General features: G+C 43.6%; 1 protein-coding gene across 1 annotated transcript; it reads right to left on the reverse strand.

Annotated features, from left to right (window-relative positions):
* Window positions 1-19,147: 19,147 nt before the first annotated feature.
* LOC144688038 (guanine nucleotide-binding protein G(t) subunit alpha-3-like) lies at window positions 19,148-85,485 on the reverse strand. The gene is made up of 8 exons (XM_078554692.1): window positions 85,368-85,485; window positions 81,434-81,476; window positions 71,968-72,109; window positions 64,819-64,976; window positions 64,273-64,401; window positions 45,678-45,807; window positions 42,186-42,339; window positions 19,148-19,338 (listed from the first exon to the last, which is right to left on the reverse strand). The coding sequence occupies exons 1-8, from the start codon at window positions 85,483-85,485 to the stop codon at window positions 19,148-19,150; spliced, it is 1,065 nt and encodes a 354-aa protein (XP_078410818.1).
* Window positions 85,486-117,185: the final 31,700 nt, after the last annotated feature.

Below are 117,185 nucleotides of genomic sequence, written 5' to 3' on the forward strand. Positions count from 1 at the left end.
GACATATGCTCAGGACTGGAAGGGATTTGCAGTGGCAGGGCAAGAAACCATTTGTCATGGTCCATGTAGGTACCAACCACATGGGCAGGATGAGGAAAGAGGCTCTGCCTACTCAGCATGAGGAGCTAGACACCAAATTAAGAAGCAGAACCTCAAAAGCAATTATTTCTGGAGTATTAGCTGAGCCACATGCAAATTGGCATAGGACAAATAAGATTAGAGAAATGAATGTGTGGTTCAAAAACTGGTGTGGGAGAAGTGGGTTCTGGCTTGTGGGGCACTGGCACCGGTATTGGGGAAAGTGGGATCTGTACTGTTGGGATGGTCTATTGCTGAACCATGCTGGGGCTGGAGCTGCCTAACTAGGGGAGTAGAGGGTTTTAAACTGAATAGTGGGGGCAAGGGATCAAATTTGGGAAGATGTGGTAAACCAAAGAGTAGAGGCAAGGGATACAGGTATTAATATGGGCAGCGATAAACAGACTGTGACAGGAGGGGACAGAGAGTACAAATCTGGGTAAATCAGTAGATAAGGCTAGATGCTACAAAAATAATAAAAGGATAAAACTAAATGCTCTGTATCTAAATGCATGTAGCATTTGAAACAGAACAGATGAACTGATAGAACAAATAGAAATAAGTACGATCTGATAGCCATTACAGAGACATGGCTACAGAATGACATAGATTGAGACCTGAATATTGATGGGTATATGGCACTTAGGAAGGATAGGAAGTTAGGAAAAGGTGGCTTGTTAATTAATTAATTATGCTTTTAGCACATTAGAGGATGACCTAAGTTTAGGAAACCAGGATGTAGAAGCGGTTTGGGTTGAGATGAGGAACAATGAAGGCAAGAAGTCACTTGTGGTGGGACCCCTATTGTAACTACATGGTAGGGCAGACTATAAAAGAAGAGATAATGGGAACTTGCAGATAGGTACAGCAATAATCATGAGGATTTTAATCTACATATATAGACAGAAAAATCAGATGGGCAAAGGTAGTATAGATGAAGAGTTCATAGAATGTTTTCAGGATAGTTTCTTAGAACAGCACATTCTGGAGCCAACCAGAGAGCAGGCTATAGTAGACCTGGTATTGAGCAACAAGATTGGATTAATTGATAACCTCCTAGTGAAGGGACCCCTAGGTAGCAGCGATCATAATATGATTGAATTTTACATTAATTTTGAGGGAGAAACCAGTGTGTCCAATGCTAGTATTTTAAATTTAAATAAGAGCAATTATGAGGGCATGAAAGCAGAGCTAGCTAAAGTGAAGTGGCAAATGAGGTTAAGGGATATGTCAATAGAGGTTCAGTGGCAGATATTTAAAGGGACATTTCAGAATACATGGAATATATACATTCCAATGAGAAAGTAAAACTTCAAGAGGAAGCCTCACCATTCGTGGTTACTTTAAAAAGTTAAAGACTGTATCAAACTTAAAGAAAATGCATAAAATTACTCAAAGATGGGTGGCAGGTAAGAAGGTTGTAAAGAATATAAAGAACAGCAAAGAATGGCAAAAGGATTGAGGGAAAAATTAGAGTATGAGAGAAAGCTAGCTAATAATATAAAGACGGATAGTAAGAGTCGCTGTAGATATTTAAATAAGAAAAGAGTTAACAAAGTGAACGTTGATCCTACAGAAAGTGCACCTGGAGAATTGATAATGGAAAGTAGGGAGATGACGGGTGAATTAAACAGGAATTTTGCTTTGGTCTTCACTATAGAAGACTCCAGTAACATCCTGGGAATGGCTGTAAATCAGAAAATGGAAGTGGGGGAGGAACTTGGGGAAAATTACAATCACCAGGGAAGTGGTATTGAGCAAATAGTTGGGGCTGTGGGCTGACAAATCCCCAGGGCCGGATGGACTTCATCCTAAGGTTTTGAAAGGTGGCTAGTGAGATAGTCGATGCATTGGTTTTAATTTACCAAAATTCTCTAGATTCGGGGAAGGTTCCATTAGATTTGAAAATAGCAAATATAACTCCTTTTATTCAAAAATGGAGGGAGACAGAAAGCAAGGAACTGCTAACATTTGTCATAGGGAAAATGTCAGAAGCTATTATTAAAGAAGTTGTAGCAGGGCACTTGGAAAAATTTGAGGCAATCAGTCAGAGTCAACATGGTTTTATAAAAGGGAAATCATGTTTAACCAAAATATTGGAGTTCTTTGAAGGAGTCACATGTGCTGTGGATAAGGGAACCGGTGGATATAATGTACTTGGATTTCCAGAAGGCATTTGATAAAGTTCCATATCGAAGGTTATTGCGGAAAATAAAAGCTCTTGGTGTAGGGGGGAACATATTGGATGGATAGAAGATTGGCTAACAGGAAGCAGAGAGTTGGCATAAATGGGTCTTTTTCTGGTTGGCAGGATGTGACGAGTGGTGTGCCACAGGGATCAGTGCTGGGGCCTCAACTTTTTATAATTTATATAAATGACTTGGATGAAGGGACCGAAGGAATGGTTGCTAAATTTGCTGACGACACAAGATAGGTAGGAAAGTAAATCGTAAGGAGGCTACAAAGTGACATAGATAAGTTAAGTGAATGGGCAAAGATCTGGCAAATGGAGTATAATGTAGGCAAATCCAAAATTCTTCATTTTGGCAGGAAGAATAAAAAAGAAACTTATTATCGAAATGGTGACAGATTGCAGAGTTCTGAGACTCAAAGGGACCTGAGTGTCCTAGTGCATGAATCTCAAAGTTAGCATGCAGTACAGCAGGTAATTAGGAAAGCTAATAGAATGTTATCACTTTGTGATGGGAATTGATTACAGAGGTAGGGAGATTATGCTTCAGTTGTACAGGGCATTGGTGAGACCACAACTGGGGTATTGTGTATGGTGCTGGTCTCCTTATTTAAAGAAAGATGTAAGTGCATTAGAAGTTGTTCAGAGAAGGTTTATTAGAATGGGCAGGTTGTGTTATGAGGAAAGGCTGGACAGGTAAGGCTTGTATCCATTGGAATTTAGAAGGGTAAGAGGCAACTTAAAGATCCTGAGGGGTCTTGAGAGGGTGGATGTGGAGATGATCTTTCCCCTTGTGGGAGAATCTAGAACCAGGGGTCCCTTTTTATAAATAAGGGGTCACTCATTTAAGGCAGATGAGAAGAATTTTGAGCGTTGTGAATCTTTGGAACTCTCTTCCTCAAGAGGTAGTGGAAGAAGAGTCTTTGAATATTTTTAAGGCAGAGCTAGATAGATTCTTGATTAACAAGGGGGTGAAAGGTTTTTGGGGGTAGAAAGGAATGTGGGGTTGAGGTTGTTATCAGATCAGCCATGATCTTATTGAATGGCGGAGCAGGCTTGAGGGGCTGAGTGGCCTACTCCTGTTCCTATATGTTCGTATGGATACACATGGAGTTAACTCTTTGAGAATAGACTATTTCAGTCTGTGCTCAGTGTAGGACTGATCTGCAGGTGCTTAATAATGAATATTATATGAAGGAACTGTTGTTTGGTAACACAATACTCGAGGGCAATGATATTTGCTAATCTGTACTTCCACAGCAGTGACAAAATGCTTGCGAGGATCACAAGGATTAATAAACAGGCTGCCTTCAAAGGTCTCCTGGGGCACTTGTTTTGCAGTATTACAACCCCAAAGCCCAAGAGCAGATTACATTAATGAGGTACCTGTTTGAGATAAACTCCACTGTGAACACTGTAAAGAAAGTCATGAACAAGATGTCAGCAGAAATGAATAACGAACATCAAGAGGCAAAATTGCCACAAGGAAGAATATAGGTCACAATTAATGAACATGACTCTCTCACTAAAAGAGAAGTCTAAAACTAATCTACTGTAGCAACACACATAGAATAATAATAAAAAATAACTTTATATCCCTGTCCTATTTCTATCTCTGCTCTAATTCTGTCCTCTCATTCACCCTGTTTTTCTATTTGTCTTGGAAATCTAGCAAGATTTTTATTCCTCTCTTTGTACAGCCCTTGTTCTTGACTCTAACCTACATATTCTCTGTTTCTGTAAATCTCTTCTTCCTTCCATCTTCTCTCATTACCATACACTTCTTACCCTCTTATGCTTCCTTTCTACTTGTATCTCTTTCATTTTCTGTATGTCTGCTACTCTGTTTTTCCTCCTTTTGAATGGAGATTGAGAGGCTGACTTCAGGCCCCAATCTTCAGATAGCCACAGTCATGATCTCATCTTTCTGTGGGTACAAAGTCATGATTCTATCAGAAATCAGTATGATCCTGGAACTCCTTTTTGGAACAATCTGATGCACAGTGAATCGTTCAGTCAAATTATACGCTAAGTGTTAACTGCCTTCACCTTATCAGACAGCATTCTCTATTTCCCCCCCTCCAACTTACATAGCCCATTGGTTTGTAAAGTATATTGGTGGAATGTTGTGAAATCAACTTGTAAGAGACTGGGATAGAGCTAGTCTCCAAGTCCAAAAAGCACACTATTCAGAATAGTCCTTGGGTAATGTTATTTCATTTTTTAAAAATAGCAACTATACTGCTACAACAAAAATAGGTAGGTTGGGGGCGGATGGTGGGGGAGTTGGCGGTAGGGTGTGGTAGGGGGTTTGAGGGAAACAGTCGTGCACTTGGAAAACTTGTAAAAAGTCAGCATTCTTCCGCAGCTGAGACTGTTAACGTGCAGCTCCATTGACATGGAGCTAGGAGCTGGGCCTCTGAAGCTTTTCTGCCCACTTAGACAACATAAAAGCATGAATGTGGCACCAAATGCCCCAGAACTTTTCATCCCTCAGGTGCGGACTGCAAATTAATGTGTGTTTTAGGGGACTGCAGGACAATTGGCTGACTGGGCAAGTTGTAGAATCCCCTTGTGAAAAGTGGCCATGGTGCAGTGGAGGCACTCACAGCCGCTGGCAATGCCTTTATTCAGATTTGGACCAGTATCCATCATGGTTCAAGCTAACAGTGCAGCCTTGCGGTGTGGGTTAGGAGAATGCCTGAACTGACAGCACAGCATGCAGTCCAATGGCTGAAGCTGCCGCCAATCACTCGTGGAGTGGGACGGAAGCGGGTGGGGTTTCGGAGAAGTGCATTACATGCTGGCCATCTAAACGGTGGCCAGCACTCTCCGGCATGCCTGAAGACTTAACCAAGAGAGGTCCTTAGGACACGTATGATAACCTATATGCCTCTCCCTTTTATACTGCAGGAGGAGAACATCAGGATCATGGAGCCTGGTGATTTAGCGGTATGCCTCATGGCTTACAGAGGCCAGAGAAGAGGAAGAGAGCAGCAGAGGCGCCTGGCTCAGCAAAGGAGCACCTCTCTCAAGATGAGAGGACAGCAGGACCTGCTGTGCATGCAGCTGAAGATCCACAGAGCTGTCGCTCATAGGTGCCTCACTAGACCCAGGGTGTATAGACAGCGCTTGTCATTCCTACAGATGATCAAGAACCACTGTCGCCGAAGACTGCGCATGTTTAGGGAACTGGTCGGTCACATATGTCACCTGCCGCAGGATTTGGTGCCACAGGGACATGGAGGGCATCCAGTGCCAGCTAAATTTTTATGCCAGTGGCTCCAAAGGCAACCTGCGCAGGATCTCGCAAACCTTCACGCACAAGTGGATCCAGGATCAGAAGTGGATCCATGGATGCCATCTTTGTGAAGGCACAGAATTTTATGCATTTTTCCCAGGATCAGGAAAGCCAGGAAGCACTGAGAATTGTGCAGATCTCAGGTTTTCCACGGGTGCAGGGTGCTATAGACTGCACTGATGTGGCGCTTAGATCTCCAAAGTAACAAGAGGTCCACTATATCAACTGCAAGGAATCCACTTGCTGAATGTTTAGCTGGTCTGCGGCCACCACAAACGCATCCTATAGGTCTGCACATGATTCCCAGGGAACATCCAGGGCTCCTACATCCTTAGCAGGTCTTAGATCACTGGCATCTTCTAGGGTCTATAGAGGCTGTAGGGATGGCTCCTTGGTGACAAGGGCTACCCACAGAGGATGTGGCTGATGACGCCTGTGTGGCGGCCTCAGACTGCAGCAGAGCGATGGAATAACAAGGCTCATGGACTTTTGTGGAGCAAACAATAGGCCTCTTAAAAATGAGGTTCCAGTGCCTCAACAGGTCCTGTGGAGCACTGCAATACAGGCCAGAGGGTGTCACGCAACATTGTAGCTTGCTGCATGCTACACACCCTGGCGCTGCAATGGGGGGAGGAACTGACTGAGGAGGAGATGGAAGAGCTGCACGTCTCCCCTGATGAGGAGGACGACGAAGGGAATGACGGTGATATGGTCCTCAAAGGCGAGGATGCAGGCAATGAGGCCATCACACTGGCCAGATGAGGCAGGCACACTCGGGAGGAACTCATAGCTGCTAGATTTGGGGAGGATGATGATGAGATGCAGTGAGGACAGTTCTGACATCTTCACATTGCATCTATGAACATTGGACTCCTGTGTGGCTGATGGCAGCGCACATACCCTCAGTGCTCAGGCTCATATCATGTAGACTCAGCGGAGGGCCTAATAGTTGCTGGATTCCAGGAGGATGATTTGCAGTGAGGACACTCCATAGATCTTCACATTGCCCCTGTGAATGTCTGGCTGAGAGCAGCTTGCTTGCACTCTGATCTGGGTCATATCACGGAGACACAGCCGTGAAACTTTAATTGCACCTGATCTTTTGTCAGCCTTCAGCACCTGTCCCCTTCAGGAGCACAGCATCACCGGGTATGGATGCTGAAGAGATGGGGGGGCCAGCCCCACCTCAAGGTGCTGAGAGCACATGGAGAGAATGATGGAACCCTGACATGAGACAGGAAACAGTAGGAATAAACGGGTATTTTTCCGAATGGCAGGCAGTGACTAATGGGGTATCGCAGGGATCGGTGCTGGGACCCCAGCTATTCACAATATATATTAATGATTTAGATGAGGGAACTAAATGTAATATCTCCAAATTTGCAGATGAGACAAAGCTGGGTGGGAGGGTGAGCTGTGAGGAGGATGCAGAGATGCTTCAGTGTGATTTGGACAAGCTGAGTGAGTGGGCAAATGCATAGCAGATGCAGTATCATGTGGATAAATGTGAGGTTATCCAATTTGGTAGCAAAAACAGGAAGGCAGATTATTATCTGAATGCCTATAAATTGAGAGAGGGGAATGTACAGCGAGACCTGGGTGTCCTTGTACACCAGTCGCTGAAGGTAAGCATGCAGGTGCAGCAGGCGATAAAGAAGCAAATGGTATGTTGGCCTTCACAGCCAGAGGATTCGAGTACAGGAACAGGGATGTCTTGCTGCAATTATACAGGGCCTTGGTGAGACCGCACCTGGAATATTATGTGCAGTTTTGGCCTCCTTTATCTGAGGAAGGATGTTCTTGCTATAGAGGGAGTGCAGCGAAGGTTTACCAGACTGATTCCTGGGATGGTGGGATTGACATATGAGGAGAGATTGAGTCAGTTAGGATTATATTGGCTGGAGTTCAGAAGAATGAGGGGGATCTCATAGAAACCTATCTAGTTCTAACAGGACTAGACAGGGTGGATGCAGGAAGGATGTTCCCGATGGTGGGGGAATTCAGAACCAGGGATCACAGTCTGAGGATATGGGGTAGACAATTTAAGACTGAGATGAGGAGAAATTTCTTCACCCAGAGAGTGGTGAGCCTGTGGAATTTGCCACCACAGAAAGTAGTTGAGGCCAAAACATTGTATGTTATCAAGAAGGAGTTAGATATAGCTCTTGGGGCGAAAGGGATCAAAGGATTTGGGGGTAAAGCGGGTGCAGGCTATGGTGTTGGATGACCAGCCATGATCATGATGAATGGTGGAGCAGGCTTGAAGGGCCGAATGGCCTGCTCCTATTTTCTATGTTTCTATGATGTTATGGCAGCAATGACTAGCACCATCGAGGTGCAGGCATTGCTATTGGTCCAGTGAGTGTGAAGCTGGACCATCACTTTGGTCTGAAGGTTACACACTGCACAGGGAAGAGGTCCTGGACTGAGACACCTGCCTTTATCTTGTGCAGGAACCAAGGTTTCACATCAGAGTGACACGAACACTCCTCATCATAACGAGGAGCCATAGGCAAGGAGACATTCTTGGGAGTTTATTTACAATAATGAACATTATGTACAAGTGATTAATATCCATGCCCAGGCTGTGCAAATACATCTTAGGGGCCTTCATGGATCCTTGCAGGCATTGCCTGTCCTTTACCAGGACCTGATCAAAGTCTGGAACGTGGTCGCCTCGTGACGCAGCTCTCCCCTGTCAGGAGTAGCAGCTTTCGTCAGCCGCTGCTCAGGAATCCGCCCCTCCATCCCTTTCAATGGCTGGTGGAGAGGAGGGCTGTGGCTGCTGGGGTGACCAGGATCGGGGATGTGCTGGGTGGCAGAGGAGTGGGCTGGATGCTCCCACAGGAGTTGGCGCATCCGTGGATGCCCAGCTCATGGCTGATGCCATTCAAGACCTCAGGACGGCTGTGCTCGGACCCGGAGTCATACTGGGCCTTGAGGTGGCCCAGGTGTGTGGTGGTCTTCTGTCTGAGCGTTCCCCTGTTCGGACGGAATTCCACATTGGTCCCGAACCCTCCCTCAGGAGGTGGTGCCCCACAATATGAGCCACCTTGAGGAAATGCCCTCCGTGCCCTTTAGCATGGAGTGGAGGGGCTTTCTGTACAGGCTGCTGCACACCCTTCACTTCCTTGCCCTTGCCCGGACATGCCCTGGTGTGCCTTGTTGCAGTCCAGCAGCGGAGGTCCCCATTGGGGGTCCCTCTACGGAGTTGTCCTCCCGTTTTCCATCCAGGACCTGGGGTGGAGGATGTTGCACACAGCAGTTCCATACATTCTGCAGTTGTGTCGGTTCACGGACTCCCAAGATACCTGCCCTTTTTGCAGTCTTGTAGAGCCCGTGGACCACATTTTTATATAGGGTGTTGTCGGCTGCACTCCCTTTTCAGTTATTTAAAAACCTTTTATTACTGTTTTGTTTGCACTTCAGTCCCATGCTCCTGATCTACGGGCACCCGGTGCGAAGGGGGGCCGGGAGGGAGGAGGACCTCCTTGTGAACCTGCTCCTTGGCTTGGCCAAGTTAGCCATTAAGAGGTCCAGGCAGTGGGTGATCGAGGGTGTTGTCCTACCTGACTGTTTGCCCCTCTTCCGCGGCTATGTTTGCGGCCGGGTGTCCCTGGAAAGGGAGCACACGGTGTCTGCCGGCACTGTCGAGACTGTCCATGCCTAGTGGGCACCATGGGGTCTGGGGTGCTTTATCGACCCTCTTACAAACATTTTGATTTGATGTAAGTTTTCTTTAAACTTTGTCTTTGGTTTTACAGCTAACCTAACTTAGGGGCTGTGTTTACTTTATCCTTCATTTTGTTAATTTAGTTTAATTATTTGACTCTGAAAGAGTTACATCTTCTTAACCTTCCTAACCCTGTAGCTACATCTTGGTGCTCCCTTGACATCCACAGCAGAGGTGGAGGCAGCCTACTGACTGCTACGCCCTGTCTGTGATGACTTCAGTGTGCATCCTGTGGAGGGCTGAGACCTGGAGGCCTCCGGCCTGCTTTGGGTGTCCTGTTGTCAGCCAGTTGCATTCTCCTCGGCCTGTGGAGCAGGAGCTCCTGGGATCACAGGAAGAGGGGATTTGGATCAGCTGGACATTCCTGGGTGATTGGCCCCAGGCTGTCAAGATTCTCATCCTCCTCACTATGGTTGCCTGATGGCCCCTGGCTGACTCTTCAAGGTGAAGGGGAACCTGGAGTGAGATTGAGCTGCCCCGCACCTCTCTCACCTTGACACTGTTGGAGATCACTATGGTGCCTGCAATGAAGTTCAGCCCATGCAGCAGTGCAGGACCAATATCCTGGACTAAGGTCTCCATGGCAGCCACCATCCTGCCAGTGTTGACCTCAGTGTGTCGGCATGCTGGAGCTATTATCTCCGACTGAATGCGGACTGACTCCTCCATTGTCCCTTGCAATCTGAGGAGTGCACCAGGCATCCCTTCCTGATGTTCCCATGATTGTCTTTGCAGCTCCAGCAACTGATTAAGGACCAAGTCCAGAGGCTCATCATCTGATTGGGACTCAGCAGATTCCTTGCCTCCAGTACTCCTCTGAATGCCGGCGACCAAGGATGCCCCTACCACTGCCTGCTGTGGAACATGCTGTGCTCGCCCGATTGTGATCCCGAGGCTGCTCTACATCTAGGTCCCACCGAGGTGTGTGTTGCTGTGCTGGTGGAGGGTGTTGGTGAGTGCAGTGTGGGGTCTTCAACGGTACTGCCCTCAGCGTTTTCATCTGAGTTGCTCTTGGCGCTGGGGCAGGGGTCACAGTTGCCTGGGGCCAAGTGTCAGATGTACCTAGGAGAGAAAGTGGAGATTATTAGTGCTTGGGCAGCTATGTTGAACACTGAAGAGTGGAGTCAGTAGTGTTGACAGAGGGATGATGTGGTGCAGGATCCTCACCTCAGTGTTTGGCGCCGATGTCACAGTCGATGCAGGAATGGTCCACCTTGTCTCTGGCCAGCTCCAAAGCAGGAATCTCGAAAGGAATTAGGACCATGATGTCTGGCACTCCACCCTGGACTGGGATCTCTTCCACTGTGCACGATCATGTCCTGCATAAAGACAGATGGAGAGAGAGTGTGAGCAAGGTGCATGCCAGGCCAAATGAGAAGGATGCCAGGTGTGCATGTGTGCTGAGTGGAGCCATGGACAGGGTGAGGGTGAATCTGAATCTGTGGTGGGCTTGTGAGTGGATGAGTTGAGATGGTTGACTTACCCTAATGGCAAAAATGAGATCATTCATCTGTTTTCTGCACTGAATAGCCGACCTCTTGTGTGCAGCATTGACCATCTTTGCCTCCCAAGCTGGAGTGGTGAGATTGATGGCCTCCTGTGGCCAAAGCTGGGGGAGAGAAAATCACGGTGGTCCTCCACAGCATCCAGAAGGTAGGTAAAACATTTTTCATGCCTGCTGCTGCACTTAGTGCAAATCTGGGATGATTCTGCCCTACGCCTATACAATGTTTATTATCAATATCATGACTGAACAGTATTAGTGACAATGTTGGAAATTACATTTGAAATAATGTAACATATATTTTTTATGAAGTGTTGTCACGCTGTATAGTGTAAAAACCAACTGAGTGGAATTGTGGACAATCTTGGTAGGAAATTTCATTCACGCAGCTTGCAAACTTGAACTGCTTTGGTGCAAAATATAGTTGATAGCATCACTTGTATATTTTAAGCTTGGAGACCCAAGAGGATAGTTTTGCCAAAATATATTCTTAGCTGTACAGCAAAATATAACTTTCTGATCTTTTAGCTTTAGAGTGTTGTAATACACAATTTTTAGCCGTCCACCTAAAACAAATCTAGCATTTAAATAGTAATGCCTCCCAGCAATTATCATAATAACAGTGCTGTTAGGGAGTGTGTTCCAGGATTTTGTCCGTGTGGTGTAGGTGCACCCACAGCGCTGTTAGGGAGTGTGTTCCAGGATTTGGACCCAGCGACAGTGAAGGAACAGCCGATATATTTCCAAGTTGGGATGGCGAGGGGCTAGGAGGGGAACTTCCAGGTGGTGGTGTCCCCCATGTGTCTGCTGTCCTTGTCCTTCTAGATGGTAGAGGCCATGGGTTTGGGTGGCGCTGTCGAAGGAGCCTTGGCGAGTTGCTGCAGTGCATCTTGTAGATGGTATACACACTGCCACTGTGCGTCGGCGGTGGAGGGAGTGAATGTTTTTGTTTGTGGATGGGGTGCCCATCAAGCGGGGGCTGCTTTTTCCTGGACAGTGTCAAGCTTCTTGAGTGTTGTGGGAGCCACACTCATCCAGGCAAGTGGGGAGTATCCCATCACACTCCTGACTTGTGCCTTGTAGATGGTGGACAGGCTTTGGGGGAGTCAGGAGGTGAGTTACTCGCCGCAGGATTCCCAGCCTCTGACCTGCTCTTGTAACCACAGAATTTATATGGCTGGTCCAGTTCAGTTTCTGGTCAATGGTAACTCCCAGGATGTTGATAGTGGGGAATTCAGTGATGGTAATGCCTTTGACTGTCAAGGGGCGATGGTTGGATTCTCTCTTGCTGGAGGTGGTCATTGCCTGGTACTTGTGTGGCGTGTATGTTACTTGCCACTTGTCAGTCCAGGTCTTGCTGCATTTGGACATGGACTGCTTCAGTATCTGAGGAGACATTTTGCAGGACTTGGTGACTCTGGCAATGCTCCCACTTGACTAAATTAGTCATCATGCTTTGTGTTTTGAGCCCACAGTTCAGTTCAGTCCGATTCTTTACAGATCTTCAGCCCAGGTCCTTCTTATAACTCTATGTCCCATGTCCCCATCATGAGGCATGTCCCACACATAGGGTTCCACCGCCATCAGTCAACACTGTCTTATATCACAGAATCATTGAAGCACACGGTGCGGAAGAGGCCCATAGGCAAGTGTCCCATATCAGTTGATTCTCAAGGCTCCAGCAATGATAATTGTGATAAATGCATTTAAGCAGTAAGTGTGGATGAAACAGAACTGCGGATAAACTGTAAATAAAAAAAATAAAAAAACCAGTTCAGACCAGTACCACAGCCAGTTCAACAATATTACTGGCATTTCCTAATGGGCTGCCAGTATTAGGGGTGCCACCAGCCAGCTTACTGATAGTATCGCCAGTATTAACCAGTTAATCTCAACTGGAACACCAGTTTTCAGCTGCTACACATGAACAGGCAGACACACAAGGAGCAGGAATAGGCCATTTGGCTACTCAAGCCTGCACCGCCATTTAGTAAGATCATGGCTGACCTGATAATATCCTCAAATCTGCCTCCAGCCCACCCCTGATAGCCCATTGCACTCCCCTCCCTCCCCCTTGCTTACCAAGAACCTCTCCACCTCGGCCTTAAAAACATTCAAAGACTCTGCTTCCACCACCTTTTGAGGGAGACAGTTCCAAAGACTCATGACCCTCTGAGAGGAAAAATTTCTCCTTGTCTCCGTCTTAAATGGGCGACCCCTTATTTTGAAACTGACCCCTCATTCTAGATTCTCCCACAAGAATTGGCTGAATGGCAGGAAGTAGAGGGTGATGGTCGAGGGGTGTTTTTGTGACTGGGTGCCTGTGTCCAATGGGGTTCCACAGGGACCGGTGTTGGATCCCTTGCTGTTTGTGGTATACATAAACGATTTACACTTAAATGTAGGAGCGTTGATTAGTAAGTTCATGGATGACACAAAATTTGGTGGTGTGGTAAATAGTGAGGAGGACAGCCTTAGATTGCAGGAGGATATAGATGGGCTGATCAGTGGCAAATGGAATTTAATCTGGATAAGTGTGAGGTGATGCACTTGGGTAGGACAAACAATGCACAGGAATACACGATAAATGGTAGGAACCTGGGAAGTACCGAGGATCAAAGGGACCTTGGTGTGCATGTCCACCAGTCCCTTGTGGTAGCGGGACAGGTAGATAAGGTAGTTAAGAAGGCATATGAGATACTTGCCTTTATTAGCCGAGGCGTAGAATATAAGAGCAGGGAGGTTATGCTGGAACTGTATAAAACGCTGGTTAGGCCACAGCTAGAGTGTTGCGTGCAGTTCTGGAATCCACATTATAGGAAGGATGTGATTGCACTAGAGAGAGTGTAGAGGAGATTTACCAGGATGTTGCCTGGGCTGGAGAGTTTTAGTTATGAGGAGAGATTGGATAGACTGGGGTTATTTTCCCTGGAGCAGAGGAGATTGAGGGGGGACATGATTGAGGTGTATAAAATTGAGGGGCATAGATAGGGTAGACAGGAAGGAACTTTTCCCCTTGGTGGAGGGATCAATAACCAGGGGGCATAGATTTAAGGTAAGGGGCAGGAGGTTTAGAGGGGATGTGAGGAAGAAGTTTTTCACCCAGAGGGTGGCGGTGGGAATCTGGAACTCACTGCTTTAAAGGGTGGTAGAGGCAGGAACCCTCATAACATTAAGAAGTATTTGAATGTGCACTTGCGATGCCATAGCATTCAAGGCTATGGGCCTAGTGCTGTAAAATGGGATTAGAATAGTTAGGCACTTGTTTGACCGGCGCAGACTCAATGGGCCGAAGGGCCTTTTTCTGTGCTGGAGACCTCTATGACTATAAATTGGTCACAAATTATTGCTGAGATATTATGGATCTTGATGATCTGCATTACCGCTTGCCCCTAAACTGTCAAAAAAGAACATTGTAAGCATTCGTCTGTTCTCTCCACAGAGGCTGAATATTTGCAACATTTCCTGTTTCAGATTTCCAGTGCCTGCACTTTTTCGGATTGTTTTGAATTTAGGGCTGTCAGCAGTGGTAAACATTGGAGGTTTCATCACATGACCTCCCACCTCCAACTACCTGCAAACAGTTTATTTCCCCATCTGTAATATCTTATCTAATAAATGATGGTGTTCAATGAAAAAAATGTTTTATAATGCCTCCAATATTTTTTCTCCTTGATTGGTCACAGCAATGCCCAGGGTGTTAATCTTTAGTTCCTCAAGATGTCAGAACAATCCTGTAAGATTGGCATCCCTACCTGTCCTAAGTCTGTTACATATCCTGTATTCCCTCTGTAATATTTCAGGCTGCTGCCTGAATGAGACCTGAGTATATGTAAACTGGAAAGTTTAGTTTTTTTTTGCCACTGACTGAAACTGGAGCCAGTGTCCTTGTCCTTGGAGGTGAAGTCCTTTTATCTTCCATTTCCCCATTTCAGCCAGTAACAATCCTATCACAAATCTCTGGGGAAAAAAAAGTGTTCTTCCAAAGAAAAGATAAATCACAGAACATCTTTTTTTCATTTTCTTTTTGAATGCTTCATCCATAAAAGTGTTGTTCAATCTGTACAAAGCATTGATTAGACCACAGTTGGACTATTACATACTGCTCTAGGCACCATATTAGAAAGAAAACAGGTACAGCCACAATTCTCTGGAATTATACCAGAAATGAAAGACATGAAGAAAAACACAAACAATTAGGGCTTTTTTTATTGGAATAGAAAATAAAAGAGGGATCTAAGAGTGGCTTTCAAAGTTAGGAAAGTGTTTTCAGAGGTTAAATAGAAGCTTATCATGACCAGTTGCCAAATGAGTAACAAGGGTATATAAGTCAGGATTATCATTAGAAGGAAGTGAGGAAAGTTAAAAGAATTTTTCACATTGCAGATTATAAGAACATGCAGTGCTTCACCATTGGCTATTGAAGCAGATGCCATAACATGTTAACATTAACACTATATGTATACATTAACATTATATGTTAACACTATAACATAGGCTCTCAAGTAGAGCATAAATGGCTTGTTTCTGTGTTATATATCCTATGTGATTCTTAAAAGAGAATTGGGTAAATGTTTGAAAACAAAAGAGAGGATGCTGAAAGGGTGAGGAGAATGGATCTATTTAAATCCAAATTGAAGAACTGCCAGTGACTCTGCCCGAAGTGTCTAAGTAACCTATTTCTGTGCAGTAATTGCTATGATTATACTGTGCACTGTGGTTGCTCCAATAGAATTTAGGATGGCCAGCAGCACTTCTATATGGTGTAAAAAAAAAAACTATTAATAGAACACATTTCATGTCTGTTATCACAATCTCAACATTCACCATAGTAATTTAATCCATTTCAAAAACATAAAATCCAAAGGCCTTATGAAATGGATGATACTGCAGTGTTATCACAACAGTAATAAGAAACCTGTTAGCCGAGGACAAATGGCCATACACTGTAGATTATCTCATCAGTTCCTTTAAGAAAGGGGGAAAACTGAATTTTCTTCTGGTTGTGACAAATTGAAATTGGCTAGGCATAAATTAGATTTTATATTTCATCAGAGTTTCTTTATAGTGATGTTCAGCAATGTAAATGGCTTTTAGAAATGTAGAACTCACTTTCTGATTAAAGAGGTACTTCCATGAAGGTGTGTTGCCAACCTTTTCAATGACAACTCAACTTATCACTGCAGCACAAAAGTGTTCAGCAATGAGGTTAGAGTAATGGAAATGAAGAATGTTTGTTTTTTTATCCCCTGTAATAATCAAGACCATGGTCAGATCAGTCAACCTTTGGGTGGGAGTAAATGTGCAGTATTGGATCAGTCATCTGTTATATAGCCTGCCTTATTTTCTTCATGGAAAATAGTGAATTAAGTATGTAAAGGAGGCACAAACATCCCATTAGTACACCCTCCCTCCTTTAACTACCCTAAACTGCCACGCCAACAGTGGATGCACAACTCAATTATCTTATTAACAGTTACATTCTAAAAGCTTGTTCAATTAATAAGTAATAAAACATAAAAGCATTTGCTTTTCTATTTTGTCATTAGCTGATTAATAATAAATTCACTGTTCAATTTTTTTTGTTGAAAATAACTTGTGAAGGAAAAGTGATGCATCAGTGCCATTAGCACAAGCTAAAGGTGAGGTGTGCAAAGAGAACTGCAGTAGAATGCCACTGTTCCAAACTGGTCAGGACCAAACCAAGATCAGATAGCAATTTGTTTGGGCTAGTGGTTTACTATAAACTGAGAATAAAATAACTGCATCTATGAATTTGGTAGCCATTTACAGAGCTAACATAAAATGAATCATTTATCAGATTTACAGTATGCCCTTTGTACGGTCTGGTTTCAGAAATGTGTAAGTGTTTTATTCTGTAGGTAAGACTTTAGTATCTTCCTGCCTACTACTGAATATCTATTGCTGCTGAAAGTTAACCCATTTTTTTTTTTTAAAATGGCAACATTCTGATGATTCCAAATTTTTGTCATTGAGATCAACACCTATAAGCAATACTAATAGCTAGTTAGTCTAGTGCTGGCACGATGATTGCAAGCAACTGGAGAAAGTATGCTGAGTTGAAAATAATGTTTTGAATCTGGTGTCTCAGGTTTGGAATTTGCCAATGAAATAAGGTTTGTTCATTTCTGTCAATAGCTCAGTTCTAAAGTCTGAAGATGAAGCTTATCTTGATTTTCGTGGAAATATTTTCTTCTTTACCTCGTGGATGTACCTTTAGTACGAATAGATATCAATGGTGGATTCAATCATGGAGATCTGTATCCGCGACCCTCCACTGGATTTCCAACTCCAACCATGACATTTAATGGAAGCCAAGCACATTCCCCTTGGGCATGAAAATCAGAGACAGAATCAGGCTGCACTTGTATTTCTCCCATTGATCCAATGCAGAAAAGCCTTGACACAGAGCTGGGAGCAAACAGCGTTGGTGGATGACATGTGGGGCCCAAAGAAAGGGGAAAATGGCTCAGCATTAATGGCAAAGCTGTGTTTATTTGTGCTGCAACACTAGGAGGTGCACTTTCTTCCTGCACATACGCTGATGCCGTGTCAGTATTGGGCTGTTTAAAGTGACAGATGCTTTTAAGTGTAACTTTGTTTTCTGTCGCTGAATTATGCAATTGTTTGCAAGCTGGTGTTGTATAACTGTTTCCATTACAACAAAATCAGCTGGTGGGAAAAATTGCAACTTCTAAGACTACACCCATTTTAACAGTCAGGTTCCTGTAATGGCAAAAATAGATATTTCTTCCCTCAGAAGCCAATTTGTTTGGGTGAGATCTAGTCTTGGAAAACAAAACTATATATTCTTAACTGTGAAGTTTCACCATTGGTAAAAATCAACAAAAGATATTTTGAATAAAATACATAAGGGGGAAAAAAAAATCATTATCCAATGTGGGGCTCAAAATCAAGTCCCATTAACTCCATGCAAAAGCCTTTCCAACTTGTTCACTTGTTCAAGTTGTTCCAATAAATTAAAAGGAAAATATTGTTTAGTGGTTAAAGTTGCAGTGTTAAACTGGCCTTTTTACCATATAACTGCATTTTCACTTAGTTTCTTGCCTTTTAATTTACTCCAGTAGCTAATCCCAATGTATTGTATTTAGCAGTCCTCTATGTAATATTGCAACTTTAATTGCTTCCACTTGTATAAAATGACAGCATCTCATTCTTATGAGTTAAGAAGTTTTGATTTTAAAATTGTTGAGATTGATTTCAATGGGACAGTAGTTTGTGACATATACTTCAAGTTAGTGGAGTACAGTAGCTGCTCTGAGAGAATCTGCACATGCTCCGGCTGCCACAGTGCAGGCCAGCGTACATGCACAACTGCTCCTGAAGCCTTTCTGGTCAATGGCAGGAGTTAATGTAATAACAACATGGTAATCCAATTCTGATTAAGTTTTCCTCTCATCCCATAATGAATAATGCCTGTCGCTGTTGTCAGCAAAGCTGAACAAATCTTTTGGTTGTAATTTATCTGTGTTGCCATGCATATTGTGACATGGTGATAAACATGATAAACAGTTTGTAATGTATTTACCAGAATATATATAACAACTTGTATTTAAACAGAGCTTTTAATGTAGCAAAATGGCCTAAGGCACTTCACTGGAACCTTATCAAACAAAATTTGACACTGAGCCTCATAAGGAGATAATAGGACAGATGACAAAAAACTTGGTCAAATGAGCTAGGTTTTAAGGAGGAAACACAAGTAGAGAGGCAGAGAGGTTTAGAGAGGGAAATCCAGAGCTTAAGTCCATGGTAGTGGAAGGCGCTGGAACAGTCCTCAGCATTGGGCCTGATTCAGTTACTATTTTGACTGAAAAACAAATCAACTTCTTAGTTTGTAGCTATCATTGGTGCATTTATCTTAGTCTCCATTTCTTTCATTTCTACCTTACTTTCTCACTGAACCTGATCCATGGTGGTCTATTACAGCCCATCCCTGCCTCTGGACCAAAGGTGACTTTGTTATTTCTTAGAACTATTCTTTTCATCCTGAAGTTCAAACAATATTATCTGGCCGGTGATAAAATAAAGTGAAGAACAATCTGACCTACAAAGTGGCAGTAAACCACATGAAAGAAAAGGTTCACCTATCATGATTGGGTCTAGAGTTGTTTAAAACATTATAATTTATTTTGAAGCATAAATCAAGATCTTCAATATACACAAATGTTCAATAATCCACTATAAAGTTGTAATTACATAGTGACAAGGACTTGTAATTTCTTCATCTTCATAATTATTGATATTAATGTAATGGTTTTACTGCAGAGACCTGGCAGGAAGCAGAAATGGGAGGAATCAGAAGAGGCCACAGCCCTTCAGATTTTCCTTGATAATTATATCTACTACTGCATCAAACACAAACTTAACATTCTGTGTGTCTGTAGCACAAGTCATATGTGAGTAAATCTCTTTACTATCTTGTCGCAGGTTGAGATCCAGGTATTGAGTCTTGATGTAATTTCCAGCATCTTCAAGTGTGTTGGAGCCTGGTGAAAAAGGTGAACAAACTCAAAGGAGACATATATTTTCATACTAAACAGTGGTAAAGAAGGTATCCCAACTATATTTGACACATGGCTCAGATTCAAGCTCTCTACAGGCTGGTGTCCTGTATAATCTTGCACAAAAAAGCCCACGGGGGATGACAATAAAAATATTGAGATGATGGGCTTGATGATCAAGTTGTTTGATGCTGGTGAAGTTCAGGCATGAAGGGTTAATCTGTTAGGACTACATTCTTCCATGCACTATTTTAGGTAAACAATCTAGTTAAAGTAAACATGACTGAAACTGGAATAAAATGTTACTAGGAAATTAAATGTAAACACATTAGTTAATACAGAATCAAAACATATACTCCTATCTCCATAACAGTGAGGCCTTGAAGCTATATATATATATCAATCATTGTATTTTATACCAATTCCTGCCTTCTTATCTCTTTTCTGTATATTGTATTATCAGAGATGCCCTGTCTCTCTCCTGCACCATTTGTGTTAAATTGTCCCCTAGGTTTCCAGCTGCCTATAAAGCAGTTCTCTCCCATTCACTACCACCCTGAATCATGTCTCTTATTTCCTTCATCAGTCTTGATGTCTACTATCTTCATTTTTCAACAAGGCTCTCATTGCTCTAAATTTTCAACCCTACAATTGGCAAAAAAAAATCGAGCAGCAGGAATTCCTGACTCTGGAACCTAAACATCAAAAAAGCTTTAAGTGCTTGTAGTAGCACCCTATTTTCCCCAGGATGCTTCCTGTTACTGGGAGATTCTTAGGGGTAAATTAACAATAAAAAGTAATCAAAACCAGAAAACAAATAGAAAGTCTTCTGGTCAAGGATACGTAAGATTTCAGTTCATAATTCTTAAATGTTTTAGAAATAAGAACCTTTTAAACCTGTAAAATTTACTCTTAAAATCTACAGTGGACTTCCCACCTTTGAATGTTTCTCATTATCAACTGCAGCCACCTAATGACAGTCTGCTGTCAAATACTTTACCAGGTTTAATTTCCAATTAACTTCAAAGTGAATTACAACTTCTTAGAAAGTGGTACATTCTAATTTTAAAATTACAAATAAAAATTAGCTTTTAAAAGCACAGCAACCTAGTCCACATTTTTATTACTACAAATTACTGGACCACCTTCAAGTTTAATCTGCTCACATAACCACGGTTATATTCCTATCCACCTCCTGCACACTTGATTGCTCGAAACCTTTAGTTCAGTTCAATCATTTCGTGCTGATTTTACAAGCTATTCTACTTTTTTTGGAAGAAAACACCGTAAATGGAACAATAAACAAATAAATTATTTGCACTGGGATCTCATTTCAATAATTTGCTCGTTGTCTTGGTGAGTCAGACAGGAGTTTTGAAGACTTAATTAATTTGCTGGAAATATCAGGCAGTCATTTTACTGAAAAGCTCACTTTTTTTCCATATTAAATACTGCAGTTGGCAATCTTTGGTTCCTCAGTATATTTGTCTGCACAACGTAACAATAAAGGATCCTTCGGTTTATTCATGATAGGGAATAAAAAAAACATAGGGCAGGATATGGAGGTCGGTGAGCAGGGGCGGGGCCCAATCACCGACACGGGATGACGTTGGGCGGAACTCTTGACTTCACCCCGTCCTATTTAAATTTTTAGGTCGGCGGGGGCGCAGCCGAATCAGCTGTGCACCCGCCGACCTGTCAATGGCCTATTGAGGCCATTTAAAACGTAATTAGACTAGTTAATGGGCCTGCCCGTCCAACCTTAAGGTTGGCGGGCAGGCCGGGAGCTCTGGCGGGCTTCAGAGAAAGCATGAAGCCTCATCCAGGAGCGGGATGAGGTTTCATGTAGGTTTTTAAAAATTTAATAAAAGTTTACTTAAATGTGATGGACATGTCCCAACTCATGTGACAGTGTCACATGAAGGGACATGTCAGGGAAATAGCACATAGCACTTCCTGGCGGACATCATGCTGGGTGGGCCTTAATTGGCCCGCCCACGTAAAATGGAAGTGCACCCCCAACTGGGGGTGCAGATCGGCGGCATGCCCACCCCTGAACCAACCCCACCCCTGATCAATCTTGCAGTATGAATGATGCTATTGACAGTAATTTCGAAAGGTTGTTCTTGTTTTTTACTGGGATATATTTATTCTGGATTTCATAGAATATTGCTTGCAATGGCTTCTCTCACTCCCAAGGCATCACATCCGGTGTTCCTTAAGAATCTATCCTTGACCCCCTCCTATTTCTCACCTACATGCTGCCCCTCAGTGCTATCATCCAAAGGCACAGCATTAGTTTATATTTGTACGCTGATGACACTCTGCTCTACCTCCTCTCTTGAGTTTTTGCCAAACTATCACAGCTTTTCTGACGTCCTGTACTGGATGAGTAGAAACTTCCTGAATTACATATTAAGAAGTCTGAAGCTGTTGTTTTTGGTCTCTGCTCCATTCCCTAGTCACTGATATCATCCCTTTCCCTGGCTACACTCTGAGACTAAACCAGTCTGTTGCAAATTTTGTGTCACGTTTGACCCCGAGATAAGCTTCTGATCTCAGTTTCATACTGTCACTAAGATCATCTATTTCTGCCTCAGTAACATTGACCAACTTTGCAACTATCAAAGTTCATCTGCCGCTGAATTTCTAATTCGTGCCTTTGTTATTTCTACACTTGGCTATTCCAATGCACTCCTCTTGGCTGGTCCTCCACATTCTAACCTTCATAAACTTGAGGTTATTTAGAACTCTGTGTCTTAACTCATACCAAGTTCTGTTCACTTATCACCCCTGTGCTTGGTGACTTACTTTGGCTCTCAGTCAAGCAACGGCTTGATTTTAAAATTCTCATCCTTAGGTGGGCTTTTCTCCTGAAGTTGGGACCATTCACGGGTCCAAAGCCTATGCAGGCAGCAAGACCACAGCAGTAACCTTCCCGATGGTGGCCTTTTAATTGGCTGCCGCTGGGCCCACTGTCCAGTCACGTTCACTGGGCTGGTACTCCATACTGCCAGGCTAACCAAATGGCAGACAACTCTGCAGCCTTGGGCAGTGCCACTGAGAGGTGGTCACTGATGAGGCTGCAAGGAGAATGAGAGGGCGCCCTCACAGGGGAGTTAGAAACTTTTCTGGCTGTTAGGGCTAGGCAGACAGGCCCCAGCATTTGGAGGGGCAACCCCTTCAACACTGGCATTGGGGCCATGGGGTGGCCTTTGCTTTGGGGGCCCCTTCCTTGGGCCATAAAGCCTCTGCCTCCAATGGCTCCCCATCTGGCAAGCTGCCTCCTTGCAGCTGGCAGAGTCCACATGCAGTGGGGGAGGGGGTTTGGGGGAGGGTACTCTGCCAGCAGCAAAATGTTGGCAGTCCAGGAAGATGGCCCTCAATTGGGCCTTCAATTGGCTAAATCTGATTAGAGGCAACTAAGTGTCTTTCATTCTTGCTGCTGGTATAATGGGCTTGACAGCAGGATTGCACTGGGGAGCTATCCCGATGTGAATCCCTGATATTTTTCTGGACCCGCCCCCCCACTCCTAGCCTGCCAGCTGGTCGCCACTGTTGGGCAGAATTTTACAGTCCAGCTGAAGTCAATGGCTCGCTGCATTTTATGGCCCTGCTCCCTCCGTGATGGGGCTGTAAAATTCTGCCCCTTCATTTCTAATACCACCTGGGGTTCTTTCCTCCCCACCTCAAACCACCTCCAACCCCAGAACAAGATATCTGCACTCATCTAATTCTGGCCTCTTGAACTTTCCTGATTTTAATCACCCCACCATTGGTGGTTGTACTTTCATTGCCTTGGCCCTAAGCTCTGGAGTCCCTTCCTACACTCTCTGCCTCCTGACACCTCTCTGCCTCTTTGCCTTGTTTTCCTCCTTTTAAGATATTCCTTAAAACTTACCTCCTTGACCAAGCTTTTGGCCATATAGTTTAATACCTTCTTATGTAGCTTGGTGCCATATTTTATTTTATAATGCTCCTGTGAAGTACCTTGGGAAGTTTTATTATATTAAAGGTGCCATATAAATATCTTGTTGCTGTTGGATTCTATTGATCACATTTTAAATGCTTCCCACTTCTGTTCTATTTATTTTTATCAGTAAATCATTCTAGTTTATTTTCCCTAGTTCCATTCTCATCCTCTTTAAAATCTGTTTTTTTTCCCCAATTTATTACTTTAGTCTTTGATTTATCTATGTCCTTCTTAATTTTTGTCTTAAGCTTGTTATTTTGTGATCATTAATGCCTTGATGTTTCCTCTGAACTTCTCTGATCTATTCTGATTCATTCTCCCTTACTAGATCCCTCCCTCCCTTGAGCTTTTATATAACAGGTAAGAAAGGACTCCTACACACATTGTAAAAACTATTCCCTGTACTCCTTTCACTACCTCTTCTTTCCTGTTTATATGGGGGTTATTTTTCATTGCAGTCTATGTTAGTAGGAATGGTCACATGGCAGTAATTTAGATGTCAGGTTTCACATTTCAGAATTCAACAGAGTCAGAAAGAGGCATGATAGTAATACATGGAACAATACACTTGTACAAAGAAAATTATCCTTGCTTGTGTAGTTCATGCAATAGTTGGTGTGATAAATAGAAATGATAAACAGGTTCTTTGGAGTAAAGCAAAGAATCAATCTTGGGGTTTAGGTGACAGTTATAGACTGAGCTTTGATCTTGTGCTTTATGGTCTTCGAAACCTGAGATCTAAGTTACTGCTTTGTGATCATTCCAACTAACATAAAACACAGCGAAAAATAATAAATTGTCAGTGAGTGATTTTATCCAGGCAAATGGAATAAGGATTATAATCTCTCTTCTTGGAAATGAAGAAATTGAAAATGGCCTGTGGTGAGCTTTTTTTGGAAATTCTGGATGGGGTCTTCCAAAGGAAACCCAAATATTGGCCAGGATTTTCCCCTCGGCGATTCGGGGGCGGGGCCCGGTCGCCGAGGGGAAAATGACGTGGGATGACGTCGGGAAGAAAAGTTTTTTTCCACTGTCAGTATTCTCCCTGAGACAGGCCTTTACCTCAGGGAGCAGTGCCCTGTTTCACGCGCATGTGCGAAAGAGCGCACTTTGACAGTTGGAGATCCCCCTCCCCCGGCACAGGAAGTGCATAGCGCTTCCCGTCAGGGATGTCGCTGGGTGGGCCTTAATTGGCCCGCCCACTTAAAATGGCGGCGGGCCCTGTTTCAGTGGCGGGGGTCGGCTGTCCGCCCGCTGCCGAGCAGGTGGGGCCCACACGCCATCCGAGGGCAAGATTCTGCCCATCATATTTTGTTATTCCAGAGACTCAGGATTTCTGTACATTTATTCAGCGGAACTCAGTGATAGAGTTTCACATTTCTATGTTCTTCAAATGTTCCCCTTGTGTAATCTAACATCTTCTCTAAACTACTCTCTGCCTCTTACCATGCTTCAATTCAATTCCTTGCCTGGTCATATGATGCAGTAGTCAATTGTGGCACAAATACAATGAAACTGAATATTATGTAAAATGCTCAAACCTTAATTTATTGGAGACATTAATAAATTATTATTTTTTCATCTAATATTTTAAGAGATTAATTTCAAGAAGTATTTTCTCTCCCTGGTCTATCACTACATTTATATGTATGGAATATAACAGTTTCAACATGACTTATACAAAGGGCCATTCAACATTCTAGTACATTGTCAGACAAAAGCCCACACCTGTACAAATTTAAAGGGTGCTAGACCTAGTTCTGATGAACAGTCATTGAACTGAAATGTTGGCCTGGATTTTCATCCACAAAGCCGGTAATGGGAGTTAGGAAAATTCCTGGCTTGGCCCATCCATCTCAGGAGAAAGTGCCCGCAAAGGCAGGATTTTCATTGTAGTCAGAGATCAGAGCCTTAGCTTTCAATCAAGCAATGTTTTCTCCTGAGGCTTTTGGTGTTTTAGTACTCTAATAGATGTCTGGGCTCTCAGCCAAGAATACATAATGAGGCTTGGCTGAGAGCCCAGAAATCCATTAGCCTTTTGAAACACAGCTACTGCCAGAAATGCTGAGTATTTCCAGAATTGTTTTATTTCAGATTTCTAGTATCTGCAGTATTTTGCTAATTTTTTTTTTACTTGGATGATGCCTGGTATAAGAAATACTATATTAGAAACACTTTTAAAAATGGAGTTGTTTTCATTAGAAAGGAGGAGATTAAAGGATGATTTGATAAGAGTTTTTTTTACAATTATGAAAGGATAGAGTAAATAGAAATTCACTGTTCCCAGTAGTGGAGGGGTCTACAAAAAGGGGACATAGATATATGATTAAGAGGTTTAAGACAGAAAGCAGAAGCAGCATTTTACACAGGGGAGCTGTGAGATCCTGGAATGAACTATCAAAGTGAGTGACTGTGGTGGAGGCCATGCCAACTTTTATCAATAGTTTAGATAAATAGTTGAAGGATTGGGGATTAAAAGATATGGGGCAGAATCTTCCCATTGGTGTGCGGGGATGGGCCCAGCACGCTGACGTGTAAAATAATGCACTGTGACGTTGGGCGAGTGTCCCGACATCACCGTGCACCGTCATATATTTTGGTGGGTGGGTGCGCGATGATCTCAGATGCGCGCCCGCCATTAATTAACGGGCCACTTAAGACCCTTGAGGCACCAATTGACGATTTTTCGGGGCCTGTGCGATCTTCAGGTCATCGCACAGGCGCAACGGGCAGGTGGGTAGGACACATTTGTATCAACCTCATCCACCGGTGGGATAAGAGGGGTCAGTGGGGTCGTGAATGTGCTCAGTCAGATATTTAATTTGGAAAGTTACTGAAACTTGCCCGCGTGAGCAGAAATACTTCAAAACTCATACCAGCTGCTTGGACAGGACTCACAACCTTCAGGTCAGCACTCTTCAGTGAAGATCCTTTGTGTGGCCTACAGGTTTCAGGAAGCCTTCCCTTAGCCTGGGAATGGGAGTTGTGCTCTCCACTGGAGGCACCTTTTCTGAGGAGGGAGGGCTAGAAGGGGGAGGAGGCCAGAAGTGCACATTCAGTCTCCAGGGGAGCCACCTTTGGGAGGAGAGGTGCAGGCACAAGGGGCACAGGGCCAACAGGAAGTCCAAGGCGGAAGGGGATGCAGAAGATGCCACTATCCTGCTGCCAGGGTATACAGGCGGCGAAGCAGTTACCTCAATATGTCTGAGGTGCAGTGCCAAAGGAGGCTCCATCTCTCAAGGGAGACAGTCAACTCTATCTGTCAGATGATTGGCCCTGAGATCTCCGCTAGCTGTGTGGGTGGACACCCAATGCCAATTGTTCTAAAGGTCACAGCTGCCCTCAACATCTATGCCTCTGGCTCTTTCCAGGGGTCAGTGGGTGATCTTTGCGGTGTCTCCCAATCAGCTGTCCACACTTGTGTCAAACAGGTCACAGACGCTCTGTTCAGGCGTGCATTGACCTTCATCCACTACGGCTGGGACAAGGCAAGTCAGACACAGCGAGACAGAGGCTTCGAGGCCATTGCTGGCTTCCCCCGCATCCAGGGTGCAGTATAGGCTGCACACATGTGGCCATCAAGGCGCCAGCAGGTGAGCCCGGTGCCTTCGTCAACAGGAAGGGCTTCCACTCCATGAACGTGCAGATAGTGTGTGATCACAGGATGCAGATTCTGCAAGTCTGTGCAAGGTACCCAGGCAGCTCCCAGGACGTCTACATCCTCAGACACTCCCAGGTGCTGGGGCTCTTCAGTGCTCCAGCCTGGTTGGGTGGATGGCTGCTGGGTGACAAGGGCTATCCCCACAGAAGGTGGCTTATGTCGCCTCTCCGCCATCCAAGAACAGAAGCTGAGCAGGAATACAATAGTAGCCACGCCTCCTTAAGGGCTGTGGTGGAGAGAACCATCGGCCTTAAGATGCGTTTCCGATGCCTGGACCGTTCAGGGGGCGCATTCCAGTACTGCCCAGTTTGTGTGTCGGTGATAGTGGTTGCATGCTGCACTCTCCACAATCTTGTGCTTGAAAGGGAGGACGCAGTGGACAATGAGGACGTCGACGCAGTGGCTGTAGCTGAACATGATGAGTCCAACAGTGAGTCCGAGGATGAGCATGCACAGGGAGGCGCTGAGGGGGTAAACGCTGACCCGAGACTACTCCAGGGAGGCAGGGACACCCGGCAGGCTTTAATCCAATGAACCTTCAGCTAGAAGGCCACAGGTGGACCTTCAACAAAAGCCTGTGCTGCAGGTTCCATACTGGATACCTGAGTGCTAAATCTGCCTCGATAGGAACATTAACAATGGGCCTTGTCAGTAAAGCTCAATGTGACACAACCCACTCATAACATCATGGGTAACAATCCACCTACAGAGGAAAAGAGGCACCCTCAGCCATGGCCACATGTCTAAATTTAATGACATAACAAAATGAACTTAAGGAAACAAAATGACAAAGGTGTTAAACACCACACCAACTAATCATGACCTCATTTCGGGGCAACACAAAAGCACCAGTGAAAAACCTGTGATGTGCCTAAGGTGCCTTAAATTTATGCTTTTGGGTGCTACGTCTGGGTGCTGTCCCCTTGCTGGCACTGGCATCTGAGACAGCCTGCTCACTGTGCTGTCCTGGTGGCCTCTGACTTTGGCAGCCGCCCTCTGGCCCCTGGAGCCTGTGCTGGCCCCGCCTGGGAGGGAGCGGCCAGTACCACAGCTGGCATCTTCCCAGTCGCCGTAGCCTTATCGGATGCCACGGTCATGGCAGAGGGGCAGAGGAGCTGCTGCCCTCATTCAGAGTGTCCTGAGAGGAGTCTGCAGAGATGACAGGCAGTTGCTGCGCTGGCGTGAGGTCACTTCGGTCCTCCCTGCTCACCATAGATGGATGGGCACCGAGGTGGGAAACTTGGTGCCCAGACCATCTCCCATGCTGGCACTGACCAGCTGAGGTCAATGCCGATGTGAGGGCTTGCTGATCCGCGTGCATCCCCAGGAAGCCCTGACTGGTCTCCTGGAGGAGCCTCTCCACGAGAGTCACCACTCACTCCATGGAGGAAGGATGGTGCTCGGCCATGAGGCTCATTGCATCGGTGAGGGTCTGCATGGACTCCTCCACCACAGAGACCAAGCCCAATATAGCCTCATGTATCTCCACCAGATGCCCCCCTACACACCCTCCTGGACTTCCAGCATTTGCTGCCTCATAAGTGACTCCAGAGGCACATCATCAGGCACCGACTGAGCATATGCCTGGTCCCCAGCAGTCCTCTGACTGTTGGAGCCATGGGCACTTTCTGAACCTGTCAGCTCCTCCAGCGACTGTGAAGTGCCCTCACCACTGTGCCCCGGGACACTAGCCAATGATCTAATTCCCACTGAGGTGCTAGTATCTGGTGGCTGTCTGGCAGAGATGGTGTGACGCTGGTGGGTCAGAGGCTTCAGGGCCCTCAGGTGTGAGTGGGGGCCCCTGTGCCTCCTCCTCTGGCCCTGATCCGCTGATGCTGAAAGGAAGAACAAGGACGTTTGATTGTCTCCACGTTAACTAATGTCAATGTACATCCCTGTCCCCTGGATCATTATGAGCTCATCCTTCCATCAGCAATGCTCAAGCCATGTTGCAAATTTCAATCACTGAACATGGCTGCTGGGACACTAATAGTGACATCAGTGCGGGGCAAACATACCTGCCCGTGGCACCCCAGCCTCACTGACACCGGTGGACCTCTTCAGATCGAGGGCCTCCTGCTCGAACATGGAAATGATGGCCAACTGGGCCGGCCCTCCGCCAGTCCTCGCCCGCTCAGCGGAATTATGAGCATTCTTCACCTGAAAAGGAGAAAAGAGCATTGATTAGTGCAACTTGTACCTGGAATCTCCTCACTGCCGTCCCACCCTAACCAGACTGGAACATTGCAGGGCCCCAGTGCCTCCTCACCCCGCAGCTGCTGCACACTCACACAAAGATGCCAGGCCTGTCCCCCTCACCTTGTCCAAATGCAGCCTACATTGCATTTGGCACCACATGGTTCAACCTTGCAAAGCAAGGATGCACAAGCACGTGGAACGCAAAGGGCAGCAGATGGATTGGTGCCTTGTCACCTGGAAGCTCCCCTCCCAGCATGTCAACGCCCTGACTTTGACATGTCCTGGAGTTCCAACACTGCGCCTAGGTGCAGACCCTCCAGGTTGCCCCCAAAACAGTAATGTGGGTGTCACTGTACCACATGCTCCGGATGCAGAACCCATCTCTTCACTATCCTCTCAGGGTAACCTCGGCATGGGCAATATCTGCTGGCCCACCTAGCGAAGGAAACATGTCGTCAATGATTCAATGCAGTAACTACACTCAGAGTTAGGGGGGGGTGGAGAAGCCTACCTGCTGGGTTAAGTGACCAATGCCAACATGGTACTCACCCTTACAGAGCGCAAAAGGTTGTTGAAATGCTTGTGACACTGGATCCAGGTGCACCGCACCACGTCGCGGGAGCTCACTACCTCCGCCACCTCCTCCCAGGCACGTTTGGTCATGTGGGGGGGCCTCCTCCTCCTGTCCCTGGGAACGAGGACCTCCCGCCGTGCTGTCACTTCCTCACAGGGCAGCAAGGCAATCGTCTGAGAAACAAGGGATACAGTGGCCCCTGCCCTACCCTGCTCACCAGCAGCGGTCCGGGGAGTCCATCTGCTGGCCATGTCTGACAGTCTTTGCAAGGCTGCAGGGGCACTTTTTAAACAAGCCGCTGGTCGCCATTGGACCCGGTGGTCATAGCAGTCCCGCCGCCGCCCACCCACTCCCGCTGTCCTCGGGAGTCGCGTTTTATGCCAGACGGGCCTGTAAAATGGCGGCGCGGATCCCATTGCGGGCGGCAATCGGGTCCGTGCCCGCTCCCGCGCCGACTGCCCGACAGGCAGAAAATTCTGCCCATGGGAACAGAGCAGACACATAGGCCAGGATTTTCTGTTTGGTGTGCAGGGGCAGGCCCCACACACCAACACGTAAAATGACACGCGGTGATGTCAGGCGTGCGTCCCGATGTCACTGCGTCTCATTCCGATCTTTCGTTCAGCAGGCGCGCACTGGGGTCGGCTGCGCGCCCCGCCGAACTGTCAAAGGCCTGTTAAGGCTATTAATAAACTAATTAAGCAATTTGACAGGGCTGCCCATCCAACCTGAAGGTTGGTGGGCAGGCGAAGAGCCCAGGTGGCCTTCACATTTTTCATAAAACCTCATCCATGGGCGGGATGAGATTTCATGAAGGGTTTGTGAAATTAATAAATATTTATTAAACATTTGATAAACATGCCCCAGCTCATGTGACCCTGTCACATGAGGGGACATGTGTAAATAATTTTTTTTTTATTGTGAAGTTTCAAATTCAACTTAATCTCCCTGAGACAGCTCCGTGCCTCAGGGAGATTTCTGCGCTCAGCGCTACTGGACGTACGTCACGCTGGGCGGGCCTTAATTGCCCCACCCATGTAAAATGGCGGCGCACAGCCGATCGCGGGTGGTAATCGGTTCCGCGCCCGCCTGTGCCCACTCCCAACCGGCCCACCCGACGGGGAGAAAATGCTCCCCATAGGATAAGGCAGACTTCTCAAATAGCAGATGGGCCATCGTAGGTTGGTTGAGCCATGCAGATTGCTTCCATCTCATCATTTCTATGTTTTGGACCTCAGCCTTAATCAACTGTTCCCATTTTGTATATGGTTATAACAAGATAATAGTTATCTGCCTAACTGTAGAAAAATATCATTGGACTTTTCAGAATGTTGCTAAATTATGGTAATGTAGGTAGACTGTTACAGGGAAGATATTTTCAAATAGTAAGTTACAGATAAAGTTAATTCTTTGAAGACATGGGACGAAGATGAGGACATTTTTATTGGAAGGGGTCAAGGGTTCCTGCTATCCACAGGATTTGCAGTATCATCATAAATGGCTGAGCCACATTTTCCCATATACTTCAAGACTAAGAGGACACTCCAAATACATTTAGAGATTGACAGGTCACTTACAGATTTGCGTCATGCTATTTCTGAAGGAGAATGACAGCTGAGCTGTATCTTGTTCATCATTGCTGCGACACAATGTGCTTTCATTTTTAACCTAGAAACTGAACTTAAAGAGTACCTGTCAAATCTATGGTTTTCTCTGCAGCTGTGCTTTTTCACTGGCGTGCAATGAAATAAAATCACCTCTTTTCAGGGCCATTTCCGTAATCTTTGTCGAGATGCAAAATGGCCCTCACTTCAACTGTCTGGTCTTCAATTCACTGTAAAATCATTTGCTTCTCATTGAATCTTATAAAAACTACATCACCTTTTCAGGCTATTTGATGTTTCTCTAACTCTCTCTATCCTAAATCTCTTACATATAACCTTTTTATCTGTGTGCCTTCATTAGAGACTGCTCAATCTCTGGAAACAGTCTCTTTCTTAATATTTGATCCTTTCTGAACTTTAGATAACTCTATCAATGTATCCCCTAATTTTCTCTGTTTTAAAACATCTCCTATGCATGTCCAGCAGTATCTGCAGAACCACATGATGGAGAAACTCATTACTTGTGTTTATTTTATTTAGTTTGCTTTCTTGACTCCTCATTCTATGCAGTATGTCACAACAAATCATTTCCATCATTACCTTTTGATTTATTTCACCACCTTGCCCATTCTTTTCAATCTTGGGGGTGTCCTAAACTATGGACCTTAGGTTGTCAACTAGATTTCTCAAATAAAAATGTATACACTCTTTAGTATTTGAAGGTTGCCATTTACATTCACCCTACACACCTTAATGAAAGAACGTCACATGTCTTTGATACTTTAAAATGGAACAGAATTTCATTTTTCCAAAGCAGCATTTTCATTTTTTTTTTGCAGGATAATAGATATTGGGGTCACAATTCCCCATCCTGATTTTGGACCTATGTTTTGCGTTGTGGCATGTAGCTAAACCTAGAGGGCGGCCGATTGATCTGAATTCTTGCATGGACCTCTTCAACATACTGGGACTTAGATGCCAGCACTGGTCTTAATTTCACAGGTAGCTCATCTGATGTAACATTCATGGCTCCACAAGACTTTTTAAAAAAAAAATCTCAACTTTTAGTCAATGGCTTTAGAGGCTGAAGAATCTCGAATAGGTTAGGCTCGCTGATTAGAAATTGATTTTTGCCAGGTGGTCCTCAGCAGGCATTAGATCCCTATTAACATATTCAAGGGCACTTAAGTGGACGCTTAAAAAAAGTGGCTACAAATTTATACTTGAGGACAGGATGTGGGTGTTGGCAAGGCCAGCATTTATTGCCCATCTCTAATTAACCCTGAGAACATGGCTACAGCTATGGTTATGCCATTTCAGAGGGCAGTTAAGAGCCAACCACATTGCTATTGGTCTGGAGTCCCATATAGGCCAGACTGGGTGAGGGTGGCAAATCATCTTCTGTAAAGACATCAGTGAACCAGGTTGGTTTTCACAGCAATCCAGTGGTTTCATGGTCATTCCTGATACAAGGTTTTTTATTCCAAATTTACATAATGAATTGAATTAAATTCCCTATTGGCATGGCGACATGTCCCTGGACCATTGGACCAACCCTCCGGATTGTTAGCCCAGTAATCTAAACACTACCCCACCAAACTTCCAATAAGGGTGTACTTATACAGAGGAGAATACCTGACAAAGGCCAAGTCTGCAATATAGGATATCATATAATTATACAAAAATCACTTTAAATGAAAATTACAACAGCATACAAAATTTGGAAAGAGTCATAGTCAGCAGTGTTTGTTGCAGAGGCTCCGGAAGCAAATGTGAGAATCACATTGATGGCCACATGTATTTATTACATGTCTGTTGCCCATTTGTCAACAGTTACTGACTTGGATTTCTGTGGTGATGACTTTCATCTGCCATTCACACTGTTTGCTTTGAAATGTGTGGCATTATACTTCATAGCAGGTTGCATAATCTCTAACCAAATATCCCAGTTTTCTGAATGAATGTCAAATGCTTTAAGAGTTTGCTTCAAGTTATCCTTGAAACATTTCCTCAGACCTCCTAATGCCCCATTTCCTGTTATTAACTGGCTGCAGAATAGTACTTTGGGAAGTCATTTGTCTGACACACATATCCTGCCCACTGCAGCTAACATGACTGGCATTGAAGTCATAATTCTACAGGTGATTTTTTTTTTTGGTGTTTTTCACTCAAGCTTTCAACTTCCTTTTGATGAGGGATGAGGTACACTTTGATGAATATTTTTAGCATTCAATTGGTTGACTGCACATGGCTGTAGAAGGTTTGATGGAAAGAATGGCTTTCTTCATTCCAGTTTACTGGTCACCCTTTCTTCCATTCAGGATTGTGCCTCTTGTCTGTTATGCAACTGAAGCCACAGACCATTCTCTATTTTTGTAACTACGTTTGGATTTTACGCCAGATCTGGCCTGCTCACCAGCTGCCATCTTATCTTCAATTCATTTCTTGACACATAGGGGTAAATTTTCAACTAGTTGTCCAGGTGTAAAACCAGCCATGTCGATCAGCTGCCCTTCATAGAAAGCACATGGTTTTTATGTCCAATGATGTGCAGCTCTCATTTTATGTACAGTCAGGAAGTTAAAAAGCTATCACAGTGACTTTTCACTATTCTTTCTTGTACTCAATGGGTCTTCAAATTACTTTTATAGTAAATATACTGGACTGAGAATGATGTGGAGAATAGAAACCCTAGAAAAAGCTCCTGGCCATTGTTCAGGATATCTGCTCAATAAAGAATCTTAACCTATGACTGCTGCGCATCGAGGCTATCTGGGTGGGAGCAACTTCATGTATTGAGCAGACCTGTCATCACAGTAAAGCTTGAGAAACCTATCAGTTTAACTGTGTTGGCAATGAATTTTTGTAACAACAAATGTGTGGATCTCTTTAACTTCTTTCTCACTTTGATTCAGCTGCCTCTGCTGCTTCCTCCTATCTTATCCATTGTCGTCACCTTGCCCATCAAATCTCCTCCAGCTTCTTCCTGCTCGAGTTCTGATTTCACCTCTTTCTTGAGTTTTTCCTCTGTCTCCCTTATACCTCTCTGACCTCATCTTGACCATGACCCCCATCTCCTGTAACTTAGCCCCATTCCCCCTGACTGCCCAACTTCCCACCCTGACTGCCATGACATTGTAAACAGCTCCCTGTTCTCAGGCACTGCTGCCTTCCCTTTCACATGTGGCATCATCATCTCCTCCTCATAAAACTCACTCTTGAAATCTCTGCCGTGCAAGCTACTGGCCCATCTGCAACTTCCCTTTCCTCTCCAAAGTAGCTGAATGTGTCATTGCCTTCCAAATCCACACTCATCTTTCCCAAGTCTTTGTCACAACGAATGCATGGACCTCTTTGACTTCTCTGTCACTTTGATTCAGCTGCCTCTGCTGCTTCCTCCTATCTCACCCATTGTCGTCACCTTGCCCATCAGATCTCCTCCAGCTGCTTTGAAACTCCAATCGGGCTTCCATCCCTGCCACAGCACTAAAACAGGCATAATCAAAGTTACAAATTATATCATCAGTGACTGTGGCCATGATACAATTATCCCTCCTTGCTCTCCTTGACCTCTGCCAGGGTTTGACTATAGAATCCTCCTCCAATGACTCTCCTCTATTACTCAGCTCCATAGGAATTCTCTTGGTTGGTTGCACTCTCACCTATCCAGGCGATCATAGCCTGAACATTCGCAGCACTCATTTCTTCTGGTATCCTACATTATTTCTGGTCCCCCAAGGAGCCATACTTGACCCATTCCTCTTCCTTGTTTACATGCTGTTCTTTGGGCACCATCTGAAGATTTGGGTTCAGCTTTCACATGTAATGCATAAGGCAGCCTTATGATGGCACTCTGGCATGGCAGTCTCTGCCACATTTAATGCAGAGGAAGACTGGGCTGAGAAGGGGCATGATTCACTGGCCTCTGTTTCCCCTGGGCCCTCTTCTCAGACAGCTGAGCTTTTAGTTTCCGCTCGACTCTTTCAATGCCCTTCCAAACGGTCAGCCTCCAGAGGTCATGGCTGTCAGCGACTGATTACATTCCCCATCCTTGGCCACTGTCTCACGTTTAGTCAGACAGTTTGCGGCCTCAGTGTCCTACTGAACCTTAATTGAATTTCTGACCCAATTTTCACTCTAAGACGCAAAGTCTGCCTACTTCTAACTCGTTAACATGACCTGTCTTTGCCACAGAGTCAGTTCATTTATAAACTCTCATTCCTGCCTTTGTCCCCCCGATTCAACTATTCCAATGCTCTCTTGGCCAATCTCCAAACCTCTTTGCTCTATAAACTTTAGCATATCCAAAACTCCACAAATGAATAATATTAGTTTCTCTCACAGCTAAAATGTCAAACCGTTATTATCTTTTCAATAGTTTTAGTTTATGATAAACAATTATAGTGACCATCATTTAAAATTGAAGTTCATGAAGATTCTTAGTTAAAAACAGTTTTCTATCAGTTATCATTGAAAGCCGACGAGTGGGGCATCCTGCAAGTTTCAGTTTCAGCCAATTAAAAATATTTTAATACCACAATGTCAGTTATTGCACTTTCCCTCACTCATCACTGACCTTGCTATTTGTCATGACAGGACATTGTAGTGGTAATTTTGTATATTTGCTTTCCTGATGTGAAGCTTTGCCAGTCAGGAACAATATCGTAAATTCAAGCATATGCTGACTGCAATTTTCCAGTCATTAAAATTAATAGGGAATGCCAAGGGCAATATGCACCCAAATTCCTGATATGTGCGCCCCATGAGCAAAGCTCCATATTAGGAGCGTATATTCAAAAAAATTAGCCTTGACTGATAAAATTCCATGGGCAGAATTTTCCATTTGAGGTGTGGGGGACAGGCCCAGCATGTCTGCCTGTAAAATGACGCGTAGTGATGTCGGGCGAGTGTCCCGGGTGTGCGATAAAGTCCGACCCACGTCCGCCATTAATTAACAGGCCACTTAAGGCCCTTTAGTCTTCAATCGACGCAGATTTTTTGATGCCCATGCGATCTTCGGGTCGACGCACGGGCGCAATGGGCAGGCGGGTAGGAGACATTTATATTAACCTCATCCACGGGCGGGATAAGAGGGTTCACTGGGGTCGTGAATCTGCTCTGTGAAGTATTTATTGATGAAAGTTTTTTAAACTTGCCTGTGTGATCTGCAGTACTTCAAAATGCATCCCAGCAGCTTTTTCTGGACTCTTAACCTTCAGGTCAGCACTCTGCAGTGAGGAATCTTTTCCGGGCCTGCAGGTTTCAGGAAGCTTTCCCTTAGCCTGGGTATGGGAGCTGATCTGTCCACTGGTGGCAGCTCCTCTGAGGAGGAAGGGATGGCTAGAAGGGGGAGGAGGCCAGGAGTAGACATTCAGCCTCCAGGGGAGCCACCTTTGGGAGGACAGGCACAGGGGCAAGAGGTAGACCAAGGCAGAAGGGGTCGCAGAAGACGCCACTATCCTGCTGCCAGGGTATACAGGCGGCGAAGCAGCTACCTCAATATGTTTGAGGTGCAGTGCCGAAGGAGGCTCCGACTCTCAAGGGAGACAGTCAACTTTATCTGTCAGGTGATTGGGCCTGAGATCTCCACTAACTGCGTGGGTGAACACCCCATACCAGTGGCCTGAAGGTCACTGCCCACAACTTCTATGCATTGGCTCCTTCCAGGGCTCGGTGGGTGATCTTTGCGGTGTCTCCCGATCAGCTGTCCACACTTGTGTCAAGCAGGTTACAGACGCTCTGTTCAGGCATGCATTGACCTTCATCCACTACCGCTGGGACCAGGCAAGCCAGAGGCTTCGCGGCCATTTCTGGCTTCCCCTGCGTCCAGGGTGCAATAGACTGTACACATGTGGCCATTAAGGCACCAGCAGGTGAGCCCGGTGCCTTCGTCAACAGGAAGGGCTTCCACTCCATGAACATGCAGATAGTTGTGATCACAGGATGCTGATTCTACAAGTCTGTGCAAGGCATCCAGGCAGCTCCCACGACACTTACATCCTCAGGCACTCCCAGGTGCCGGGGCTCTTCAGTGCTCTGGCCCGGCTGGATAGATGGCTGCTGGGCGACAAGGGCTATCCCCGCAGAAGGTGGCTCATGACGCCTCTCCGCCATCCAAGAACAGAAGCTGAGCAGCGGTACAATAGGAGCCACAGCAGCACAAGGGCTGTGGTGGAGAGAACCATCAGTCTTCTCAAGATGCGTTTCTGATGCCTGGACCGCTCAGGGGGCGCACTCCAGTACCCCCCAGGTTGTGTGTCGGTGATAGTGGCTGCGCTTTCCACAATCTTGCGCTGGAAAGGGGGGGATGCAGTGGATGATGAAGACATCGAAGCAGTGGCTGCGGCTGAACACGATGAGTCCAGCAGTGAGTCCGAGGATGAGCACGCACAGGGAAATGCTGAGGGGTCAGACGCTGACCCGGGCATACTGCAGGGAGGCAGGGACACCCAGGATGTTTTAATTCAATGAGCCTTCAGCTACAACACCACAGATGGATCACCAGGACCAGCCTGGGCTGCCGCCTCGATACTCGACACCTAAGTGCAAAATCTGTCAGGTCAGCAGCACTAACTAAGGGCCCTGTAAATAAAGCTGAATGTCCAACAAATCACTCATTACACTTTTCTTAAACATACACATGCAGAAGAAATGAGGCACCCTCAGCCATGGTCATACATCTGGCATTTAATGTGTGAATCAGGAGTTATCACAAATGGAAAACAATAGTGTAAACAATCAAAAAGAAATCATAAGGACCTAATCTTGGGCCATCACAAAAACACCAGTGAGAAACCCGTGGTGTGCTTAAGGTGCCTTATGCTTACGTTTGCGGGTGCTACGTCTTGGTGCTGCCCCATCGCTCAGAGTGGCATCTGAGACAGTTGCTGACTCTGCTGTCCTGTTGGCCTCGATGACCTTGGCGGCCATCCTCTGGCCCGTGGAGTCTGTGCTAGCCCCGCCTGGGAGGGAGCTGCCTGTTCCACTGCTGGGATCTCCCCAGTTTTTGCAGCCTCACTGGATGATACAGTCACAGGGAGAGGAGCAGAGGAACTGCCGCCCTCATCCAGAGCGCCCTGAGAGGTGCCTGCAGAGATGACGGGCAGCTGCTGCACCGACATGAGGTCGCTTTGGACCTCCCTGCTCACCATGGATGGATGGGCACCGAGCTGGGAAACTTGATGCCCAAACCATCTCCCACGCTGACAGTGACCAGCTGAGGTCAATGCCGATGTGAGGGTTTGCTGGTCAGAGCGCATCCCCAGGAAGCCCTGATGGGTCTCCTGGAGGAGGCTCTCTGTGAGAGTCACCACTCTCTCCATGGAGGACGCATGGCACTCGGACATGTGGCTCATTGCTTCATCGATAGTCCGCGTAAACGACTCCACCACGGAGACCAAGCCAAGCATAGCCTCATGTATCTCCCCCAGATGCTCCCGCACACCTGGCAGCATTTCCTGCGCTTGCTGCATTGCGAATGACTCCAGAGACACATCATCAGGCACCGACTGAGCATGTGCCTCATCCCCTGCAGTCCTCTGACTGCTGGTGCCATGGGCACTCTCTGTCTCTGCCAGCTCCTCCAGTGAAGTGCCCTCACCGCTATGCCCCGGGACACTAGCCGATGTTCTAACTCCCACCAAGGCGCTAGTATCTGCGCTGGTGCCTGTCTCGCAGAAACGGTGTGACACTGGTGAGACTTCAGGCCCCTCAGTTGTGAGAGGGGGCCACTGCTGCTCCTCCACCCGGCCCTGCTCTGATGCTGAAAGGAAGAACAAGGACAGTGGATCAGTTAGCGTGCAGACAATGTCAATATGTATCCCTGTCCCCCCCGGCTCATTATGCGCTCAACCTTCCATAATCAATGGCCCAGCAATATTGCAACAATAACTAATTTAACAATTGGCAGTGCTATGGCTGTTGGGAGGTCAATGCAGACCTCATTGTTGGCCTTAAATACCTGGCCGTGGCACCTCAGCCTCACCGATACCAGTAGACCTGGGTGCATGGCGTCTCTCCAGTTCAAGGGCCTCCTGCTTGAAATGGCCTAATATGGAGAGCTGTGCCTGGCCGCCTCCAGTCCTCACACACTCGGCCACGTTCTGAGCATTCCTCTTCTGAAAAAGAGAGAAGAGCATTGATTAGGGCAAATTCCACATGGACTCTGCTTGCACACGGCCCACCCCAACCAGAGTGGGACATATCAGACTTCCAGTGCCTCCTCACCCCGCTGCTGCTGATCACTCAGACAAAGATGCTAGGCCTGCTCCCCACCGCCCCCTTGGACACATGCTGCCTATATCACATTAGGAACCACACAGTATGTCCTCCCAGAGCAAGGAGGCGCAAGCATGTGCAGCGTAGAGGGCAGCAGATGGTTCGTTGCCACGCCACCCTGACGCTCCCCTCCCACCATCTCATCACCCTGACGTGGACATGTCCTGGAGTTCTGAGTCTGCGCCTAGGTGCAGCTCCTCCAGGTTGCCCCCAAACTAGTCACGTGGGACTAAGATCAACACATGCTGCGGGGGAAAACTCATCTTCTCATGACCCACTCAGGCTGACCTCAGCATGGGTACTATCTGCTTGCCCACCCAGCAAAGGAAAAATGCCCTTAATGATTCAATGCAGTCACAACACTAAGAATAGGGGGTGGGGGCCACAGAAGGTAAGGCTACCTTCTAGGTTTAATGCCCAATGCCAACATGGTACTCCCCCTGCCAGAGCGCAACAAATCGTTGAAGCACTTAAGACACTGGATCCAAGTGCGCCTCACCACGTCGTGGGAGCTCACCACCTTCACCACCTCCTCCCAGGCATGTTTTGTCATGTGGTGGGGGGGCCTTCTCCTCCCATCCTGGGGGACCAACTGCTGCCACCTCCTCGAGGAGAGCAGCAAGGCAGTCATCAGAAAAATGAGGGTACATTGGCACCCCACCCCCCCTACCGCTGGCCTACCCTCCAGCCTGGCCTGCGAACCCCTCTGCTGCAGCCTAGCACTGGTCATTGTGAGTAGCCTACAAAAGGCTGCCAGGCCTTCTTTTAAACAGGCTGCTGGGTCACCATTGGACCCGCTTGCCTACACTCTCCAGCTATCCACGGGGAGTCGGAAAATACGCTGGGTGGGCCTTAATTGGCCCTCCCACGTAACATGGCGGCGTGGACCCGATCATGGGTAGCGATTGGGCCCGCTCCCGCTCCCGCTCCCCACCCCATCTCTCCTCCCCCCCCACCCTCACCACCCCCGATCCAGACGGAAAACCCATTTTTCTAAGAACACTCCCAAATCACTCAAAAGAGACCAGTGCATTTTATTTAGTTCTACTTTGTCTTTCAAAACTCCTGTCTATTCTTCTTTCTTTCCTTCGTTCTTTCCCAGGATTGCCAATTCTTGTTGGATGAGTGACTGAAGGTTTGACCACATGATGTCTGCTCACAGGACATTTGTTGTCCACAGTTGGAAAATGTTATTGCAGATGTCAGGATGCCTGTAGTTGAATGTCTTTGCTCCTGGTTTTGTACTAGCAGCTACGATGCAGTAAATTCTGAGAACTAAAGGGCTGCCCATGAACAGATGAAGAAAGTGCCGAGGTGTGAAAATCCAAAATAATGAGGCCCTGGGAGAGAATAAGTTAGAGTGGCAAATGTGGATCGAGACACATGTTCAGCCCAAGGAGGAAGAGCCTGTAAATGTATTTGGAATTCAGAAGGCACATGATTGATGACACAATCGTAAGAGTACCAATGCAATTTGAAGACAGGAAAGAACGCAATAGGAGAATATAGGAGGTCTGAGGTGAGATGTAGACCTTTTTGTTGGATTCAGTCTATGTATCTTGGTATTGGCAGAGTTGAGAATTGTTCAGGGGTTACAAATCATTTGGCATGAAGGGGGATAGCGAGTTCTAGGGAGCCGAGGAGAATCGTTTGTGACTTAAGTGACTTACAAGTCGTTTATCACTTTAGGACCATTTAAAGTTTATATCATTGGCCATGGTGGGGTTAGAGATGATGCCACTCTGAATTTCAGTCAGAGGCAAGTTTTGATTGTGTTTTAACTATTTCTTCTTATGTCCAACTGAACACCTTCCATGTCACTGAAGACCTCAGTGGTAATGTAGACACGCACAATACCGTGTGCAGTTGAAGTCGCTCTGTTGATTCAGTGGAACAGCCACACCTGCACAGGTTCACTCTAAGCTGGCTGTGGGAGCAACTACACCGCGTCAAAGAAACAGGAAGGACCAACCTTTGGCGATAAAGCAAGCTCGAAATTTTGTCTGCTGGCTTTACACAGCAAGAAAGAGAAAGGAGAGACTTGTTTTTATGTAGCCCTTTTCATGACATCTCATTGCTTTACTGCCAGTTATATATTTTTGAAAAGTAATCACTGTTGTAACATAGGAAAGCAACAAATTTGCGCACAGTGAACTCCCACCAACAGCAACGTGCTATTGCTGGATAATTTGTTTTAGTAATAGGAACAGTTGCCTACATCAAACCTGACATAAAAATCTACTTCACTTGTTTTCCATTTGATTTAAAAGACTAAAATAGTATCCTAAAATTAGATGCCAAAGTTAAGCTTGAAGTATAATTACAGGCTTTTGCCAGCTCACCCAGATTTACATAGCTTCCAATGTAAAATTGAAGCAGATGAACCCCTTGGACAAAATTTATGTAACTCCATCTATCACAAAAGTTGTTGTCCAGTGATGGATCTTACTGACAGATCTAAGATTGTAAATTATAATCGTCACAGGAAAATCTAAGACTCATTCTGATTCAATACAGTGAGTGAGCACAGCTATGGATCCTTACCAGTGTATTCTGGAAAGCAGATCCTGAGGTGAACCTTTTTCACCTTTTCTTCAAAGAGATCTTTTTTGTTGAGAAACAGCACAATGGACGTGGTGGAAAAATATCTGTGATTGCAGATGCTGTTGAAAAGTTGCAGGCTTTCGTGCATTCGGTTCTACGAGAAAACAACAGTTAAATGGTAACAAAGCTGACAAGAAAGGAAAAGCTCTCTGTCTCTCTTTGTTGCACCTATAACCCAAATCCTATTTAAGGTTAAGACTAAACCACTAAGTTTTCATGTGCTCACTTCCACATCAATGGAACAAGAACTAATAAGGAGCGATTCCTTTATAGTGACAATATCTCTTGCCCCTTATATCTCTGAGAACCAAAAGATGATTGACAGGTAAATATTGTACACATTTGAACATTTATTTCATGTTTATCTGATCAAAGCCTCTCAATGTTGAACACCTTTATCAGATTTCCCGCTAACCTCATTGTTGTAAAGAGTTTCCGTTTCTCAAGTCTTTGCTGTCAACTAGATGCTGTTGCGCATGGCATTACCTCTTCTGCACCTTCTCCACCTTTCTTAAAGTAGGGCACCCAAAACTGAACAACTATAGCTTAACCATATTTTTGTATATATGTAGCTTTTCTACTCTATACCCCTGTTTATAAAACCAAGGATCTCATTTGCTTCTTTTTGAAAACAGTTTTATTATCTTGTCTTCCCACTTTTAAAGATTTGTGTATATAAAACCTTGTATCTCTGGCTTTCCACTCCTTTTAATGTTTTTTAATGTTTAACTGTTTAGTGTATGTCGTCTCATTCACACTTCATATCAAATTTCATTTAGCATCTATCTATCGAATCTGAAGTTGCTTATGGTGCTCCTCGTATTTATTTCATGCCCCTAATTTTTTGTCATGTGTAAATTTTTATAGTTCGTGCCCTATGCCAAACCCAGATTATTCACCTCTATATTAAGAAGAGCTGGTTAAGCTCTGGGGTCACAAATTCTCCAACCCAAAAATATCCATTAACCACTTTTCTGTTTTCTATCCTTTAACCAATTGCTAGTCATTTTTCCATGTGACTTTGCTGTCATATTCCTTAATTTTATACAAGCCGTATGTGGCACCTTATCAAAACACCTTTTGAAATTCTGTACATAAAAATATCCTCTGTGCTTCATCAGTACACTATATTCATCAAGAACTCTATTTGTCAGACGCAAGATGCCTTTCACAAATTCACTTGAGCTATCCTTAATTAAGTCATCTTTTTCTGGGTCAGTATTAATTTGAGCCCTTATTGTGGCCTCTCATAACTTATCTTCTATTAATGTTAGGCCGGTTTATTACTTCCTCCTTTATTGAATACTGTGAACCCTTCAGTCCTGTGGTGCAACTTTCATATTGAAAGGATACCTGAAAAACTTTGGTAGGGAGTCTCTGGTATTTCAGCCCCGATGTTCTTTTATCATTCTAGGATGCTTGCAAGCAGGAGCCATGATTTTTCTTTCCCCACTTTTGAGTTTCACCAATTTTTCAATCTTTCTTCTTATCTCAGTTATCCTATCTTCACCTCCTCTTGCACCACTTCACCATCACACTCTTGTGAAAATTAAGGCAAAGTATTTGTTCAGTATCTCTGCTATTCCTCCATTTTCCATATAAAAGATTTCTCTTTTTCAACCTTAAAGGATATACCCTTTCTCTATCTAACGTTCTTAACCAGTTCCATTTATGTTAATTGCTTGTCTTCCTTCATACCTCCTGAGCTTTTATAATCATTTTCTGCATCCATTGTACATCTTCTACATTTAGTTTGATCCACTTTCGTATTATTTGTCTATATTTGTAAGAAAAGAGCTTTAAAAAACACAGCACCATAAATGGAGCAGATTGAAACAGAATTGCGTATATTTTTTAAAAATAGACATCAATTGTAACCCAAGCACATTTTTCTGTGACTTAAATTAATTAGAACTTCACTCAATAATAGAGAATGTCCAACATAAATATTTTCCAGTGAAGCAAATGAAAGCATCTTCCTTTTCAAGCATTCAATCACCCACATCATTCTTGGAAGACATGACTGAACAAATAATTGTGCACACCACTTACAAAAATATATGCCTCTTATGAAAGGTACTTGAGTGGAAACTCCTTCCTTAAGATGTGAGGTGCCTATACTTCCTATTTTACAGAGGGTGGGCGGGTGTAGGTTTGAATGGCTTGGCCCCCTCCCATCCCCACCCTCAACCCCCAGAAGCAAAGTCAACGGGAAGCCGACTTGCTGAACGCCAGCCAGCCCCTTAGCCATAAAGGGCTAAATAGACAGCAAGTGGGATATCCATTCCTCACTGGGGAGGAGGTGACACCCTTGGGAGCTGCCAGCCAATCAGATTGGTCGACGGCTCTAGCAGTCTGGGCAGCACCAAGAGCACACTCATGGATGCTGCTGGGACTACAACTGGTCCCAAAAAGAAGGCCCAATGGATCCCGGAGCAAGGTAAGTTCGGGGTATTGGGCGTGGAGGGTTTGGCCAGTTTAAGGAGGGGGTGGTGGTGGGATTTGGCGAGCAGGCAGGGAGAAAGAAAGGGAGGTACTATCTTAAGGCGGCTGCCCCCCTATGCGCAAAGGGCACACCTGAAGATAGTACCTCCACTTCCTTCCCACCCTTTCAAAAAGTTTTGTTTAAAAAATGGCCTGCCCACTCCTGCCTAACTGCCTATGCCAACCATATTATGACGTGGCCAGCGTATTATCGGGGTGAATCGGCTTGTTAACAAGTTCAATTGACCCTTGATTATTTACTTAAATATGGCATGCGGGCTGCCGATTTCGACGTCCATTCACATCCCATATTATGGGGGTGAGCTCGGGAGTGGGCAGAAAGCTGGTGGTGTTGGCACCTGCCCCATTTTGCGTCCTCCCCACTCCACCAAAAACACGCTTGGTGTGGGCATGTAAAATCCAGCCTGTGACTTCTGTGGCTGGGACATACCATATATCTATTAGTAATAAATAAAACCAGAAAGTGCTGGAAAAACTCAGCAGGTCTGGCAGCAAGAGAAACAGTTAACGTTTCAAGGCAGTATGACTCTTCTTCGGAACATCTATTAACTTTTCACTTGTTTATGCCAGTTTCTGTTGATGTTAAACGTATAATAAATATATGACAAACATTGATTGCTCTGCTTTTTACTCAGGTCCACTTATTTTGCTAAATTAATGTAATTTAAGTAGACAAGAGTACAATTGTTTCCCTGTTTTGTAGCTTGTATCGCATCCACTAAAATTATAACCCCTTCTGGTATTATTTTAGAAAGGTTTAGCAGAACATCTGACCATTGTGTCAGTGCCCCTTTTAAGATTGTGGGCGTATTTACATGACAAAGTCACAAGCATCTGATACATCTTTAGAAACAGGATGGTGTCCAAGGGAAGCAACCGAAACGATAATTAAACAATGTCGAGCTGCCCTGATGTTGTTACACTCACCACTTCCTCATCTTCAATCAACACCATGTCGTATGCACTCAAAGCAGCACAAAAAATAATACACGTAACTCCTTCGAAGCAGTGAATCCATTTCTTCCTCTCTGACCTTTGTCCTCCAACATCAATCATTCTGAGAAAAAGGAAGAAAAGAATGGTGTACAAAAGAAAGAAGACGATTGTTTGAGGTAATATCAGTGTTTTCAGAGCTGGCATCATGGCCAATTGTCTGACATAAAAATGCTCTTCACAGCTAAGGTTGACTGGAAGATTCTGGATAACAGAATTAAGATATCCATTCAAAGTGTTTTAACTCACTGACGACTTGTTTGAAAAAGAATCCAGATTTTAATATAGAAGCAAAATACCGCGGATGCTGGAAATCCGAAATAAAAACAGAAAATGCTGGAAAAACTCAGCAGGCCTGACAGCATCTGTGGAGAGGGAAACAGAGTTAACATTTCGGGTCCTTCTGCTCTGAAGAAGTCAATGTTTACTCTGTTTCTCTCTCCACAGAAGCTGCTGAGTTTTTCCAGCATTTTCTGTCCAGGTTTTAATACTTTTTTTTTTGTCGGCTGTGATAATAAAGCTGTTTTGCAGTTTCATCTTGGAATCATCCCAGTAGAACTCAGGGTTCATCTGATGTGAGGGAGGATAAAGGTGGGTATCGTATTTAACCAATAGGCAGATGTGAAGGCACCAACCCTCATGCATTATAATGAGTCTGTAAATTGGATTATGTATTGGGTCCACAGGGCAAGGTGAGAAAATATGAGTAAAATAAGGGGGAATTGCAGCAGATATTGAGAATGAGGAGCAGGTATAATATCTTAGGAAAAAAGACCATCCCGTGAAAGTAAAAAGATAATTTTGCATTTCAACCATTTTTCTCTTTTGTCTAGTAGAACTCAGCTATTTAGGACAGATTCCAATATATGAAGCAATATCAAAGAAAGGCAATGGAAGTACAGGGACTATCAGCAAAGTAGAGCCTAGGTGTTAGTGTATAATAATGCTTGAATTTATATGAGATCTTCCGTGGCAAAACATCTGAAAGTGCTTTCCGCAGTAATTATTTTTTTAAATTATAGTGACTGTTGTTGTGTAAGCAAAATGTGGCACTATTCTGCATCAGCGATGTCCCACAGAGAGCCAGGGCTAAATGAACGAGTGAATGTGATTTTTACTTTGCATTGACTGTGGAAGTAACAATGGAAAATATACCAGGAGAGTTCTGTGCCATCAATTTTTAGCGTTCAGCTGAAACATCAATAGAATCAGGTAGGACCATAAGGCTAGCACTATAATGAAAATATTGGCAACACCAACATTGCAGTGCTCTCTTAGTATCCATTTATCCCAGATTGAGCACTGAATCACTGGTATAAGGGCTCATCACACAATCTCCTGATCAAGAGATGAGGGCAGAATATTCAGGCCTCTCCAGGTCAGGAAAAGAGCCGGACTGGGCCCAAAGAGAGCGGCGGTGGACAGCGTGTCAATTTTCCAACACTGTTCCTGGCGCCAGCCATTTTACAGGAGACAGGGTTCCTGACTGACAGGGCTACCCGTCCCCAGGATGCAGGCAGTCAATAAGGTTCATTAAGAGCCTCACAAAGGGCACTGACAGGAGGTTGACTGGGATTTTCCAGTTGGCCTCAAGTTTCATGATGTGATGAGGGACAGTTCAACTGCCTGGAGCTAGGTACCCGACAGCAGTCGGCGTGGGTGAGGAGGGGGTGGTGTTTAGCCCTCCTGGCAGGCCTTCAGGCCCTCCTTTCCTTCCTATATTGGGTGCAGCTGCCCTCCCTACAATCCCCACCCCTCCACCACTGACAGTGGTGGGCTGACTGTTTTTTTTGTTTCAATTTTTAAAAGGTTAGTGAGAGACCACCTTCATGTTGAAGTGCCCTCCCAGTTACTTACTGTTAACAGCTGCTGTTTTCAAGCTGAAAGGGCTCTGGCCCTTCAAATTTGAGAGCCTGCTTGTCACCCTTTAGTAGACAGGCCAATGACAATAAAAGGGGCTCCTCTGTGAAAATCCCTGGTCAGTGGCTGCTTTCCCCCACCAGCCCACCTCCGAGGGTGGGTTTAGGGCCTGGAAACCGTCCTGGCTCCTGTTTCCCACTCCCAAAGTGAAAATTCATAGCCTGAGGTTTCTACCAACTGAGTCAAACATATAAAACAATGAACTGCACAAACAAACCGAAGCACTGGCATTGGATAAATCTGAGAAAGATGAGCAGGTCAGACTACTTTTTAATGGCTGTTCCTTGCTTTACTATCAACTTGCTTGCATAATGGTCACAGGGTATAAGCACCTATCTAGATTTCATAATATTTAATGGGTATGCACAGACTTGTTGAAACCTGTACTGTAGGGTACTTTTTAAGCAGTTTAATATCGCAAATAAAATAACAGATAAAAGGAATGTCACATGATGTTTGCCTGCTTTTATTGCCACAGCAGGGATTTCTACCTTCATATTCATATCAAGTTAACAGAGAAATAATGTAGAAAGCAAAGCCTCGCATTGATACGGCACTTCCCATGACTTCAGGACATCCCAAAGTGTTTTACAGCCAATTAAGTAGTTTTAAAGTGTAGTCATTGTTGTAATGCAGGAAGAATGAAGTGTTAGCCTTCAGCTGCCTACTCCCTATGCTCTGAAATTCCGTCCCTAAATCTCTGTGCCTCTCTATCCTCCTTTAACACACTCCTTAAAAGCTACTGCTTTGATCAAACTTTTGCACATCATCCCCATTATCTCCTTATGTGGCTCAGTGTCAAATTTTGTTTGGTAATGTCCCTGTGAAGCACTTTGGTATTTTGAAATGTTAAAGATGGTGTATAAATACAAGTTTTTATTGTTGCTGTTGTAACGATGATGCAGCGTCAGCTGCCCTTTTAACCTAACTCCAACTTGTCCTCCGAGTTGTACTGACCAACAGTCATTACAGGTACACTCACTGATAATAATCATCGAAGCTGAAAATTTAGCCACCAGATGTAAATTGGTTGAATAAAAGGAACTGACCGACACAAAAGATATTGCTTCATTAACATCTTCTGGGTGTTCATGGGAACAACAGGCATTCAGATTTCACATGGTGATATCTCAGCTGGGAATTGCTTTCATTAGTTCCTTTGCTTGTTACTTACACTGTTATTCTGAACCAGTTAAGATTGTCAATAATTGAATTTAAACAAATGAGGGAAATGTATTTCCCATTTTTGAAGCAGAGAATGCTCTAGGTGACAAATTAGACATTAATAGTTTGGTGATTAGTAGCCCTTTGTTAATTATTAATGTAGATATTAGCAAGTTTATTTTTACAATAGTACAGGATATCATGTCTGCCAGGAATTGCTCTTTTGTGTTCTCAAGAAGTCCAGTGTTTAAGCACTAATCAAACAATAGTGCTATTGAAACCTTGCAGTTGATGACTGGCAGCAGATTCCAGGTGCAACAGTGCTTATTATACTGCAATTTACATTCATCTTTTGCTCAATAGTTTTTGGTAGTGGAGTAAAGGAATGACCCATTCAGACACAACAGAGATAAAAATTGTTAAAGGAAAAGGGAGGTAAGTATTAAACACAAAAGCCCCAGTTTAAACTACTGATGGGAGTTCTGTGGGTGGGGTCTGTGGTGGATGTTGTATGATGTTGTATGTGCCGGCTTGCCATTGTAATGTAAAGGTACTCAGCAGAACAAGAGTTAACGTGAGACTGGAGAATGGCACTGCCACGGTATGATGTATGGAGTCACATGGTAATAGACAGAGAGAACAGTCGAGAAGCAGCCTATCTGCATGGTAAGTACCATGCATGACATTAACTGGGATCTGAACATAGTTAAAGATTAACAATAAATGGTTCATGTTTACACATACAAGTGTCAAGATCTTATCATTGCGACATCAAATGAACCTATAACACAACAGGGGACAGGAATCTGTCCAGCCTTTCATACCGTGAGAAGCAGGAGATTCTAATTGCTGGAACTCATCAGTCTCCATACTTGAACTTAGTGAACATAGTTTAAGTATCTCACATCTCTATTAAGATTACAGCATTAGACCCCAGGAAATCAATATTTATGAGGTCCCTGTCAGCCTTTATAACATTCCTGTGGAGGGCCTTGGGATGTTTTACTATGTTAAAGACATTATATAAATACATGTTGATATTGAGATAAAATAGTTGGGGGTGGGATTGCGATGGGTTCTGCACAAATTTGCATGCAAAATTTCTTTGCATGCTATTATTGAATTTTTGTTATCTTAACCACTGTGCCCTATATCGAGCCCAGTGTTTCAGTCTAGAAGCTGTCAGCAGTAGAGTTCACTTATCTCAGCAGCACAATCTCTCGAGCTGCCCATATTGATGACAAGCCACATGCAGGAATTGCCGAAGCATGTGTAGCCATTGGCAGACTTCGAACATCAGTCTGGTAATGAAGAGGAGTAAATCTGTCCACTGAACCAAAAGTCTGTAGTGCAATAGTTCTGCCCAAGCTGCTGTAAGCATACAAAACTTGGTTGCCAACTCTCCAGGATTGGCCTAGAATCTCCAGGAATTGAAGATCAATCTCCAGGACACTGCAGTGTGCAACCCTGGAGAAAAATCATTGGGACATTTAAGAAGATTTTTTTTCATTGAATATTTCTATTTTGCCAGATATAAAAATATTGAAAATTGTGTTGGGGGGTTGTTGGGATGGGGGGGGGGGGGGTGGGGGGGGGTGGGGGGGGTGGTGGGGGGGGCTGGTGGTGGTGGTGCTGTTATGGTGGTATGTGGGAAGGCTGCGCTACCCTCATCTGCACACCTGGTCACCTCCTCAAAAAAATCAATCAAATTTGTTAGGCATAACCTCTCTCTGACAAAGCCATGCTGACTATCCCTGATCAAACCTTGCCTCTCCAAGTGGAGATAGATACTCTCCTTCAGAACTTTCTCCAATAGTTTCCCTACCACTGATGTGAGACTCACTGGCCTGTAGTTCCCTGGCTTATCTCTACAACCCTCCTTAAATAGTGGAACCATGTTAGCTGTTCTCCAGTCCTCTGGCACCTCCCCCGTGGCCAGAGAGTAATTAAAAATTTGGGTCAGAGCCCCTGCGATCTCCTCCCTTGCCTCCCTCAGCAGTCTGGGGCACAAATCATCCGGACCTGGAGATGTGTCCACCTTGGCCAGATCCTGCCTTGTTTTACCAAAATCCACTCTCCCCCAATCCAAAACACTTTTTTGTAACTTGTCTATTTCTTTGTCCATAACAAACTTAAACTGTACCACGTTGTGGTCGCTATCACTAAAATGCTCCCCCACCACCACCTCAGCCACCTGTCCGGCTTCATTGCCCAGAATTAGGTCCAGCAGTACGCCGACCCTTGTTGGACCCTCTACATATTGATTTAAAAAGTTCTCCTGTACACATTTCAAGAAATCCACTCCATCCAAACCCTTAACACTATGTATATCCCAATTAATGTTGGGAAAGTTGAAATCACCTAATATAATTACCCTATTGTTATTGTTTTTACACACCTCCACAAATTGTGCACATATTTGCTCCTCAATTTCCTGCTGGCTATCTGGGGGTCTATAATAAACACCTAACAATGTGGCTGACTCTTTTTTATTCCTAAACTCTACCCACAAAGCTTCATTCAATGCTCCCTCCAAGATATCATCTCTCCTTACTGCAGTAAATGACTCCCTAACTAATAATGCAATGCCTCCTCCTCTTTTACCCCCTCCCCTGTCTCACCTGAAGATTCTATATCCCAGAATGTTGAGCTGCCAATCCTGCCCCTCCCTCAACCACGTCTCAGTGATGGCTACTATATCACAATTCCATATGTCAATCCTCACCCTTAACTCATCCATTTTACCTGTAATGCTCCTGGCACTAAAGTAGAGGCCATCCAACCTTGCCTTACTCCCATGAAACTTAATGCAGCTGTACTCCCTCTGACTTGATTGTTTTACTGTATTATGATGTGCCCCTATTCTCCTAACATTCTGTGTCCCCTCCCCTTGCCGAATTAGTTTAATTCCTCCCAACAGCACTAGCAAACTCGCCGCAAGTATGTTAGTCCTGCTCTGGTTCAGATGTAGCTTGTACAGGTCCCACCTTCCCCAGAAACAGTCCCAGTGATCCAGGAATCTAAAACCCTCCCTCCTGCACCAACTCTTAAGCCATGTATTCATCTGCGCTATTCTCCTATTTCTGAGCTCGCTAGCACGTGGCACTGGGAGTAATCCAGAGATTACAACCTGAGAGGTCTTGCTTTTTAGTCTACTGCCTAACTCTCTGAATTCTTGATGCAAGACCTCATCCCTCTTTCTACCTATGTCATTGATACCAACATGTACCATGACCTCTGCCTTATCACGCTCCCCCTTCAGGATGCCCTGCAGCTGTTCAGTGACATCCTGGACCCTGGCACCAGGGAGGCAACACACCATCCTGGAGTTATGTTGATAGCCACAGTAGCGCCTATCTGTTCCCCTGACTATAGAATCATCTATTACTATTGTGCTTCCTCTCTTCTTCCCCGCCTGTACAGGCAGGCTGCTTGTGGTGCCAGAAGCTTGGCGCTGTCTGCACTCCCTGGAGGAAATGGAATACCAATTTGCGAGCGGGACCACAGTGGACTCCTGAACTTCCTGCCTGTTTCTCTTGGATTGCCTGGTGGTCACCCATTCCCTTCCTTCCTCAAGTCCCTTCAGCTGTGGTGTGACCACCTCTCTAAACATGCTATCCATGATGCTCCACAGTGTCCCCAGCCACCATTCCAGCTCTGAAACCCAAGCTTCCAGGAGCTTCAGCTGGACACATTTCCTGCACACATGCTGGTCCCAGGCACTGGAAATGTTCCCGGCTTCCCACGTGGAGCACGAGGAGCACACCACGGCTTTGAGCTCTCCTGCCATGACTTATCCCTTTAAATTAAACCTTTTAAATCAATTACTCTAGGGCCTTTCTTTCCTGATCCTCATTACTACAGAATATACAAATTATAAATCACAAAAAGAACTTAAACTATAAGCAATAAAAATAGTAACTACTTACCTGACCTTACCCACTACTTACCAGTCATTCCTTTCCCTTGTAGCCTCTACTGCTGCAGCATGGCAAGACCACTCTGAAGATTTAAGAAGTTGGATAGCAAAGAAAAAATACAAAGAGCACCTCTTCCTCTATGCACTGAATTCCCACTGTGCACCAAATTGCCAATACCCACACTCACTCTGGCTGTGTCTCACTAAGGATGAGGCCTCTCCCCTGTTCATGTGCAAGCACACTGTAGTCATGTGTCATTCAATTGGTTAATGAGTCTTCTGGCTTGCCAGCTGGCATTGGAAAACAGTGCATCACAAGGATGGATGTGTTGGCTAACTAATGGCTGGAATGTGGGGACAAGTCATGTAATCAAACCTCCAGGATTACATTTAGTCACAGTTGACAACCCTGTGTACCAGCATCATGCCAAGAAGCTCAACCACTTTCACTTGAGCTGCTTTCAGAAGTTTCTGAAGATGAGATAGCAAGTCAAAATACCAGACACTGAGGTACTCACCTGAGCTGGCATGCCAAGCATGGGTCCATTTCACTCTAACAGATTTTGTTTTTGGATACTGCTGGAGGAGATGGTTTTTCAGGGGAATGCAGCAAGAGCCAAGTCCGTGGCACCACGAGTTTCTCAGCTACACAGGGGAGGAGAAAAAAGAGTGGGAGAGCAATGGTGATATGGGGATGCTATCATAAGGGGAACAGATAGACATTTCAGCGGCCGCAGGCATGACACAGGATGGTATGTTTCGTCCCTTGTGCCAAGGTCAAGGATGTCACTGAGCAGCTGCAGGACATTCTGAAGTGGGGGAGGGGTGAACAACCAGAGGTCCTGGTCCATATTGATACCAATGGCATAGGTAAAAAGAGGGATGAGGCCATGAAAACAGAATGTAGGGAGCTAGGAAATACATTTAAAAGCAGGTCTTCAAAGGTAGTAATCTCAGTGCCACGTGCTAGCAAGATCAGAATAGGAGAATAGATCAGATGAATGCTTGGCTGGAGAGATGGTGTAGGAGTGAGGAATTTAGATTCCTGAGGCACCGGGGCCGACTCTCCTATTTTTACTTAGTTCTGTTGAAGGGTCATGAGGACTCGAAACGTCAACTGTACTCTTCTCCGCCGATGCTGCCAGACCTGCTGAGTTTTTCCAGGTATTTCTGTTCTGTTTTTGTTTTGGATTTCCAGCATCCGCAGTTTTTTGTTTTTATCTCTGCGATTACGGATACATGGCTGCAGGGTGACCAAGGCTGGGAACTGAATATCTAAGAGTATTAGATATTTAGAAAGGACAAGCACAAAGGAAAAGGAGGTGGGGTGGTGTTGTTAGTTAAGGATGAAATCAGTGCAATAGTGAGGAGGGATATTAGCTCAGAAAATCTAGGTGTAGAATCAGCCTGGGTGGTGCTAAGAAACAACAAGAGGCAAAAAACATTAGTGGGAGTTCTCTATAGGCCCCCAAACAGTAGTGTAAGGTAGGGACAGCATTAAACAGGAAATCAGAGATGCATGTAATGAGGGTGCTGGAGTAATCATGGTGACTTTAATCTACATATAGACTGAGCAAACCAAATTAGCAATAATACTGTGGCAGATTCTTGGAGTGTGCACAAGATGGTATTTCAGACCAGTGCATTGAGGAACCAACGAGGGAACAGGCTATCCTAGATTTGGTATTGGGCAATGAGAAGGGGTTAATTAATAATCCTGTTGCGCGGGGTCCTTTAGGGAACAGTGACCATGAATGATAGAATTCTTCATTAGGATGGAAAGTGAAGTAGTCCAATCTGAAACTAGGTCCTAAATCTAAACAAAGGAAACTATGAAGGTATGTAGGGTGTTGGCTATGATAGATTGGGGAACTTCATTAAAAAGCATGATGATGGATAGACAATGGCTAATCTTTAAGGAATGAATGCCTGCATTGCAACAGTTATACATTCCTTTCTGGCATAAAAACACAACTGGAAAAGCAGCTTACAAAATAAGTTAAGGATATTATTACATCCAAAGAGCAGTCATATAAAATTGCTAGAAAAAATAGCAATCCAGAGGATTGGGAACAGTTTAGAATTCAGAAAAGGATGACCAAGAGATTGATTAAGGGAGGGAAAAAATAGCACATGAGAGTAAAATTGCAAGGAACATAAAAGCGGACTGTAAATAGAAAAAGATTATTGAAGACAAATGTTGGTCCCTTACAGTCCACAACAGGAGAATTTATAATAGAGAAGAAGGAAATAGCAGAGCAATTAAACAACGACTTCAGAAGACACAAATAACTTCCCAGAAATACAAGGAGAACCAAGAGTCTAGTAAGCAGGAGGAACTGAAGGAAATTAGTATCACTAAAACAGTTGTGCTGGAGAAATTAAAGGGACTGAAAGCTGATGGCCGGGACTTTCCAGCTCTACTATGGCGTGATGCGTGGCAGGAGTTATGGCAGGTAAGCCAAAAGACCATTGACTTTCGGTGGGATCGGGAAATCCTGGCATTGGGTAGGGCTAGGAAAATCACACCTGATAAATCCCCAGGGCCTGATAAACTACATCCCTGGGTACTAAAGGAGATAGCTGTGGAAATAGTGGATGCGTTGGTTGTCATCTTCCAAAATTCTGTAGATTCTGGAACAGTCCCAGCAGATTAGAGGATGGCAAATGTAACCCCACTATTTAAAAAAGGAGGGATGGAGAATTACAGACCAGTTATCCTAGCATCAGTAGTAGGGGAAATGCTAGAGTCTATTATAAAGGATGTGATAACAGGATACAGAAAATATCAACGGGATTAGACAAAGTCAACATGGGTTTATGAAAGGGAAATCATGTTTGACAAACCTACTGGAGTTCTTTGAGGATGTAATTAATATAACAGATATGGGAGAACCAGTGGATGTGTTGTATTTGGATTTTCAGAAAGCTTTAATAAAGTCCCACATAAGAGGTTACTGTGCAAAATTAAAGCACATGGGATTGGGGGTAATATATTGGCATGGATTAAGAACTGGTGAGCAGACAGGAAACAGAGAGTAGGAATAAATGGGTCTTTTGTGGAGTGGCAGGCAGTGACTAGTGGGGTACCGCAGGGATTAGTACTTGGGCCCCAGCTATTCACAATATATATCAATGATTTGGATTAGGAAACCAAATGTAATATTTCCAAGCTTACTGGTGACACAAAACTAGGTGGGAATGTGACTGGTGAGGAGGATGCAAAGAGGCTTCAAAGTGATTTAGACCAGTTGAGTGAGTGGGTAAATACATGGCAGATGCAGTATAATGTGGATAAGTGTGAAGTTATCCACTTCAGTTGGAAAACAGAATGGCAGAGTATTATTTAAATGGTGATAGATCAGGAAATATTGATGTAGAAAGGGACCTGGGTGTCCTTGTACACCAATCACTGAAAGCAAGCATGCAGGTGCAGCAAGCAGTTAAGAAGACAAATGGTACAGGGATGGACAGACTGGCTGCAGGGATAAAAACAAAAAACTACTGTGGATGCTGGAAATCCAAAACAAAAACAGAATTACCTGGAAAAACTCAGCAGGTCTGGCAGCATCGGCGGAGAAAAAAAGAGTTGACGTTTCGAGTCCTCATGACCCTTCGGCAGAACTCACAGAGATAAAAACAAAAAACTACTGCAGATGCTGGAAATCCAAAACAAAAACAGAATTACCTGGAAAAACTCAGCAGGTCTGGCAGCATCGGCGGAGAAGAAAAGAGTTGATGTTTCGAGTCCTCATGACCCTTCGGCAGAACTCACAGAGATAAAAACAAAAAACTACTGCAGATGCTGGAAATCCAAAACAAAAACAGAATTACCTGGAAAAACTCAGCAGGTCTGGCAGCATCAGCGGAGAAGAAAAGAGTTGACGTTTCGAGTCCTCATGACCCTTCGGCAGAACTGCCGAAGGGTCATGAGGACTCGAAACGTCAACTCTTTTCTTCTCCGCCGATGCTGCCAGACCTGCTGAGTTTTTCCTGGCTGCAGGGATGATGTTTCCTCTGGCTGGAGGTTCTAGAACAGGAATCGCAGTCTCAGGATACGGGGTAGACCATTCAGGGCTGAGATGAGGAGAAACTTCTTCACTCAGAGGGTGGTGAACCTATGGAATTCTCTACCACAGAAGGCTGTGGAGGCCAAGTCACTGAAGGGTCTGAAGGGTTCTGCCGAAGGGTCGTGAAGACTCGAAACGCTAACTGATTTCTTCTCCACCGATGCTGCCAGACCTGCTGAGTTTTTCCAGGTAATTCTGTTTTTGTTTTGGATTTCCAGCATCCGCAGTAGCTTTTAGCTTTTTGTTTTTATCACTGAATATACTTAAGAAGGAAATAGATAGATTTCTGGAAACTAAAGGCGTCAAGGGGTATGGGGAGAGAGAGGGAGTATGGTGTTGTGACAGAGGATCAACCATGATAATATTGAACGGTGGAGCAAGTTCGAAGGGCTAAATGACCTACTCCTGCTCCTATTTTCTATGTTCTATGTTTCCCACCATATTGATACAGTCACAACTGAGTTTGGGCTGATGTCGACAGAATGGCTGACGCTTGCTTACCAAAGCGAAGATTCTATGGAGAGCTTGCGTCTGAGGTGTGCTCTCATGGCAGTTAAAAGAAGCTATACAAGGAGACTCTGAAGATTAATTCAGGAGTTTTGATATTGATGTGGAGTCTGGGAGAAATTCGCCTCAGCTACACCCAGCTAACCCAAATTAAAAATGGTGCGGCCTCCTTCGAAATCAACTGCACATCAGAGACAGAGAGAAAACACAAGGAGAGGAAATCCTGTGCCAGAAACTCGTTCAAAGCACAATCGTCTGTAGCATCCTGTCCTATGTGTAGCAGAAACCTCTGGATGCAGATCACCCGTAGCAATCACCTACGTACCCACCAGAACCCTATTGAACACCCCAGATAACGGGCATAGTCATCTTCACCTCTAAGGATGAACAAGAGGCAATTGGGTAAAAGAAAGACTTGGATTTATACAGCAGCTTTCATAGCTCCAGGGCTTCTTAAAGCATTTTACAGCCAATTAAGTACTTTTGAAGTAGACAATGTTGTCATGTTGGAAACTTGGCAGCTAATGTGTGTGTAGACCATAGAAGTTTGAATAGGATGAGTAATTAGACTGCAGTACCAAAGAGTCTTCAATGAGATTGCGACAAAAGCTTCAAAACAGGAAGACTTATCAAATGCCAGTGAAGCCTGTCACATCCTTTAAAATGTAAAGTTTGGCGCGGGGGGGCGGGGGAGGGGGTTGATGGGAGGGGCATGCTGATTATTTTTCACCTTAACAAGGATGTGTTATTTTTCCAGGGGCAAAGCTCAGGAAATAAGGAATTATAGACCTGTTTTATCAAGTCTTCACACAGTTTATGTTGCCCTGGGATTTGTGAGGCTTCTCAGGATGGTGGGAGAGTTACAGCTGCACCTGTGCTAGATACAGTCTCTTTGCAGAGATGGTAGTTTAAAGTCCCTTCCAAACTGTTTGGATACAATCATAGAGAGTAGTGGTGAACAGTTGTTTTTCAAGCCAGAGAGAAGTGTACAGTGGTGTCCCCAGTGTTGCAGGGGATCACTGTTGGGACCACTGTTCTTATATATATATATATATATATATATATATCAATGTCCTGGACATGGGTACACAGGGCATATTTTCAAAGTTTGCAAATGATACAAAAGTATATAAAAGTTGGGAATGTGGTAATGGTGAGGAGGAACAGCCTTCAGGAGGAAAATACAGATTGGTGAAATGGCCAGACACAAGGCAAAGGAAATTTAATGCAGAGAAGTCTGAAGTGATTCTTTTGGTGGGAAGAATGAGGAGAAGCTATTTAACCTAAATGGCTCAATTTTAAATGGATGCAGGAACAGAAGGAACCAAGGTGTACTTACTCAAGTCTTTGAAAAGGGCAGGGCAAGTTGAGAAGAGGTCCTTGGCTTTTAAAAAAAAACATAGACTGCAAAAGATAGGAAGTTATACCAAACCTTGAATAAATCACTGATTAGGCACCAACTGGGTCGAGGCCAATTCTGAGCATAAAATTTGAGGAAAGATGTGGTAAATATTTACTAGGATGGTACCAGGGTTGTGGGACTTCAGTTACGTGGAGAATCTAAAGAAGCTGTGGTTGTTCTTCCTAGAGTACGGAAAGTTAAGGGGAGATTTGACAGAGGCGTTCAAAATCATGAAGGTTTTTGATAGAGTAAATATAGGAACCTGTTTCCAGTAACAGAAGGGTTGGTAATCAGAGGACACAGATTTAAGGTAATTGACAAAAGAACCAGAGATGACATGAGGAAAAAATAAATATGCCACGAGTTATTATACTGCCTGATAGGTCTGGTGGAAACAGATTCAATATTAACTTTCATAAGGGAATTGAATAGATACTTCACAAGGACAAATTTGCAGGAACTATGCAAGGAAGTGAGGCTATTTGGATAAGCATGACTGGCATGTTGGGCTGAAGGGCCTTTTCCTGTGAGGCATTATTTCTATAATCATGATAAGTAGCCAGAAAGCTTGGCTGTAGGCTTGAGAATGCGTTGCTCCTATCCAGCACTGGGGCAGGAGAGACAGGAACCTGGCCTCATGATTTCTAAGCCACAGCAAACGTTTTTTTCCTTGTCTTTTCCTTAAAAAGCATTGGCATATAAACTGTTTTTATTATTTGTATTCTGTCCCAGACATCAACTGCTCATTGGGGTGAAGAAAACTATCAAAACTATGGTTGCAAATCAAAGGTTCAAATTACTCTTTGAGGTTTCAGAAATAAGATTCACGGAATAAATTAACAATAAATATTACTTGGAATTTGCTTTGCATGCTAAAGGCACACTTACCTTTTCCAAAGAGTTGAACAGCACCATCTTGTGGAACTAGAATGCATTATCAGACTTTTGGAATCACAGTGACACTAATTCCTCAGGTTTCAATTCCATTGGTTATAGTAGAATCACACCCAATGCTAACGCTCACCCTGTTGGAGTTAGCAGGTGGAAACTACATTTGTAAGGGCGAGGCAGGTGCAAATGTGAATACAGCATTATCTCTGTCGGTAACTTGTTCATTGGGTGATACCCACCCTATTCCAGATCCACTCATGGACCTGATGAGCATGGAGGACAATCTATGAAATGTTTAAAAAGGATCAGCGCTTTGGGTGCATGCAGACACCATCATGGAGACCAACACGTCTCCAGTTACTTCATGAATGAGTTGCCACTTCAGTGCCTGATGTTAAAAAATGCTTATGAAGCTCCACTCTCGGCCTGTCCCCTGCCCATTATGTTCCTAAAAGATTGGGGTGAAAGTTCCACCACTTGCAAGGCATTAAGGAGACCTCTGAGAAATCGCGGAGACTTGGCACAATCGATGTCTGCCACTTACCTGGACCCACCGATGTTACAGCAGAAGGCTAGTGGAACCCATTAGAAATTTATCTGGGGGGAGAAACCTTGTATGATGGTCAGGAGGCGAAGCCAGTTAACCTTAACATGGGCCCTATTACAAATACACTGTTGTGAAAAAGCCAATTCTCTGTGTGTGCAACACATTTAAAATAGCCAACATTTTAATTAACTATTATTTCACTAACATTAAAAGCACTTCACAGAAATGATGTCTGTGAGGCATGAGAGATGACAAGTTGGAGAGAGGTGATCAAAGATCCTGTGAAATCTCTGAGGAGGCTTTGGAAAGGAGGGGAGAGGAGTCACAAGGTGGAGTTGTTTAGGGATATGATTCTAGAGTGTCGGACCAAGGTGGCTGAAAGTACTGAAAGGGAAAAGGGGGTACAAAGGAGATCAAAAGTTGAAGAATTAAGGCTGCATGCTTGCAAATCAGGCTGAGATATATGTCAGGTAAGGTGAGAGTGGCTGCCCTTGACACGAAGGCAGCATTTGACCAAGTGTGGCATCAAGGAGCCCTAGCAAAACTGGAGTCAATGGGGAAAACTCCCCGCTGGTTGGAGTCATACCTAGCACAAAGGAAGATGATGTGGTTGTTGGAGGTCAATCATCTCAGCTCCAGGGCATCATTGCAAGAGTTCCTCAGGGTAGTGTCCTCGGCCCAACCATCTTCAGCTGCTCATCAATGACCTTCCGTCCATCATAAGGTCAGAAGTGGGGATGTTCGCTGATGATTGCACAATGTTCAGCATCATTCGTGACTCCTCAGATACTGAAGTCCATGTCCAAATGCAGCAAGACCTGGACACTTTCAAGGCTTGAGCTGTCAGGTGGAAAGTAACATTTATGCCACACAAGTGCCTGGCAATGACCATCTCCAGCAAGAGAGAGTCTAACCATCTCCCCTTGACATTCAATGCCATTACCATCGCTGAATCTCCCACTATCAACATCCTAAGGGTTGCCGTTTCTTGATATCACATGGAGTGAAATGAATTGGCTGAAGACTGGCATCTGTCATGATGGGAACCTCCGGGGGAGGCCAAGATGGATCATCCACCAGGCACTTCCGGTTGAATATTGTAGCAAATGCTTCAGTCTTATCTTTTGCACTGATATGCTGGATTCCCCCATCATTGAGGATGGGGATATTTGTGGAGCCTCCTCCTCCAGTGAGTTGTTTAATTGTCCACCACCATTCACAACTGGATGTGACAGGACTGCAGAGCTTAGATCTGATCTGTTAGTTGTGGAATCACTGAGCTCTGTTCATCATTTGCTGCTTCCACTATTTGGCATGCAAGTATTCCTGTGTTGTAGCTTCACCAGATTGACACCTCATTTTTAGGTATGCCTCGTGCTGCTCCTGGAATGCCCTCCTGCACTCTTCATTGAACCAGGCTTGATGGTAATGTAGAGTGGGGAATATGCCGGGCCATGAGGTTGCAGATTGTGGTTGAGTACGATTCTGTTGTTGCTGATGTTCCACAGCGCCTCATGGATGCCTAGTTTTGAGCTGTTGGATCTGCTCGAAATTTATCCCATTTAGCACGGTGGTAGTGCCCCACAACACAATGGAGGGTATCCTCATGTGAAGGCGGGCTTTGTCCCCACAACGACTGTGTGGTGGTCACTCCTACCAATACTGTCATGGACAGATGCATCTGCAGTAGGCAGGTTGGTGAAGATGAGGTAAGTTTGTTTTTCCCCTCTTGTTGCTTCTCTCACCACCTGCCATAGATCCAGTCCTTCAGGACTCAGCCAGCTTGGTCAGTAGCGGTGCTATCGAGCCACTCTTGGTGATGGACGTTGGAGTCCCCCACCCAGAGTACATTATGAGCACCCTCAATGCTTCTTCCATCTTGTGTTCAACATGGAGAAGCACTGATTCATCAGCTGAAGGAGGATGATAGGTGGTAACTAGCAGGAGGTTTCCTTCCCCATGTTTGACCTGATGCCATATGAGACTTCATGGGGTCTGGAGTCAATGTTGAGCACTCCCAGGGCAACTCCCTCCTGACTGTATGCCACTCTGCTGCAACCTTTGGTGTGTCCTGCCGGTGGGATATGGCATACCCAGGGTTGGTGGTGGTGATTTCTGGGACATTGTCTGTAAGGTATGATTCTGTGAGGATGACTATGTTAGGCTGTTGCTTGACTAGTCTGTGAGACAGCTCTCCCAATTTTGGCACAAGCTCCCAAATGTTAGTAAGGAGGACTTTGTAGAGCCAACTAGACTGGGTTTTCTGTTGTCGTTTCCAGTGCCTATGTCGATGCCGGAAGGTCAGTCCGGTTTCATTCCTTTTATACTTTGTAGCAGTTTGATACAGCTGAGTGGCTTGCTTGGCCATTTCAGAGAGCAGTTAAGAGTCAAGTACATTGTTGTGGGTCTGGAGTCACACGTAGACCAGACCAGGTAAGGATGGCAGATTTCCTTCCCTAAAGGGCATTAGTGAACCTGGTGTTTTTTCCAACAATCAACAATGGTTTCATGGTCACCATTACTGAGACTAGCCTTTAATTCCAGATTTATTAGTTGAATTTAAATTGCACCAGCTGCCGTGGTGGGCTTTGAACGCATGTCCCCAGAGTATTAGCCTGGGCCTCGGGATTACTAGTCTAGTGACATTACCACAACACCACCGCCTCCCCAAGTGGCCAGTTAATGACTTGAAATCCGTCACCCCTCCACTCTATTGTTGGGTTGATATAGGTGACAGGGAAGCGAGGTTTGGCATTGGATAGCTATAGGTGGTGTTTTTGTTTCGGTGTTAGCTTATGTAGGGTGGAAGGCCAAGAGACAGGTAAGGAGAGCAAATGAGGTGAATGACCAGGTGATTTTCGGTATTTGTTGAGGGAGAAATGTGATCCAGGAGAGAAAAGTAATTGCTCTTCTTCAAATAGCATCATCAGATCTTTTATGTCCACTTGAGAAGGACCAAAGTTCACATCTCATCCAAAAGATAACTTATCCACCAATTCCCACTGCATTTAAGTAGTGGTCTACAAAACGCAAGTGTATTTTTGTATTCATTCTTCCAATCATTTGCCATTATTTTGGTAAAAGAGCCATGGGAAAACTGGAGAAACAGCATAAATGATCAGGAGAACCCCCATGGAAATTCACTCCTTATGTGCCCATGTACTCGAAGGAGACTTGAACTTAATCTTCTGTCTCAGAATCAAGGGGTCAGAAGGAAACTAATGGGATTAGATCAAGTGCCTGCTTCAAAAACACCACCCGATTTTACTTTTCGTAGATTTTAAAGGGGCAGCCAATCCGATCCTGCCAGTTTTATGTCAGAGGGGTTTGTTACCACAATAGTATTACCAACTGAGCTAAAATGCCAATGTTGAGCATGAAATATTTCTGGAACTTTAAAATATAAAATCCTCAAGACCGAATTTCCCACTTGCTTCCAAGGATACCGTGGCACTTTAAGCTATTTTTAATAAGCATTGGCGGGGTGCAGTTTTGCAGCAATAGCCTCTTCCAACACTTCAGTCTTCTAACATGTCGAGCACTCGTCTCCATGTATCTTCACATCACATTGCTGCATAAGGACAGGCTGCAGAATCCTCTGTGACTAGTGGCAGCTATGCTGCTTTGCTGTTCAGTTGAACAAAGCCATGAGTAAGAGGGATGATAAATGAAGTAGTAACTTACTTTCCCCTTTTCTGAAGCAAATACTCCAGGGAAATGGCCAGTTAATAGCTTGAAATTCATCAGCTCCCCACCCTATTGTTTGGTTAATCTAAATTTCAGGCATGGCTAAGTTTCAAATCAATATATTAGTGTGACATGATTGACTCGTTATTGCAATGGTCAAGACGAAGCTACAATTATTTTAGGATCAAACTGGCAGCAATGATAAGTCCCTGTTATTCACATTCTCTTTAATTCAAGATACTTTTAACATCTGCATCAATCAGTCTGACATTTAATGCTGGAACATGAATTTGTGGGTGACAGATTGCAAGTAGAAACAGTTGAGTCAAAGTAAGGTTTAAACTAGATGTTGTTATGTGAAAACTGGACCAATCTAGCATTTGATCACCCGGGTAATTCAGGTTATCGCATTGAGGAATTACCTGAAAAGTAAATCCTTGAATGTAAACTGGGTCTCAATGATTCCTGTTGTCTTTACTCTTGATCGTAAGACATCTTGTTCTGATGGGACATACTCAGGAGCTGTGAGTCTGTCCAAAGAATTGAGGTAGCTGATGAGATGCAAAGAGGGACCAGTGATTCTCATGGTATTCACTCCTAGTTTACACATTTCTCTCTGAGCCTTACAATTGCCAAAAACATTCCCTAAGCCACAGGGTTGCAGGAAAAAGGTCAATATATAATGGTATTCTATTCTTTCGCAAATATAAATAAAACTGGATTCATTCTGCAACAATAATAAGCTGCATTGAAACAGCACCCTTAACATAAAGAAAATGATGATCAAAACTATTTATTTTAAACTAGTTAGTTAAAATAGCAGGCAAATTAATTTCATACAGGTTTTCAAAGATCCTGATTTCAAGCCATTGATTGGCTCATTATTTTATAATTCCTTATTATGACGCTATAAATATATGTAGTTTTCCATGTTATGTCTCTGAGCAAAGAATATAAGTGTCACCTACTATGAGGCAGAATCATTGAGCTGATACTCTGACGCTCTCTCAAAGCAACCCTGAATTCCTGGATCATTCCAAAGCCGACCGATGATTTCTACAAGTTCTGTTGGCAAACTCCCTTCCTCTACTGAATCAGCCAGATTAAAAAGGTGCTGCGCATCAGCCTGTAAAGAAAATATAATAAATGTATTGTTCCTGAACATTATCATAGAAATGGGCTTAAATACATCTTGAGTTTCAGTTGTTCGACTAACTGAGGTGTGGAATGTGCTGTGTAATATAACACAAGGCAAAAGAAGAATCCCTCAGCTACCAACCAATTTGTTTCACACAACCTATCTTCACACATCAGTGGTTTCCCCTTAAAATTAATGCTTTAAGGCGATCAGTATTGCAAGCTGATTCACCCAAGATATCTAAGAAATGGTTTGCATACCTTCTGCCAGCTTCTGTAAATCCATGAAACTTAGGCTTGAATCTTACGTTTGTCGGGCACACGCGATCGGCGGGTCCAGAAGCAGACGTGAAATGTGCTTCCGTCTGCAATTGGCCCCTTAACGCGATTTCACGCTGGCTGGCCAATTAATCGCTGCTGGGGGGAGGGAGGAGAGGGAGGGGAGGGAGGGGGGTGTACGGGAAGAAGGCAGGTACTGACAAAAGTGAGGGTGCTGGTGGACACTTCTAGCAACCTCCCTAGAGCTGCCTCAGGGAGCTGCAGACCTGGACAGATTAAATGGCAAGAAAAAAATGCACCATATGTGTCTATGCAGCACATTCAAGGACCTGACAGCAGAACTCAAAAAACATCAGTCCCCAGATATCTTTTTTAATTATATTTCACCCTGGACATTTCATCCCACTCTGGACGAGGTTTCAGCGAAAATGTAAAGGCCGCCTGGACCACTGGCCCATCTGCCAACTGTAAAAGTGGACGGGCCACGAAAAATCAATTTCAATTGCTTCCTTATTGGAGTGTAAGTGTACCAAGCTTGTGGCTCCTATGCTAATTTACCTCAGACACTTTACCTAACTGTTACAAAATCTGAGAGGATACTTTTCATTGGCCTGAATAGGAAAACTTGAAGGTTAAGAATGCTATTTTAGTATTTTGTGACTATTCTTTCGAGTTATCAACAGTCACAGATTGCAACTCTTTCGAGTACAATCACAGTTCTTGGTTTCCGGGAGTGGGACAAGAACCCACAACCCTCTGATTCAAAGGCGAGGGTGCTATGAACTGAGCCACAGCTGACACCTATTAATGCACACTAATTTTTCACTGATTAATCTTGTTGGTAAACCCTCCATCTGTACTTCAACGATAGCTTCCGTTTAATAAAACAGAAGTTGAGTATATTTAACACTTTCATTCAATGTCCACCTTATTTTTATAACTCATTTGTGTTTTGATTCCAGGATTCCAGTTCCATTTATAGTTCTTGAAGTGGATTATCAAGCGCTGTTTCTTTATTTTCACAGATTTATGAGCTTCTTAGGGACTTCCCCATGTTATTAAATGGCTTGTGAGTTGTATATATAGTGGATTTTGGATGAGTGGTTTGGAGTGTGTGAGGGATGCTCGGGGTTGAGGTGATATGGGGGTGAGGCTGGGTGAGGGGGATGAGGGAGGTAGGGGGTCACATCTCAATAACTGGGATGGTGTCTCAGCAAATAGCGGCAGGCCTTTTAACCCGGCAGCATGAGCATTGGCCTACATCAGCCTCAACCTTGGGCCTGCTATGGGGGGAGCAAGCCCAACGCCAACCCATCCCCACCATCCCACCTTGAAAATGGTGTGGGCAGGCACTGTCAGCCAGGAGGCTAAATCAAGACATTAGGAAATCTCCTGACTTATAATTCCTGCCTCCAAGATGATAATCCGGCCCCATGTCTTTAGATTTTTTTGTCTCTGATTCCTACCACCTGATGCCAATAATAATTGTCTAACACTGATGAGAAAGAACAGGTTGTGTTAAGGGGATGCAATGAAGTCCTGACTGGGTAAATCCACTGACTTTCCAAAAATAGTTGTATTATCATGCTCCATGTCGAGCTTCATTTGTGCTTTTTTTCAAAGAAGGTTTACTTAACAGCGTTGTTATCTCATAGAGGCTACATCAGTACTTATAAAATGGCTGGAGTTAGCTTACTCCAGCCATTTTACATGGAATTACAACTCTCTTTAGTGACTTCAACATGCTGTCAACATCAAACTTAAAGAAAGTAGTACTTATATATTCCTCAACCTTGCATCAATCCTCAGAGTGAATCAAGATAACATTTCAACCAATTTGTTCCACATACTATTGAAGTGCAAGTATTATCTAGCACTACGCAGATGAACAAGTCCACAATGAACACAGTCATCACAGGACTAAAGCTCCTTGAGACCAGTATAATTTGTTCAGATGAATCATTATTTTCATTCTCTACCTCAGAATTCTCATCATCATATGTCATTTTGAGGACCATATCTCTTCACTTTGGGCAGTTCATTGCATAATAGTGCTTCTAGTCACACCTGACACAAGTATTAACTGTTACTTGTACACTACTGGGATTAATTCACCTATTATTGCTGCTCCAATTCTTTCTTCTGTTAAAGGTGCATTCGTCCTCATTCTGCCTGTCCTTAATCCTTCCAATGTGTTATTGCTTGCATCCTGTGTCTGGAGCATTTTGAAATCAATGGGCCCTCTTTGTGGTACCATGGAATATTCCACTTGTTCCATGACGGCTGAAGGAAATGACTACCCTCAGGAATTTTTTCAAGGTCCACAGGCACCCTTTCCAAGAATCAGCTCCAATTGGAACCAGTAGCTTGTCTGTATGAGATACCTTAGTACAATCCAGTAACTTGAACCATAATTCTGATCCAGGAATCCTGAAATTTAATTTTATCAAACCTTTTATACAACTCCTTCATGGATTTTGTTTTCTGAAATCTATCAAAGTTTGACCATGCCTCATTGGTGTTTAACTGATCAGCTTCCTTGTAAATATCATCCAAGGATGACAACAGAATGTCAAAGCCTTCATCACTATCCAAGTGACGGGCATCCAGCTCACAAAATACTTTACTTCTGCTAGGAATCTACAACACTTAAGTCATGCATTGTTCCTTTTTTGATAGACCGTAACCCATGTCCATATATCCACTTCATTCTTCCACTAGTAATATGATTCAAACTCCAAAAACATCAGAGTGTGATCATACACTGACAAATTAGACTTGCTTTCTGCCGTTTTTCCACAGTGCCTCCTGGGATTGTAACTTCCTCTTTTTAAAAAAAATATGGCTTCAACCTTTGCCTTTAGGCAACCATTCTCTGCTGCCATGTTCTATTCCAGAAAGCCAGTTGGTGAAGGATAGAACTGGAGCCAATCTTAACACACTTTTTAAATTTAATTACAGTTACGCATTACAAGTGTAAACCAACAACCACAGTTTCAGCCTGTGTCAATTTATAGGGATTGAAGTAAATCACCAGTTAATACTCACCATTGCACACTATTAAACACAATTAGTATACAATTAACAAACAACACAGAGAAAACAACCCTGAATTTTTCATAGTCAATATTAGATAACACTGCTAATTAAAAAGAAGACCCATGGACAAAATTAACCAAGATAAGATGAAGATTTCAGTTTTTTGACCTGTCAGCCTTTTTAGGGCTTTGTTAGTTTAATTGGGTGAAACAGGTTTTACTTATGGAAGATGTACATCAGCACGATGGGCATCCAATATCAGGTAATCAGCCCCTTATTTTCAATTAAATAGAATATTGAAAAATAATCAGCTGTGCTTGGAATACGATCCATTGATGGTAGAACAAAGCCAGCTTTAAAATTGTATTTAAAAAAAGAAATTTGGTAATATTTGAGAAGCCAATAGAAGGTATTTTCATTCTATTGTTAAGGAGCACACCTGCAGAAAACATCACATTTCAATTGTTTGGTTGCTTAGGCAACCTGAATGAAAAATGTTTCACTGTTTACCAGAAGAGAGAAACTGTCCTTTCACAGAAAGACCTGGATGTGCTGTGATCTTATTTGGAAAAAGTACGTGACAATGTGTAAAATAGATTCTCTCGAGCTAAGTCCTATTCTTCAGTTGCATGCACACATGCATATGAATGTGACACTTATCTGGAGGTTTCAACAATTCACTTAACCTTTTCAAAAATCTATCCTGAGTTCTGAATATTTAAAGTAGAATTCCGGTAATTTCAGAGAGTGAGGAGTCTCAGAAGAAACACATGTCAGGAAAATATTTTGCATGAGCAAAGCAATGACATTTTTGTGATGAGATGGTGATTCTGGGATATGAATGACAATTGGTGTGATGTGAATAATATCTGTATATTGATTTATAGAAGGAATAAACTTTCACAGATCATTCACAGGTACAACAATGAGCCTTTTATTCTACTTATATGAATAAAACATAATAACAGCGCTTGGATGGTAGGCAAATTATTTGACCTATAACCTGTACAATTTGGGACATAGGGGAGAATTTTCTCCCCATCGGGCAGGCTGGGTGGGAGTGGGCACGCAGCCGATCGCCGCCCACGATTGGCTGGGCGTTGCCATTTTACGTTGAAGGGCCAATTAAGGCCCGCCCAGCATGACAAGCACCCAGGAGCGCTGAGCGCTCCCTGTGCAGGCTTGGGGAGCAAGGAGAGTCAAGGTCTTCAGGGCGCAGAAATCTCCCTGAGGCATGGAGCTGCCTCAGGAAGATTAAGGAAAGTCATAGAAATTTGATTAATAAAAAATAAAATTATTCAGACATGTCCCCTCATGTGACAATGTCACATGAGGTGGGACATGTTTATCAATTCACATGAAACAATTTATTAAATTAATAAAGCCTTCATGAAACCTCATCCCGCTCGTGTATGAGGTTCCATGAAAATTGCGAAGGCCGCCTGGGCTCTTTGCCTGCCCACCAACCTTAAGGTTGGACAGGCAGCCCTGTTAATTACTTCAATTGCTATTTAAATGGCCTTAATAGGCCTTTGACAATTCGACGGGCATGCAGCCGATTCCGGTGCATGCCCACTGAACTGAAGAACAGAGTGACGTGTAGTGATGTCGGGACACACACCCGACGTCACCACGCGTCATTTTACGCATTGGCGAGCGGGGCCTGCCCCTGTGCGCCGACCAGAAGATTCTATAATCTAGAAGAATCAAATTTGTAGAGTAATTTGTCCAGAGCATTTTACAGCTGAGATGAAAGACTTGCCAGTTAAGGATCTTAAATGTGCTTCATTCATCTCAACCTAGTTCTAAATTGAGGTCAATGTGTACCACAAAAGTATTCTATCTGATGAAACATTTGAGGCAGATGAAGATACAGGGCTATAGGATTAAAGTTAAATAGCTCTAATAAAGAACTTGGACAGGCGAGCTGAGTGATTTCCCCCTGTGTTGTAAAAGTTCCTTGACTCGATGGATCTAAATGGATAGTCTTAGTGACTGAAGCTTTAAAGATGAATGATTTGAAAAATAGAATTGCCAAAGAACTGTAGGAGATGGATTTATTGTGGCAGTTTAGAAGAATCTTTGAACTGCGTATAAAGTATAAGGTTTTAAAGTGCAAGTGCTATCACTCAGTGGTAAACTATATTCCATTCATAACTCGGTCACTTTAACAAGGAGAGATACTGCTTCCCTCTCCTCCTGAGAGTCATGTTACAGATATTTCAATGAATTACCTTCTAATAAGTTAAATGAAATATTGGTGATTACCCTCCACTTTTGGTGCCAAGCTCACCCATTGACTGCACCCAGATCTCACCTTCAGTACAGAGACATACAGAACGTTAACTCCAATGATTTGTCTTGGTAAGATTGCCATCCCACAGTCCATTCTTCATTAGACCAGTCAAATTGAAATGTAGGATTTTAAAAAAAATCTTCTTCTGAAAATGGTCGTTATGATGATTGGGGATTTTTTTTTTCCCTCAGAGGGCTGTAGGGGTCTGGAACACACAAGTAGAGGCAGAAACCCTGAATGAATTTAAAAGGTACCTGAATATGCATCTCAAGTGCTGTAATCTGCAGGGATTCGGACCAAATGCTGAAAAGTGGGACTAGGTTGGGTGGCTCATTTATTGGCCGGTGCAGACACGATGGGCCAAGTGGCCTCTTTCTGTGCGATAAACGTTCTATGATTCTATGAAGCCATATTGAGAAAAGTAGAAAGGTCACAATTTAAAAATTACTTCCATTTACAGGTTTCAGGTGATTATAAAGATGTGATTCAAAAAGAAGAAAAAACACTAAACTAAAATTTTACCTCTGCTGAAGAAATCCAAATTTTGTCAAGTGTTTTGAGTGAATGACACTGGTGAAGGCACATAAAATGCTAATTGAAGTAGATGGGGTCGATTTTTAACCCAGCTCTGAGTTTGGTCTGGTCTAAATTTCAGGTCCAGCTGTATTTCAACCCCTGATCCACTTCGAACCAGGAATGAGCAAGATCAGAGTGCAGGAACCCCACCCGCAGGTAAAGATTGGACAACCTCAGATAAATGGTGGGAGGGGGGGATTTCAGGAAGGGATGGAGGAGACAGTGGCAAGTGAAGCGGCAACTTTCCTTATGAGGCCCAGAGAAGAATTGTTGCTCCTGGCCTCTCAAAGGAAAGATATGGACTTGCCAGAAGGGATTCTTCACACCTGTTTCTGCCGGGAATGCCATTGCAATTTCCCAGCTGAGGTCCCGGTTCAAATTGCACTGGGGTCTTACAGATGAAATAGGACCCTGATTTTTGCAAATTTATGAGGCTCCCATCTTCTATAGGTAGGCCCCTCATCCTCCTACAAATGCTCATTTGGAAATGGTTGGGATCTGAGTAGGTAAGAAACCCATTCATTTATAACTCCTCACTCACCTAGTGTGGAAGAGACACACATGAAAGAAATTGCTCCAGTTCCTGCCACTGCTGCTGTGGAACAACAATAACCAGTTTACATTGTAGTGTGAAGCCAGGCAGAACATTTGCAAATAACTCTGAGTAGGGGGAACAACACCAGAAAAATCAGTAGGAAAGAATAATTTCACTTTCATTTTAAGCAAGTGTTGTAATTGGTATTGCACACCTTATCTTTGAACATCACTCAGAATGAAAATAGTTACTTACTTTCCTGGCTGGATCTTGGTAGCTGATTCCTAGTAAGGACATTGCCCGAACAATTGCCAACATGGACTGTAATATGTTACTATAAATGATAGTTTTAAATTCCATACATTCCTGATCTGTATAGCCATCTTTATGAATAATTCTGTGAGGGAAGAAATATATCAGTTTCAGTGCAGAGAACAGACCTGACAGTAGAGCTGCAAAGGTGTTGCTGAGAATACCCACTTTAATCAATAATTTAACACCTAGATGCAACACGTTAGCATTCATTTCTTTTGGTTCAATGCATGAGGGATAATCACAGGAAGTAATAGCTCAGTTTATAAATATATAATAGAAATATTGTACATAGGATATCCAAAGAAGAATATTTTCATTAGTTTGAATGAGTGAATGAATTCATTTTAATGAGCAATTATAAAGATTCTGCAGTTCACTATTCTGGGATCATCCTGGAGTATAAGGATAATCCCTTGCTTCCTTTCTCCACTGCAAGCTGTCTACTTAAACCCCTATTCCCTATCACCTCTACCTTCATCTCCAGCCACAAGTGTGAGCATCTCATGGATTTGTCACAAAGATTGATATTATCTCCATGGCTGCCTCTACTGCTCCCTTCCTTTCACCTAACCCACTTGGGAAAGCTTCCTCTGAGGTTCCCTCTTGGTCTAACCTGAATGTGCATCTTTCTCTGACTTCTTTCCCAACTCCCATTGTGTCCCTTCAAGCTCATTTCATCCATGAGATGGATGTCCTGCTCCCTCGATCCTATTCCCACTAAAATACTGACCCAACTTCCCTTCCTGGCCCACCCCATGTGAACTGATATTGTTAACAGTTCCATCTCCTCAGGCACTGCTTTCCTTTCAAATTTTCTGTCATCATCCCTCTACTCAAAAAGTCCATTTTGACCCCTCCTGTATGTGAAACTACAGCCCCTCTCCAAATCTCCCTTTTCTCTTTGAAGTCCTTGAATATGTTGCTGCCTCCTGAATAGGAACATAGGGCCAGGAGAAGGCCATTTAGCTCTTAGAGCTTGTTCCACCATTCAGTGAGATCATGGCTGACCTTCAACCTAACTCCGTATACCTGCCTTTGTCCCTATATCCCTTTATACTTCTGATGAACAATAACCTATCAATCTCAGATTTAAAATTAGCAATTGATCTGACATCAACTGCCATTTGCAGAAGAGTTCCAAACTTGTACCACCCTTTGCTTGAAGAAGTGCTTCCTAATTTCATTTCTGAAAGGTCTGGCTCTAACTTTAGGACTATGTACCCTAGTCTTAGACTCCCCAACTGTTGGGACTTAAAACAGCCAGAAACTGACCAGAATTAAAAGTGCATGAGCAACATGGCCTCTTTTATGAATGGTGTTTTCTGCGCTTTGAAGAATGATGTGTTTCGTGTGCCGATTTGTGAACCGTGCTTAGCAGTGATTATTGATCCTTTTATGTTGCTCACAACAAATGGCCGGATGTCATAAGCGGTTGTTTGCTTTCCAACATGACCATCATGTTTCACAAGCACTTTACCTCTTGGCTTTAGTGGTCTGGCTCTAAGTTTCATGTTCTGCTCTGCATTTGCTCTCATTCGATCCTTCTCTCCTCGATCATTTTCACGTACATGTTGATCATTAGCTCCACAGATTAGCTCATGAAGATGTGTGCTCATGGAATGTGCAAAGACGAGTGTGGCTGGTGGCTTTCCAGTGGTCAAGCGAGGAGTCAGTCTGTAACTGAGAAAAAGCAACACAACTCCTGCTTCCATGACTTGGTCTCGGCAGTAGCTACAGGTATCACTTTTTTCAAGGTACGCATAAGTTTCCTAACTCCTCCATTAGCCCTTGGCCAATGGGATGTGATTTTTTGATGAGTGAAACCTAGATAGTTTACAAATTTACTGAACTTATCACTGTGGAATGAGGGTCCATTGTCATTCTTCACCGTCCAAACAAGGTGAAATCTGGTCAATCTTTGGACGACTGCTTTCATTGAAGTTGACGTAGCTATTTCCATCATCAGTCATCAGTGACAAGCAGGTGTTCGCCAGTGGGAAAGTCTGCAAAATCAACATTAACTTCAATCGATGGTCCTGGAGGTAGTTCAGGCACCTTAAGAGGATCATGAAGATTTGACATTATAATTGATTGACATGGTAAATACTGATTTATTTTATGTTCTTCCATTGGTCAATTCCTGGGAACCATACCTCTCCCTAAGCAGTTGCTTGGTTTTGACAATTCTCTGGTGGCCTTCATTGGCTATGTCAATGATACATTCCTTCAATGGCCGTGGAAATACAATGCAGTTGTTGTGTAACACGAGATCAGATGTGTTTGTAAAGGTAAACTCATTTTGAACATTGTGAAGACCTTGTAGTGTGTAAGTGATTTTGTTTGTAGATGCCCTTTTGATCACGTCTTTCTAGTTTTGTGATTCCATAGCCACCATACATTGTTGTAATGCCTCATGTTGCTTTGATGTCAGCTAGTTTTAGTGACTTTATCACGGCATTTATGCTTATGTAGTTAAGAGGTTGTTCAGCAACCTTTTCCTCATGACCAAAGGACTGATGATTGGCCACAGATGTCACAAAAGATAGTCAGCTGGGTTGAGCTCACCTGGTTGATTTTCAACATGGAATTCATACTCTTGTAGTTTGAATATTCAATGCACTATTTAAGTAGATGGTTTGCTCTGTGGATTGTTGAACAAGCTTACTCGTGGACTATGATCAGTTATCACTTCAGACTCGCTTCCATACAAATAGGGATGAAAATGTAAACTATCTGATGTGATTGAGAGGCTTCTCTCTCTGTTTGTGAATAACACTGCTTTACAGGTGTTAGTGATCTACTTGCCATCGCAACAATTGATGGGTTCCCTGTCTTGTCTTTTTGCACGAGAACTGCACCTGAGCTAACTAGGCTTGCATCCATGAGTTGCTGGGTGGTTTTCGCAGGGTCAAAATATGCATTTGCATTACTTGCTGACAACTGTTGTTTGATCTGGTGAACAGCCTGTTTGTGCGATGTAATCCACTCCCACTTGGTGGTCTGTTTTGTCAGATTGTGTGGGGGTGGCGGGGGATGTGGGGGTGGGGTGGAAATAGGGTAGGGAGGTCAGGAATGAAGCGACTATGGTACATGATGAGTTCGAGCAGACTCCGGACTTGCTGCATGTTTGTGGGATCCGCAGCATTTGCAACAGCTTCAACTTCCTGTGGATCAGGTGATAATCCTTCACTGCTGAACACATGACCAAAGTAATTGATTCTGCTTTCATTGAGCCAGCACTTGTCATTGTTCAAGGTGAGGTTACATTCTCTAAGATGTTGCAGGCAAGTCTCGAGTCACTTTCAGTGTGACCGTAGATAAGAAAGTCATCACTGATGTTCAGCATGCCTTCAAGTGTCTTGTAGTGCAGACGGAATCATATGCTGAAATACCTCAGCTATTGAGCTGACTCCAAAATTGAGTCTCTTGCATTGAAAAAGTCCGATGTGAGTGTAATAGTGTAAGATACCTTGATTCTTCAGCAAGCTCAATTTGATGATATCCTGCATTGAGGCCAAGTTTGGCAAAGTGTTTAGCACAATGCAATTTCTCTATGATGTCTTCAATAGTCGGTGTCAAGTGCCTTTCCCATTGTATGGCTTGGTTTGGTAACCGCATGTCAACGCAGATTCTAATTGGTTCTTGCTCTTGGGTTTCTTGACAACTTGTATGGGTGAGGCCCAAAGGGTAAGGTCATCCCCAACTTTCTCGATAATGTCAATGTCAAGTAGATGCTGAAGTTTGTTCTCATTCTGTTTCCTGGCGTGATATGGTATTCGTCGTCGTTGATACACTACTGGGGGCACATTGGTGTTCACATGCAACTTATATGTATTGCCTTTCAGTTTGCTGATACCAGTGAAGTGGTAAACATACAGTTCGAGAATGTTGTTGGTATGCGCAGGAATCACTGATGTGATGGCAATGGTGTGCAGATCTGCTGCTGTGTGAAAACTGATAAGCGTGTCACATTCTCTAGATATGACATAAAATACTGCCTTCATTCTGGTGTCTTTGAATGAGATTGGCATTTCAAAAGTCCCGAGAAGTTTCAGAGGTTTGTCACTGTTGCAAGAGAAAGTCTTTGTATTCCCTGGTTGCAGAGAATGGGACAATCCTGAAGTTTCCTGAATGTTTTGTCTCTCATGACATTGACAGATGCTCTGGTATGTTTGAGAGCCTCTATGTCCAAGCAGCCAACGGTCACTGTCATACACGGCTACAGTCCTTGGCTACATTCTCTCGTCCTTTTGCTGTGGTATGTGTATGTGACACCCTTTTGTTGCCATTGATCTTGGTAGATAGTTTTTCTGATGAATGACAAACACGAGCAAAGTGGTTGGGTTTTCCACAAGCTTTGCACTGCTTACCACGCTGACAGGACACTTTGTCCAGTGTGGATAAGCACAACCACAGTGGAAATATTATTTGGACAAGCTACAACTCTTGTTTGTGAGACTGTTGTTGTTGCTTAGGGCATAGGCAATGCCATTTTCAATGCCAGCAGCAACTGTGATGGAAACTTCTCCGTAAAGCTTTCCTGGTTGTTTGATCTGAGCTTGTGTGCCTTTGAAACAGCCTGAGTGGTCCTCTAAATTTGCATCTTAAAATTCTGTCTGCAACTTAAAACGTGGTTTCCTGGCACTTGAGTGATGAACAGTGTTCATTAGAGTTTAAGTTGGAGTACGGTTTTTGGCAGCCTCAACTTCCGTAGCTCTGGACTCGGGAACTAGGAACTAGGAACTCAGAAACTAGCTCTGAACTAGGGATGGGTAATAAATGCTGGCCTGGCCAGTGGCACCCACATCCCACAAACGAATAAAAGAAGTAATAGTGATCTTGCTACCTCCAACAGATCTGATGGCTTTCTTTCTTTCTCAAGTGCTTTTTGGAGTAATTGACTAGAGAGACAACCTTCGATGATTTGTGTTTTTATCTCCCTTTCAACATGTTCCACATCACCAAAGTCACATTTGGTTCCTACTTGCCTCAAGTGCAAGCAATATTGATCAATTGTCTCATTGCATTTGAAGATGATTGTCTCGTATATTGTGTTTCTCTTGGGCATGAAATAGGACATTAGTGCCTTTGTAGCTAAGTCATAGTCATTTTGCTCAGGTGTAAGTGTTTCAAAAATGGCTTCTAAGTCTTCACCGCCAGAGTGGAAAAGTAAAACCTTTTTCCTTTTATCATCAGTGATGGCAAAACCTGCCATTGCCCCTTTGAAACTTCACTGCCACTTTTGCCAATATGGGAGTACAGATGATGGCTCCAGATATACTGAAAAAGGTGATAAATTGGGCATAGGCAATGCCATTTCCAATGCCATCAGCAACTGTGATGGGAAACTTCTCCATAAAGCTTTCCTGCTTGTTTGATCTGAGCTTGTGTGCCTTTGAAACAGCCTGAGTGGTCCTCTAAATTTGCAGCTTAAAATTCTGTCTGCAACTTAAAATGCTGTTTTCACTGCAGAAGGTAGGTAAAACCCTTCAAAAAGATTCATACCTTCTGATTTTGCATTATCCTCGTTGTCAATGTGAGGTTCTTGGGACTTGAAACAGCTAGAGACAGATCAGAATTAAAAGTGCATAAGCAACAACCGGCAGAAATAGTTTCTATCTACCTAACAGCTCCCATTATTCTCTTGAAAACTTTAATCAAATCACCCCTTAACCTTCCAAATTCCAGGGAATATAACCCTAGTTGGTGTAATCACTCCTCATAACTTAAATCTTGGCATCCAGCATTCCATTAGCCTTTTAAATTATTTTCTGTACCTGTCCATGACATTTCAGTGATTTATATACCTGGACCCCATAGTCTCTTTGGGCCTCCACCAGTTTTAGCTTCTCAGCATTTAGCAAGTACTCTTTTCTTCTCCACTGATGCTGCCAGACCTGCTGAGTTTTTCCAGGTAATTCTGTTTTTGTTTTGGATTTCCAGCATCCGCAGTAGCTTTTTGTTTTTATCTCTGTGTTTAATTGACTGCCACTTCTCTTCAAGAAATGCCTTCCTTGAAGAAGTATTGCTCTGTTCTCCGACAGGATTTCCGCCTGTCTCTTCTGCCTTGTTAACTATACTTCAGTTCTATTGAAGGGTCATGTGGACTCGAAACGTCGACTCTTTTCTTCTCCACCGATGCTGCCAGACCTGCTGAGTTTTTCCAGGTAATTCTATTTTTGTTTTGGATTTCCAGCATCCGCAGTAGCTTTTTGTTTTTATCTCTGATCTATCCTTTGTTGGTTCAAAGCAAATGACCTCACACTTATCTGTATTGAAATCCATTGGCCAAAGTTTTGCCCATTAACTTAATCTATCAATATCTTCTTGTTAGTTTATACACTGCTTACAATATTGTCTATATTTGTGTCATTGGCAAACTTGGATATGTGGCTCTCCATTCCATAATCTAAGTCTTTAATAAATATGATGATTAATTGAGGCTCCAGCACAGATCCCTGGGAATGCCATACCAATCTGGGCCCAACTTGCCTGCAACTCCAGTTTTGAATCCCTCCAGTCAGATTTCTGCACTTCCTATGGCACTAAATTGACGATTATCAAAGTCACAAATTACATCCTCTGTGACTGTGTCTATAGTAAACGATCCCTCCTCATCCTGCTCAATCTGTCTGCAGCCTTTGGTACAATTTACCACACCATCCTCCACCATTGCCTTTCCTCCATTATCCAGCTGGGTGAGACTGAGCCCATCTGGTTCCATTCCTATCCAGTCATAGCCAGAGAATCAACGACTTCTCCTCCAGCATCCAGGCCATTACCCTTATCCTTGCACCCCCCCCCACCACCCCCCCCACCCCAACCCCACCCAACCCCCCCCCCCCACCCCCAATTTTATCTCTCTCATCGACATGCTGCCTCTCAGCGACATCATCTGAAAATAGGTTCCACATGTATGTTGCCAACACCTATCACTGCCTCACCACTACCTTTCTCAATTCTCCTACTGCCTCTGATTTTTCACATTGTTTGTCCACCATTCAGTACTGGACAGAAGTTTCCTCCAACTAAATGTTGGGTAGACCATAGTCATTGTCTTCTTTTCTCACTACAGATGTTGTTTTACAGGCCCCCACTCCTCTCACCGGCCACTGTCCAAGGCTGAATCAGACTGTTTGCAATATTAGTGTTGTATTTGACCCAGAGGTGAGCTCTTGACCGTTTATCTGCTCCATCACCAAGACCTTCTACTTCCACCTTCATAACATCATTTGACTTTGACTCATTTTAACTTCATCTGTTGCTGAAGCCCTCATCCATGCCTTTGTTACCTCTAGACTTGATTATCCCAACGCTCTCCCGGTTGTTCTTCCACCTTCCCACCCTACATAAATATGAACTTATTAAAAACCTGGTGCCCGTATCCTAATTCGTATCAAGTCCTGTTCATCCATAACTCCTCTTCTTTCTGAACTACACTGGTTCCTGGCAATGTCTCAATTTAAGAATTTGTATCCTTGCTTTCAAATCCCACCATGGCCTCTCCCTTCCCAATCTCTCCAATTTTCTCTAGCTCCACAATCCTCCAAGATATCTGTGCTCCTCTAATTCTGGCCTATTGGGCATCCCCGCTGCACCATTGGTGGCTGCATCTTCAGCTGCCTGGATTCTAAGGTCCCTAAACCAGTCTGCCTTGCTACCTCTCCCTCCTTTGAAGATACATCTTTAACTAAGCTTTTGACCATCTATCCTAATGCCTCTTTATGTGGCTTAGTGACAAATTTTGTTTTGTAATGCTCCTATAGTGGTCAATGGTTTGATTGACCTATGATTGATTATGTTAGTCAGTTCTCTAAACTACATAACTGTATTTGATTGCTTAAGCCTGTGGGTGGAGCTAGAGAGTTGAAGAAAAACATAACCTGGCAAATATATAACAACTCCTGTGAAGCATCTTGGGATGTTTTACTATGTTAATACTGTAGAAATGCAAGTTGTTGTGAGGGACTAAGACCTCACACCATACATTTTTATTTTAAAAAATATATAGATATATAAAAAGCTCATTGCTATTTCTAAATTTTAAAAACTGGACCCTGGCTGAACAAGATCCTTAAAATGGTTAAATCTATATCTGTCTGTGACCCCAGAACAAAAGAAGCACCTTTTCAATGTTGGTAAAACTCACACCTCATTATCTCTGAGGAGACCCCACCGATCATGTGGGGACTGTACTTCAAAGAGAGCTATGCAAAGGTCATTTGCATTTGATAACCCATGCTTACCAGCAGGTGACAGAGGGTCTGCTAAGACAAATGCTATTCCAACCTTCCTTTAAACTCATAATGACTGGGATGCTTTGCAGTATTTGAGACCCAGTCAAATTCCAAATGACGGATATACATTCTTTGTTGAAGACCTGGTAGAGAAGTGGGGGTCATGTGACATAGGCCACTGGCTTGTTGAACAAGTAATATTGCCATGCTGAGCTGAAGAGCTCAGTCTGCTCTTTAACATCTGACTAGCAGACACACAGAGAAAGGAGCTCTGCCCAGGCTGGATACCTGGCCCCATCTACACTGCTTCTGTTGGAAGTTCTGTGACACTGCCTACAAGGCTGATTCACCTCTGCGTGACTATCTCCTCTTGTGAAGTCAACACCACTGGAAAAGGGAATTCTACAACACAAGTTTTCAGTCTGCCGACCTCCATGAAGGAATACCTTATCGGACTATGATTCTGGACTCTGGATCCATGTGAACCAATATTTATTTTCTCTGTGGTCTCTGTACTGTAAAACCTTCTTTTCTCTATCCCTCTCTTTACTGTCTGAGCGTGGAGGCGACGTTGTGACCCTCCTTTCGCATTTTGAATGTGTGCAATAAACTAACCCTTTTTTAGTTCATCCTACCTAGAGTTTGCTGTGGGGTTATTAATAGAAAATTGGACCACAAAAACCATGAGGTTGGGAAATACACCACTGTTTAAAGAGGGAAACAAATCAAAACACTTTCCTGTTTATGGACAGGTGGTGAGAAGAGAAATTAGTGCTGTTTAAATGCACCCCCCCTCCTGTCCCAAACATTGTTATTAGCAGATGAAATGAAGTTTTAATAGTTTTGGCAGAATTTGATGCTAAATTACTCTGTGGATTTCAACAGCCTCAAAACACTGGTTATTCTGTATGCTATTGGGATTGTTGTAATACATTTTCTCTGTGATGTTTCCCTCTTAATTACCTTTCTGCTTATACCATGGGTAATTGGAACTTTGACAGCAGATTGGATCACTTTCTTTTCTTTGATTAATAATGCCTTGCTGAAATCTTCATATGATTAAAAACCTTTACAAAGGTAACTAGTGCTATTGATTATTTATCACAATAATAATAATAATTGTGTAATACAATACACAACATGAACTAAGCTCAATTTCCGCTACTTACTTCATCTGTTTGACTATTGTGCTTTTACCCGATTCACCAGCACCTGTAACATGAAATGAAGAAAATAAACAAGACAATACCTCACTTTAATATATTAAATCTCCAGTGTGTGTTTTGGTGAGGCAGAGAAGCCCACTCATTTGCTAGCACTGTTTTCATCTGGGCAAAGAGGGCAATTATTAGCAAAAAAGGGAGTCTGAATCTGTTAAAATGGTAAAAGAAAATCTAATGAGCTGCTGTGGGGAAGTTACTGCTACAAATAATATGGAAGAATTCAAGAAGCAAGGACATGTGCTAATGGAAGAATAGATGGATGCAATGAGAAGGTAATAAGGTGGGGTTAAAATCAATGAAAAAGCAGTAGGGTTGTTGGTCCAAATATTCTTTTGTTGTTATTAAGAATTGCTACATTATCTACACAAAAATGAAGGGTTTGAGGAATTGGATGCTCCAATGGGTTGGACCCTAGCTTTTCTCCTCTGGAACCTGAGTTCAATTTCTGTGTCAGCTGCCTATAAGGCTGCTTTGTGAATTGAATTTGGCGGCTCTAACTCAGTTCCTATGGTGGGGGGGTTGGGGCTTGTCCTCCAGTACAAATCTGTTTCTGATTCAAGCATCGCATGGCAATCTCACTCAGTGAGACTGCAGGAGAGCTGCTGTGGGAAAAGGAGAAAATGTCATTCTGGTGTGGTAGGGGCTGTTCTTCTGAGACCCTAGCTGAGGTGTGTTGTTGGGGCAGAATTAAATAGAGTTTGGCTGTGATACATCTGACCTAGGAGTGCTTGCTGATGACATTGGGTGTTTGAAATTAGAAGAATTCCATTCCCAAGCACTAATCCCCTCACCTATATGAGCAAAAAATCGAAAAATCAGGATAAATGCAAGAGACTATATTAAAAAGGTTAAATGGGATAAAAAAGAGTAATGAAAAACAATCTGCAGGAGCTAATGAATTCCAAAGATCTTAATGCTCATTGAAATTTAAAGAAATGAAAATAACTATACTTGGTTGCTTAAATCTAACTACATTATTAAAGCAATTGGTGTAAAATCCACGATAGTTAAATACACACATTGTGTGGTACTGAGCCACAGTGAGCAAATAAGTTCCGGATTCAACCACTGGCCTGGGTTGAAGTGAGGGTTACAATTGACCTTAGCATCCTCTTGATAGGAGAAAGAATCCTTTGCTGGAAAATGTATATCTTTGGGACTCTAGGGGAGGACAAGATTTGGTTTGTCAAGCTGCTGAGATGTAACTAGTCTGTGGAACCTCATTGCCTATGATCATATATTAAGATTTGATGCCAATGCCCATGGAAAAATGATCCAACATGAGTGGTTTACAGGAGAGAATATTAGGAAACAACATTTTAAAAATATGATGCTTAACTTTTGGCAGCAGTTTTCCATAAATCATTCCAACAAATGGTCTTCTACTCCTGTAAAAGTCTACTCAACATTACTTCTCAAGAAAAAAACATCAGTCTATATTTTTCTGTCAGGCTACAGTTTATCGATTGATTTTCTTATTCCATAGGTTCTATTGTTTTCAACAAAATATTGACCGGAATCCTCCTAGAATGGCCTATTTGACCCTGAATGACGTAGATGATATCTTCATTATGTACGTCAAAATGTGCTGTGAGCCCATTAGAATCTACCATTTCGAGCTTAGTGATGATTTGGAAGCAGTGCAGTCAATAACCATTGACAAATATTGGCCAACAATTCTAATTTTAATCGCTTGAATGATATTTTAGAACTTGTTCAGTTGTTATTCTGGTAAGTAAAAACAAGTATTCAACGCATGAGATCTGTTTCAATTATTTAGCAAAAATCTGTTTGCTGCATTATTTAAAATTCTTTTAAAGATAGTCCTGGGTGTAATATGAGTAGTTGTATGGCTGCAGGCACCCGAGTTCATTAAAAGCTTCTAAACTGGAGTTGTTTTAAGATGTTGGTGGGCAAATTAATTTCAAAACATCCACACTGTGTTTTACTGGGGGTTATATTAAAAGCTCAATGCAAGATCTGTAGGAAGTTTCTATTCAATAATTTATTTCTCTAAACCGACAAAGTTCAGTAAAAAGGCATCTTTATTTCAAGGAGATCGATCTTGGAACAATAAATCATGCCTCTGTCAGATTACTAGTGCAGTTCCAGTTCAGTCTGAGTGGCAGAGGTGATCAAAGCAGCAAATTGGACGGTGCCATTGATCTCCCTGGGGTTGTGGGGCAGACCAATGGGATTCTCACTGTTGAACAATGTTCCCCCAGCTTTTTTAATCCACTCCTATGGAGTTATCAGCCTTTTTCTTCAACATACAGTCTTGGATAAGCTGCAAATTCCGCAAATTAAATATTGGGAAAACCAAAGTTATTAGCTCTGACCCCTGCCATCAACTTGTTCCCTCACCAATGATTCAATTCCCTGTTTTGGACATTGTTCTTTTTTGACCCTGAGTGCAGTTTCTGACCTCATATTCTCTCCATCACCAAGATGGTGAGCAAAGAGAAAACTTTAAACAGGGCCATCACAGCAAGTTTCCATCTCCATTTCCCATCCCAAAGGCATGAGCACATACTCAAAGCTGACACTTCGATGAAGGACTGATAGAGCTCTGCACTCCAGAGGTGCCATCTTTTGGTTGAGATGTTAAACTGAGACCCAGTCTTTTCTCTTAGGGGGATGTTAAAGATCCTGTGGCACCAGTTGAAGAAGAGCACAGGAGTTCTCCTGGTATCCTGCCCAGTTCTTATTCCTGAAACAGCATCACTAAAACAGATTAGCTGACCATTAACTCATTGCTGTTTGTGAGAGCTTGTGTATGCTCGAGTTGGTTGCCACGTTCCTATATTACAACACTTCAGCGGTACTTCGTCAGCTGTAAAATGCTTTAGAACATTCTGAGATCATGAAAGATGGTTGAAAGATATAAGTTCTTTCTTTTTGTCCTTTCTTAATTTCCCTACTGTTGCAGCATTGCCCAGGAAACCCACCTCTAAATGATACACAAGTTGGAGTCAACAGAGTACCTCCTGGGAAGGTAGAAGTCTCCCTCCACTGGAGATGAATTCCAATCAAGGCACAGGGTGGGCAAAAAGCCTGCACCAAAATACAAATTAACAGGTAAAGATACACAACATTATTATTAGTTATTATTAGTTCCAGCCACAGCCACAGCTTCAGGCTAGTCTTGTGATTCAGAGACTTCATCCAAAGAGTAATACAGCCATACATACAAGGAAAATCTTGGATTCAATCCCCAATCTATGTTGAGTGAGCAGTCATTTCGATAGGGATTGCTGTGAGGGTATGACAGTTGTCCACCATCACCCTAGGGTCGTGAGAGGAAAGTCAACTTAAAGTTCCTGCTTCACATTACTATCTCCAACTGCTCCTTTAGAAGTGTCTCTGTATGAATACAGTACAAGGACAGCTCAGACTCAACTGCAAGCCTGAACAAACCAACTGACACTCACTATGAAGTTTTCACAAATGAATAAAGATTGAGCAAAAAGAAAACTGGTGAGTTTTTTGAAAAATAATGAGGCATTTTCATTTTGTGAAACTGGATTTTGCAATAATTCACGGTAATCACAGTCATACAACATAATGTATTAAACTGATAACTTTAAAAAAGACTTGCAAAAATATTATAACACTGCATTGTAATTCTATGCACTCTACTTCATATTATTCTAGCACTCATGGCTTTTTATGACTTGTCATCTTGGGACCAATTAGAGTGAACATTCAGTTTATGGCTATTGAAAGTGTTAGGAATTGTGCAAACTGCATGGAATGGATCTGCATGGAATTAAACTTGATCCGGATCCTCTGCTCCTAGAATTGGTGTAAATTGCAAGCAATTTTCTCCTTTGCCAGAATGGATCAAAATGTCAGCATTAATAGTGCAAAATTCAATTACCCAGCAGGAGCAGCTTCACAGTCCTGGCATCTTTCTTTGCATCTTCTTGGATTTTCTTTTCCAGTTCCTTAGATCTCATGGCTAATTTCTTACTTTCTGAGCTTGCCGCACTTCCCATAATTTAACAGATCTCCTTTGAACCAACTGAGCTGTATGTGAATCCGAGAAAATTTCAAACCCCAGGTCACATCAGGCAGAACTACTGTACAACCTCCTCCAAAGAGCGAAGACTAAAAGTAAAGCTGTAAGCCCATTTCCATTCTGCAGCCTGCTTTCTGACCAGCCTATTTGATCCATCATGTGACCCAAGGAATCTAACAGGATATTCATACATAAGAAGTGCCTTTGAAAGAGCTTTCTGTGCCGTGCCAGTTGTTGAGATGTAAAAGAAAGATGATAGAAATGATCATCCACAATAGACTTCTGCTGCATGTTTGAGGGAAGTAAACGTAATTCTGCTTTAGGCTTTCAATATGTGAAAATGACTGTACTTGTATAATGAGAAAGATATGCCGGGCTGTGTTAAAACAAGCAAGATTTCTCAAAGTATTTCAATGTAGTTGCAAAAAAGAAATATATAATTATTTAATTTTTGAAAAGAAGAATGAAGTCTTTTTTCATTTTGATTTTTGCCTTTCTTCGCCTTTTTCATGTTACGTTTCTTTCCTCATAAAATTTCCTAACAGAGAGCACTGCATAAAGCAAACAACCTGCTCCATTAAAAAAGACCAATCCCAGTATCTTCATCGTCACTTTATATTTCAACTTTTTTTGACTAGTTGATTGTCTTAACTTTGAGTGGGAGAAGGAATCCTTACACTCGAGTGGGTTGCCTTTGTAGTAGAGCTGCCACGTTGCACAAAGACCTGGTATTGTGAAAGATGACACTTTATATTAATCCAGTCCTTTTTGGGTCCTTTTGTAAAAATCTATCAGCAATATTCTGCAATACATGAGCTTTCAACCTTTGAATGCTTAAGAGGTTTCTTCTCTGCTACTTACTGAATGACTGATCCAACTGCTGAAGGCAAACATCCAGATAAGCAGGCTTTTATAATAGGACCTCAGCACTACCAATAAAGCACCCACCATGTTAGAAAGCTGCCCTCGGTTCACTGTGATCTGGTTTGTTCCAACATCCTTGGTGAACACATCCCATCAACACGAACAAATGCAATTTCTGTTGCTTAGCAACAAACAGGTTCAAAATATGGTCTGCACAGTCTCTGGTTGCATTGTTTTGACATACTACCCAACGTTCGGAAAAATCCAATGAGGATATTAAAAGATAATTATAAATAAATATAATCACTGGACTGGGAAATATCACCTAAACAACAGATCTCTAAATATAGTTTTAAGCTTGATTGAATGAGTCCTGCTGCTATTTGAGAATCCTCATATCTTAATATATTAGGAAATACTCAGCTGACATTTTGCGGCTGCAAAGGATATGAATGATCAGTGGCTACTTTCAAACAGCAAATTAGCCTGCCAGAAAATAATAGCATTTAGAAATTATGGTTAAAAAACAAAATGAACAACGTTTATCATACAGAAAGGATACAGCTTTCTAAGCACTAACAAAATTATATACAAATAGATGTTTGTGCAAATTCATTTATATGTGTATATCATATTGGAAGTGTTTGTGGTTATCTCAGCATTAGAATCGCAGTGTGTTCAAATGCCAACAAGCGCCTAATATGTTCAGAGGTTGTACTGATGTGCAGATCTGAGCACACTCAGGGTTTTATTTACCATTTTAGTTACCAGACTTCGAAAGAGGCATGCATATTCCATATAACACCATTCACAGAAAATTAATAAGATACCAAGTTTAAAAGAGCCAAACCATCCATGAGGAATTAGAAGAGAGGCTTAAACTCTAAAGTCTAGAGAGAGCGTGATTAAGGACTGGTCTCACATAGGAATGTTAAATACTAAATGATATAGATATGGTGAATGCAGGAATTAACTAAAACTAGATATGACAAAAGGACAATCAGACAAGGCAACATGAATTTTAATTTAAAATAGTTCTTAACTCAAAGGTTGATAAATATTTGGAATATGGCAGTAAAATTAGGGGGCCAGATATGTTCCAAATAACGTTGGGTGCCAGTTGGGTGCATTGGAGTACCAGAGGGATGTGTTGTAATGGACCAAATTATTTTTTATCATCCTGAACATTAAGGGAAATTGGGTGGAAGTATTTTAGCAAATGGAAATAGACTTGCTAAGTGATTGAACAAAAAAGGCCATTGAAACAATAACTATATTGACGTAGGTGCATTTCAGGGGAGAGAGAGAGAGAGAGAGAGAGGGGTGGGGGGGCGGGGGGTAGGGGGAGATTGTTGAATAGGGTGAGAAAACAGGAAATGAGGTTGAGCTCAATCAAAGGATGTGCTTGTTGGGTCTAATGACCATTCCTGCTGGTATGAATCTTTATATCAAATGAATGACATTATTTTCCAAGATTATAAATGCTACTGATATTGTTGTTGTGTATTCAAATATTTGCCACACCCGTATATTGGCTTATAACCTAACTTAATGGAAGGTGACGTGTCTTTAAAGTGTAATGACCACCACCCCCGGCCCTCCCAACTCCCCACCCCCACCACACCCTTCGTACTAGAGGAGCCGTTCTGGCCTGAACAGCATATATTCACTTTGTTATCAATTTCTCTTCATACCAGTCATATAAGAGTATTCACAATTTCATCTATGTGGGCAACATAATGAAAAATTCTAACAATCTGAACTAAAGTACTCACTCAAATCACTCAAGGTGATTTGATTGCAAACATAAAAATACCTGTATAAATATTGCACCTTTCATGACCTTTGGATGTCCCAAAGTACTTTACAATCAATAATTTACTTTTAAAGTATAGTTCCTGTTATAAAGTAAGATATATGGTCAACAACTTGTGAACAATCAATGGAAAATGATCAGATATTCTGTTTTTGAAGGTGTTGATTGAAGACACTAGGGACAATTTCCCTTCTCTTTGAAGCAATGCCATGGGATCTTTTGCATCCACCTGAGAGGGCAGATGGGGCCTCAATTTAACATTTTATCCAAAAGATGGCACCTCTGACAGTGCAGCACTCCCTCAGTGCTAAGCTGGAGTACCAGCCTAGATGATGTGCCCAGTCCCATGTAATAATCTGAGGAGTGAGTTTATTTTTCCTTTTGCGCTATCTCTTGATTGTAAAATGGAAAATTTCAATCATGAAATTGTACTGTCACAATGCTTTGGAAAAAATAACAAGGAAATTACATGGGACATGCCAATGTCCAGGGTGACCACGTGTGTAAGAAGTGTCTCCAGCTGCAGCTACTCAGAATCCACGTTTCGGAGCTGCAGCTGCAGCTGGAGTAACTGTGGAGCATCCACAAGGATGAGATCTTTGTGGATAGCACAGAGAGTGAGGTGGTCATACCACACCACAGGTAAACAGTGCACAAGCAGAAAGGGAATGGGTGACTGCCAGACAGAGTGAAAGCACTAGGCAGGTTGTGCAGGAATTGTCTGGGTCCATTTCCCTCTCCAATAGATTTTCCATTTTGGATACTGCTAGAGGAGATGGTTTCTCAGGGGAGTGCAGCAAGAACATAGTCCAAGGCATGATGAGTGGCTCAGCTACACCGGTGGTGGGGGGGAGGGAGTAAAAAACAAGAGTGGGACAACAATAGTGATAGGGGATTCTATTGTAAGGGGAACAGATAGACGTTCTGCAGCAGCAGATGTTACACCAGGATGGTATGTTGCCTCTCTCGTGCCAGGGTCAGGGATATCACTGGGCGGCTGCAGGACATTCTAAAGGTGGAGGGTGAACAGCCAGAGGTCATGGATCATATCGGTACCAACGACATAGGTAAAAAAGGGCATGAGGTCCTGAAAGCAGAATATACGGAGCTAGGAAATAAATTAAAAAGCAGGACCTCAAAGGTAGTAATCTCAGGATTACTCCCTGTGCCACATGCTAACAAGATCAGGAATAGGAGAATACACTAGATGAAAGCGTGGCTGGAGAGATGGTGTAGGAGGGAAGAATTTAGATTCCTGAGGCATTGGGGCCGATTCTGGGGAAGATGGGTCCTGTACAAACTGGATGGGTTGCACCCCAGCAGGACCGGGGCCTATATTCTTGCAGAGGTATTTGCTAGTACTGTGGGGGAGGGTTTAAACTAGACTGGCAGGGGGGTGGGAACCTGAACAGGGAGATACAAGAGAGGGAAACAAAAATAGGAATGAAAGATAGAAAAGTAGAAAGCAAAAGTGGAAGGCAGAGGAAACAAGGGCTAGCAGCAAATAGGGCCATAGTACAAACAAAAGTGTAAAAATGTTAAAAAGAAAAGTCTAAAGGCATTGTATCTGAATGCACAGAGTATTCGCAATAAGGTAGACGAATTAACAGCGCAAATAAATGTAAACAAGTATGATATGACTTTAATTACGAAGACATGGCTGCAGGGTGACCAAGGCAGGGAACTGAATATCCAAGGGTACTCGATATTTAAGGCGGACAGGTGAAAAGCAAAAGGAGGTGGCATGGCGTTGTTAGTTAAGCATGAAATCAGTATGATAATAAGAAAGGATATTGGGTCAGAAAATCTAGATGTAGAATCAGTCTGGGTGGAGCTAAGAAGCAACAAGGGAGAGAAAACATTAGTGGGATTGTCTATAAGCCTCCAAACAGTAGCGATTGGCACTGCACCATGATTTCACCCTCGCGGGCTAATTAAGGTCTGCCCAGCACGAAACATGAGTGGCAGGACTGAGTGCTGCCTGTGTTGGAGGGTGGGGAGTGTGAGCCCGCTGAAAGCGATCTCCGCGCATGCGCACAAGTGTGCGCTGCATAATCTCCCTGAGGCACGGAGCTGCCTTGGGGAGATGAAGAGATAGAGAAAAAATAAAAACATCTTAAAACATGTCCCCTCATGTGACTCTGTCGCATGAACAGGGACGTGTTATTAATGAAAAATTAAAGTTTTATTTTATTGTTATTTGTTTTTGGAAACTTCATCCCGCCCGTGGATGAGGTTTCCAAAAAGTTGCAAAGGCCGCTTGGCCTTTTCGCTGGCCCGCCATGTGTTAGGTTGGATGGACAACGAAAATTTTAATTGAATTGACAACTTAATGGCCTTAACATGCCTTGTAATTGTCAGCAGGCGCACTGCCGACTCCAGTGCGCGCCCGGCGACCGGACTATCGCGCGACTGCGCGGTGACGTCAGCACGTTCGGCCGATGTCAACACGCGTCATTTCATGCTCGAGTGGGTTGGGCGCACGCTCACCCTCCCGCCGAGTGAACATTTCTGTCTATGTTTCTATAACAGGCAATGGACATAAGCAGTGAGGCCATATTTTAATGCCCTCTACCGAGGCATGTTTGGAAGTGGGGGGCATTTGATCAGGTGGGAGGATGCTGGGAGGGAACCGTGGTCCCTTCTCGCCTCTGCCCTGATTAAGTCTGTGGCCTGGAGACCCATTGATGGCCTTCCTGCCTTCCTGCCAATTGAGGTCTTTGAGTGCGCAATTAATGCCCAGCTAAGGACCTCATCCTGCTGCCGCTGGTATTTAACCAGTGGCAGGCAGGGCTGCTGCCACTTGGGAAGCTCAAACAGGGTTACTTACAGGGTTCTGGCAGCAGGGGGAGGCCATGTTACGGGACATCCCTCATTGTCAGGCATTAGGTGCTGAATCAAGATCCCCAGCATTGGGAAGGGGTGGACTTACCACCGGTCGCGCTAGCACTGATGGCAATGGAAATCTGCTGGCCTCTGAATGTCCGGCAACTCTTGAGGAGGGGTGGGATTGCTGCGTTCCGGGTCCTTGACCCCAGGGAAGGCCCACCACTGGCCACTTAATTACCTGTTTGCCATTTAATTCGGTGAGACCTCCATCACCTTGATTAAATACCGCCCTAAGGGTGGGATCTTAAGTCCTTTTAAAATAATCGTGCGTCGGGACCATTTCCAGGCTCTGCACTTGCCGGTAGTGCGCATTCCATCACAATCTTATTTAAGGCCACCTCCTAAATGGCCTCCTCCACGTTCGCTGCCCAATTAAGGACAGTGGTCAGGTTCCTGAAGCTGTGGGCCCAATCAGAGGGCCTGCAGCCATGGAAGGACAGTAGCCCCACCGGCAGAGTTGGAGGGTGGGGACCATGAATGCACCTCAAACTTGAGGCACCCTCTGAAGAGGATTGTACCTTTTTAAACTAAAACGGTGGCCAAAGCTGCTAGGCCACCCTTGTGGAAACCCCTCCACAGGATGGCCTGCGACAGCAGCTGTAGCCCACGTACCCCTGCGGCTCTTGTGGGAGGGGATCTAAAGGAGGCTTCCTGGGCCCCCCACACACCTCCCCCATCTCCAGGTACCTGCCATGCTTTGGCCTCAGTGGGGTGCAAGTCTGCCACCAGGAAGATCCTGATGGTGTCTCCAATATGCCCACAACTGGGCACTGAAATATGCAGATTGGCTGCCCACCACTACCAGGCAAGTGCCCCCCCCCCCACCGACCTACTGACCTGACACCCTCCAGTTCCACCTTTCTCTCTCCTTTAAACTCATCTCCATAGGACTGGGATTATTCCACTCTGAAAACCAAACAACACTATTTATAGATTTAGTGACAAGGTGACCAGTGATAAAAATCTTCACTTCCCCTACATGAATGTCACATAGATCAGCCAATATTTTATCTAAATGAAATACCCAGAAGTATTTCTAGACATCAAGATTTTTAGTCTTATTCGAGATAGGGAGGGATGCTTTGTAACCATGGTTATCTTGATTCTCTTTAATATTGTTTGTTGCCATTTTTGAAAATGAACTGAACTTTAGAAATGAGTCACGAAGTAAAGACTTCAAAGAGGGACATCATCAAAGGTTAGCTATTTTCACTATAAGCAGCTGCCCTGTACTTGCAGTGGAACATGAGGAGTCTTTCATTTAAGATATGGTTCAATGCCAATGTGGAGAGAGCTACAGAAAGTTTCTCATAACTTTGTGCATTATTTCAGTTCATGTGTAAAACAACCATGTGCCATGTTATGTGAACCAAACATGCTCCTTAGAGGCACATACCACTGCTACAGCACACAAGGTAGATCATTTTGACCATATAATAGTGTAAAATAGGTGACAGTGAATCAGCAGCCTTGAAGTCAAGGTGATTTATAATTTTAATTGGGGCCAGCCATCTGGAGCATTTCCGAGGATATATTTACAATAAGATAGACTCCTTTCTTCCATATAACTCTCCTGTGACTTAAGTAACAATAAGAAACAGTAAGGTAAAAGCAAAATATTGTGGATGCTGGAAATCTGAAATAAAAACAGAAAATGCTGGAAAAAGTCAGCAGGTCTGGCAGCATCAGTGGAGAGGGAAACAGAGGGCGGAATCGTCCCGGATTTGCACTAAGTGCGGTGGCGGGCGGGTAAACTGAAGTTTTACCTGCCAGCTGCGATGATGGGTTTTCACACCGTATCGTCCAAATCCGGCCATGTTATTCATGCGTTCCCAGGAATGCGCCATTTCGATGGCAGGCGGGCTTTCATTCACCTGGCCACCATCACCTCAATGCTTCATCACACTGGGCGCCATATTTAAAGTCCAGCTGCGCACACACATCTCAGTGCTTCCAGGCCATGACTACCGCAGGGAAGATGTCCACGAAAAGCAAGAAGACTGCAGCCCCCAGGTTTAGCGAGGTATCACTGGAATGTCTTTTGGATGCCGTGGAGGCCTGGTGCGATACCCTGTACCTCCCCTCTGGCTGCAGGATGGGCAGTGACGTTACCAACCAGGCTTGGGAGGCGGTGGTAGCAGTGGTCAGCGCCAATGCCCTGCAAAAGAGGACAGCTATCCAGTGCCACAACAGGATGAATGGCCTCATCCGTTCTGCCAGGGTAACTCACTCTTTTCATCACTCTCGACTCACACACTCACAAACCCATCACACATCCACAGGGATCTCACACCTCAAGTGACAACACCACTAACTCTCACACACACCCTCACATCTCCATCAGGCTCATATCTTCCTGAGCTCACATCCTCATCCCGTCCATGGCTCTGCTCACCACACAAACATTCCCCACAGTGCCATGTGTCCTGCTCACACTCTCTCCACCTGTTTTCATGCAGGAGAAGCCTGCTCACATCAACAGGGAGAAGTCCCAGACCAGAGGGTGGGGTGGCCGACATTAGGCCCCTCACTCACTTTGAGGAGCATGGCCATCGGGCTGACTGGTGAGGATGAGGACCCTGCCTGTGGCGAAGGTGAGGTTGACAGCGAACACTCACCTGAGGATCCTGCACCACATTATCCCTCCCTCAATGCCACTGTGAGTGCTCTCCCTCCTGCTTTTGACTCTGCTACCATGTACTAATCATCTCTACTTTGGTTCACAAGGAGCTCTGCCAAGGGACCAACACCCTCAGGCAGCCAGTCCCTCAGCTCCATCCACAACCTCATCAGCAGCCAGGAGGACACCTCCTCCAGTGAAGAGCTGGAAATAAACAGCCTGGAAGACCCGTCAACACGGAGGGAGCAGATCAGCCCACGAGTGATTCTGGAGGGAAAAGTGTATGTGTGGCAGGGCCATTCGGAGCCTCGTGCCAGCACTCTCTCACACACACGTGGATCCTTCCTGTATCACACGCATCTCAATGTCCTGAGCATTTTGAAATCTGCCTGCTGGGATTCACTTTCAGTTGTCCATCTGAGCTGACCTGCATCTCTGCCCACCCACTGCTCACAGTCCCATGCAGCACCTGATCTCGCCCACCACGGCTCTCATTTCACTTTCAATTTAGCAAGCGTGGTCTGGTCTCACTGCACTGTGCGCTCCCCTGTTTTTTACCCTCCCCCAGTCACCCATTTCCTTTCCCCCATCACAGTTGACCCTCCTGGCATCACCCTCCATCTCCCCTCCGTTACCTACCAGCCACAACCCTTTTCCTTTGGGGATGTCCAGGTGAATGTGCACGTTCCCTTCCTTCCCAAAGATCCCACCCCCATCCACATTCACTTCCCCGACCTCCTCCTTCCCACTCCCGGGGTCTGTGTCTGCCTCCAGGTCCCCACCATCCACCTTCGCTGTCCCTTCTATCGCTACTGTCGAACCCTCACCCTCCCCGCCTCACTCTGCCCTCGGTCATTCTCACCCTTCCTCCATACCACGCCCATCCTCAGTTCACTCCTCTGGAGGCAGACATGGACCTATCTGAACCCTCCGGTGAACATTCACCTGCACATCCCTCCCCCCCGCACCCCTTCCTCCCTCCGCACCTCTTCCCCTCTTCACACCCCCTCCTCCCTTCACACCCCTTCCCCCCAGGAACCCTTTCCCACCCACCAGATGGCTGGCATAGACACGATGGGCTGAGGGGCTTGTTTCTGTGTGGTGTAACCCTATGACGATGACTCCTCCCAACCGCCCAAACTCCGCCCCTGCTTAATCCCTCCCCCCGACTCCTTCCTCCAGCCTTACCTTTTCTTCCAGCTTCACTTCTTCCTCCACCCTTACTCCTTTCCCTCTCCGCACTCCTTCCCTTGCATCTTCCACCCCCCTTACTCCTACCTCCCCAGTTGCCTTCTTCTCCTCCCTTACCCCCTCCTCCCCAGTTGCCTTCTTCTCCTCCCTTACCCCCTCCTCCCCTGTTCTCCCTCCCCCCCCAACCTCTCACCCTGACACCTACATTATCCCCTTCCCAACCTCACCCCATCCTGACACCTTCATTTCCCCCCCTCCCAACCTCAACCCCCTGACACCTCTTCCACTCCCAGCCGATCCTGGCCCTTCCTCTCCCACCCCCTCGATGATTACCAGTTGTGAGCATCAACGGTGACTTTCCAACTTCTGCGCACTTCTTTGCAGCAGAACCATGTCCTTGAGAATCCACCCAGCATGTGATGGACATTCCCCCAGTGTGCCGTTGGTGTCGGGCTGCAGCATCTTCTGCTCCTCAGATGTCCACGATGTGAGCAAAGCCTTGGCGGGTAAGTCCCGACTTCTGCACGTTACAGTTGTCAAGATGTGTTCTACACGTGCTTTCCGGCCGAGGCGGGGGGACGATTCCGGCGGGCAGGCCTAATGATATGCTGATGTATTACAATGAGGTTCCTGATGTTCCATGGCGGAGAACGTGGCCCGTAATAGGCGGGCTAAGCGGACGATTGCGAACTGGTTTCATGCCGTTGTGAAACCGATCGTGCCATATTGTCTGCTCCTGCCACCAAGCACGCCCGACGCTGGTGGGCACAGAAAATCCCGTCCAGAGTTAACATTTTGAGTCCGTATGACTCTTCTTCAGAGCTCTGAAGAAGAGCCATATTGGACCCGAAAGGTTAACTCTGTTTCTCTCTCCACAGATGCTGCCAGATCTGCTGAGTTTTTCCAGCATTTTCTGTTTTTATTTAATTAGAGGCAATGTTGGTCTTTCTTCTCTTGCCAGGTTCACCTGAGCAGCTGGACAAGTTTCAATTTTGTTTGAACTAACATAAGATCTTGGCTTCATAATAATACTTTCAGTTACTAGGAATAGAACATCTTTTGGGCTTTTCCTGACTTCCTAGGTTCAGTGGGGGGGGTGGAAAACGAATTTCACTCATAGTGTTTTTCACAATCAACTGACATCTCAAAGCTTTTTACCGCTAATGAAGCACAATCACTGTTACAATATAGGAAATGCGTAGCCAATTTGCACTCAACAAAAGCAAGCTCCCACAAACAGCAATGTGATAATGACCAGATAATCTGTTTGTGTGATAAATATTGGCTAGGACACTGGGGATAACACTCTTTTCCCTTCTTCAAAATAGTGCTATGGGATCTTTTATGTCTACCTGAGAGGGCAGACCGGGCTTCACCTTAACATCTCACCCAAAAGATAGTGACAAATATCCGATAGTGCAGTCCTCCCTCACTACTGCAACGGAGTGTCAGCCTTGATTTTTGTACTCAAGACCTGGTGTGGAACTTGAATCTGGAATCTTGCAACTCAGAGGTGAGAGTGCTATTGACTGATTCATGGCTGACAATCCTCAGAGAGATGATGTACACAGCCATTTACATAGTTTCTACAGGGTTTCCACTGAATTTCCACCAAAACAATGGCAGAATATCATGAGTTTTAGAAATTCTAACTATAGTCAATGATCACTAAATGGATTCATCTGACATCCTCCTCTTTGTTATTTTAGTAGAGGAATTTACATACTTAAAATAAATTACCTCAGAGTATAATTTCCAGACCTTTGTTCTATGGCTAGATGCCGGCTCAGTTGGACTAAAATTATGCAGCTAAATTCTGAAATTATGTCCAAGGTTTATGTGGTAATCTGATGTGTAATATACCTTTAAGAAGAATAGTATAATAGAAGATCACATGATCTTATTGTCCAATGAGAGGGTAGCGCAGGCTACCTTAATAGCCTGTAGTCTGTAGTCAGTAGTGAGTAGCCTAGAGTAGTAATGTAGAGACACGGTTTTAGTTGTAAGTACAAAAGTGTAGCTGCTGAGATCCTTTTGTAAATAAATAGAATGTGTTCTATATAAGAACCGTCTACTGATCTGATATGTCTATGGTACCAACTTGGTCATCCTGAAATAAGTGTGCAACCCAGATCCACTAGTCCAACTAAACTAGTGACCAGGATCCAACAGTTTATTTCTGTATACTACACTGCCAGACTTGTCACTATCCTTTGCTGAAGTCCTGAGAGAAATACAGTACCTAAATTGGGATGAGGGGCCAATTTTTGTCAGACTTGTCTTGACCCAATTCGAACTGATCAGAAGCCAGGCATTTATTGCTTTTGCCGCATTTGCAATTAACTTACACTTTGTAGTGGCACAATTATAAATCTCACTAGATAACTGTAGACATTGTTGGCTTGGATCTTTAAAGTGCATGTTCTGAATGCAAAATTATTCCCTTCCTACAATATGAACCTAGTGCTGGCAGCCATACGATTTGTCACTCATGTATAACGGACTAGGAATCCTGATTCAAGTTCAAGAGTTGCAAGAAATAGCACAGAGATTTATATCACTCAGTTATAGATAATGTCACCAATGTCAAATATCCATTTCTCAGACATTTGATTCAAAAATATTATCTCTCAATAGAACTAATTCAAATGACAGGTTCTGGGAAGAAGCTGGAGAGCACATAAAACTGAAACACTTTTATTATTTGGAATGCAAATATCAATTTGTATGTGCAAATAGATAATTATTGGAAAAAGTTCTTGTGGATATAACTGCATTTAAATTCATTAAAATACAAACATATACTGAAATTGATACAACTAAGCACACAAAAAGATGCTTAAAAATAAATAGCTTAATGAACCATTTATTCCCACAAACTTTCTCATCCATCCACTATTGTTTTACTTGCTCCTTCCTATTATTTCAACTAAAAGGTTGGTGACCACAAGAATACTTCTATTTGGAAAGTTCCTCTTTAATCACTACTCACCAAGCAATAAAAGCTTCACCACCAGAGCTGTCTTTTGCCCTTCCTGCTGCAGTAATCTGTCGATAGCTCTTGATTTTCTGCTGGCTTCTGACCTTCTGCTGCTGCAGCCATTGCCCATGGCTCGGCCGATCGGGGATGTCAACACTTGTGTAGCATTTGGCGGGAGGCTCCGGTATTGTGTGGAAGATTCCCCATGTATTGAATGAAAGTGTAATTACAGCAGAGCAGAGGTGCCTGTAATGCAAAGCAAGGAAAACAATACCAACACCCATCACTGAGACAATGGCCACTTCATCTTACAACCCATATCCCAGTCAGACAGATTTTAAATTACAGGAAACAAACCATGTTTCACTTAATATTGTCAGTTCAAATAGCTGAAAGGCTTCTTATGAAATGTCACAGGTTTCATATAAAAGAAAAATTCACTTTCGGGATGAAGGGATCAGTTATATTTTGACAGATCTAGTGCAAAATGATATCAAAGGGTCTAGTGTTGGAAATTATTTCAGTCACATATATTTACATATATTGGCAAATATCTGCAAAAACATCAATCACATTGTAACACGTCATCATGTCACTGTAATAAAAATTATACAAAGCTTTCTAATGCTTCACTCTTCTCAAAGACAGAGAAAACTTGTCAAGAATCTTTTCTTAAATACAGTGCCCTTTTAATTCTACCAGCAATAAAACAAATTAACCGCTGCCTCTTGTAACAAATTGAGTGAAAAAAGGGTACAGGAATGTATGTGATATTTGCTGGAAAACAGCCAGAACACACTGTGTAAACATCACACAATTCACGAGGCCAAACTAACACCAGAATATAAATTGACCAAGGAAATTATTTTTAATATGGTGGTTCCTTGATACCTAAAACAGAGTTTACCCAGACTCTCACGTAAAAGGTTCATGACACAATTAGTAGGAACATAAATAGGAACGAGTCACAATGCAAAATCATGGTTGCTTTTTGGAAAACAGCACTCGCTTTACACAAAATAATCAAAGCATAGATGACAATGAGAATGAATGCTGAATGCTGATTAGTGAAAAAATGGAATTCTTCAGATGTACACTCAGTTTCAGCCAGAATAGAAATTCTATATTTTTGCCACTATTATTTGCTGCTCCTTTCAACTTACATTGCCAGTGCATTATTGAAACTAGAATTTTTCACATTTATTGAACTACTTCAATGCTCAATAATAACCCTATAATGAAATGGTAATGATAAACTAATAAGGTATATTTTATTCCATCAGTGCTTTTGCTTTACAAAACAAAAACAAAAATACCTGGAAAAACTCAGCAGGTCTGGCAGCATCTGTGGAGAGGAACACAGTTAACATTTCGAGTCCGTATGACCCTTCAACAGAACTAAGGAAAAATAGAAAGAGAGGTGAAATATAAGCTGGTTTAAGGGTGGGTGGGACAGGTAGAGCTGTACAGAGGGCCAGTGATAGGTGGAGATAACCAAAAGATGTCACAGACAAAAGGCCAAAGAGGTGTTGAAGGTGGTGATATTATCTAAGGAATGTGATAATTAAGGGTAGAAAGCAGGACAAGCAAGGTACAGATAGCCCTAGTGGGAGTCCTTACAGAAATTTGCTTCCAATTTCCACCCCTCCATCATTTTCACATGGTCCATCTCTGACACTTCCCTTCCCTTCCTTGACCTCTGTCTCAATTTCTGATGATAGACTGTCCACCAACATCCATTACAAGCCTACCAACTTCCACAGCTACCTCGACTACAGCTCCTCACACCCCGCTTCCTGTAAGGACTCCATCCCATTCTCTCAGTTCTTTCGCCTCCGCCGCATCTGTTCTGATGATGCCACTTTCAAAAACGATTCCTCTGACATGCCTTCGTTCTTCCTTAACCGAGGTTTTCCACCCACGGTGGTTGGCAGGGCCCTCAACCGTGTCCAGCCCATTTGCCGCGCATCCGCCCTCACACCTTCCTCTCCCTCCCAGAAACATGATAGGGTCCCCCTTGTCCTCACTTATCACCCCACCAGCCTCCGCATTCAAAGGATCATCCTCCGACATTTCCGCCAACTCCAGCATGATGCCACCACCAAACACATCTTCCCTTCACCCGCCTGGCGGCATTCCACAGGGATCATTCCCTCCTGGACACCCTGGTCCACTTCTCCATCACCCCCTACACCTCAACCCCCTCCCATGCAACCGCAGAAGGTGCAACACCTGCACCTTTACTACCCCTCTCCTCACCATCCAAGGGCCCAAACACTCCTTTCAAGTGAAGCAGCATTTCACTTGCACTTCCCTCAATTTAGTCTACTGCATTCGCTGCTCCCAATGCGGTTTCCTCTACACTGGAGAGACCAAACGCAGACTGGGTGACCACTTTGCAGAACACCTTCGGTCTGTCCGCAAGCATGACCCAGACCTCCCTGTCGCTTGCCATTTCAACACACCACCCTGCTCTCATGCCCACATGTCCGTCCTTGGCCTGCTGCAATGTTCCAGTGAAGCTCAGCGCAAACTGGAAGAACAGCACCTCATCTTCCGACTAGGCACTTTACAGCCTTCCGGACTGAATATTGAGTTCAACAATTTTAGATCATGAACTCTCTCCTCCTTCTCCAATCCCTTTCTGATCCCCCTTTTGTCCAATAATTTATATAGATTTTTCTTTTCCCACCTATTTCCATTATTTTTAAATGTATTTCCATCCATTGTTTTATCTCTACCTTTTAGCCTATTTCGATCCCTTCCCCCCACCCCACCCCCACTAGGGCTATCTGTACCTTGCTCATCCTGCTTTCTACCCTTAATTAGCACATTCATTTAGATAATATCGCCACCTTCAACACCTCTTTGTCCTTTTGTCTGTGACGTCTTTTGGTTATCTCCACCTATCACTGGCCCTCTATCCAGCTCTACTTGTCCCACCCCACCCTTAAACCAGTTTATATTTCACCTCTCTTCTATTTTCACTTAGTTCTGTTGAAGGGTCATTCAGACTCGAAATGTTAACTGTGTTCCTCTCCGCAGATGCTGCCAGACCTGCTGAGTTTTTCCAGGTATTTTTGTTTTTGTTTTGGATTTCCAGCATCTGCAGTTTTTTGCTTTTATCTTTTGCTTTACAACTTTGGCTCATAACAAAATAATCACTAACATGTTCAAACTCTGATATATCATTTTGCTCTTTATTGCCTCGTAATATGGGGATATTATGCAAGAGTTTGCCAGAATCATATGTATTTGTTGGCATTTTATCAATGGTAGTGCATCATTACTAATGTCAATAATAATAATTTTCCACTAAATCTATTACCATCCCTCTGCTGCTTCTGGGAAGCTGTGTTGTGTGAAAAATGCCTCTAAAAGAATAAGATAACTCGCAGAATGGTATCATTAAACAAAATGCCACAGATTTCATTGTGCTAATTTATCAAATACTTAGAAGAACCACCACACTGTATGATAACAATTATCCCCAAACAGAGTGAGCATTGAAGTAGATTTGGCAGTCAGGAGGACTGTCCAATCTTTGCCATGGTGATAATAAAGGATAGTGGAGTTTTAAAGGTGGGGTGACCAGACGTCCTGGTTTGGTCAGGACGCTTTTTCACTCAGCATCCCGGTATCCCAACAGTTTTCTCCAAATTGCTCAAATGTCCTGGTTTTCAGCTCTGCTGAGGACCCTCCCCTTTAAGCCGCTCCTTGCATTCGATTTACTGTCAGCAAAACAAAACCCTTGTGCTGCGCTGCATCCTGGGAATTGGGGCGGCTACACTCTGGATTCTTCACCAATTTAGCAATGGCTGCCACTGTTGTAGTACATTCAGAAAGAGCAGGAGCTCAGTCCGAGGGGGTTATCACTTTTGTTTTGGTGCTGACAGCTCCATTGCTGATGATGCCTTTTACACACCCTCTTGGCACCCAGCCACTTGCCCAGCACGCCTGACATCACAGCAGGTGCTGCTTGATCCAACCTGCTGCTGCAGCGGCTCCCTAACCGCTTGGCTCTTCAGCCCTCCTCATTAACAATCTCATTGGCTCCTGCTCCAGAAGTCACCCTTGCCAGTGTGCCATCTGTGTGGCCGTGAGGAGCTGTCAATCACTTTGAAGGCTAGGATGATCCTGTCCCACCAGTCTGGCTGGCCTCCTGAGCATCAGAGCGGTATGCTCATAGCAGACAACTCAATCGTACAATTAATCTTCTATTAACATTTAGAATTATTTGGTTGATTAGGCAAACCACTAGCAAAGATGAACCGGGGTAGAAATTGTAATCCAAGTATCTCATATCCAAGATGAGCCAATTACTGGGTACAAATGCGTAAATTTGCATAAACTACATTTAATGATAATTGATAAATGCTTGTAAACGCAATCCTCCTGCTGCATGCTAACACAATCTGCCCAGAACATATGTTCGCGTGTAACTAATGGGCCAGATTGCTGACAGTGCTGTTCTGAGTTATGAACATATGTACAAACATATGAATTAGGCTCAGGAGTAGGCCATTCGGCCCCTCGAGCCTGCTCTGCCATTCAATAAGGTCATGACTGATCTGATTGTGGCCTCAACTCCACATTCTGCCTACCCCCAATAACCTTTGACTCGCTTGTTAGTCAAGAATCTACTCATTCATAATGTTACACATTCATAATTGCTATAATTTCACTGCACATTGTTGTTTGTACAGGATTTGGGAGCATGCAATGTGCAAAATTACAGTATATTGAAGCAGTTTTGAAATGGTTTCTTGGAGGCTTGAAGTGTGCTCCACAGGAAGAGATATTGGGTTAAAATTAAATTGATTGGGCACTCCTTGGTGACTCAATATCCATGGAATAGATTTCCCAACTCTGGCTGGACATATTCTGGGAAATGTCATCACATTACCTCCTACTTTTTACTGCCCCAGTGCCCTGCCATTGGTCACCAATATGTCAATCATCAGGGAGACCCACCTTCCCAAGGCTTTTCAATGTGTCCCGGTTTTGACTTTTGCAAATCTGGTCACCCCATTCAAAAGGTTCAAGGTGAACAGTAGTTAAGAAGCTATTTCTGGTCTCATTACAGAAAAGGACAAAAGGTGAATGGGAGAACCTGATTCAAGTTTTCAAACTCATAAGGGGAAAATATAAACAACGTTTATTAAAAATAAGAGGGATCCAATGTTTCAGGCATGAACATTCACACACTCTTTCTCTGTGTATTTCGTGCACAAGGTATTTTCAGCCATTTTTGTTTTGTTTAAGATTTACAACATGTGTAGCTTGTTCCCTTACTATCCCAAAGCAAGCCGACTGGGTGTGAAGAAACTCTTCATTCCAAATTAAGAGCAAAATAAGAACATAAGAAATTGGAGCAAGAGGGAGTCATTCAGCCCATTGAACCCATTCCCCCCCCACATTATTCAATAAGGTCATGGCTGATTTGATTGTGGTCTCAACTTCACTTTCCTGCCTGACCCCCCATAACCCTTGACTCCCCCGTAGATCAAAAATCTGTCTAACTCAGCCTTCAATATATTCAATGACCAGGTCTCCACTGCTTGCTAGGGTAAATCCCAAAGACTAACGACCCTCAGAGAGAAGTAATTCCTCCTCATCTCTGTCTTAAATGGGAGGCCCTTTACGAACAAGGAGCAGGAGTAGTCCATTTGGCCCCTCGAGCCTGCTCCGCCATTTAATAAGATCATGACTGATCTGATAGTAACCTCAAATCTGCATCCCGCCTACTCCCGATACCCTATCACCCCCTTGCTTATCAAGAATCTAACCACCTCTGCCTTAAAAATATTCAAGGTCTCTGCTTCCACCTCCTTTTCAGGAAGAGAGTTCCAAAGACTCACAACCCTCTGAGAGAATTTTTTTTTATCTTATCTCCGTTTTAAATGGGCGACCCCTTATTTTTAAACAGTGATCCCTAGTTCTAGATTCTCCCACAAGAGGAAACATCCTCTCCACATCCACCCTATCACATCCTCTCTTTAATGGTTTTTGCTTCCACTCCCTGTATTTCAAGACCTGCTCACTAAGCTAGTTTACAGCGGCTGATATTTAACTCCCAAACTAAGAGGATTAAAGACCAACTGTGGTGTGGCTCGCATTTCCCTGATGTGCTTCAATCAAATCACCTCTTACTCTTCTAAACTCCAGCGGATACAAGCCTAGCCTGCCTTCTTCATAAGACAACCTACCCATCCTGGGTATTAGCCTGGTAAACCTTGTCTGAACTGCTTCCAATGGATTTACATCGTTTATTTTTAAACTGTGGCCCTAGTTCTAGATTGCACCATGAGAGGAAACATCCTCTCAGCATCTATCCTGTCAAGTCCCCTCAGAATTTTATATCTTTTGATAACATCGCCTCTCATTCTTCTAAACTCCACTGAGCATAGGCTTAATCTGCTTAAGTTTTCCTTGTAAGACAACCCTTCATCCCAGGAATCAGCCTGGTGAATCTTCAGTGAACTGCCTCCAATGCAAGTATATGCCTCTTAATATTCTTCCCTAAATAAGCATCATTAAAATTAAAGGTAACAATGAACCAATGAGTAATTTCTTAAACATTCAGCGCAGGCAACTTGTGGGATGGGCTACCTCATTGTATAATGAATGTGATTATGCTGAAACATTCAAGTAAATGGGAAAAGAACAACAACTTGCATTTATGTAGTGCCTTTAATGTAGTAAAATGTTCCAAGGTGTTTCGCATTTCTGTAAACCTACAGAAGTTGTCCTGTATAATATACAGAACATCAGACAAAATCAGAATATCAGCTGCACTGCCCACATTACAAGTGACATTTCAAAAAAAGCACTTCATTGGCTGTAAAGCACTTTGGGACATCCTAAGATCATGAGAGGCCCTATATAAATACAAGTTGTTATCCTTCAGGTCACTCTATACCATCCACTAACCAACTCCGATCAATAGTTAAAAATACGTGGAAGCCTAGATCTAAAAGCAAACATGGTATCCACCTGTCCTATAGCCTTTTCAGTGTTTTAATTGGGCACTTGAAAATAACAGACACATATGTGAATATATATATAGTTGTTCACTATAAATCAAAAGTGCTATTTAACTATGTTGAATGAGACTAGTCTTTCATTCTGATTTTTCAGCTGAAATAACATTTGGAATAATTTACCTATTTAGCTTGTTCAGTAATATGAAAGTGGCTCCAAAACACCAAGTTGGACAATTATATAACAAGGATTTATGCTTTTCTTAATAAGAGAAACCCACTGCATATTTCCAATGTGCTTATTGCACATATTTTGAGTAAAGACACAATAATTTAATGTTTCTTAGTTACATTAGTGTAATGTTCCTTTGTCCAATTGTCTTTCACTGGATAGTAAAGAAAAATGAGAGCAGCTAATGTACTGTAAATAATTCAAGAGCAAGCAAACACCTGAAACAATTCTCCTGTCAGGATAATTTGTGATGTGACTGCGAAAGAACAAATGTACTGTTTGCTTTCAATTTATAATACTTTTCTGTCTTGTCTCTTTCCATTTGAATGGTTATTGGGCCTTGACACTAATTAACAAAATATAAGAAGCTGTAATCATGGTTTACAAGATCTTCCTTTTCCATCATGATCATATAAGAGTTGGACAGCAAATACACACTGAGGATTTGATACTGAAGTATTTGCTTTTGCTTATGTCTTGTCCCTCATTATATTCAGAGCTTGGCACCTCAAGCTTATGAAATGTTAATTTATGTAAGGTTGCCCTGCGACAGGAGATACATCATGCTACTTAAGACCAAGCTATTTGTATTGTCTGTCAATTATTAGCAGAGTCGAAACTTTGAGGTGTCAAAAGACAATGATACATGCTTTAAATGATTGAAAAATGCAACAGATAGAAAATATAGCCCTTTTTAAAAAAATCAAAGCCTCTTCGCCACCCACAAAGTACAAGTCAGAGATGATGGGGTGCTCTCCACTTGCTTGGATGGGTGCAGCTCCAAAGCACTCAAGAAGCTCAACGCCATTTAGGACAATGCATAATTGGCATTTCATCCATTAAGCATCCGCACCCTCCTCCATCACCAGTGTACTCCATCACCATAGCAGTACGTGATATTTACAAGGTATACTTCAGCAAGTTGCCAAGGCTTCTTCAGCAGCACCTCCCAGCGGGTGCACAAGAACATCATCATCTTCAAATTCCCTGCCATCTCAACTTAGACTTATATCCCTGTTCCTTCATTGTCAAAGCATTGTCATCTTAAAACCACTACCTAACAGCATTATGGGAGCTCCTTCATGTTACCAACTGCATCATTTCAAGAAAGGGTTCACAACCATATTCTCAAGAGCAACTAGGGGTGGGCAATAAGGTGGCCTTGGTCAGCAACACCAACAAAGGAATCATTAAAAAAGGTGACACTTGTCAGACTAGAATTAAATCAGCCTTCAAAGTTATTAGCATAAGCCTGTTTTTCCATGACCTGGGAATCACTAAATTAACAGATGATAATCAAGGCTATGACATTTCATCTCTCCTGTAGAATAACAAGGTTACTGCAGAAATAGTCTGGTGGCATACATTCGCAAAACAGTTTGGAAGTTTAACAATCGGTACCTTTCTGCTTTCTGAAGCTACAGCACTGATGGCCTGGTGGCTGGGCGTTCAGCTTGACTTCATGTGGATGCTAAATTGATTATGCCCAATGCCTTTTGTTGCATAGCAGCCTGTCTAGTAACAGTTTTGTTCTGTTACACTGGGGTCAGATTACAGGGATACACAATTATGGTGACTAGAATCTGTCAACATCGAGATGGAGACACATGGAAGAAATCAATACCCATTGCATCCCAGTCTCTCAGAAACAATGTTCTATGTATTAACTTGTGATTGAAACATTTCTTCTGCTGCCTGCTGTTTGTAAGTGTACATCACTCCTAGAATGGAACATTTTTATTGCCAGTAAAAGGTTACAATGTGTACTTTTTAGCATTCAGACATCATCCGTAGTCTGAAATATAAAAAGAAAATGCTCAAAATACTCAGCAGGTCTGGCAGCATCTTTGGAGAGAGAAACAGAATTAACAGGCTGAATTTTATGGGGATGCTGGAGGGGGCAGGGAGGTGGTGGGACCAAAAAATCAGGAGGGACGGCTGGGGTGGTGGAGTGCCTGTCGCCTCCCATCATTATGGCATTTTACCAGCGATGAGGAAAGTGGAGGACGTCTGTCACACCCAGAGGCCAGTGCCTCTTCATTGATCAATTAAGGCCGCTTTCCAACACTGCTGCCATTTTAACAGCAGTAGATGGGCCCTCTGTCACGTAGGGAGACTGCCTGGTAAACCTTGGTGGTCTTCCTGCGGGCTTGGAGGAGGCTTTCCTGACTGGGCACTCTGTGGCCTGCGTAAGGCTACAATGACTGTCTCCATGGCAACACACCCCACTCCCGCACCAACCAACCACCCCGCCGCCCACCTCCTCACTGTGGTCAGTCAGACAGGCCCAGGACAACCCCCAACCCCACTTAACTTGCTGTAAGCCTGGTGCCCATCGTTAAATCTCCCAGCTGGATGCATTCCCAGCAGTGGCCACTGCTCCTGCTAGTGCTGCAGGGACTGAACAGTTGACAGCCCTCCGATTGGCTGGCAGCCTTTGGTGGTGAGGTCTTATCCCATAAAGGGATGGGACTCCCAGTGGGCAGCTCATTAGCTGCTAGACTGGCAGAAGAACCAGTCAGGGCACCTTCAAACAGCCTAGGCAAGGCTGCCCCCAGACTTCTGGCATGTTGTCAGGCCCACCACCACCCTGATAAATTCCAGCCCAACTTTTCAATGTGTGACCTCTCATCCATACTCTTTTTTCATATAAAATGTTGTTTTCATGGGCAGATCTGAACTCCTAAGACCTAAAAGTTACATTCTTATGTACTGTAAATGAGAAAGCGTAGCATATGATTACTAATTACTTTTTAATGCAATATTTTTCACAGCAGGTTGCATAGGATATCTGTAGAGTTGTTGACTCAAGGCAGTGACTTGGACTTGAGCTTATGACTTGATTTGAATTGGACAATATTGATTTGGTGACATTCCTCATGATATTGTAGTTTTCTCAATCCCAGCACAATATAGTTGATTGATGTTTTGCAACAAACCAGGGTGCATTGGTTTTGTTCTCCTCCTGCCTGATCGCACCCATTGCCACAGCTGATTGGCCGCTTTGGGGACTGGACTGCCAGATCAACAGCAGCAATTGGCCAAGCCATTTGTCAATCAGGGACAATCTAAGTGCTGGATTCCCCATTCCCTCCTCTCTCACTGACCTCACGTGAGGAGAGGTCTGTCTATTGGTGTCAGTGGAAATACTTGGAGGTGGAGGAGGCAACTCCAATACGTGAGTTAAATAAAGGGCTTTGATCCAGTTCCCGCTGGCATGAGATGATCACTCCATAGCCACCTCTGACCATTCCGTGGCCATCCCTGGGTCTTCCATGGCAGCCCCTGACCTGAGCTTTCCATGGACGCCTGCCTGAATAGGTGAGAGGTACAGAGGAGAGGGACAGGGGACATGGAAAGGGGAGAGGGACAGAGGAGAGGGACAAGGGGGAGGGAAAAAGGGGAAAGATGGGGAGTGAGGGGTGGTGGTTGAGGGACAGGGGAATGGGCCGGGGAGAGGGACAGACAATAGCGACAGGGGTGAGGTACAGGGTAGAGGGACAAGGGAGAGGGTCAGCGGAGAGGGAGAAGGGAGAGAGAGAAGGCAGAGGGAGAAGGGAGAGGGACAGGGGAGAGGGACAGGGGAGAGGGGCAAGGGAGAGGGACAAGGGAGAGGGACGGGGAGAGGGAGAAGGGAGAGGGACAGGGGAGAGGGACAGGGTAGAGGGGCAAGGGAGAGGGACAGGGGAGAGGGGCAAGGGAGAGGGACAAGGGAGAGGGACGGGGAGAGCGACAGGGGAGAGTGAAAAGGGAGAAGGGCAAGGGAGAGGGACAAGAAAGAGGGACAGGGGAGAGGGACAGGATAGGGACAAGGGAGAGGGACAGGGGAGAGGGACAAGGGCTGAGGGACAGAGAGGGGGATGGGGAGGAGGTCATGAGCAAACACAAAGGAAACCTTGACAGTTTTACATGCGTTTGATGTATTAACTACATTGTATGGTGAAATACTCAGGTCACCTTGGTAATTGCTTTGTGCAATTGCTGCCACCCTACCCACCTACCATGTCACCTACATGCAACCCTACCCGCTTACCACCTCACCTACATGCAACCCTACCCACTTACCACCTCACCTACATGCAACCCTACCCAATTACCACCTCACCTACATGCCACCCTACCCATCTACCCCTTTACCCACCTGCCACACTACCCACCTAATGCCTCACCTACATGCCACCCTACTTACCTCACCCACCTACCACCTCATCCATGTGCTACTCTACCCACTTCCCTACCTCAGCCACTTACATACTTTATCCACTTACTCACCCCACCCACACTACTCACTTACCTATCCATCCTACGCCCTACCCATTCACTCACTCATCCACTCACCCATTCACTAACATTCAAACTGGACCTTTAAACTTACTATACAGCAGCTACTGCCTAAAAGGGGGCATGTCCTGTCTTCCCCCATGACACAACTCTGCTGTGACGGTGCTCTCTGAGGAATGCTGCACTCCACATTTCTAGGGAAGCCAGGCTCGGAAGGTCCTGGAAGAGATGTAGAGCAGCATTGAACTGGGGGAATGTTCAAGTGGAGTGGCAGTCCAATGATGATTATAACATTTAGGCTACTATTAAATTTCCAATCGACTATCCTATCACCAATATCAGAAAACTCGTGTCCAGAAAGTTAACAAAATTAACCTAACAACAGGAATAGGGCTGCGGCCTAGGATTACTATTGCTCAGACAACAAATGGAAGAAAGTAAAGGCTTCTTCAACTTCCATGTTTGCATTTTAATCCCTGTCAGATTTGCAGAGTACAGTGAGGTAAAGCAAAATGAGTAAGAAGTCGTATTGGTAACTATCACTTCTACAAAATAGCTTGTGATGACTTGACTTGGGGAAAAATGACTTGGTTCCAACTCTAGATATGTGCCATGTAATTCTGTCCATTATGAATGGTGAAAAACACCACACTATCATTCAACCGTATCATTCAGGCTAAAACTCAGTGAAATTTATTTACAAATATTATAAATATACAGAAACAAAAGGAATGCAGTAGATAATCTGTGGCTGGATTCATACATTTAATTGCCTCAAATGTGATGCAATATCCAAAATTGAGGAGTTCCTTTTAGAATCTTTTAACTAAGGCTAAATATATACAAGGCACAGCAACACAGTAAAATTACATCCATGTTTACTGTTTTCAAAAGGTGACAAAGTCATACAGGATGCTTAAGTGCTGGAGTTATATAATGCATTAGGGAAATTGCCAGCCTTCTCCATCTGGAGTCCCAGAAATGAATTAAGAGGTCAGTGGACATCCCAATAATAGACTTAAATCTTCAGTCCAACATAACCAGACCCAGAATAGCCAAAATTCCTCGATTGCTTCTTTACAGTTATTAGCATTGTGATCGTATGTGACACAGTGCTCTGAGATTTATAACATTGTCACATGTAATTGTACCCAATTTCAGACTTGGAAACTGTTCAAAATTTCCTTGAACAAATAACTTAATTAGTGACATACTAAAACATTGGTCCAGGTCTGCAGGACCTTCACTAAACTTTGCATACCTGACTAATTTATTACCTTATTACAACTTCGATTTTTATCATATTTAATTCTTTATCCTAGAGAATTTAGTGTGTGTTTGTTTTATTTGCTCATGAGTATGTGGGCATCGCTGGCTTGGCCAGCATTTATTGACCTACCCCAGAGGGCATTTAAGAGTTAACCACATTGCTGCGGGTCTTGAGTCATGTGTAGGCCAGGCCGGGTAAGGACAGCAGATTTCCTGGTATTACAATATCTTGCAGAAAATGTTGACCAAGTACAGAATGAAGACTAAAGTTTTTAGAAAGATCTGTAGCGATCAAAAAGTTGTTACTGTAAAACCAAAAGGAATGCGTTCCTGTTGATGAAACATGCTGACTCCTCAAGATATTGAAACAGTCACTTATCAACTTCCCTATTTCAGAACCATATCTTCCTTTATTATAGAAGTGATTATGTTCTAAAAGTATAATTGCTTGGTAGTATAGAACTTGAGCCTTACTGAGAAAAGATACGTGCTGTCAAAGCTTTTTATCTTGCACTCATCAGGTCTAAATTGCAAAACTATCAGATTTGAAGGGAACAGCAATTTCTATTGCATGAGAAACGGAGGCTGGTCGGTTGGCAAGTGGACTCTGACTGGTAGAGGCGTTGGCTTGGGGAATGCACCGGGGAGCAGTTATTCCTCGAGCGTTGTTTAGTTAAAAAATGCTTTAAAGGCTTTTGCTTTAAAGGTTCTTCATTGCTTGATAAATGTTTTGCAACTTCCATAAGTAATAAAAAGCACAGAATAGATTGCATTTTATTTCTAACTTTCCAATTTTTTTAACATATTTGATCCTTTCACCATGATGAACAGGATTAATTTTGTCAATTCTGAGAGCCAATTTTTGCTGGGATTAATTTTGCATGGATCAATTTTAACAATTCCCTTCAGACACTTGAAAAAGTCCATTAGAGAGCCTCAGTCACTTGTTCGAGGAAAGCAGGTTGAAATAAATTCCTTAGGACAGGAATCATCTTCTGGAGATTGCTGTGAGCATTTTATATAATTTTAAAATTTCTTGTTGGGCTTTTCTTTTTCAGCTGTTCCAATTTGGGTGCTTAAGAAACATGGTGGTAACTGTAGCACAGCTGTTTTTTTTTATCCATCCTTAGTGCAATGGATTTTACCATAGAAATCTCCTTATACCTGTGCTGGCTGAATGAAGAGGGGGGCAAGCAGAATAATGCCAACAAATCAGACTGCACCTATCTGAGGTGCCTCCTGAACACTTGACCAGTTCTTTTCTAAAATAGCAATATGGCTCTAATTTGCACTAGTGAAAGGGACAGGAAAATCAACTCCTGTATTTCTGATCAGCTTTACTCTTGCATCTAGCCATTCATAGAATGATACAGCATAGGAGACTATTATGCCCTTTTTACCTGTGTTGGCTCTTTGACTGAGCTATCCTAGTAATTCTACTCCCTAGCTCTTTTCCCATGTACCTATAAATTGCTTTTCCTTCCAGTATTTATCCAATTCTCTTTTGGAATGTTAATATTGAATCGGCTTCCACCACCCTTTCAGGCAATGTATTCCAGATCACAATAACTCACTCATTCATGATTTTGAACACCTCTATCAAATCTCCTCTTAACCTTCTTTGCTCTAAGGGGAACAACCACAGTTTCTCCAGTCTCTCTATATAACTGAATTTTTGCATCCATTCCAATAAGCCTCCTCTGCACTCTCTCCAAAGCCTTAATATCATTCCTTATGTTTGGTGCCCAGAATTGAACACAGCTCTCAAGTCGAGGCCTAACCATTGTTTTAGAAAGGTTCTTCACAACTTCCTTAATTTTATACTCTATGCCCCCACTAATAAAGCCAAGGATCCCACATACTTTTTAATAGAATTCTCAACTTGTCCTGTCACCCTCAAAGATTTGTGTACATACATTCTCTCTATTCCTGCACTAAAATTAAAATAGTACCATTTAGTTTACCTTGGCTATCTTAATTTCTCCTACTAAAATGTATAGCTTTACACTTCTCTGTGTTAAATTTTATCTAACACGCGTGTCCATTTTGCCAGTCTGTTACATTTGCCGAAATTTGTTACTATCCACCTCATTGTTTATGACATTTTCAAGTTTTGTCTGATAGGAAAAGTACTAAATGGTCACTTTATTGTATCAGATTAGACAGCCCAATGTTGGAAAATGTTGTCCTTTGTCCGTCATAAAATTGGTTGTCACCATTACAGCTCTGCATATCTTTGAAGGTAGAATATAACATTATGAGATTATTGCCTGTAGCTAGGTGAACATTTACTTTGTGATTGAACTGCAACTGGGTGTTACTTATGTTTTGGGATCTAGCCAGTGACACCCACACCCCATAAACAAATAATAACAATGATTACCATATCAACACTTCAGTTGAAACACGAAAACCACGACTAGAAAGAATTCCGGAAGGGCTGACCAGCTTTCAGCACAAATGTGATTGAATTTTCAGTTCCATCCTCACTTTTACTGCAAATATCATTCTTGATATAACTCTGGATGCAAAGTGGAAAGCCTTTCATTTTAGGCAGTCACAGCACATACATAACTGTTTGCTGCAATTATACCAGTTGCTATGGAGCTTGCCAGTGAATTTCAATCAAGTACATCACACTGTCCTCTGATTAATCAGGTCACCCAAGCAAAATGTCTCCACTGTAAACATTAGAGGCAGGATTTTGCTCAGTTTTCTAACAGCTTAGTATGAATATTCATAAGACCAAAAAGAATGAAAGCCAGCAACCACAGGGTGATCAAGCTGAATCTGATCTGAGAGTCCAAAAATATAAAAGACCAGCAGTCAGGTGTATATCCTTAGAAAGGCTCAATTTAATAAAGTGAGGGACTTGTCATGGACAGGAGAGAAGCAAACTGAATTTCTTTATCCTCATCCCGTATGTCTGTAAGCAGAGGTATTTTTGAATTATTCTTAAAGTCGGCTGTGGCATGTTTCCTCAAACCCTCAGTTTGTATGGTCCAATTTTATAGGTACCACACAGCAAACTCTTTTTAGGATTAATTCAGAAGGTTAGTTTACCTCACATTCAAACTGAATGAGGTTCAGAATCTCACACACACATATACAGTAAGGGAGATAGAAAAGAGGGAATTTTTATAAATATGGATAACAACAGCAAAAGAACCACATAAATGAATATTACTTCACGTGATTTCCAGAGTCCAGAGCTCAAGCCCAGAGGATGTTTCCTTCATGGCGGAGCTCAGTGCAGATGAGTCCCTGGTTGGAGAAAGCAGCATGAAAGTCCTTAAAACGAATGACACTGCAGCACCAAGGATTTCTGTGATTAGACTACTTGGCAGGTAATGATCAGAGACTTTTAAAAATCCAACAGGCATCAAGGAGTTGAGAGATGGTGGCCGGCTGCTTGGTTAGCTGGGAGATCTGCTGGAGTTCTTTCCAGTTTGAGTTAAATCAACAGACTGATGGTTTCTCAATTCTCAAAGGAATATAGAGATTTCAAAATAGTTACTCAAGTCATGTGACCTTCTTTGTCCAGAATGATTTCAAAAGGGATGTTTATTTATTGTCTGGGACTGGCTTTGATTTCAGGACTGATGACGTCCCAGCCATTAGCTTTTGAATTACCATCCATGTTGAGGTTCTTGAGTTGGGAAGCCAGAACCTGGGCAAATCCTCTGACTCTGATAAAGGGGTACGTTTATCAAGATGCAAATGATGTCGATTGTCCCCTCAATGGTCCACTTGTGAAATGGACCTGGACATTCCCAGGTGTGGGATGGGTCTATTAAGAGCCCTGCAGGAATAATGAGTTTCAATCTGTGAGTCCCCTGGTTTTGTGATTATAAGAATAAAGAACAAAGAAAAGTACAGCACAGGAACATGCCCTTCGGCCCTCCAAGCCTGCGCCGATCATATTGCCCGTCAATTAAAACATTTTGCACTTCCGGGGTCCGTATCCCTCTATTCCCATCCTATTCATTTATTTGTCAAGCTGCCTCTTAAACACCACTATCGTACCTGCTTCCACCACCTCCTCTGGCAGTGAATTCCAGACACTCACTACCCTCTGCGTAAAAAACTTGCCCCACACATCTCCTCTATAGTTTTCTCCTCTCACCTTAAATCTATGTCCCCTAGTAATTGACTCTTCCACCCTGGGAAAAAGCTTCTGACTATTTACTCTGTCCATGCCACTCATAATTTTGTAAATTTCTATCAAGTCGCTCCTCAATCTCGGTCGCTCTAGTGAGAACAATCCGAGTTTCTCCAACCTCTCCTCATAGCTAATAACCTCCAGACCAGGCAGCATCCTGGTAAACCTCCTCTGCACCCTCCCCAACGCTTCCATATCCTTCTGGTAATGTGGCGACCAGAATTGCACGCAATAACATCCTTACAATTGGGTGTGAGATTTCACAATGATGACAGGAGGGTTATTTTGTTCTTGTAACTCCTGTTGGAAGCTTCCAGAATAAAGAAATAATCCTGCAGTCATGTGACTTATAGCAGCCATCTTGTTGGGTTCAGCAGGAAGTCCATTTTAAAAATAGCAAAAAGTCTGATGTACACAGTTTTGATTTCCTTCATGTCTTATTGACATAATAGACTATTTCTGGAAGAGATTGTTCGACAAACTTGGGTACAGGATACTTAGAACACTCTTTAAGGTATAATGTTGAGCATCATAAAAAAACTTATCAAAAATATTGTTAGGAAGTAAAGATAATTTAATTAAGTTATATGTGTATTTGTTTATGTATTAGGAATAAGCTATAGCTTTAAGTTTAAGTTCTGGCTTTAAGCTTAAGTTTAATTTATATGTTTTATTTGTGGGTTAAAAGGGTCTGGTTTCATTTAGATTTTTCTCTGAGGGAATGTTGCCTGCAAGTCTGTGGGTTTGTTTGTATACCTGCATTTTAATGGAGTTTTAAGACCCTGGAAATGGTTTACGGAAGTTAAAACAAAGTAGGGAATACTGTGCAGTTGCCTAGCAACAGGGGGTCCACAAAGACAGAGAGAAACAGAAAGCAGTTTGAGTTCAGTTGGTAGGACCATTCCACAGAAACTGCTAGAGCAGGCAGGAAGAGAGCTGCAGCGAGCAGCTCCCAAAAGAAAAGCCTAAAGTTCCAAAACCAGGGAGTGGGGACAGGAAAAGGTCTCAAGACGACAGCTAAGTCAAGAAACAGGTGCTATATGAATGCAAGTTGTTGCTGTGAATGTAAAAGATCTCTTGGCATTTTTCAAAATGGAGCAGAATTCTCCCAGTGTCTAGGCCAACAATAAATCACTCAGCCAATAATAAAAAAGCAGTTGATTTGGGCACTTAATTGTTGTCTGTTGAACTTTGCTGCATGCAGACTGACTGCCACACTTCAAAGTGCTACAGAATGCAAATTCCTTTATTTTCCTCTTGCTGGAGGATGAAGGATCAGCATTACATCTACACACTGGCACATTTGACATTTGTAGTCTGAAAACAAACCTGAAACATAAGAAATTGGAATGTAGACTGGAAGAGGGCTATGGGGTAATAACAGTCTGGTTCACATTAACTACCTAATTCTCCTGGTGGTCATTTTAAGATCTCGATACAATCCTGTAGCAATCAAAAAAAACAATTTGTCATGTTATGAGAAACTAATGTGTGTGGATAACACTACACATAACGTTTAGGTGAACATTAGAAGGTGCTGCTTTGAAATATAATGGCATCATTGAAGTGCCAGCTGCATGACATATCACTGCAGCTTGAATTAACCGAAAGAAGTGGTAGCTTGTCAACTGACTGGCATAAAACTACTTTCACTGCAGTCAACTTCTAGCACTGAAAAATGTTAGAAATGTCCTTTACTGTCTATACTTATTGTAAAGAGCATTGTAGGTGGAAATGCAGTTCGCAGGGCTCAGTATTGAGAATTGGTTAGCAGACAGGAAACAGACAGTAGGAAAAAATGGGTTTTTTTTTGGGCAGGCAGAGACTAGTGGGGTATTGCAGGGATCAGTGCTTGGGCCACAGCTATTCACAATATATATCAATGATGTGGATGAGGGAACCAAATGTAATATTTCCAAGTTTGCTGATGACATGAAACTTAGTGGGAATGTGAACGATGAGAAGGGTGTTATGAGGCTTCAAGGCGATTTAGACAGGTTGAGTGGGCACATGCAGTACAACATGGATAAGTGTGACATTGTCCACTTTGGTGGGAAAAATAGAATGGCAAGAGTATTATTTAAATGGTGATAGATTGGGAAATGTTGATGTACAAAGGGACCTTGGTGTCCTTGTACACCAATCACTGAAAGCAAACATGCAGGTGCAGCAAGCAGTTAAGGCAAACGTGGCCATCATTGCAAGGGGACTTGAGTACAGAAGCAAGGATATCTTACTGCAGCTGTACAGGGCCATGGTGAGACCACGCCTGGAGTATTGTATGCAGTTTTGGTCTCCTTAACTAAGAAAGGATATATTTGCATAGAGGGAGTGCAGCAAAGGTACACCAGACTGATTCCTGGGATGGCAGGATTGTCGTATGAGGAGAG

Source organism: Cetorhinus maximus, chromosome 12 (assembly GCF_964194155.1).
Source record: "Cetorhinus maximus chromosome 12, sCetMax3.hap1.1, whole genome shotgun sequence".
NCBI lineage: Eukaryota > Metazoa > Chordata > Chondrichthyes > Lamniformes > Cetorhinidae > Cetorhinus > Cetorhinus maximus.

Coding starts and splice junctions, on each gene's coding strand:
- LOC144688038 (XM_078554692.1), bottom strand. CDS start 85,485: ATGGGAAGTGCGGCAAGCTCAGAAAGTAAGAAATTAGCCATGAGATCT. Junction 64,977..71,967: donor ACCAAGATCCAGCCAGGAAA/GTAAGTAACTAT, acceptor TTTTCTTTACAG/GCTGATGCGCAGCACCTTTT. Junction 45,808..64,272: donor TTCAAGGATTTACTTTTCAG/GTAATTCCTCAA, acceptor CCTTTTTCTCAG/AATGATTGATGTTGGAGGAC.